The 141,604-nt window shown below is 40.6% G+C and overlaps 11 protein-coding genes across 16 annotated transcripts in view; 9 read left to right on the forward strand and 2 right to left on the reverse strand.

Moving 5' to 3' along the window:
• Positions 1 to 13,502: 13,502 nt before the first annotated feature.
• On the forward strand, positions 13,503 to 17,842 carry pim1 (Pim-1 proto-oncogene, serine/threonine kinase). Its single transcript, XM_056385868.1, has 6 exons — positions 13,503 to 13,963; positions 14,216 to 14,322; positions 14,446 to 14,496; positions 14,670 to 15,036; positions 15,669 to 15,845; positions 15,951 to 17,842. Exons 1-6 carry the CDS (start codon positions 13,882 to 13,884, stop codon positions 16,163 to 16,165), a joined length of 999 nt encoding a protein of 332 aa, XP_056241843.1. The 5' UTR covers positions 13,503 to 13,881; the 3' UTR covers positions 16,166 to 17,842.
• Positions 17,843 to 36,267: 18,425 nt separating this feature from the next.
• Positions 36,268 to 45,296, reverse strand: LOC130175000 (glutathione synthetase-like). The gene is made up of 12 exons (XM_056385260.1): positions 44,886 to 45,296; positions 43,949 to 44,094; positions 43,689 to 43,764; positions 43,106 to 43,245; positions 42,805 to 42,921; positions 41,486 to 41,566; positions 41,269 to 41,346; positions 40,721 to 40,787; positions 39,942 to 40,136; positions 38,970 to 39,051; positions 38,552 to 38,741; positions 36,268 to 38,449 (listed from the first exon to the last, which is right to left on the reverse strand). The coding sequence occupies exons 1-12, from the start codon at positions 45,018 to 45,020 to the stop codon at positions 38,326 to 38,328; spliced, it is 1,431 nt and encodes a 476-aa protein (XP_056241235.1). The 5' UTR covers positions 45,021 to 45,296; the 3' UTR covers positions 36,268 to 38,325.
• A 1,794-nt stretch (positions 45,297 to 47,090) lies between these two features.
• gss (glutathione synthetase) lies at positions 47,091 to 57,421 on the reverse strand. The gene is made up of 13 exons (XM_056385717.1): positions 57,154 to 57,421; positions 56,468 to 56,609; positions 53,887 to 54,032; positions 53,651 to 53,726; positions 53,009 to 53,148; positions 52,599 to 52,715; positions 52,185 to 52,265; positions 51,807 to 51,884; positions 51,605 to 51,674; positions 50,758 to 50,952; positions 50,486 to 50,567; positions 49,835 to 50,024; positions 47,091 to 48,943 (listed from the first exon to the last, which is right to left on the reverse strand). Exons 2-13 carry the CDS (start codon positions 56,597 to 56,599, stop codon positions 48,820 to 48,822), a joined length of 1,431 nt encoding a protein of 476 aa, XP_056241692.1. The 5' UTR covers positions 56,600 to 56,609; positions 57,154 to 57,421; the 3' UTR covers positions 47,091 to 48,819.
• A 120-nt stretch (positions 57,422 to 57,541) lies between these two features.
• Positions 57,542 to 62,715, forward strand: zgc:103759 (U8 snoRNA-decapping enzyme). Of its 5 annotated transcripts, none has more exons than XM_056385718.1 (5): positions 57,542 to 57,606; positions 59,070 to 59,201; positions 59,496 to 59,536; positions 61,795 to 62,032; positions 62,179 to 62,715. In XM_056385718.1, the coding sequence occupies exons 1-5, from the start codon at positions 57,586 to 57,588 to the stop codon at positions 62,422 to 62,424; spliced, it is 678 nt and encodes a 225-aa protein (XP_056241693.1). In that variant the 5' UTR covers positions 57,542 to 57,585; the 3' UTR covers positions 62,425 to 62,715. The 5 variants fall into 5 exon arrangements, with proteins under 5 accessions (XP_056241693.1, XP_056241694.1, XP_056241695.1 ...); XM_056385719.1 differs by having other exon boundaries at positions 57,547 to 57,663; XM_056385720.1 differs by lacking the exon at positions 57,542 to 57,606 and adding an exon at positions 58,835 to 58,919.
• Positions 62,716 to 64,504: 1,789 nt separating this feature from the next.
• Positions 64,505 to 98,508, forward strand: arhgap4b (Rho GTPase activating protein 4b). Of its 2 annotated transcripts, none has more exons than XM_056384851.1 (24): positions 64,505 to 64,686; positions 73,318 to 73,682; positions 76,046 to 76,217; positions 76,334 to 76,496; positions 78,760 to 78,822; positions 78,914 to 79,087; positions 79,417 to 79,545; positions 79,819 to 80,040; positions 81,346 to 81,447; positions 81,646 to 81,831; positions 82,385 to 82,469; positions 82,969 to 82,996; positions 83,246 to 83,342; positions 85,041 to 85,101; positions 85,265 to 85,342; positions 86,129 to 86,257; positions 86,939 to 87,044; positions 87,231 to 87,458; positions 89,492 to 89,547; positions 90,025 to 90,196; positions 92,091 to 92,195; positions 92,440 to 92,547; positions 93,794 to 93,896; positions 95,804 to 98,508. In XM_056384851.1, the coding sequence occupies exons 2-24, from the start codon at positions 73,613 to 73,615 to the stop codon at positions 96,008 to 96,010; spliced, it is 2,844 nt and encodes a 947-aa protein (XP_056240826.1). In that variant the 5' UTR covers positions 64,505 to 64,686; positions 73,318 to 73,612; the 3' UTR covers positions 96,011 to 98,508. The 2 variants fall into 2 exon arrangements, with proteins under 2 accessions (XP_056240826.1, XP_056240827.1); XM_056384852.1 differs by lacking the exon at positions 83,246 to 83,342 and adding an exon at positions 83,858 to 83,885 and having other exon boundaries at positions 64,506 to 64,686.
• A 1,393-nt stretch (positions 98,509 to 99,901) lies between these two features.
• cav4b (caveolin 4b) lies at positions 99,902 to 103,938 on the forward strand. The gene is made up of 4 exons (XM_056385312.1): positions 99,902 to 100,095; positions 100,683 to 100,921; positions 102,064 to 102,251; positions 103,494 to 103,938. The coding sequence occupies exons 2-4, from the start codon at positions 100,688 to 100,690 to the stop codon at positions 103,681 to 103,683; spliced, it is 612 nt and encodes a 203-aa protein (XP_056241287.1). The 5' UTR covers positions 99,902 to 100,095; positions 100,683 to 100,687; the 3' UTR covers positions 103,684 to 103,938.
• A 790-nt stretch (positions 103,939 to 104,728) lies between these two features.
• Positions 104,729 to 114,345, forward strand: fam50a (family with sequence similarity 50 member A). Its single transcript, XM_056384020.1, has 13 exons — positions 104,729 to 104,984; positions 105,282 to 105,366; positions 105,623 to 105,722; positions 107,057 to 107,181; positions 107,588 to 107,661; positions 108,026 to 108,092; positions 108,407 to 108,468; positions 108,623 to 108,699; positions 110,721 to 110,775; positions 111,132 to 111,180; positions 111,328 to 111,398; positions 111,995 to 112,105; positions 114,047 to 114,345. Exons 1-13 carry the CDS (start codon positions 104,874 to 104,876, stop codon positions 114,053 to 114,055), a joined length of 996 nt encoding a protein of 331 aa, XP_056239995.1. The 5' UTR covers positions 104,729 to 104,873; the 3' UTR covers positions 114,056 to 114,345.
• Positions 114,346 to 114,496: 151 nt separating this feature from the next.
• Positions 114,497 to 125,736, forward strand: si:ch211-207e14.4 (interleukin-17 receptor D). Its single transcript, XM_056384018.1, has 12 exons — positions 114,497 to 114,872; positions 118,345 to 118,429; positions 119,308 to 119,466; positions 119,910 to 120,028; positions 121,699 to 121,822; positions 122,071 to 122,109; positions 122,190 to 122,335; positions 122,463 to 122,537; positions 123,405 to 123,471; positions 123,915 to 124,061; positions 124,198 to 124,370; positions 124,475 to 125,736. The coding sequence occupies exons 1-12, from the start codon at positions 114,750 to 114,752 to the stop codon at positions 125,000 to 125,002; spliced, it is 1,785 nt and encodes a 594-aa protein (XP_056239993.1). The 5' UTR covers positions 114,497 to 114,749; the 3' UTR covers positions 125,003 to 125,736.
• A 373-nt stretch (positions 125,737 to 126,109) lies between these two features.
• Positions 126,110 to 132,934, forward strand: sars1 (seryl-tRNA synthetase 1). The gene is made up of 11 exons (XM_056384019.1): positions 126,110 to 126,272; positions 127,343 to 127,413; positions 127,564 to 127,644; positions 127,786 to 127,944; positions 128,656 to 128,799; positions 129,032 to 129,187; positions 129,671 to 129,892; positions 130,090 to 130,219; positions 130,655 to 130,812; positions 131,051 to 131,180; positions 131,868 to 132,934. The coding sequence occupies exons 1-11, from the start codon at positions 126,137 to 126,139 to the stop codon at positions 132,020 to 132,022; spliced, it is 1,542 nt and encodes a 513-aa protein (XP_056239994.1). The 5' UTR covers positions 126,110 to 126,136; the 3' UTR covers positions 132,023 to 132,934.
• A 730-nt stretch (positions 132,935 to 133,664) lies between these two features.
• On the forward strand, positions 133,665 to 135,892 carry LOC130175019 (PTB domain-containing engulfment adapter protein 1-like). The gene is made up of 6 exons (XM_056385281.1): positions 133,665 to 133,721; positions 133,968 to 134,039; positions 134,581 to 134,679; positions 134,797 to 134,934; positions 135,118 to 135,222; positions 135,830 to 135,892. Exons 1-6 carry the CDS (start codon positions 133,674 to 133,676, stop codon positions 135,890 to 135,892), a joined length of 525 nt encoding a protein of 174 aa, XP_056241256.1. The 5' UTR covers positions 133,665 to 133,673.
• The window catches only part of tmem106c (transmembrane protein 106C), an 8,771-nt gene continuing 2,298 nt past the window's right edge, over positions 135,132 to 141,604 (forward strand). Inside the window, exons 1-8 of the mRNA XM_056384021.1 lie at positions 135,132 to 135,222; positions 135,830 to 136,658; positions 136,982 to 137,233; positions 137,670 to 137,733; positions 138,403 to 138,562; positions 139,436 to 139,576; positions 140,270 to 140,319; positions 140,813 to 140,866. Of these exons, the coding sequence (XP_056239996.1) occupies positions 137,020 to 137,233; positions 137,670 to 137,733; positions 138,403 to 138,562; positions 139,436 to 139,576; positions 140,270 to 140,319; positions 140,813 to 140,866 (683 nt within the window). The 5' untranslated portion in view covers positions 135,132 to 135,222; positions 135,830 to 136,658; positions 136,982 to 137,019. The remainder of the gene's footprint in view (positions 135,223 to 135,829; positions 136,659 to 136,981; positions 137,234 to 137,669; positions 137,734 to 138,402; positions 138,563 to 139,435; positions 139,577 to 140,269; positions 140,320 to 140,812; positions 140,867 to 141,604) is intronic.

A 141,604-nucleotide genomic window follows, 5' to 3' on the forward strand; every position in this document is an offset into this window, starting at 1 on the left:
CTATCTCATCCAGCTACGTGTCTCTGTTTCATTACTGTCTCTGTGGGAAATGGACACACTGTTCTGCACAATGTAAACTGTGTATTAAGATTTTTACTGTTATGGAGAACAATCAGTTTCGGGAAAACCAGACCTTCGTCAAGGTTACGGAGTAATGAATAATGTGCTACATTCCTGTATCTTAATATTACAAGGGGAAAACAATCAGGGGAAGAAAGCGTGTAGCAGTCTCTGCATGAGGACATCTGCCTTGTGTGACGGATCTTGTTGAAAGTGTGAAATGCATCAGGATCCTGGACGCAAAACAATCAAACTGTTGCTGCAAATGATACCTTTGTCTTCAGTGTTGTAAATGAACAGTGAATTCTTGGTAAAACACACAACACCTGCAGTTAAGAACTGAGTGTCTCTGTTCTGTTTTCACAATATGACATCTCACAGTGGGATCTGAAGACACTGCTGTACCTGCATCAGAATAATAATCCGCTCACTGCATCAATAGATATGTTTATAAAATGTAAATATAAATAAAAATTATAAATATAAATGACACTAACCAACAGTATATAAAGTAAGCAACAATGTTATATATTATGACATACTAACAGATCAGTGATAATAAACCTGGTTGTATAATGAATATAATAACCAGTGTTGGGAAGCGGACCATCAAGAGAAACGTGACTTCCAGTAACATGTCTGTTGTTATGCCGACCACACACTAGAAGACTTTGACACCCTCTCACATCTGAAGACAATGTGTCATAAGTCACAAAGTTTTTAGTCACACACTGTTTTTGTAAAGACTGGGGATCTTGCAAGGTCACTACTTGCAAGACTACAACTATTATTATTACTGTTATAATCATTATGATATAAAGTTAGTAACTCAACACTATTCCTGATTTGCCCCAAAAATCACTGTGTGACTTCTTGAAATTATTTTCTTTATTTCCAATTACCCTCAGCTCTCTTATGCATAACACGCATGAATTGATAAAAAAAGGAAAAAAAAAAGAAAGGCATAAACATGCAGTGTCCAACAGGATGCTGCATCAAAAACATCTAGTCGTGTAGTTGATAATAGAACAATCTGCACATCAAATAGTTCCTGTTAAAGGATTTTATTTGCTATTGTGACGTTATGTCAGATAATTATATCTGCATTTCCTATAAACAAGGTACATAGAGAATTAGAATATAGGCCTATATAAATAAAATTCATAGTATACATACAAACATGTACCCCCAACAGTTTGTACTGTATAAAGGGCTCAGGTGTCATATATAGAACTACTATTAGAGGTAAGCCTTCATTCAGGAACCAGCTGGATTTGACCTCTGACGTGCTGCCTGCAGTCAACAGGGCTGACGCTAACACTGAGCCAAAATGTTAATGGTCAGAAAATTCCTCTTGACTTCTGGCTTAATAAATTTAAGCTTAATAATATAATTTCTGTGTCTCTGTGACATGTGGGTGTGGACGCTCAGGAGTTGATTCAAGGTTTAAAGTAATGCAAATAACTATTTTTACTGAAGAGTAATGAGTGAGGGATTTCCTTGTTCAATTAGAAATTTGTATTTGATTACATTGGTCTGAAAAGGGTCATTCTGAATAGTGACTTTCGCTGCTTTAAGTACATCTTGCTGATAATACTTATGTACTTTTACTAATGTGAAACTTTTGCCTTTTACCTGAGCTTCTTTGCTGTTTACATGAAGAGGCTTCCAGAGAAAACCTGCAGAATTACTATTATTAAGTGAGTGCCAACGAGTCTAATGCAGCTGCTTGCCTCAAAAACATTTCAAAGAAATTACAGACATAATTACACATAATTGAGCAGCGCATGTGCATGTACTTCTCTCATAATACTCCACAGGCAAACGATTAAACCTAATGATTATTTTATGTGTTTATTATTGGATCTGTATGGCTGAAATTCCTTCTGAGATCTGCACCTCGCTGGTGCAGAAGCCTGTCACACAGAGATCTTCGACTTCACCTGACTGAAGTTACATAACTGGACAGATGATCAGCTCCAGGGCCTCAAGTTGTGAAAGCAGGTTGAACTTAGAGGAGATTATCGCCGGCAGAGAGTTACTGCAGTTCAAGCCAATACAAGCTCCCCACCCGCCTGCCTGCACAGGATTCCTTTTTAAGCTACTGAGACGACAAAGCGCAACTGACAGCATGAAGAAGCAAACAGTGAAATGTATAGAATCTGAATGGGACATAGCTTTGAGAAGTGGAGCGTCAGGGTGCGACCGCTGACTGAAGTCTGTTCATTCCTTAACAGCTCACCTGCAGTAAAAGTAAAAGGTAGACCTAAGTGTTATTGGATGGCCCGCAGCTGTCACCAAATATCGCATAAGATGAGGTCCCTGTCATGAGAACCATGAGCGGGGCTGCATTTCCACTGCGCCCTCAGGACAATACCTCCCGGCTGGATCATAAATGTCACATTTGTCATGAATACTGATGGAGCTGCTGCTGCTGCAAGACAGACAAGGCCACGGTGGAAAAGTGGCAAGACTCTGTCGCAGCTCCCACGCCCTAATCCTAATGAATGATCTGAGAGAGATAACAGATGAGAAAGAGCGGTGGGGTGGGGGTGGGGGGGTAATTGAGAGGGCAAAGCACCAAAATTTGTGCATGTCTAGAAGAAGCATGCGACAGAGATATAGAGCACACAGGCGAGAAGTGAGAACCAGAGGGAGTGAAGGGTAATTAACCGAGGTCGGTGTTTCGAAATGGAAATCTCTTGTGTCAGCGTTGACGTCTGCCAGTGTCTCAGGTTACAAGCTTTACTTGGACTGACGGGACTTCACTCTGCTGTCATGGCCTGTATTTGTTTAGCATGCCCGCACTGTATGATCCGTCTCTCTTTGCTTCCCTGCTCTGACGTCCCCTGCATCCCCCCCCCCCCCCCCTCCCCCCCCCCTTTCCTTTTTCCTTTTAAAACTTTATTTTCTTTGTGTCTGTTGCCCCTCTCTTCCCCTCTACCTCTGTGTTTCCCTCCTCCCAACCTCCTGTTCGCTAAGGATGTAGTAGAGTCATACAGTAACTTTCCCAGGTAGGTAAACAGGACTCTCCCGTATGGCCAGTGTTGATCCACCAAGCCCTGCGCGCTGTGCTGACGTCAGGGCCGGAGAATGTAAACAAAGGCTGGGACTCCGGGCCGTGCCTCTCCCACGTTCCCCTCTCATCAATGGCCAGTGTTTATAGTAGGCTTCCCAGCTCACAAGTGGCCACGGTGGCGTGTGAGGAGCATGAAAGGAAAGTTACACATCCGTGTGTGTTGTTAAGACTCTCGCTGGATGCAGAGGGCTGTGCCACGGCTTGGTGGTTTTGTTTGACCTGTCCACATTCTGAAGTACTGTGAGTTTAGGAGGCGGTTGTCTGTGGGAGAGGAGCAAACAGCTCAAACAGTAAACAGCTGGTCTGACACAAGACAAAGCACATCTTCCTCACAAAATACATTTTACAACAACGCATCATTTATATTATCGCAGAGCTGAAATTTTGACCTTACATATAGTAAATCATTTGAGTTACTTTATACTCCCACTCCACTGTATGACGCACACACTGTTACAGATTCAACGACCCAACTGTTTATAAAGTCGTTAGAAAGTCGTTTAACTCCAGTTCAACCAGCTGCAACAGTAAAGAACTAAGTAAGTAAGTAAAGTTTACGTATGTAACACTTTTTACAGACATGAATTACAAAGTGCTTTACAGAGCCATGAACAGTTAAAAGAAAGACTGCATGTGCTCATAAAGAATGCAAAAGCACATAAAACACACAGCTCATGAATACAATGCAGTATCCAGTAATGCAGTGGTTCTCAAAGTGGGGGGGGTCTGGGATCCCCTGGGGTCCTTGAGGGACTATTTTTACTGTGTTGCTACATTTAATAAATAGTAAAAGTAAATGATCTGAATATTTGTCCGATTGCTGTAATTAACATGATATATATTAAGATAAAGTATACCAGTCATGCACGATGCTCATATAAGATGCATTTTTGCATATAATAAATATAATATATTATATCTGTGGCATTTTCTTAATCTTTGCTCTCAAATGTGATGATTAAAGTTGCTCAAATTACTGTAAGTTATTACAGTTATCATGACTAAAAACTCACTGCTGCCGTCTTCCTCATCTCATACAAACCTAAACAAACAAAGTGACAGCCGCTGCTATCATTCATTCATCCGGCCAACCAGCTGCTGTACACTCATTGCACTGCAGCAGCAATTTGCACGTCACCATGTGCTTCCTCTATCATTAACTTCCAGTGACCCTCGAGGTCACCGGAGCCATAAAGACGTTGGTCAGTGGCTGAGAGCTGAACTGACAGTGAAGGCCATCGACAGCCAAGAAAGAAAGAACCAATACACAGAACTAAAAGCAATTTATTTTTTTTTTTGTGCTTTCAAACTCAGTTTCATTCACAATCGTGAGAAAAAGATAAAAGCATCACCTTCTTTTTAAAGCACTGGGAGCAACATTTCCTCAACAGCTTGTACACAGAACACTGGGACAAAACAACATGTGCTACAAGCACTAATTAGCAAGAGAGGTTCATTTACAAGATTTTCATGAAGTGGGAGGTATTTTCATTCATTTCTATCGCAGAGATGTGAAGAATGCAAGGTATGTGCCAGCCTGTGATGGCATGGAGACAGGAAGTAATCAACAGAGATAGAGGGGAAGAAGAGAAGAAGGAGAGAAGTAATAAGGAATGGGAGGTAAGAAGCAAAGGAGTTTTTCCTCTGCATTCCCACCCTTCCCTCCAGGGACAGTATGGTGAGAGGGCTCCTCATGCTTCCTCCTCCAAGGCTAACACACACACACACACACACACACACACACACACACACACACACACACACACACACACACACACAGAGAGAGAGAGAGAGCCCCTCAGCAGCATGTGCTGGCTGCACGTGTGGATTGCCGGCAGAGAGAGGAGGCCGGGGCCACGGTGGGTGAGGCCAGCAGAACGATGTTTTGTGTCCCTGACCATTCAAAGGTTAATCCACTAATCAGGGAACAGAGAGGAGAAGATAGATACACAAACTGCACCTCTTCAATGTGAATAGTACTTTATACAATAGTCATGATTTACAATGTAAAATACAATTCAGTTTACAAGTGAAAAGCAGCTGTGAATATTCAACATAAATAATCATGAATACCACTGATAAGACAGGAACTGTTTGTTCTTGTTAGTGTCTCACTAAAGGTTTTATTCATGGAGCACAGCATGTCTTCACATTCTTCAATAAAAATAAAATATTCAAACATTAATTAATTAATAAGGTCCTCTTACTAGGCTTTTTGGGACCTTTAAAATTTATGATTCTGTCTTTATCAGCAGATGGAGTTTGCTCATTTCACATGGAGTACGAATCTTCTAACAATCATAAGGTAGGGTGGGTCGTCCACTAATCAGAAGGTCGGTGGTTCGATCCCCGGCTCATAGAGTCGAAGTGTCGAAGTGGCGTTGGGCAACTCTAAATTGCGAGTGTGAATGTGAGTGAATGGGGCACATATTGTAAAGCACCTTGTGTGGTGAGTACGACTTGCTGCAATATGTGAGTGATGTGTTTTCTTGCCGAGAGTAGGATAAGATCAAAACCCTTTAAACTGTGAATTGTCATTTTACACTTCAGGATTAAACAAATGAGACACAACGTGTTAATAACTGAGATTTAAGAGGCGCTCTTAAGAAGATTTTCTCAGCTGTTTCCCCCATTTCCAGTCTATATGATAAGCTAAGCTAAGCAGCTGCTGGCAGTATATCCATTCTTACCATACAGACATGAAAGTGGAATTAATCTTATCATAATATTTCCCAAAATGTCAAAATTTTCCCTAAACGTGCGATGGTTCCTCCACAAGTTGAATGCTATAGAGGGAAAGATGCCTTCATCATCACAACACTATGTGGGCTTGTTGAAAAAGGGAAACAAATATCTTGTATTAACATTCGTGGGCTGTGACTTACTCAAGTCAGCAGTGGACCATGACAGCTGACAGTCAACCACTGCCAAGGGAAACACCCACGCAGAGGTGGTTCCACAAAATATGTCAAAAACAGTAATATGACAAACCCTGTCTTTTTATCTCTATGGGAACCCCCTACTGAAAAGACACTCTGATATTCTGACACAATAGTTTCCAACTAATTCACACCAACTGACTTGGACCTGCAGAATGTAGGTTTTTGGTTCAGGTCTTTGTCAGTCTTCCTGTTGTTTTGCTGTAGGATATTTTACTATATGACACATTTACAGTTGCAGAAAACAGCAAAACAACAATGAATTTCGGAAACACAGGCAATATCCACATCATAGTATTATTTTGTTGTGCTGGTTCAGCAAAAATCACCACTTTCTGGAAAAAAAATACAACAGCAACAATATAAAAACTCTCAGCTGAGCAGCTGAGTCCCACTGTTTGGGTTCAACGGGTTCACACTGGCTCTGTCAACCGGCAGTGTATGGAAACCTAATCAGAAACCTCTCAGTCTCTTCCAAGCTGCTCTGCTATAACAATCAAGGAGAGAAAAAAAAATCCTCCTGACTTCCTGATACGGGGTTTCCCAGGGAAGCAGCTTTGAGTGGTTTCTGGGCCATGACATCACCAGCAGAGATGTTTTGATTCCGCCGGAGGAGAAAGAAAAGCTGGTGGGAAAACCCCTCCGCCATCATGACAACAACAATAACTGCCTATACCCCACTGTCTGGCCCACAATGCAAATCAACTGTAAACAGTGAAAGGGGGTGGGGGGTGGGGGGAGTGAGAACCAGAGGGTGAGAGTTGGGTGGGGGCTGGATCGAGAGCAGAAACAAAATAGAGCAGTGAAAATCGTTGAGTGGAAAGAAAAGAAAAACTATCAGTAACTGGCAGATTCATGGGGATTTTTTTTTTTAAAATGTTCCACAGCTGAAGACGAGCCTTATTCATTTGGGACAGGACTATTTATAGTTGACAGCAGTGTAACCTGTCCCTCATGTTGTTTCTCACATGAAGAACCAGCCCTTTCACTCAAATGAAAACAGACCAGCTGATTGCCAAACATAAAGAAAGGGCAAAGGCAAAACCCCCTGTTCCATCCCTGTGGGAAGTTTGAAATAATCCCACAGCTAACATTCTTCAGCAGTGACTGGCAACAGTGTCACTGGGCTGTTTGTGTGATGGCATGTTTAATATGTCACTACTGTCTGTTTCCCACGTGGATAAATGTGTACAGCCCCCACCAAACAACAACCCCATCCCCCCAACCCTCTCTCCTACTAACCTCCGTGGGAAGGTGACACCAGCAGCCTTCTTCCTGGTTCAGCACATTCCTTGCCATCTCTTTTTCTGCGTTCCAAAGGCACATGGCATCAACCCCCCCCCCCCCCCCCCTCAAAACACCCACCCCCACCCAATCCACCCTCTCCTCTCATTACAGCACCCACTGAGTGGGTGGTGCTGCGAGTGCTGTTTTGGTGCAAAGCCAAGGTGGTGCTGCAAATCAACAGACGTCATCTTTGGGCTTGGTTTGGTTAGCAGAAATGACAGATCAGTTGATCCTTCACTACGTCCACAAAAATGCGTTTTAGTTTCAAATTGCATCGCTTTTGTTACGTTTACACCTGGCGAGCCCCTAAAACTGAGACGCTGCTAACCCTGTTTTAGATTGAAAACCTCAGCAGCAGAAACTGAGACTTTTGGAACTGATGATGCAGAAACCTGCATCGCCTCCTGATTGGATCTCATCACTCACGAATACCTGTGGTAAATGCAAAATGGATAACTAATAACAAGCGTGGCACACCTTGTCGTCTTTGCTAGCAGCTGTTGTGCAGTTAAATTCTGGATTTTAACGCTTCAACTGCATTTGCTGTTCCACATCCGTAGTATTTCCTGCAACCAACCAAGAGTAGACAATCTGCTTCCTGTTTTCACCAGCACGCGCATGCCCAATGTACATTAACGGTCATGTGATATGCGTTTTCAGGTGTGATAGTATGGACAAAGATGGTCTCCGATATGGAGCTAAAACGCTCGTCTGGACGGAGAATGTTTTAGCTTTAAAATGCTGTTTTGAAATAAAAACATATTAGTGTGGATGTAGCCCAAACTCCGTCCCCCTTAGCTTCTGCTACACCTCAAGTTCTCCATTAAAAGTGTTAAAACGTTTCCCCAATTTCTCAAACAGTAGGTCTTTGATTTCACACAGAGGTAAATAAGAAGGACTTTTCATTTCTTATCACAAATGTTGATTTGTCAAGTGTTAAGTAACTTGTAACCCCACAAAATAATGTAGTTAGCTAATGAAGTAATGCTACGGTAGCATCCTAAGCTAGTTAGCTGAGCATGCTAGTTTGCGTCTTACTTTAGAGCCTGCTGTTTAATCCATTCCCTGCACGTTTGCTCATGTTTCAAGGCTTTAAAGCCCTGCCTTCCTATTTGCTAGGCTCTGATTGGATAATTGCTGTTTGGAGGCGGGATTTAGTGGGAGCCAATGTCAACTGCACACCAACAGTAAATACATCCACCACACCGGCTGCTCAATAACACTAATGCCAATCCAAAACTTGCTCATGGTCACGGGGTTAACAAACTCTTTAAGGAATGGTAGATGATGAATTTTTGGATTTTTTTATTTATAGGATATCTTTTAATCCCTTCTGTCAACAGTGTCATTATCAAGAAGGATGGGGGGATAAATTAGGAGGCGTTATTTCCTGAGATCTGAACCCCCATATGGACAAGTCTAAAGCTGACAGCAGTCCTATTATTGTAACCATAGGCAAACTTAAAAACATCCTTCCCTTTTTACACACAGATTATACCCACTCCTCCTTAACAATCACAACAATAGCCATAAACAAACCTTACACAGACCCTTCAGTAGCCGAGTCCCTAATTGAGACAAGTGGGGATAATTTCCTGGAAGAACAGTCTGAGTGGCGCTGGACAGGTATGCCAGTAACCTCTGACCCCGAACCGGGCCTGTGCTGACATGAAAGTTGACCTGTGGTGACCTTTAGGGTACTCTACAGGACCTCTGTGGCGCTTTCCCACATAGGCCTGCCTTTGATGTCAATTGGGGGCTTTTCCCATGGCCCTGCCGGCCGAGACCTCTCAGGACCTGAGGAGAGGAGAGGGTGGGAGGCTACCTTAGGAGAGGTCAAGCCACACCGGAGGTTCCCCACCGCACAGCTATTCCTTCTTCCTTTAAGACACCTCCAAAAATAATTCATCCTCCCAACCTCAAACCCCCCATGCACATGCACACACACAAACTTTCACACATGCTGACACCTTCCTTATTTGGGAAGAGTTAAAAAGCCTTTGCAGCTAATTTGGAAGCATGACAGATAATGTTTCAGCGTTTGTGTTTATTTGTGTATGTGTGTGTTTAAGTGTGCGTCAGCGCGAGGCGGCCAGGTTAGCTGCTTCCAGGGCCTGTGTTTTCAGAGTGGGCAGCTGCCAACCATAACTTTCTCCACAGACATTTTTATGTGGTGAGATCAGAGTGTAGAGAGGAGGTCCATGAGGTAACAAGCAGCGATAGCTCGAAGCAGAACCAGGGGAACTCTGGATCAGAACTTATTTCACCGCTGACGTCTCTGCATGTTTATAAGCTTACATTCATCTGTGAATTCCTGACTTTGAAATCTGAAGAAGTAAGAAATGATAAAGGTTTCAGGCATCATGTCTGGCAGCCCAATCAATGTAACTGACATGGGCAGGCTTTGTTTGTCTGAGAGGAGCGAGGCTGCTCCTCCTGCTGAGCTGCAGGGCAGTATTACGACCCTCCTCTAATTATGGGGTAATCTTTGTCAGTCACTGTCAAAGCGCGTGCGCACGCACACACACACACACACACACACACACCACCACCACGAGGCACCTGGCTTCATTCCCTTTCTGCAGACTGCACTGCCCATCACATATCCAGCATGACGGGCTGTCAGTAAAGAGCATACAAATGACTTTTAAGGTGCTTTGAGTGATTAGCGCTCCAGAAGATGATGGCTTAATGGTTTCATTTATTAGGCCTGTGTGAAATAGCCTTTTAACAGACATAAAAGCTTCATTATGACGACTACAGCCTATTTTCTATTAAAAACCCATGCATTTGCTGTTCCGTTGCATTATCCTAATGCATGGAGGAGTATAATTGCTGTTATGAAATGGTGCAAAATATGTTAATGTGTCATTCAAACCTATCAATTAAAAACCATTAAAAGGAAAATTACAGAGAATGCCTTCACATCTTTAAAGAAAGGCCTGTGTTGTTAAACATGCATTTACTTTAACTAGCAACAGTGGTTATTTATAATAATTACAAGTCATAGCTAAAGCATTAAGTAAAAACGAAATAACATATCTCAATTATATGTCCTTGCAAAAAAAGCTTGCCATGAGAATATCTCTGTATGATATGCAAATCTCCATGTAAGCGACCACAGAGGTGGTCCATTATTTTTCCTGCCACTTACAGAGTGGCAGCAGGTGGGATCTGAGGACAGCTGGAGAGGTGATCGGCCAGCCATCGGGACTGATGGACGAACAAGTGTTTTAAGAGCAGACAAGTGGCTGAGCCTTTTACGACATCCAGGATGACGGACCAGGGCAAAGGAGAGAGGCCAAGAAACAGAGAGAGCTCTGCAGGGACTCTGTGAGGCCACACGGGGGGAAAGCGAATTGACTCCTGGGAGTAAAATGTGTGCCTGGTTAATGTGTTACGTAGAAAGTGTTATAACGTTTTGTTGAAGGGTGGAAATGGAGGTCAAGGGTGTACTGTAGGGTCAGGCAGATAACAGGGTTGATGGGAAGCTTCAGTTTGCAATGTCATTTAAAATAAAAAGTTGCACAAAAAGGAAACTAAATTACAGTATCAAGATCAAGTGGAACATGTTCTGCTGTTCTAATGTGAACAATGTGTAAAGTCACAGTTTGTACCACCATCGACTCTGTGCTCCAGAAAAGATCACAGAGAAAGTCTGTTTTAAAACTTTATCACATCCCAACAGCTGCTCAATCAGTGAAGTATTAATTGACAAACATTACATAGAAGCACAAATAATGCCTCTTATTCTATTCCAGTGTATTGTGTACATAGTGGTTATTGACAGACGTTCTATATGGAGAAACTGAATTTGGCGTTGTGAAACCTTCCTGTGGGCAGGGTTTCTATTTATCTAGAAAGAGGAAGTAATTCATAAAGGTATTATGTAAGCCAAATCTTTTGCCACGGTGCTGTTTTCCCCTGTGGCCTTTGATGTTTTAGCGTGCAGCACAGGACTCATATGTAAATGAAAAGAAATTGAGACAAAGGCTGGTCAGGGCTGCAGGGGTCAGGGGTGGAGCTGCAGTATCTGATGTTCACTGGCATTAAAGAAACTGGGATGTCCTGCTTTTACAGTAAGAACCTGTTGCCCTCTCCTCGGGGAAAAGAAACTGAGACAAGAGACTGGACTGAACAGCTGGCCCCAAAGTGAGCGGTGCAACTAATAATCTGTCCTTCTGACAGATGGGGTTAGATGGCTGTCATTTGAGCCCTGCTGATCATGCAGGCAGGGATATCTGCAGCCCCGCAGAGATGCGCTCACTGGTGGCATTTCGTAGGCCTGCGGTCACTGTCACACACGTTGCTTTGGACCTCTCCATTTTCACACACCTCTCCAATGCCCCTGACTGAGCATGAACACAGCACACACTCCTCTCTGGACCTTTCAGGACACTATACAAACCAATGCTTTCAGTGCTATTACTATAGTGTTACCACTGTAGCTCAACAATAACAATACAATGTACAAAACCACACATATTCAGCTGCATAATTCAACAATACAAACAGCAACGTGAGCCCTAAAAAATAATTAAATAGTCTAATAAACTTTTACACACACAAGAAGCTGGAAAATCAAAGTGTGCTTGGTTTCAATGTAATAATCACCTCTTAATTAACACTTTCAAATATCACGACTGATAGTTGATACCGCAGGAGTAAAGTAGTTCAGGACCTGCTGATTTGCATATTGTCTTCAAACATGTCAGAGGTATTAAGGAATGTGCCCTGGGCTGAACACTCCTGTGCTCACATTTTCATTCCAGTCAGCCAGGGTTAAGTCAGGTTAAGAAATAGTCCACTGACTTTTTTTTTCTTTTAACAAGTGTTTAATGAACAGGATGTTGTAGGCTTATGTTCTTGTGCGCAAACCTGCTTATGTTGTCCCATGAAGACGGATGAATTGCCTATAGGTCAAATGCAAGTAGGAGAGCTAAAAAATAATGGACAAAATCTTTTAAAATAAATGAATAATAATTTAAAAATTTCCTCTTTTTTAATCCCTCCCACCTTCAGTTTGTCAGAGATATGTTGTCACATTAAATATCTGTGAATATATCAGTGTTATGGTGGTTTACAACTTGTGAAATTTCAAAAGAAAACAAAAGTTATGCAGGAGAGGAGAAAGGAGAAAGAGCAGAGCATGCCATTCGGACAATAACATGCGCGGGAAAAGGAGGGCGGAGAGAGGAGGAGCACAGAGAGAGAGACAGAGAGAGAGAGAGAGAGAGAGAGAGAGAAAAGAGGTGGGGGTGTGGGGGTAAATGGAAGTCTTTTTATCTCTAGTTTCCCACATCCTGTGAACGGCTGCAAACGCGGCCACCCAATTTGAAAGAATGAGAGGAATGTGCCCATTCTATCCCAGCGCGCTTTGATGCGCAGCGAGTTGAGAGGCATTGTCAGGCAACTCAAATAAAGAGCATAGTCCTGGACTTCACTTCAGCCAGTAAACCTCTGTGTTTAATGTGAAAATAATTAGGTAAATGGCAGGGGGTTAGAATAGCTGGGATGCGACTGATGAACTGCTCTCAGGTTGTATGGGCGCTGTTTGCGTCTCTTAATGCAAAATGTCTTTATTAGTGTGTAAATGCTTCAGTGCAACCAACAGCAACAGTCTGTTTCTGTTGTCAGAGGCAGACACAACATGCAGAGAACAGTGAACAATTATGAGGCACTGCAATGGAGCAGAAACTTCAATATCAAGCATGAATAGCATATAAATAATGAATAGAACAGAACGGACTATAACATCCAGTTTCAGTAACTTGATGCGTTCCTCATGTTTGCTGAAGCCTATTAATAATGGTCTATACATATCTTCTATTCCCTTAATCAGTTTCCTGCGAAGGGAGGAGACAGGGGGGGAGCACTTGGCTTTGAATTTGCATTTCCCTCCAACATGAATTCATAATTATTACTTTAGTCTCCCCCCTTTTTGGCGCGTTTTGATTCCCGCCACGTCTGTGTCTGGCCCGGGCGGTTATGAGGTTGGCCTTATTTTCATAAGCGCTTGGAAGGCCTATCTGCGTTTCTATTGGCTCAGCGAGAGGAAAGGGGGCGGCGCCATGGCTGACGTTGGAGCTTTGTCAACGCCTTCTTACTACCGCCTTATAACCTTCCTCCCCCCGCTCAACATTTCCATGAGCCGGTGTCTGACGGAGGCATTGATCTGTACTCCGCTTTATCTGTTTATGTCGCGAATTTTACTCAACTGTTTACAAAACATTGCGTGGAACAGCCGTGGTTTCACGTTAGTTTTTGAGGCAAACTCAGTTATACCGATAGCCGGGACCCGTTTTTGTCTACATTACCCTGGATCACACGCGGTTTTTCTCCTATGCGGATGAGAGGATCCCTACCGCATTTTTGTGCCTGCAACGTGGACTATAAGCTCTACACGGGAGACGGGAGAGTCGCGCTGTCGGAATAAAATTACTCTTATAAACCACTTTTTTTTTTGAAAAAGAAGAAGACGGACGTCGTTGTCCTGTGGTGGATATCCTTTAAGGAATGCTGCTGTCCAAGCTCAATTCTCTGGCCCACATCTCCACTGTAGACATGCCGGCGAAAATCCAGCTCCAAGTTCATCAAGGTTAGACGCCCTTTTTCCACTGTGTTGTCATGGAGGACGGGGCTGCAGCAGCAATGGCTGGCAGCTCGCCTATCATGGCTCAGTCCACACACGCTACTACTTGCTAATTTTCAAGGACGGCAGTTCATTTACTGGCAATAATATTAACAGTATTAGTATGTTTTGACGTCTTTATCCTGCAGTTACTTTGCTGTATGTGTTTTTTTTTTTGTCCGCTGGTATTTACCGGCTATGTTTATATTTGTTTTGCAGTAAAGGAGAGGGAGCCTTTCGAGAAGCTTTATCAGGTCGGCGCAGTGCTGGGCAGCGGTGGGTTTGGCACCGTCTACTCCGGTACGAGGATAGCCGACGGAGCTCCGGTTAGTATGTCTTATGTGTTTGTTTTATTTTTGTAATGAGACGTATTGCATTTTATAGCAACTGCTTCACATGTTTGGTTGTTGAACAATTCGTCTGACGTGGTCTCTGTTTTGCTTTGCTAGGTTGCTGTCAAACATGTAGCCAAGGACAGAGTCTCCGAGTGGGGAGAGCTGGTAAGAAACTGTTTATAATCCTAATTAATGTTAATATGTATTTATTTCATATATTATATAACAGAAAACTGTATTGGTATCATAAAGGGAGCTAAACATGTATTATTGGAGGTATTTTTTTTCAATTCAGCATGTATGTATGAAATAGTAATATTTATATCTGATCTCTTCAGCCTAACGGCTCCCGGGTTCCCATGGAGATTGTGCTGCTAAAGAAAGTCGGGACGGGCTTCCGCGGCGTCATCAAAATGTTGGACTGGTTCGAGCGACCGGACAGCTTCATCATCGTGATGGAGAGGCCCGAAAACGTCAAGGACCTGTTTGACTTCATCACGGAGAAAGGTGCCTTACCGGAGGAGCTGGCGCGGAGCTTCTTCCGCCAGGTGCTGGAGGCCGTGCGGCACTGCCACAACTGCGGCGTGGTGCACCGGGACATCAAGGACGAGAACATCCTCATCGACCTCCGCACCGGGGAGATGAAGCTCATCGACTTCGGATCCGGAGCCCTACTCAAGGACACCATTTACACAGACTTTGATGGTGAGTAATCATTGCTAAAAACGTGTTGCAATATAGAAATTGTTTTATTGTTATTTGTTAAATACAGTAATATGTTTCTATGTATTTCAACATCAGAACCTCTTTAGTCTTATGATATGTGTCCCATACCCGAGCGTACATTCCTATCTTGTGCCATCTCTGACCCCCCCCCCCCCCCCCCCCGCACGCACACACACACACACATACGCACACAGAGCAGCCTGTCAATACAGGCTGAGCAGTATTGCCTTCGCTTTGGCGCCCCCCATTGGAGGAGAGATGTATTTTTACAACTCAAAGTTTGTAAACAAAGTCACATGTCCACTCCCCCTCCCACACACACTTCCCTCCCTCTTCCTCTCACGCACACGCCCTGCTTGTCACGCTCCCTGGCACCTGAGCCCGGATAATAACGTCAGAAAAAAGCTCTGCATTCTTTGTTAATTATTTAACCCTCTCTGCAATGCTTTCATTGTCAATTTTACTACAATAATAACAATGATATTATAAATTACTGTCACTCAGAATCAGCTTAGATGTCCCTGTTATTAGTGTTTATTTGTGCAAAGTTATTAAACAAGGTTACAGTTTTTAAAGATGTCTTTCTCTTTTCATTTCCTCCTGTGTGACAGGCACCAGAGTTTACAGCCCACCTGAGTGGATCAAGTACCACCGCTATCATGGGCGCTCTGCCACAGTTTGGTCCCTGGGGGTCTTGCTGTATGATATGGTGTGTGGGGACATCCCATTTGAACACGATGAGGAGATTATAAGAGGACAGGTCCTTTTCCGGAGAAGAATCTCCACAGGTAAATTGACATTGCAATACCTGTTCTAGCTTTTAATCACAGGTGTGTAATATTTGCATACTCAGTCTGTTGCTCTGGACTTATTGGCTGTCCTCCTTCCTCCAGAATGCCAGCAGCTGATCAAGTGGTGTCTGTCCCTGCGGCCGGCAGACCGTCCATCCTTCGAGGACATCATCAACCACTCGTGGATGCAGAGCACATCCTCCTCTGTAGTTCCCCCCACAGTGCAGACAGAGAAGACCACCACAGAGATTAGGCTGCACAGCATCAGCCACGAGCCCACAGCCTTCACACCCACCCCTGTGGCCGTGGCTCGGTGATGGAGGCAAAAACTCTGGTCCGAACTGGACTGCACTGACACAAAAGACTATTACAAAAGACTTATGTAACAGACTTGAAGCAGAGAGGAGGGGGAGCAGGGCGGCTCACAGGCCGACTGTCCCAGCACAGACGAGAGCAAGGTGTAAAGGACTACACACAGAGGAGGCCGAGGTTATGACAAAACCATCAACCCTTGGTTTGAACCTGGCAGGCCGCACCCTCTCCATTCTCACCACCCAACTACTTGATTTTCCCAGTCGTTGACCGGCATCAGTGTCAGAGCATCATCTTCTCAAGACTCTGATCTGGGCACCAGGTGTTTATCAGTCTGTAGGAGGGCATGCTCTGTATGCGCAGACACCTGCACTGAGCAAATACAGTACATTGGCTCACTGTTCTGCTGAATGGCGAGTGGACAGTCTGAGTTACGTAACTTCTTGCTGCACTGTACTCTGCTCTCTCCCTCTATTTCTTGCTGTCACAGCAGAGTGGGAAGAGCGGAAGTGTTGGCGAAGGGAAGCATGATTTTTTTTTTTTTTTTAAAGTGCCTTCTGTGAGATTGTTGGGGGATCCTGAAAATACTTGAATTTGTGAAAGCAAAAAGGCTCTTCTCAACAACCCTTTTGCTCCTTACTCTGTACAAGGCTTTATATCGTTTAATGCTGTTTTTTTCCTCTCATGGGCCTAGATCAGTAAAGCCTATGCCATTTACAACCACTACTATCACTACTTCTAACTACTCCAATGTCATTAGCAACCAGACAACCTCATAGCTACTGCAGCAACCTGTACAAACAAGTCATAAAAAAGAAACACTGGACTTACCTCACTCTCTTTACTACAGCACCCACCTCTACTCTACAACCTCCGCTTCCTCCTCTTCTCGTGTTGTACTGTATACAAACACAAGGCTTAGGCAACCACTCATTCACATCCACCTGAATGCACACCACAATGCAAACTTAAAACCATACCGAAATACAACATCCTCTGCTCTTCAATTCAATTTTTTTTTGAATTTTTACACAGTGCCTCACACAGGTCTTAAAATTCGGTGGGGACAAGAATTGTAAATAATAACAATATTTATTATTGCTGTGACTTCTTTCTCTCACATTCGATGAGCATTTTTGTCACAGACTTTATTTATTTATTTATGAGAGAATTTCGGCTGTACGTATATATTTCATTCCACAGTCACTGAAGGGCCCACAGATTATTTAAAAGACAAACAAAGATGAGATCTTTTTTTGACCATATTTATGGCTTGAAATTTTAAAAGAGCAGATGTTTGTGTGTATGTTTGTGTATGTATTGTAAATATTGTGTAATTAGTCCCGAAAGCACTTCCATCTTAATGTATGTAAACAATGAACGTCTACTGATGGTAACTGGTTTTGTTGCGCTGTTGTCTGCTGTGGGGGCGAGTGAAATCTGAATGTTGTGTGTGTGTGTGTGTGTGTGTGTGTGTGTGTGTGTGTGTGTGTGTGTGTGTGTGTGTGTGTGTGTGTGTGAGTGAGTGTGAGTGAGAGAGATGTGAGAATGATAAATCTCTATTGGTTGCATGATTGCAGCTTGGATTGTTGTGTTTTTTTTTCATCCATTCAAATTAGAATTGTAAATTATGTTAGAAACTATTTTTATACAATTCAATAAATATTTTTTTAACTATGAAATCTGATTCCTTTGTATTTCTTCAAGTAACACAGTTGCCTCTAAAATTTACTGTTGGTACTGCAAATCTTAAGATCAAGGTGAAACCATAGATTTGCAAGGGTAGATACAATTGATCTAAAAAAGGTTGAAACAAAAGTGACATACATAGTATTCTGACACAAACAGAATTTACTAGGTCAAATGGTTATAAGTTGTCAGCAGGTTTCCTGTTCGACACTTAAGTAGAAAAGCGGCGGATACGGAAAACAGATGAAGCGATAAAGGCAGACAGGCTGGTAGAAGGCAGGTGGCAAACAAAAGGGGAGGGGTGCTTATATGTTGTTATAAGGGAGAAAAGCTCAAAACAGAAGAACTGTTTTTTTTACTACAAACTGAGATATTACAGCTACAACACATTATTAATAGCTATTTGTTCATTCTTATACAACAGTTATTTCAGACCAAGTAATTTGATTGGGCGAGAGGCATACCATGAGTGCTGGTATAGAGTATAACAGCACTGAGACTTTTAACGACATGTATGACTCCGCTTTACAGGTGTTCTATTAACCATTAATCAGTGTGACATTAACGGCCGTTATCCATCTAGATTGTAACAAACATTGCAAAGATAAATATATTCTAGAAATTAAATTTGAATTAAATGAGTTGACATTAGCGCACACCTGAGGTAACGTGTAGACAAAGTAGCAAGCTAGTGTGCACTATGCAGGCCAGAAAAATGTATGTGTTGCTTAGCAACAGTCCCCTACCATTCCATTTGCAGAACTATTTGTGTTGCCACTGCCACATAAATGATGAAACAAACAAACAAATCATAATCTGTTGTTGCTTATTCAACTAATACAGCGCTCGTAGAACTGTTGTATAAAAGCAATATCACTATTTTACATTGCTTGAATAACTTAAATATCTATCACATTTACCTGGCAGCTGTATTGCAGATAAAGATTATCTAAATAGATGGATTTTGGTCCCCTGTTACCCCCCTCCGAAATTATGAGCTTCTATTCGGGAGTACTGCCTGGCCAAAGCGAGCACAGACTAAATTAGCTAGATTTGGCACAGGGCTACAACGATTAGGTAATTATGCAGGACCCACCTTAGTTGATATTCTTAATGGTGCAAATTCCTTTAAAAAATGTTATTAATCAACTTACAAACAGTTGAGAAACAGCGAACCTGGGGCTGCTGCAGGTCTTGGGTTCTTGGCTTTAACTGTGCTCTTTAACCTGTGGTAAATAATAGAGTTAGAATTAGCTCTACTTTGACCAGCTACAACATTAAAATCCTGCTGTAGTATTTTTACACTGGTGGAATCTGAGTACTTACACCACTGCTCCTCAAAGCATCTGTCATTGTACAAAGTAATCACCTTCTGCCAGTTCACAGCTGTGTTGTCAGCCACCGCTTGTCTCCATCCCTCTAATAAGATGCAGATGCTCTTCTGAGTTAATCTAGACCCTTGAGCAGTGATAGTGAGCCACAGGCAGAAGCCTATCATGGACCTGCTCTCCTGGATAGATAAGAGTTGTAGGTTTAATCAGTTGTGATGCTCCTGAGGGACTCCTGGCCTCACTGCTAATCTTCCTCAAGACAGCGCTGCTGAGACCCCACGTACAGCGAAACGAAGATTTACACAACAGCAAAATACATGGAGGTTGGAAACGCTGCTGCAGCCCATCAGCCCCAGTTAGTGCCTGTCTGGTGAATACAGTGTGTATTTACCAGCTATAATTTGAAACGATGGATGGGGACTGAAGTACAAGGATGCTGATGTAAGCCAAAATGCTTCCATCATACCATCTCTTTGAAGCATCTGCCATTTCCCCTCAACATTATGGAGCTTTGGAGCATCTTTCAGCTCATTTTTTTGGATTTCCAGCCACAACGCTACTGTTTTAATTTGCTCTTTCCACTAACTTAATGCTACCAGGGACAACTGGTCAACATGGTGCAGCATTTAGCAGCTAGAGACAGATGTTTTCCCAGAGATTAGTACAAACAGAGCTAAAAGGAGATGAGTAATTGGACTTATATCCCCAGGTTGTTAGAAAAATGACTCCAAATGAAAGCTAATGTTGCCCTGTATCTGCTGAATGTACAAATAGGCAACTGTATGATAGCAAGAATGCCATATCACATTAAAAAGTAGTAGTATTTCAATGTTATGTTCACAGCTTGTTTCAGCTTAACCTCTCATGTAGCACCACCATCAGGTCAAAATTTTAACTTGACCAGTATTTTGATGAATGAACAAATAACTACTTTTTGTGTCTTCTGCTAATTATGAAATATAGTAATAATAAAGTTTATTTATATAGCACTTATCAATCAGAAATTATAAAGTGCTTCAACAAATAAGAAACACGTGCAAACAAATTACAACACAAGTAGGCAATGTAAAAATATGTAACATTTAAAAGAGATTATTCAAAAGCTTTGCACATGATAGCATGCTAACTCTACTACTCTGATAGTTATAGTTTATAGCATTTCCTGCAAAACTTCAGCATGTTAGCATTTATATTCTGAGCATTAGCAAGCTGACGTTAGCATTTAGCTCAAAGCACTTCAGCCACACAGAGCTGTTGTCATGGCTGTAGACTTGCAGTCATGTTAGTTGCATCTCCGTCTACAGTAAATTCAAGCTAAATTCAATCTTCTCTTTTCAAGCACTTGATATGATAGACAACCAAAAACATTCAAGCAAATGTTTTTAATGACATTGTCTTGTTATGTTGCACAATAAGAAGCCAGGTTAACTGTTATTTCTAACTTATGTTTCAGTTGAGGCAGAGCTGCATAAGTGACACGTGGGTAATTACTGCTTACACACAACATCACTCATTTCTGATAAAGCGTTTAACTAACCTAGGGTTTTCCTAATGCATTTCCCCGGGTGCACACACACTCACAGACTTGACCTCCAGGGTCACACTCCTTGAGCACCATCTAATACAAGGCCTATCCCTGATATACGTTCCCCAATCAGCTTGTGCAAGCCTTCAACCCGTCCAACAGAATTTTTTTTCGTTCAAAGCATACACACATCTCTAGTTCTGAATGTACAAAGTTGTGTAGTGGCTCACTGTATATATCCTTGTATCAAATAAAGAAGTTATCAAAGGAAACCAATCCTAAAAATAAGATGTCATCTCTGGCATGAATTCAAAATGTAAGTCAGTCTTCAGTAATCCTTTGATCTGTTACTGGCTTTCTGCTGCAGGTATTGAGACAACATGCGATTTCCCTGTATTGGGGACCACAGGTAGTTTTTCTGCGAATGACTCCGCCGTTCATTTCCCCTTTCGTTCCGAGAACCACACACCACATCTAACTGCATGTTGGCTTGTGTTGTTACACATGTCCAAGGGTGCAACCAAGAAGTTCTGCTGTTCTAAATTTTCCCATGTGTTTAAAACTGGAAAGCAGGTGAGATGGAGCTTTTATTCAGTTGGAGATGCAAAATATCTTCACTAAACAACAGAAATTGAAAAGAAAATGCAATGGAAACCGGAGCTGGGTGATGAGGACACTGTAAGCTACAAATTAATACATGAAACAAACATAAATGCAGTTTCCACCACATTTGCCACATGCCCAATTTTTGATATTTGCATGACAGTAGTGGATGAAAATGTGCATTAATTAGTTGTTTGTTTTTCTGCAGAATTTCTGAAAAATTAAAGTTAAAATTTGTTCTACAATTAGACGGAAACTTGACTATTAACACATAGCATCGTGTTTTTTCATCGCTGCAAAAACCACTGGTCAAAAATGCCCAACAGTGTCTTGTTGAGAAGCAGGCTAGGCTAAAGCTAAGGTGAGCCAACCCGCTGCTGGCTGCAGCTTTATATTTAACATGACATGAGAGCGGCTTCTCATCTCACTCTCAATAAGAAAGTGAAAAACTTGTTTCACAATCTGTCAAACTATTCCCTGAATAATGACTACAAGTATCCACTGGGCCCAGCTGTGTCTATGGTATATCCTATTGTTCATACGACCATTGTTTGCTGACCACATTTTTCCCTGCACACATGGAAAGACTAATCATGCAAATTGTCTTTGGAGTCAAATACTGAGTCGGGTATTTGCATGGACTGTCCGTGAGTCAATGTTTCCCCCGCAGAGTTCACTTGACTGCTTTAGTTCAACACTGAGTCATCACTAAAATAAGACACAGTGTGAAATAACTACCACAGACTTCAGAACACTGTCTATGTTTATCTTTCAGAAGAAAAGACACATTGACAACTCATTTGTTTCTCCTTGGAGAGACCTTATGTGTGATAATGAGTGTAATTTGTTTTGATCACAGTACAGAAGGCCGCGATGCAATAAGTTCTCATCTGAGCGCTGTTCATTCTCAGCAGGCAATATTGGGCTGAGACTTCTTACCGCCTCACCAGGAAGAGCTGATTGGCTCATCTTTGTCTTGTTCCCATAAGTCATGTGCTAAACATTCTTCTTATGAGAAAGAAAGACAAAGCCCAGCTGTTGCATAATCAACCTCCTTGTTCTAACTGTAAGACGCAGAGCTGGAGCTGTTGGGTAATGTTGTCAGGAACTTCCTTTGGCCCCCCAGCTCCCACCCCTATCTCTCCCTCTGTCACTGTATGTCTTCATCTGCATGTGTTTGTCCTCTGCCTCTTTGATAAACACACTATGACAAACACATTCACATTCTTACCCAAACAGTTTGCCAATAGATAATAGATGAATGGGAAATCATGTGCAGATTATGAAACTAAGAAACAGGCCTACAACACATACATTGAACTACGTAATTGTGAATTAAGTACTGTTTGTATTCACTAAGAATGTGTGGAAAAAAACAAAGGTGGGGCAGCAATACATCAAATACAGTGATACGATGAACAGGAAAACAAATGTATCTTCTGGTTAAAAGTCATAAAAAAGCTTTCAAGGTTTGTATCATGATACTTGTGACTTTGAATTGACCTATGGCTTTTTTGTAGTTACAGCAATGTCACAGATTTTAAAGTGATAGTTCAGGTTATATGACGTGGGGTTATGTGAAGTAGTTATCTATAGTCAGTGTATTACTTACAGTAGATTCAGATCAGCGCTCTACCAGTTTGGAGAGGCAGACAGGAGGATGTACTGCTGTGGACGGAGCCATCTACAAAAACGTGCTTTAGCCTCTAAAGAGTGTGTGACTTAGGTGCCCTTGTGCGTATGGATACAGTAGTTCAACGATCTTTCAAAGAAAAGTCTTGTTTCATTGCAAAATAAAGCGGCAAACAAATTACATATATAGCGTGCATTTCAACTGATACTGACTTTTTTGGTGGGTATTTTTTTAAAATGGTTACTGACTATGTATAAGTACCTCACACACCCATGTCAAATAACCAAAACTATCCCTTTAAGTCAAAATGTCAAAACGTATGGTAAGGGCAATACACATACATATATATATATATATATATATATATATATATATATATACATACACACAAGTAGTTTATTATAACCCATAGTATGACCCATGTGTCGTCAGGCAACTTCTAGTGGCGGGAGCGAAGGAGGAAGTCAGGTAACACCTTATAGAGCAACAAAGATGGGTCAACAAAACACAGCAAACCCAACAAAACACCTTAATCACATGCTTATTATTGTAACCATGATAAAGAAAGGTCCTTTTTGTTGGACTTCAACAAGATAATACCTGCTAAATAGTAACATTTAGAGGCAGATTTTTAAAACTTGGGACGAAGGCAAGGTAGCTTTTCCACCCTGATTCCAGCTTTTAAACTAAGCAAAGCAAAGCTAAGCTAAGCTAAGCGCTTGCTGGCTCTAGGTTCATGCTGAAATAAGAGAGATGTGAGTGGCATCAATCTTCTCATCTAACTGTTGGCATGAAAGCACATAAGTGCATTTCCCCAGATATTTAATTATTCCTTTAGCACTCTGTTGGGGAATGATTGTAATTAAAGCAGTAAATAGACATATCCTGACCAAAAATAAACCCTGGATCATACACTTGTCATGATGCAGCTCAATAGGGTCTTTCATTGGATCCTCACTGGCTGGCAGAAGTGCACATTTTTCAAACTTCATGTTTGTAATTAAGTCTAAACAAAGTTATACAACAGTTTTCACTGACTGAGTAATACCATGACCTCCTTGTCTCCTGTCTCCACTTTTTAAGCCAGTCTTTGCTCAGCACGTTTAGATCCTGGCTTTATTATCCAAGCGTTTTAAACAGAGTAAAATACTTTAGTAATTGGGACTTTAAGTTACAAACGCTGGGGCCAGACTGCCGAGGCTAGCACAATCCGGTTTGTTTGTAGCATTTGAAGCTAACGCTAACTGAGCAACAGGGATTCCAGACACCGGGTGACAAGCCGACCAACAGACTGCAAACCAAGACCTCATCTCCGCAGCGGGTCCACTTGTTAGACCCGAGTCGGTAAGTTTAGCTGTACGCCAACCCTTCTGTGGATCACCTCTGGCCCCTCAGCTAAAACCTTTTAACACTGCGGGCTCCGGGTTGGAGACCCTTCGTGTCAGTGTCGGTGGTGTCCCTGTTAGCCGCTGCTACTATCTGCAGCTAGCAGCTAAAAGCTTTTAGACCTTATGCACTTTTTGCCATGTACTGGCCTCCGCTTTTATTTCTTCACCCATGCCACCTGACTACAACCCTTGGCTCCACTTACCTCTCCGTCCGGCTGTGTCAGCTGCGCCCGCCTGGCCGATAAAAGATTGTGGAGCTGGAAGGAAGGATCTCCACTCTCTACCAGGTCCACGAAGCCCATGGGAACCATCATTTTCGGTCCAGCACAAACCGACACAGACTGTCCTCCAGTGTCCGCCGCCACTGCTCCCTGTCCTGCTAGAGTCCCACTCCTCCAGAGCCGGTTGACGCTCACTCCCCTGGTATTGATGCCTCTCCTCCGGTCACCGCCCCTGGCGACACCTGGTCACGCCTTGGGGCTAAGCCAAAAACCCTGGTCAGCTCCAAACCATCCCACCACCACCATCCTCAAACACATAAAACCAAACATGGCGGTGACCCACTGTGGCTGTAGTCAGTCTGTTCATCACATAATTTGGTTTTAATCACGAGCTTCCTTTTCTTTTTAGCAGAGGCACACGCGAACTTTCAGCAAGCACTCTCCATGCAGTTTCAACAGCCTCCCGCCACTGACTGACCGCTATCCATCCCACAACAACTCTGGACCACACACCTGAGAGCGGTTACACCTGCCGGCCCCCAAGGACCTCTGGTTTTAAGAATAGCTCCCCCTGCTGTCCCGGAGGCGTAAGTCCGATCCATTGTGATGACACCTGTCCCAAATGTATAAGTTCCACTTGCTCTACCGGACTTGGACCCTCTGATACCTCCAACAATTCAGCGATTCCCGTCGTCATCACCACCAGAAATAACACCAAACAACTTAACAACAAACGAACATATGATGTGAATCTTAAATGCATGTGCTCACACAAACCCCCATCTGCCAGGTCACTCTTTAAGAAAACTTTACCCGTGACCTTGAATATGGCACATTTAAATGTAAGATATCTTCTAAACAAAGCATTTCTTCTGAATGACCTGATTTTAGATGGTAATATTGACTGCATGTTTTTAACTGAGACACGGCTTAACACTGATGGACCACATGCCCTTATTGAAGCCTCACCACCCACCTACAATTTTTCATACTCCTCCAGGAAAGATAAAAAAGGAGGCGGTACACCAACCATCCACTCAGCCGCCTTTGGCTTTAAAGACATTACATTTGATCATTATACATATTTTGAATATCACTGTTTTATTTTTAGCAGTCCTCTCAGCAGTACTCTCAATTATCCACGCCAACTACGACAGAATTATTATTTCAGGTGACTTTAACTTGCATGTGGACAATCAATCAGTTCTGTTTGCTGCAGAATTCTTAAATTTGGAGTTGGGCCGCCCTAATTTAACCATCAGTAAAGCAAAGAACAATAAAATGTCCTAATTCTTTGTCTTAATGGTCACAGAAAGGAAGTACAGGAATACACACAGACATTACTGTAAGTAAGAAAAGAACTGAGGGTACAGTGTTCCAGTAAAGGTCAAGATGAACTGCCTCCTGATGGAGCAACAAAGTGTTCTAGGTGTTAATCGGGGGTTTTCAGACTCTAGGGAGTATTTTGTCTTGTTGATAGATTGAAAAAACGCTTTCCACACATCGGGAACTCAAAGTTTCCATCTCTTCAGAGTAGAATGAGTCACACATACTGATGCAGTGGTACAATTACAGTCACCAGCTGCTCATCATCCCTAATTTGCTATTATATATATATATATATATATATAATATATATATATATATACAATGCTTTCTCATTATGGAAGCAGTGAAGGATCAGAACTATTATATATTATATATTTACAATATCTTTGCCTTATTCACTCATAGCTCATGGTTAATTTGAGTTACCACACCTGCAGTTTTTTCACTACCTCCAAATTAAGAGTAATGTAAGGATGAGTGTCCACCATCTTCAAATATATAGTATAAACGTCCAAAAGAGTCACATACTCAGGTTTGCAGAATTGGTTTAAGATGAAACTCCCTCATCCACAAAGCATCTTAATGAGGTGTGGGGTATCAACAGATACCCGGACTAAAACACTCAAAGGTAAATTAGTGTAACTTTTTTAATTGTAATTCAGAATGGATTTAAACTATCCAATATGGAATGGTGTTGGAATAAAGAGTTCATACCACAGTTTAAACCAGAGGTGGGAGTAAGTAGTCTCAAGCCTTAACCTTCAAGTCTCAAGCAAGTCCAGGAATCATTTTTTATCACTTTCTTTAATGTGTAGGATTGTTTGGCCTTGGTGCAGGTATGTGCTATACTTAGTGCCATTTTAGTTATTATTATATATCTCTTTGTGGAACCTCCATTGTGTTATGTTCTCTTTCCTCCTGCAATCCAGATTCTAGTATTTTTACAGTAGACCCCTCCCCATGAGAGATGCCTTGTGCGTTGGCCTCTGCTGGTCTGCCGAGTCCCAGTAGGTTGCCAGGTTTGCAGGCATCACACTAGAAATCACCTAATCATGTTTAAATAACAAAATGTAAGTTATCTAAAAGAAATAATAATCTAGAAAATACTAAAAGTCAAGCCCCTTTGAGTCATCTGTCTCAAGTTAAGACTCAAGTCACGAATACCTAGTCAAAGTCAAGTCGAGTCTTTTATCAGTGTCAAAGTCCTCAAATTTGTGCCTTTAATATGACATGAGTCAAGTCATGTGACTCAAGTCCCCCACCGCTGGTTCAAAGAATAGAAGCTAATACGTGGCTCCAGCAGTCAGAGTTAGTCACATCAAGAGGGCGTTTTCCACAGTTAGTCTTTTTAGTACTTGTATGTTTTTCTCACAGGGTGTACATCTCTTTTAGAAGCTGAGCAGGCCAACAAAGAGGCTTCTCTTCTTATGGGAGAACGCAGTACAAAGACAACACCACAATAATAAACTGTACAGTGGAGTGTCAGACAGGCCCACTCTACTCCAAGCAGGATACACACACATCTGGTAAAAACTTCGACCTTTATTATAAAGTTTATTGTATGATTTCGTCATTAATATTTAATTATTCCTCAGGTCTTCATTTGCGGTGTTAGCTCTTGCAGAAGTCATTCTAACGATCTATCCCGAGCAGTGCAGCTGCAGCACGGAGCAATAAAGTATTCTCACAGCACCAATGTTGATAATTGTATTTTCTTTGAGGATTACATCTGTAGATTCATTTGAAACAGCCTAGTGTGAAATTAATGAAAGCAAACACAGCAGCTCAGCATTTGTTCATCAACTGATGTTCCCATGGTGGCATTATTCATTGCCTCATTAAAGAAGAATGTTTTTCGGCGTCTTCTGCATAAACTCGTCCTGTTAAGTTTAATCTGCATGAGAAGACAGCCGGCAGTCATTCCTTCTCAACTTGTACTCACATGAAGGCGGTTACGCTGTTGACTTTGTTTTCACATTTTTGTGAATGACTCAGACTTCATAATGAGAGAGGAAGAGAGAGAGAGGGCGGACAGCTCCGCGCCCCACCTCAACACTCTCTCAACAGCTACGCTGGATCCCACGGTCGGTGGCCGTCCCTGACCGCGTTGCACCTCCATGACAAGCCTGGACATGGAGCGAGCAAGGAGGTCCATGCCGAAGGTATGAGCAGGTTTTGCTGGAGTTGAAGACATAAACACACAGGTGCCACCACATTGTGCAAGTGCTCCTGTTGCAACTTTTTTCCCCCACTTAGTTCATCCGTTGAAATTCTTGAGAAAAATACCGGAAAAGCTAAAGAGAGATTATGGGAACCAGAGAGCATGGTTTGTCATTTTGACATTTATGTGGAAAAACTGTAGACAGACACAAGGGACAATTTATCTGTCAAACTGACAGGTAATATGCACATTCTCAATTTCTCAGTTCTTAAAATATTCATGCTCCAGATCAAATGGTGGCCCTCTGTCCATTTGGTTTAAATTTTTTAATTTATGCAAGAATTGACTCAAAAGATATGTCCATTTTATTACAACTTGAGTGTTACATTTGTAGCTTTGGCTATCATTTCTATTGGTTATGATGAGCTCATATTTACTACACTAATTGTTGAGGTCTGGGAACATGTCGACAATCTTGCAACAAAACCCAACAAGGCAAGAAACACGAGGAGGGTTGATAACAAGCGAACAGCTTAGCCGGATGATATATACACCGCTTAAGTGAATGAGTCTGAAATGCCAGTTTCAATGAGTCATCGCAGAGAAAGCCATGTGCAAGCGCAAGTATGACAGGTAAAGTAAAACAAAGAAGAACCATGAGTCAAACAAACAGTTTGGATAGTGACAGGTAGTGACAGGGTTATAACTCACTTTTGTTTTCCTTCCAAGGTAATTTTGGCTAACAAGGGGTTTGTCTAAAACCCGTTTGATCATCTGACGCCATGTTTCTCTCAGATCTCAACATATCAATTTAGTCGTTATCACTGATAGCAAAACTGTGAAAATGACACCCACGGTGTACTTAAACCACAATATCCTTCAAACCATATGATCACATTATAAAATTGTCATGGCTAACATTCGCAAATAGTTGCTTTTTTACACGTCCAGCAGAAACAGAGCAACATTAGCATTTAGTTGACAAATGTAATTGCAATATTCACTTTCCTTTTAGCTCCTTTTTTCTCTCCAGCAACCCCTGAGACAAGTTGTTCAGGGCTTTAGCAGCAACTTTGTGTTTTGTTTAGTGCTTTGCTATAAGTGTTCAATAGTTACAGTCGGCAGGTGGAAACAACACTAATGAAAGTGGTGAGAGTGAATCATGAACAGTAAAGTTACGAGCCGCAAAACGATGACTAATAAAAAGCTATAAAGCTCCATAGTGCTGAAGAGAACTGCAGAGTCAGACGATAAATCTTGTTGGTTCACCTTTCACTTTACACATAGTCATCACATCCATTGTTGATATAGAAATACCCATTAGAGCAGCTTTAACAACATAGTGCCAGGGAATTCACCATTTGGGCCAAAAAAAGGTTTATATGGATCAATTTTTATTGGACAAATACAAATTCAAGCAACCAGAGATGAGCTGAACCTCCCTCCTCCAGCCATCAGAGGAAAACTACAAATAGGATTTTCAGACTAAGGAAGAAATTAGCCGTTCTGAGCTGATCCAGGCCACTCAGAGCTTCTCACTGAACACACTTGAACAGCCTCTCCTCTTTTTGTTTGCTTTGGTTAAAACATTTTCAGTGAGTATTTTTCCCAGGCCTGGCTGGGAACTGTGGGAGTCCAGGAACTCACTGTGGTACAGCTCAGTGGCTCTGTTTGTCTCCAGGATGCCTGTAGGGTTTCCAGGGTAGTGGGAGTAACATGTCTGAGCCGAGGGTGACCCTGACTTTCTCTCTGGCTAATTCCCCGAGCAGCTGATAGGCTGTGGGAGGGGGAGGCAGCAGATCCTTGAATCTGAAAGGTTATGGGAAGGGGAGGTTTAGGAAGCTCAGAAGAATGAATTGGGGCAAAATCACCAAAAAAGGGTTCTGCTCTGCATTCATGATGGTGTGTGTTCCAGCTGATGTCACACCCTGGGCCATGGCATTATCGCTCTTTTCTCCATTAATGTCCAATTACTGTAAAGTCTCGCCTTAAAAGAGTAGTTCAACATTTTGGGAAATACCCTTTTTTGTTTTTTGCAGAGAATGCTAAGAAGTCCGTCCATATATCTGTCCATTAAGTATAACACAGCAGGTGGAAACAGATAACCTGGTCCTGTCCAGAAATATGGCTACCAGCACCTTTAAATTTGTATTCATCTTGGTTGTGTTGATTAGAAAAATGTACAGTGACTGCCCACCAAACTGTTCCATAAAGGTCAGGTCCCATATTTTAAACATTTTCTTGTGTTTTGTTTGAAGTGTTGAACCATCAGAAAATATATTTGTGGTTATTTTCTACCCAAAACCATCTCAATGTAGTTTTACATCTTCTCTCTCAGACTTCTCTCTGGAGCTCTAGCAACTCAGCAGGTCGCTGATCCAATCAGAACAGAGGAGGCTCTGAGCCTCTCTTCTGATTGGCTGCCTGTTTTATGAGTGATTGAATAAAAATATAGCAGATATCAAGCAAACACTTAAAGAAACCAAGTCCTGCAAGGCTGGATGGTGGGTCCAGGTGGGCTGGGCTTTGGGCATGGCTGACAGTGGTGACTGCTTTGTTGTGACATCACAAAGTTACAGAAGTCCTAACGGTTTGTTTTAAGACTCATTGTCTGAATACAGGCTGTGTGCATTTCTCTGTGGACTGAGGCTTTGATACTTTCACAGTATTAATATAGAACCTAGACCTGCTTTGTAATCAAGAAAAGACATGGAAATCTCACTTAAGACAATATGGGACCTTTCAAGCAACAAATAAATTAATCATAATGGTTGGCACCTACATTGACAGCTAAATAATCAAGACAGACTCCTCCTAGCTTCATTGACATTCAGTAGCATCCTCAGAGTCATCTGTCTTAGCAGAAAAGTAAACGTTTCTGTTGTGACTTGGTTCCTGACAGGTTAGACCTGAGGCTGAGGGAGTGGTAATAGCTGAAAGGCTGATCAAGCAGGATTGTGACCAAGTCAACCAGTTGACTCTGGATGGTGCTAATAACGATAATGAGTTTCATTTAAACTAGTGATTATGTTGACGATACCGATCCTATAGTGCCTGAAACTGATGGGAGACTGTGTTTGCTAAAGGTGCCTCTGGGTTCAGAGTAAAAGGAGGATTTTTCACAAGAATAGAGCAAAAACATATTTTCATGACCATTTATCAGTAAAACGTCAGCAGAGGGGATTAAGAACAGAATCGTGGATTACAGCGTTAATATTTAGAGGGTCATCCCTCCCTCTAAACTCCCATCTCTCTCTGTGAGAACCTGTGCAAGGCTTCCAGGAGATGCTGGGGGAGTGCCGCATTCCTATTCATTGACTGACTCACCACATAACACAGTGCACCGGCTGCTGCCACGTCCTTTAAGGGAAAAGGTCAGCATGCTCTTCCTCTCTGTCAGCAACTGAAAAAGAAAAAAAGAAAACGGATGCAGCAACGCCAAAAATAAAACAAAAAATTACAATCACTGACACAAAAACACGTGTGAATCATGCAGACTGTCTGCAAGTGTGTCTACACAATGTGTTTCTTGCTGTCTTGCAGTGTGTGTTTGTGGAACATATTTTCCCAATATTTCATGACATTGAAAAAGAGAACACAGTGTATCTTTGCCCCGAGCTACAATAATTCCCTCTTTGAATAATCCTTCATCTTGCAACACAAGACATTGGTATGAAATTTCCTTCCATAATAACTGTCAGGTTTGCCAAAAGGCTGCAAGCAGTAACACAGTAACTGTGACGGTGTCTGAAAGCTGGGTGGGTACACAGAAACCGACCTCAGTGTGAGTAAGATGAGAAATGTGATTACCCAGCCTCAAATGTAATTAAAGTTTTCCACCTTTGCACTTTGCCTTTTCTTCTTATCCAGTTCTTCCTGCCTGTCTTAACAAATATTTGTCATAACCTCCCCGCCCACATGCATTCCCACTAGCCCCTCCCTCCCACACTCGCTGCCTTCCCGTAAAGATGCCGCCTCACACACTTCCTCATTCCTGAAAAACCAATAAAGAACACTGATGTGGTAACACTCATGCTTCTGCTTGCTGTGTCCGGGGCTGCCATGCCTTTAATCCTGAGTGTGTGTGTGTTTGGCAATGAGACAGTTGGAAGTAATGTCGGTAAACTGCATTTCTTATCGTTTTTATTGCGGATGGTCAATTAGAGGTGAATCATTTTTTGATTCATGATAAACAGTGCTGTGTAGAAGTGATGCAGGTGCAGTGAACAGGATTTACTGACATATAAACAGTGTGTCATAACGAGATAAAGACACAAGCAGGCAGGAATATAATCTTCAGCCAGTATGTGGTTTATTTAAACAATACAGTTCAGACTGGTTTGGTGTGGGTGTGCAAAACTATATCGAAAATTAAACTTAGCAAAATGTGTCAAAAGAACATAAGGGAACTCAGCAACTAAAGAAAAAGACCTTGGCCAATAGGTTAGTATTTGTACAGTATTCTACATAATAAAACAGTATTCTCAAAAATAAAAAAATAAAAGTGAAATAAAAATTAGAACAAGCCATACAAAGACTGCGATGTTGGGTTACTGGGCAAAAACAACTTCAGTCTTTTATATAGACATATGTAACAAAAAATAGCATTTTAACATTAGAAAACTGTGAAAAAATAGCGTATGATCCAACTGAATGCTATGCTAACAGTAAATCCTAGCTAATTTGCAGGTAAAGATGACAGCTAGTTTTTTCTTATTTTTTCTTCTATATTTTATGTATGTTTAGAAGCAGTGAGTTTACATAACACGGATGCTAACAACACATAGAGAGGTTTATTTTTTAATTTTTATTCCATAAAATATCTTATATTACAGTCTGTTTCCCATAAGGCTAAACACAAATATTAGCTTCTACAGCAAGCTAACAGCACCTGCACTTTCCATAACAACCATGCTGTATTTTTTGGGTAATACATGAATTTCTTTCACACTTAACAGACATTTAGCTAGCTACGGATGTGACACACCCTTCTCTCTTCTCATTGGCTCGCAGGCCTGGCGTCCCCAGAAAGGAGGTCAGACCCTCTCTGACTTTTATGTGCAGGTAGCAAGAACAAAAGCACATGGTAACAAATATTTAATAACTGAAAGTATCAATAAAGGAATTTAAATGTTTTAAATTAATCAGAATATGTGTAGGCTATAAAAACATGTATAGCATGTCGAGCCCCAGTGCCTGATTGTTCGCCTTGGAGCCTCTGGGATACAAACTGCATAACTAGACGCTCCTCTCGCCTAGCAACCATTGACAACACGAAAGTTGTTGTTTTTTTTTTACAAAAACTGTTGTAACGTTAGCTGCTCAACTGGGCTGAAACCCAGTGTTGTTCGCTGCCATATTATTTTCATTATTGGCACGCAATGAATCTTGGGATAGGTTGGGGCATGACAGATCCACCTTTTGGAGCCTTTGTTGCCTAGGAAAAGGAGGCCGTATTTCTCAACCGAACTGGAAGGAGCCTTCGAAATGAGGCAGCCTAGTTGCACCTCTGTGATGCAATTGGACACAGCTTATTTTGGTTTTAACAAAAATGGAATAAATCATTAGAAATATATCAATCCTTATAAATACATTTAGTATAATCCTCATCATATTTTATACAGAGACACGCATACGCTCTTATTCTATAATGAGCTTCCCCAGTGATAAAGCTGTTTGAGCATTTCAAAACTCTTTGGTCCCATTTTTAAATCGCTAATTTTACAGCATCACATTAGAATATAATGTAACGAATTTCCCGCTCACACACTGTCAGTGTGTGCAGGTTTTCTGGCTCCAGCTAGGCTGATGGTAACTGCTGAGTAAGGTGAGCCTGTCAGTAGCTGCTGAGCGTCTATTATATAAAGCTCCCCTGACTGTACTCTGGCTGTTCTTGAATTTTTCCATCGGACTGTTTGTTAATCAGACATTAATAACAGAGGAAACTGGGTATTAAGTGCTCTGCATTTTGTAGTAATGAAGAACTCCAAAAAAAAGTACAAAAACAGGAACTGACCTTGAGTCTTCCTGCTGGCTGTGTGTGTGTGTGTGTGTGTGTGTGTGTGTGTGTGTCTGAGGTTGTACAATTCTGCTTCCTCTGAGCCAAATCAGGTGGACAAAGCTTTGTGTGCGTGTGTGTGTGTGTGTTCGTGTGTGTGTGTGGTAGCTGGAATGTACATAGTAGGCATGGGAGTTCCTATGTGTTGAAACTGTCTGTCATGGTCCTGACTGTTACTGGCTCCACTCACAACAGTACACAGGATATTATCATCACACAGTGGTGGCAGAACAGAGGGTGATGATTAAGTACGAACCCTGCAAACAGGTCTAGTGATGATATTAACACTACAAATATGAATCTATGCGCACACCCACACTGACATTGTTAACACTGACTGCACCCATACATTACATGCAGAGAGTGATAATGAGACAGATATGATAGTCTAATACCAAACACTGTTATCGGCACCAAATAAAGATGTGCTGTCAAATCACTTTACATATGAACACAACAGTTTAATCTGTCATGGCACAAGCAGAACAGAAATCTAGATTACACAGAAAAACAGTCTGTTTTCAAGTGAATCTAACACTTGCATAATAATTTGCAAATTCGTGTTACACATCAGGGTCACATATCCAGTTCAAATGCACAACAAAAACGTGAACCAATAACCAGCAGCTGGTAACACGCAGATTGATATTTTTAAATATTTTGCTGATATTTTCCTTCCTAAAACTTAATGAGCCATAACTGACACATGAGGTGGTCACTTCCTATTTTGTAGTCTCTGCAGATGTGGCCATGGATGTGGATGGTCAAGGTTCAGTGCTGGGTGTGGGAAGGACCTGTTTGTGTGTGTGTGATGACTAATGACTATTACAATTAAATTTCATTTTAACAAGACAAAGACTTAACAGCCATGCTGGCTGCTCTGTGAGGCTGTACTTTTGCACAGCAATGTTATGAGCTAAATGCTAATGTCAGCATGCTAACATGCCCAAAATTACAACAGGTGTAATGTTTATCTCATTTGACATTTGGCCAAGATTTTAAGAAGGACTTATACACGTTTCTAAGACGATCTGTAATATTTTCAAGGGGAACAGTTTAATTTCATTTTCATTGATTTAAAAATAGCATCTGGTTGTAGAGAGATACGCAGACTTACATATCTAATGCTATTTTTTAAAAATCTTTTCTTTATATTCTATTAAAAATATTTGCACAACTCTCCAATGAACTAAATTTTGCCTCCAGTGGGAGCTTAGTTCCTCTGATTTCCAGGAAGTTACAGAGATCATGTCAGAAAGAAAACTTTTAATACACAGCACAGAAAAGAGCCTCCTGCAATTCTGTATCTGAAACCTATCTCTGTTTATTCAGGTCTGGATTTAGCTTCTAGCTTCTGAGGTGTGAGAGAGAGTGGTGAAGGAGGTTGTTATTTGGTCGTATAGACTGTAGAAGAAGAAACGTCAGAGGATGACCAAAAGCAGTAGGATTCATCCTCTGGGGACCATGAATGTCTGTACAAAATTTCATGGCAAGCAAACCAATAGGTGCTGAGAGATTTCACTTTGGATCAAACTGGTGGACCAACCAATCACCTGACCAGCGAAACAGCGTCGCAATTCCTAGATTTAGCACGGCTAAAACAATATTATATTTGCACAACATTTCCTTGTTGCAGTTTAATTTTAGTACTTGCAAAGTGTTTGTTCTACAGAAGGGAGACAGGCCTATTTTTAGCACAGTGTTGAGTGTGATGCTGGTAATCCTGCATTTTCCTGGACAGAGGATAATAAAGGTAAGCTGACATCCGCTGCGGGTTCAATTCATAGATGTTTTCTAGCATCCCGGGAGGAAAACCAACACTGATACCACAGCAGGAAATTGGGAGTTGTGGTCTTAGCAGAGAATGTAAAAGGCAATGGTACAATGAGAGCTGGGGGGACACATGTTCCCGCCACTGACAGCGGTGATTTTACTTCCAGCTATTCTTGTTAATAGGATGTAGTGGAAGTGGTAGGAACAAAGCAGCGAGTGCTATGTGGTTTAAAAAGAAGAACTCTCCTGTGCTGTGTGGCTTCTCTGTCAGAACCAGAGGATAGGCACACATACAAATACATTGAATGCATTTTCACAAGAAGCTGTGTTTTGATCAACCACATTCACATAGACATGCATATATATAAGAACCTGCTGACGTCATCGCCCCCACCAACCTTCCTCATTGTGGAGCAGAGTAGAGAAGAGCAGGGTGACTCTGACCCACTTTCATCCTGCCATGACCCACATCCTGATTCACTTCCTCTGTCCTCTGCCTGTGTGGCACACACTCTAATCCACACATTCTACTCGCACTTAAGAGGGAGAGGTCGCCAGCTAACTGGGCCAATGCTTGTGTAAGTGGCTTATTACACTGAGAATGTTTGGTCTGGAGCTGGACTGTGAGCGGTCACAGCTGAGTAGTGGGATTTGAAGAGAAAACAAAACTTGGGAGTTGGTGGATCTACCAAATTTCTGCTGAACTTTTCCCCCCAGTCTGCACATACAGATCTAATAAACTGTAAATCAGGAGGAGCATAATTCAATCCATCAGCAGGCTGCTCAGCTCCAATACCGCTGTCCTTGTTTGACACTGGAAAGTGATTTTAAAGTGCAAATCTTGCAGACATACTCTAAAGAATGAAAATGGAACAGACACATCAGCCAGAAGTAAAACAAACGCTCAAGTCGGCTGGTTTGAACTTCCCACAATAATCATGTGACACTGAACACACAAAAAAAAAAAAAAAAAAACAATTGAGACAATTCAAATTTTACACATGTAAACTAGGCTATTGTAACCTTACATTCACCTTCTCTCTTGGACAACAGAATCAGGGAACAAAACAAAGAGGTATTTTTCTCTAGCTGCTCTGACAGCTAAAAAAAAGCACATGCTGGTGTGTTTCCTGTGGGAGATTCTCTGGTGCCGACGGTCCTCGCTGACAATGACCCCTATCTCTGTTTGATGACCTGGGATGCTAACTGGAATGTGTCACATTTGCAAGTCAGCACCAAAGACTTCGAATAACGAAGAAGAAACAAAAACAGGAAGTGGACAGTATAACAGTAACACAGTGGTGCTGTTCGAGGCTGGATTGGAGTGGATTTTGTGAAAGGGATAATACCCGAGGAGGTGTAAGTTTTATGTTTGTAATGGATGACGGGAGAGTAAGATATTAACCTTTACTTGTACCAGAGTAGACTCTGATTGGCTGGAAGTTGTGGAATAACTGTTAGTAAGTTGACAGTGAAACACCTATGATACAGAAACTCATGGAGGTAGTAGACAGTAGGCAGTCAAAACGCTGGATGGATTATCTGGAACTAAAAGGTTAAAACACAAACCTTGTTAAAGTTAATCCACACCTCTCAGCCAATCAGAATCTAGAACTGTCAGAGGCCATGATAGCCCGTTCTTTGATCCACCTCTTGTTTAACGCGTGCACATACACTCAAAGATTAATTATTGACACATGGGGTCAAACGTTTCATTGGTAGAAAGGCAAAGTGTATGTAGACGTCATTATTGTATCGGGATCATTAACAAGAGGGCAAGCAAGCAATATTTCAACATCATTATCAACATCGTACCATAAATAGTAGGTGTACTTACTCTTACTGTTTACTCGTTAGTTTTCAAATTAAGATTTTACATTAAAAAACATATGAGAATCTTATAAAGATCAAAGCATGGTTAAGATTAAATCAGTGATGCACAACAACAGACATGAACCCTGTGGCCTTGTTTGCTTGGTTTGAACTTTGCAGATCTCCTGGTGTGTGTTCACTGCGAGTGGAAAAATTCTTTGGTTTTGCCGCCACCCGGTGTTCACACTGTGGAACTGCAGATGTTTCTCCATTTCTAGACATGTACGAAAACTACAGAGGAAAGTTAATTCCAAGTTAGTTCTCTCCTAAACTGATGGGAGAGCCAGACATTTATCTCTGTTAATATTTTACTGCATTTCCTGCTACGGTGGCCCTGAGAGCCCAATCCAGTGCAACACTTGGGTAAAACAAAAGCAATCACTGAAAACATCTCAATACAGAAAACAGAACAAAAAACACAACAGAAAGTGTTTTCTGTTTTTGTTGTGTACTGTTTATTTCTGAACATTGTGTTCATGTTTCCAAATTTATGATAGGTTTTCATTTGATTGTGTTTTGTCTATCCGCATGTGTTTCCTGAAGCTGACCTCTCACGGCCCCCACAGATTCCATAGGTAGTGTTTAGATGATGAGAGGATTGTCAAACGTAGTGATTCCACGCGTCAATCCTGCATCGTCGTATTCGGCGCTCTTTGACCTTAAAGTGTGACCAGCAACCTCACTGAGGACCATCTCTTGTCCATGCCTGCATGGAGACACAGATGCATCATGGTTAAATGGTTAGACGCTCTCTTCATGATTCAGGCGATCTACACATTTATGTGTCTCTGTCTCGACTGTGTTGTACCTCACATAGGCTCCGTAAACTCCTATTTCATAGCAAATAGAGGTGAGCTTGAGTGGAAGTCCTTTCTTCAGCAGGATGTTTTGTTCTATCCTGGGTCGGATCCTGTCCATCAGAATATAAGCAGCTCTCCTTTCATCACCTTTAACCTCCTGTAGTACTCGGACAATGTCCTCTCCAAAATAATTGTTCCCTGAAGTCGGAAAGCGGAGAGGTCATGTGAAGTCAGTGTTACAGTCAGTGACTTATAACGATGTAAAGATCTATTTGAAATTCAGGAAACTGTATCCCAGCAACATGCGGTATGAGGGATGTTCATCAAATGGAAATGGACATGTGAAGCATCTCAAAGAACATGTCAGACAGTGCCAACACATGTCACACACTAGCTTTTTCAGAAGGTGTGTTGATGTCATCTTACCGCCTCCTTCTCTCTGAGGCTTCAGGACAAACTTGTCTGGGTTGGCCAAAGCCATGGCCACAGTCTGGTCTCCCTCTGGACCCTGGTGTGAAAAACTTTTTATTCTCATTCTAGTTTTGTGACAAACACATAAACATTCCTGTGTGAAGAATGTCTTTCAGGACACCAACTGGACCAGCACCAGCTTTTATGCTGTAAGTGAACACACTGCGTGTAAAAATCAAAATTTAAAGGGGCTATTTCTAACTTTTCTCTGATGCTGAAGGTGGTTTCTTGCCGGCAGTGGATGGTGGTGATTGTTGCTTCACAAGAACTTCGACCGTTGTTGCATTTACGAGACAACAGGTTATAATGCACCCTCTGAGCAGCGCTACTCTTTCAGGACAGACTGGAGGCGACAGTGACTAGACGGGCCAGGGCTAGCCGTTAGTGAGGGTTAACATTGGCGTTGCTTTCTCAAGTTTGATGATGAACGTGCAATGTTTGCTCTAGACTGGCAAGTAAACAGCTGTTAATGCTAAATACTTCATCATTGAGAAATTCTGGATCAGGCCTTGTGCCCTGCTGACCACTGTTGCTTGCACTAGGTTGACAGGTGAAAGAGCAGAGTATCAGGATGGTTAGCGGAGGAAACATCACACATGTTTTAGCCTCAAACAGACCCAGACTCAGATGAGGAGTCTGTTGTGACCAAAATCAGAGACTAGCAGACATATCAGAGCGGTTAGCATAGTTAGCATCTTATATTTGTGTATGTTGTTTGATAGCTTCTAACTGTTAGTGGCTGACATAGTGTTAGTGGTTGTGCTAATGCAAACTCTCGCTCTCTGTACTGACAAGGTTTCAGGTTTCAGATGTCTTATTTGGCAAATTCAATTCTTCTGTCCTTAAGAATCCTAGTATCTCATGTGGCCTTATCACCTCTTCTGTAACAGATAAAACTGTGCATGTATGTGTGGGTCAGTCTCTTACCATGTCTAAAGTGTAGAGGCCAGCGAACGTCGCTCTGATCTGCTCCACTACCTGAGGCTGGTCGGGGAAGAACCTCTCCAGCACTCCAGGTCTTGCGAGCACCTGCTGGACCTTCTTGGTTCCTACCAGGTGAGTGCTGATGTCTGGGCACTTTGCGGCCAGAGAGCGCTCCATGAGAAGACGAGTGTCCCAAGTCTGCACCATACATAAGTTCTGTGTTAGAAATGATTCACAGCTGGAAACGTCCCTTTCCATTGAATTAATGAATGAATTAATCTTTTCCTTTTTTTCTTTTTTTAAAGAAAAATACAAATATGTTCAGAGCAACACACACAACACACACAACACAACACTTCAGGAAGTTAAAAACAAAATTGTTTAATGCAGCTTTAAAGCTGCTCCAATCTTCTTTTTTTTTTTTTAAATAAACACTGGATGCATAATGTGAGAAGTGCTGCTGAAAAAGATGAACCCGCAAAAAATTATCACTCAACTCTGCAGTTCACACCTGCCCAACACCGAACGTCAGACAGACACAGTTAACAGTGGAGCCAGAAATTTCCCTGGGGAGTTTATTAAAGAGCAAAACAGAGCTAAGAGTGGTGGCCTTGAATCTGCTGCATGTGCAAATAAGGACCTGTTCAACTGTTCAAATTTATAAGGTGACAATGTGTCAGTATTTGTGTTTACTGCTTGGTTCTGCTGCTCAGAAGTTGCCAAAAAAATGGGTTAATCCACCTTAAAAGTAACACAGATATTAATGAATATTCATATCTTACCTGTTCAGTGTAATGGTCTGGCATGTAGCCGTAGCGGTAGTAAACAACAGCTACCTCCAATCCATCTCTGCAGAGTTAGAGTTTGTGAGACCTGTTAGCAAACAGCTAGCCAGACAATTGACCTACCAGGACCTCTAAAGCTCACTAACTAACATGTGTTATAGCTCTGACCACTTACTGAGGTCGCCCAGTAAAACAGCTTCAGCACGTTACCATCACAACTTCCATCCCCTTGTTCTTTGGCCAATCGTCCTGTATTTATTGTTTTGTTTCCCCTCGTCCTGTCCTGTTCATGTTCTGTCTTTTGTCTCTCAATGAAGGAAAAAAAAAAACCTTCTAAAACCACAAATTATGATTTTTACATTTTGCATGCAGGCACTACATTCATTATAAAGCATACAGACATGTGTGTGGTATCCATCTTCTCATCTAATTTGGTACGAAAGTGGGTTGGCATATATCAAAAAAAAAAAAACTATTCCTTTTAAGAACCTTAAACTATCAAAATTCAACTGCAAATGTTTCACATCTTTTAAAAATGCACTCACATAAACAATCTTTTGTCGGCATCGAGAGATCCTCTTCTCGACACCTCGTCAAACCTTCTGCGGACAACAGGAATATTCCTGTACAGTAAGAGGGAAATTAATCTTCTTCATACACAAAATGTTATCTGAAAAGTTGAGACTGAGAAATTAGAAAAAATATTGTGTTTCATTTTGACATATAACATCTTAAAGTATCTTAAAAATCCTCCATGCTTACCTCTTCCAAAGCTCCCTCTCGATGGTTCGATGGCTGAGTTGGCTCAACTGGACCTCCTCAACCAGAAACAGAATCACTGCCCTGCAGGACGAGAATCAAGATTATTGCTCATTTGTTGATATTATTCAGTCAAGGATAAAGATAACATGCACTCAAAAATAGCTAATCTCTTCCTCAGGGGTAAAATGTTATCATTCTACCTTACAACCACGTTGCTACTAAACGAATCAATGAAAATAACACTGACTGTTATTGGACAGTGTGATAATTAATTTACTCTGGGAAACAGAAAATGTAATGAAATATTAGTTCACTGTTTTTCACACTTTACTTTAGAGATTTAATTTAAGATGAACAAGAAATCAAATCAAATGAACAAGTACTGAAAATACATGGGATAATAGAAAAAACTAGAATTACCACCTCGTGGTTGTATGTCTCTGCCAAACAGCCAAATTGCACTTTACATCCACATCTGTCCAGACTCATATAATATATAGAATGTAATGATGACTTTAATAAAAGGAAGGAATTTAATAAAAGAAAAAGTACAGGAATTTTATCTTAATTAGCGTATGAATTCTTGAGTTATGGCTCAAAACATGTTTGTGAGTTCACAGTGACCTTGACCTCGCATTCATGAGAATGTGATAGACTCACAATTTGAAAACATTTTGGGCTCTGTTTTAATGATATAAATTTAGTCCAGATCCGCTTTTGCTAGTTTAAAAGCAGAAAAATGGTCAAAGTGCCAGGCGCACGGTTCAAAAGGATTGTACTAAGTCTCTTAATTAATCAATAACGCTATAAACCAATCAGAGTGCCATCTTCCTCCACCTTGGCAGATTGCGACAACAGAGGATTTGCAAGGTAGTAAGAAAAAACAGCTGTTTATGGCTTGCAGGGCTCTCTCTCTCTCTATCTCTCTCAATGACTCTCCCTCCGGACTGAAGTTGTATTTACAACCAGCAGGCAGAAACCCCGAAATCCTGTCCGTCTGTAATCTCCTCAGCTCCGTTTCAGTATCAGGGCGTAATTCTCAGATGGCGTCTGAAACTAGCAAAGACACTCGTGTTGTGCTTGGCCCCACTTTGCACTGGGTGTCAAATAGGAGCCAAAGTCTCTGGTCATGGCTGTTGGAGGCGTGGAGGCACAAAAATCCAGACTTTTGTATCTTCCATGACAAGAAATTGTGTAAAATTGTATTATTATGTGGTTATCATATGTGATCAACCTAAACCTGCATATCATTCTGTTGAAACACTTGTGTCACATACAGATCACATATACAGTATGTTGATCTCCACCTCTGCACTTACTTGTGCTGTCCGTAGAGCTCCCAGGCCTTGGCGAGAGCGGCACTCATTCGAGGAGTCCTGCTGGTGTCCTGGATACACTTGCTCTCTTCCAACAGACCAACTGACTTCATCGTGTGCCTGACACATGGAGTGGGCGAGATGAGCGGGGCATGATCATGTTTGAGTTTATCAAACGCTGCTCTCACCATTCGTAAATTTCGTAAATTCCTCTTTACAGCAAACATGCACTTAACATAGTCAACATACTGTACCACCCCACTCGGTTAAACTGAACCCAGTTGATCAACAGGTCCTCACGCACCTGTGCACAACGGAGAGGCGGTCAGATACGCCGAAACCACCGGCAGCAATAGTGTTGATCTCTATTTGCTTCAGGGAGGACGTTCGATCCGCCCTCTGATCCACCATGTAGTCAGACCGGTTCAGTCCCACCACAATGGACTGGGAAGTAGAAGATACACAATTCACTTACAAACCCAAATTTCACTAATAAAATTAATTAAAATGATGACTAATAAATCATTTTAATCTTTATGATCTCATTTTGATCTTTTGAGAGTGTTTTAGTTTAATTACTTTATTTTAGTCTTAGCCTGACAGAAACCTTCACCCACTCATTTGCACTGAGAAATGATTGAATTGGCTAACGACACATTAACATAGAGAATTAGGTCTCCAGTGGGAACCATTGGTGTTGGGACTGACTGTCTCAAATATTGTAGGAAAGTCAGTAAATGCTGAAATACATTGTTTTGGTCTTTATGGGATGTTTGTTGGCTGTAAGAAAAGTGTCAAATGACAATTATCCTTATCCTAAGAGAGAAAATGGTGTTTCAAAGCCAGGTTATCAAAAAATTGTTGACATTATAAATGGAGTTTCTTACCTGTGTCCGATCCTCCTGCTGCACTTTTCTGTATATGTCAAACAACTTGGCTACGAAATCATCTGCCTGGATAGTCCTGTGATGCGGAAGAAGAACAATACACGTCAGTGAACTTTTGTATTCATCACCTTGCAAATCACGGCAGGTAAAGGCAGTTTACATGGGAGCATAATTAATCGAACTTGCACATGGTTTTAGAAAGAAAGACTTCAACGATCGACACAATTTTTCTAATTCATGTCATCATCCTTCTTTTATACCCGTCAAGGGCCTCTTGCAGAAAGTCTGGGTCCTGGCTGATCTTGTCCACCAGTGTGTTAAAGTGAGTGTGCACTGCCAGAGCCTGGAGGAGGGGGGCTTCGGGCACAGGAGAGGGGAAGAGTGTAAACGGGGCAAAGCTAACGACCTGAAAAGATGAAACAAATGTATTCACTCATTACGTAGAAGAAACAAAAAAAGATAGATGAGTCAATAGTGCTTTATTTATTACTCAATAAATAATGAAGAAATTAACATAAAAAATTTAATTATACATCTTTCATTTAAAAGTGAATATTGATGTAAAATAATGTGATAAACAATGTATTAACATCTGTTTCACAGGAGCTATTTGTAAGTTTTGCTATTGCTACATGGCCAACGTTAGCATAAACAGCTGTTTACTTAGCAGTCTTGCCAAAAGCTTCATCCATTCGGGCCTGGGCTAGCTAGTTAGCATGCTAACCTCAGTAGAAGAAAAGACGTGATGGAAATAAAGGCAAAACAAAAAGGGTTGCTTTCCCCTGAGACAGCTCTTGGTGAGTAAAGGAACAAAGTTTGACATTGAACTCACAACGTAGACTGGTAAGTAAACAGCTGCTAATGCTAACATTTGCTATGCAGCAATAACAGAACGTATAAATTGCTCCTTTGAGCTCCTTCATTGATTTTTACTAGTGACTTTGATGTCTTTTTCTTCTTTTTTGACATGTCTGAAAATTGTAAAGTTGAATTTTCGTCACGTGGGGGCAGCAGAAACATGTTGTAAACACACCAGTGACATTGTTGATATGGATAACTTGGTAACTTTTAGCGTAAATTCCTCCCAATGCTTGGTTTCCAAACCTATGGGATTCTACCTCTTATGTCACCCTCTAATGGAAACCAGTCACTGACATAAAATTAAAACATATGAAAAATCTGTGTGGTTGCCCCTACCTCAGATGAATTGGGGGTCTCAGGTGTCCGTAATAAAATCCCATGTTGAAAAGCCATCTCTTTCGCTTCATCCACCAAACTGTTTAGTCTGTCAGCATTTGTGATCAGCTGCTCGAGAATTACTTTGGTTGCCATCACTGTGGGCCTGAGGGATAAAACACAGCAAACTTTTGGGGAACAAATATACACATATTAAAAAAAAGCAGAAGCAAAAGTAGCAGCTGATGTGGGGAAAAACTCAGAGATTCACTTTAAAATAAAAGGACTTCGCTCCAGACAAGTTTAAATTAAGGGGTTAGAGAAGAAAGACAGAAAAGCAGATGGTAACTGCAGCTGTAATTATTACTGTGGTGGGTGTAACACATGACTCCAGGAGGGATTACAATCACTGACCAGCACAGGCAGTATTAAAATCATCAGAGAAACCCCTCCAGTCCAAACAGGGCTTGAGCCACACACCACAAGCATCACACAAGAGCAGCACCACAACAAATCGTATGATTTAATGTAGTGCAGCGTGTGTGGGGCTCAGGAGTTCCTGTCATGTTACAAGTCAAAGTTAAAACCACAACGTTTGATACGACCTGTAGGAGAAATAATCCCAATTTAAAACACAGACAGTATTTTAGTTCCTGAACCCTCAGATACTGCTGGATGATGGAGACGGTTCATAAAAATGAAACTAAGAACAGAATGAGGAGAAATTACATCATGTGTCTTTCCGTCAGATTAATCTGTAAAACCTGAATCTAGGAATCTGACATTCAGATCATCATACATCTTCATCAGATCTTCACCAGTTGATGTGCATTCATTACATGATAGTAAACATTGGCTTACCTTGTACAGCCACGAATGCCTGTCAGTGTAACCGCACTTCTGAGAAAAAGTTGTTGAAGAGACAACTAGCTACAAAGTGGGACTCAGTCTTCCTCTGATATAGTGTAGTTGTGTCTGCCTCCCCCATTTACCACAACCGACCCAACCAGTCTCACTTCACAGGCCCTGAAGTCACAGCCTTCTCAGATCATCCAGTGAGATTTATACTTATGACAGTGTAATTCAATTAAAGTAATTAAATAAGTAGTTTAACTACATTTTGCAGTAACTTGATGGTAGTTCAACAACTGAAACAAATTTAGGGCCATAAAAGGAAAGATTTTTTCTAAATAAAAATACATTTTTATTTTATGATTCTTTACTGTACTGAGCTTTCTGCACTGTAATTGAACTCCATTTCATCAGCTCCCAACCACTTGTGAAGGCATGCCCAGGCAATGCATTCTTCAGACAGGCTATATCAAAAACCTGACATTTGTCAAGTGCACATGCAAAAATCAAGGGGGGGGGGGGGGTTGCTCAGTGCTCACACAGCTACAGCAATGACATGGATACCATGTCACACACCATGGACATACCTCAGCGGTTACTGCAGACAAAGCAAAGCCGACATTCCAGTGTAAGGGAAACCGGTAGCTTCCCCCAACACTGACTATAGTGCAGAAACAATCTCAGACGATCTCATCGGCAGCAAATGAGTGTGTGACTGTTTCACTGTTGTTGTTTCTTTATCTTGTATTATACCGTCCACATGTTCAGTGGCAAGAAAAAGTCAGTGAACCCTTTGGAATGAGCCGTTTTCTGCATTGATTGGTTATTATATGTCATCTGATCCTCATCTAAGTCACGAGTGTGAACAAACACAGTGTCCCTAAGCTGATACCACACAAACCATTATCACCTTTTGTGTCTTTATTGAACACAGCCATTAAACATTCACACTGCTGGTAGAAAAAGTAACTGAAGCCTTGCATTTAATAACTGGTCAAACTTCCTTTGGGACCAATAACCTCAAACCAGCTCTTCCATTAGCTGCTGATCAGTGTTTTGTGTGGTATTAATAGTGTGGTATTAATAATACATTAATAGTATTAATGTGTGGTATCTAACATTTATGAATAATTGCTGAGTCACTGTTAAACTTGCTTTTGTAATAACTTACAATGGTCATTGTAACCTTTAATGTCAAGATGATAAAGAATGCTTATTGTAAACTGTTATTACTGTAATTTGTTATTCTGATACTCACTATGACCTTGACTGCATCACAGTTTGGTGTAACAGGCTGGTGGGGGAGGAGTAGTTGAGCAGATTTAAGGATGTCTGTTGTGTGGGACCAGAATAAATAGGACCCGATTAAATGAATTTAATTTGACACCGACTGACCATTTTTTATTCATCATCTTCATCATATCTTTCAATTTTCAATTACAGTATTAACCCCAGAATGCACCACAAGAGGTCAAAATTAGTGAGTGAATGACTTGTGAAGTTTGGCCTGTAAGTCGAGCAGAGGGGGCAGCTGTGGTGTGTGATTCTGACCCTGAAACTTTGATGATGAGATATTTGACTTTCTGTTGCTGCATTTCAATAGAAATATCATTCATGGTAACAGCTGGAGTGGCTCAGCTTTGACATTTCTCTGTCAAAAGAAATCCACTGTCACTGAAACATCTCCTGCATTCATAAGTTGTTTTCCCTTACTGTAAAAAAATACATACTTTTTTATATTTTTCTTATTATAATAATGAGTATTATGATTATTATTATCTATAGTAGTAATACTAGAAATACTGTAGCGGTAGCAATAGTAGCATTAGTATTATTACTTTCTGCATAATTACATGTACAGTTCACCACCCAGCTTCAAGCATCATCTGTTCTCATCAATGTGAAGTCATGTGAAAGTAAAGTTTGTGTTAGTCGTCTGTCTCAACCATTAAAGCACTCGCACAGTTCAGCTGATAAAAATAAGAAAATAAAGCCCATCAGTTGATGGAACAACAAAAACCGGCTGCTTAAGGACACTTGATTTTTTCTATACTTTCTTTTAAAAACTAGCAGTGCACAGTATTCCTGTTATTCCTGTTAACCTGGGCTTTTACTTTTAGAGTTTTTGCCATCATGATGATTGTTCTGTTTTTATGCAAGATGTCAAAACTCCTGATAAAAGCCAAAGTGCTCTTGAAAAGAGAGTCAAACTGGAGCAACCACAAAACCATATAAAACATGAAAACACACGATGACTAAGCCTGAAAAACATCCAACTTTCCAATTATATAAATTACACAGAATCAAAAACCGAACATTAAAACTGTCAGAAAGCTGCCTGGAGGCTGCAGTGGTGTTGAACTGTGCTGAAATATGTTGTAAGATGTTCTTGATTTCTGAAACAGCTTTAACACAGAGTGTCTACACCGCTTTAGAAGAACCTCAGTGAAGATGTAGTAACAGAAGACCGACATAATATGGTGGTTTAGACCCACACACCATATTTCTAACGTGAAGCTGAACAGAAATGTTCCAGTAAAGGAAAGAAGATCATGTCCCTTAAAGAGAGACACTGAGGCTTTTAATTAAAATATTTTTAAAAATCTACTCTCATAAAATGACAAATTAAGAGATAATTTATGATTCATTTTGCATTTAACAAAGAACTGATCGTCTCTTCATATAAGGAGACTTCTTGAATTTACTGAACTGAGCATATTTTTATGTTAAAATTATGTTTTTAATCACTTACTGGCTTTAAGTTTTATAACTATCTAAAGCACTTGAGGTTGTATTTGAGAATTGGTCCTCTCTTTGGAGTCGCTGTCGCTATAAAACACCAGGCTACATCAGAAATCATACACGTTTGTCTACTGCATCAGCTCTGATAGCAGGAGGAGACCTGAATCATCCTCCAGGGATGTGAGCCACAACTGAACCTGATCCACGTCACAATAAATTACACATCTGCTCAGCCTCGTCTTCACACTGTAGCAGCCAAAGTTAAAATGTGACTCAAATGTGCCACCTTGATTTCGTCATTGTGCATTTGTGCATATTTTTTTTTTTTTTTTTGGGTGAAAGCCCAGAAAGTAGGAAGGTGTCAGACGAGGAGAGGATTGTCCAGCACGGCGACCCCTGCTGCTACGCCTCCGTCCGAGTGCTCCGAGCTCTTGGTCCTCAGCAGATGGCCCACGCACTCGTTCATCACCATGTCTTTACCCTGCCTGTAAGCAAACGAGGAGAAACGACAGATTAAGAATTAAACAACAACATTAACAGTTGTGAGTTTTCATTCTGGATCTCTGTTTGGATCTCTATTAACTAATCAAAAGATCTGGCTCTTTAGTCGTTAAATGCTGCTCTGTGTTCACCAGCTAGTCTTTAACGATGAGTTGGAACAGACAGTTTATCAGAGGATCTCGCTGAAAACAGCTGTTTGCTGCTAAAAGACACTAAAATTCTCTGTAGAGCTTCAAAACCACTCAGAAACCTACGGGTGACGTCCCGGAGACTACGTCCATCTTTATTTACAGTCTATGAGCTGCAGGACCTCTGGTCGGGTCATCACTACAAGTGACTCCTTTCATACATTTGATAGCAACTCTTGTGGCTTTACAGATAAAATTTCTACATAGCTAATATGTCTGCTGTGTCTCGTAACGTCAAAGTCACTTTGGAACCATAAACACAGTCCTCCTAGCTCTGGGAACAAAGTCTGTATCATTCAGTTCATCTTCACTAAAACACATCAATGAGCTGGTGTAAACACACGAACACAAAAAGGAAATTTCCCACAACAAATATCTAATACTTTAGTCATCTGATGATTAGCTTCAGCTGAATATGCTTATATTATGGATTTTGTCTAATTTCCCCTCCCTGTCCTTATTGGCAGTGAGTATAATATCAAAATAAATGTAATAATCCTACTTTTATCCTTTAATAAACTTGGAATTATGCAGCTCCATCTGTTTACAGCGCAGTTCTGAGATATTGATTCAAGCTGTAATGAATTAGCTAGCACTGAAAGTACAAACAGTTTTATTTAAATATCTCATCTGAAACAAATCCATGCACACAATATATTTTATAGCAGTGAATTAGAGATTACATACCTGACATATGCTCCAAACACTCCTAGTTCACTGAGGCAGTTACTGATCTGGAGAGGAGCGTCTCGCCTCAGCAGGAAGTTGTGTGCGGGGGCGGGATGGATTTTATCCATCAGAATAAAGGCCATCCTCTCTGTGCTCTCATTCATTCCCTCCAGCACCTGGCAGATCTCTGATCCATAGATGTTGTTACCTATGGAAAAAAACATTATAATGAAGTGTCAATAAACCATCAAGAAACTGACTCAATATTTATATTACAGAGTATATAGTATAATATTTACATAGAGAGTAACACTCAATGTTAAGCAATCAAGAATATTAAACAATCAAAGCACTGAGAGTGAACTTCTCTGCTTAGGGACTTTCCTTAATCGACATTCAAATGCCAGAATAAACTCAGAGTTTTGCTACAGTTGTGGTGAACTCCCGTCATCTCGACCGTTTGGTGTGAGGGGATCGTCCAAGCTTTAAAACATGTTTAATATTATCCCAAGTTTTTAGTCTTAGCTCGTACAGATAGTGACGTCCAAAACGACTTCTCCAGCACCGAACAGGAAGCAGCAGACATTTTTTTTTAAATTGGTGACCCATGTGGTTTTAGGGTCTGCGGCATTGGGAAATCCATTTATAGAGATGCTTCTGTAATCTTACCTCCACCTTCTCGCTGAGGCTTCAGGACAAACCTGTCCGGCGCTGCCAGAGCCATTGCCACAGTTTTGTCACCTTCTGGACCCTGAAGGAACATCAGCATCATCAACAACAGGGAAATAAATGAGGAGAGGAAAAACTGACCAGGACACATTAACATTAAACCAAGTAATTCTATCTCATGAAAAAACACTTACTGTGATTTATTTATGTCTGGCTTTTAAACAACTTCACAATAAAAAAAGAAATAAAAAACAGCACTGTCAGACTCTTACCATGTCTAAAGTGTAGAGGCCGGCGAACGTCGCTCTGATCTGCTCCACTACCTGAGGCTGGTCGGGGAAGAACTTCTCCAGGACTCCAGGTCTTGCGAGCACCTGCTGGACCTTCTTGGTTCCTGCCAGGTGAGTACTGATGTCTGGACACTTCACAGCCAGAGAGCGCTCCATGAGAAGACGAGCGTCCCAAGTCTGCAATTCAAAAAAGGAAAAAACAAAAAAAAAAAAAGAACATAAATCTGATTCTGGATTCAAGCCTGTCTCTGTACATCATATAAATCATATCATTTGATGTGCTTCAGTCTAAAGACAGCTCCATTTAACTGCTCACTCTTTGGGAGAAGTCATTTTCAGACACATACGAATTCAGTTAGATGTAAAGCAGGACGATAATCATTATAATATTAATAATAATATTAATAATAATATATATTTATATAATAATAAACAGTCATTCTTTACATGTTATAGTTTTACATGTTCTAAAGTGGGGTTCGGGTCTTCAGTCTTAACTTTCGTTGTTTGACATTCCTGACGAAGCAGAGGGGACGTTGGCCAGCAGAGCATAAAAAGTTTGTTTTTCTTTGAGGGGGGCAGGTGGCATGTGTCCGACGCCAACACCGACAGTAGAATGAAAGGGAGTAACACTCAGTCACATATTCATGGAGGATTGTAAAAGCCGCTTTTTCTTATATAATCTAATAGAGTCTAAAGAAAGGAACTGATTATTCTGTCAATTCATGTCTAATGCGACAGCAAAGGAGAAAAAGAGTTGCATCAGTCTCTCAACAGTTTCATCTGGCAGTCCTACATGCATGATCTCTAAAGAGAAATAATTTGAGACCTGTTCAGAGACGTAGTTCTGAGGCATGTAGCCGTTCCTGAAGTACACCACTGCGACCTCCAGGCCATCACTGAAAATAGAGTGACACAAAATCCACAGTAAGTCAAACAGTACACGCTGTACTGCCATGTACAGCATGTAGTTTTAATTTGTGTATAATAACATTTTATACAATTGATTACTGAACATTAAGCAGACTTACACAAACAGCCTCTTGTCCTGATCGAGGGATCCAGTTTTACACACATCGTCAAACCGTTTTCTTATTGTGGGAATGTTTCTGAAACACATGGGAGAAAAACCTTCACGTTTACTGTGGGTTCTTGAAAGTCCATTTCCAACTGAACGATGTCCAAACTTCTCAAAAATGCAAGAAGATGCCACGAAAGATAAAAGGAGCGAAATATGTGAATTGAGGCACAAACCACAAACGTAGAAAACTCATTTCAAATGGCCATGAGGCATCAGGGAAAGAGACACAGTGGCAGATGTAGATTTGTTTTCCATTAAAACTGCATTATTTTCAGATCAAATATAAGTTGGCTGAGGCTAGAGGGGAACGGTTTTGTTAACAGCTTACCTCTTCCACAGTTCATTCTCAATGTATCGCTGATCAAAGATGTTCCTCTGGCTCTCTTCCACCAAGAACATGATGACCGCCCTGTAATGACAACCATTCCTCCTTTAAGACACCTTCAACACTACATTTAGACATTGCTCTGGACATTTAGTTACTCTGGATAGTCAACAGGTCTCTCTTACAATTGTTTTAAACAGGTAAACGATGCAGAATTTCTTAATACACTGGTTTCTTAGCCAACTGAGAATCAGGCCTTGCAGTCAAAACATACTGGTGTTTATATTGACATAAACCTTAAAAGCTGAGACTTGACATTTTAAGGTAGAATTAATCATTTTATTTCAAATTGAAGAGTCTGAAGAATAAAAAAAAAATAGTTTAACAGTTACAGTCTGGACTGCACTTAATCCCCACCTCTCTGATCCATAGAGCTCCCAGGCTTTAGCAACTGCTCCGGCCAGACCAGCGGCGGGGTTGTTGTCTAGGATGCGCTGGCTCTCCTCCAGCCGGCCGGCCACCTTAAGGATGTGTCTGTCGAGCAACATGAAGGACACTTGGTGGCAATCTCTGTCAGACATTTCTTCATCTATCTATTCAAAGCAACAACACTAGGTCATTTCCCTAGACAGTTTGTGAGAGAGACAATGTGGTTTTGTTGCGTTTCTGTTTCATTTTCAAAACAAGAAACGGTTGACAGTCGTCGAAATCTGACCACCTGCTCAGTCCTAGAAGACAATCTATGTTGCATGTGAAATACTGATCACCAAAATATTTTCTATGACAGCTATAAAACGCTAAGAGAGACAAGGTAATGACCGACTCACCGGTGTACATCTGGCGTGCGAGATGAGAGACCCCCAAAACTAGCAGCAAAGGTATTGATCTCTATCTGCTTTAGGGACGACGTCCCGTCCTCTCTCTGGTCCAGCATGTAGTCAGACCGGTTGAGGCCCAACACGATAGACTGAAGGAAAGGGGCAAAGACACAACTCTCAGACTAGATCAGTAAAACGTAATGATTCATAATCATTTGGCCCAAGATATTGTGTGGAGGTGAAACAATAGGTTGATTAATTGATTAGTCAATGGACAGAAACACAACTTTACAATTTTTCTAAACAACTGTATGTATTACTTTTCAATGAGATGAAATGTAGTAATATTTCCAGTGCTATATGAACAAAGTGTGGAATCCCTGTTGAAAATAGGATTATTAATAATTAAATGTGCAGTGATAATAACATTATAACATGACATAACATCATTTTTATTTTCAGATCATTCAGATTATTGTAGAGACCAAAGTTCGTTACTTCTGGAGGCTTTGTTATTTTTTGATTCAACCACAAGATGGCAGCATACTGAGAAATGCAAAGGTGACACAGATGGGATTTTATTAATATAATGCCAGAGTGAGCAGGGCTCAGTAGTTTCCACCACTGCAGCCTGAGAGCAGCGAGCTGTACCTGAGACCTTCCTTCTTTCAGGATCTGTTCATGGATCCTGAACAACCTCGCAGTGAAATCATCCACTGCAATGGTGCTGCAAAACAAAGAACGTCATTCTGTTAAAATCCCGACAACTACTTATTTAAAACATCACATTGTTCTTCTTTTATGTTAATAGAAGTTATCTTTAGGAGTTTTGTATTGCCAAACTGCTGAGAAGGGCCATCATTATGACATTATAGCTCATATATTACCTGGCAAGAGCGTCTCGCAGAAAGTCTGTATCCCGGCTGATCTGGTCCACCAGTGTGTTGTAGTAAGTTTGCACAGCCAGAGCCTGGAGGAACACATCTTTAGGCACGGGCGTGGGAAAGAGTGTGAATGGGGCGTAAGTCACCAACTGAAAAACAAGAAAACAAGTTTCTTACAAATGTGAGAAAAATTAAAAATACATTGGGATATAAAATATTAACCATTTGTGTGCAATTTTGTCATAATTGCTGTGTGAAGTCTTGAGTAATAGCTAAAAAGTGACCTTGACCTTTGACCTTTGACCACCAAAATCTAATCAATTCATCCTTGAATCCAAGTGAATGTTTGTGGCAAATTTGAAGAAGTTCTGTCAAGGCGTTACTGAGATATCGTGTCCACGAGAACTGGACACACGTACGGGCAGACGGACAGACAACCTGAAAACAACATGCCTCCGGCTCTGGCTGTCGCCAGCCATGAGCCATAAAAACACAAGCGCAGCACATGGCATGTGGGGAATGAACATAAAGCATTTGGACTAAAAATCCCAGTAATTGCAAACACAGGCTTAACAAAAACCTTTCCCAAATCCAGAGCCCTAAAGCAGAACGAATTCCTAACATGACTTCAAATTGAACACGCCCACTTTACCAGCGCTCTGGTTTTGAGCCATGGAGTCTCTTACTGGGTGGGGCTCACTTTGTCACAACACACAAATGCACATTCATCAAGTTAAGTTTTTTTATTTTTTTTATTCAAATTCAAATTCTGACAAAGCAAAGCAACTTCTTTTATTGAACATGCAATTACTTCAAACATGAGTGGGTTCAACAACTCAACTCACAGTGTGTTTTCAGTTCTTTTGTCCCATTATCAACTAATTGGCCAGTGTAAGTTGCATGAGCCTTTCTCAGACACTGAATGTGTGACATTGCTGGTTTCATCTGTCTGTTACAGTGATGGCTTTTTGTCATTCAGACATCTCTTCAGAAATGTTGTATTAAAAGCCACAACGTTTCAAAGTATTTTGCCCTTGAATCTTTAATTAGCGCTGAAGCCATTGTGAGCTCACTGCCACTGCTTCTCAAAATTAATTCACAAATTCCTTTTTGAGAGACAGAACTCTGCTGCCTGTGCTATAATGTCAAACAGTGCACTAACACAGAATGACAAGACAAGCAAGCACTGTAAGCACATGCAGTTGCATGAATACTAATGTAAAATGTAAAAGGAGTGCAGGTCTGATAAGTATTATGGTTGTATGAGGATTTTATCTCCTACACTGTGAGGAAAGAATATATAACACTCTTAATGTCTTTTATCAAAACCATATAAAGAAGATTGTTCTGTCCCTCCTTGATTTGATACTTTTCTATTCCTCTAAACACACAGGCTTGGTCACACCTGGCATTAACATGTCTCGTGTGATCCAATCACAAGTGGTCAGCTCTTAAGTGCAGTTGTGAACACATCAAAGACACATAGAGGACGCATTTGAGATCCGATCACTCAGACCACATTCGGCTTCATAACGAACAGAAATGGACAACCTTATTTCAGTGTAGAGCTGTGCGCAGTGCAACGATACGTTCAACCTCTCCATGCCCGTCTCTCTCTCCCTCTCTCCATCACACACACATACACAGAAACACATTGACAACAGACCAGTCTGTCGGATTGGTTAAAAACCAACAATGCATACCGGTTTATTTGCATGTAAAGTGGGGAAGTGAGAAGACGCATACAGACGTGCATTTTTCAGCTAGGTGTGAACCACTTGTGATCGGATCACTGAAGACGCATGCTGATGCTAGGTCTGAACAGGGCCATTCAGATCTAATCACTTGGAGGCGGTCTTTTAGCAGTGTGAATGCAAATGTACCCTGGGCCACGTTAAACCTAATTTCACTGTAGATCTGTGCAGGGTGTATTCAGCCCCTGTGAGCCCCCCCGCCCCCTTTCTTTTACAAACACATTGACAACAGACCCATCTATCATAATACAGCCAGACTGTCTAAAAACAACAACACATTTGTCTTTGTTTGCAAACATAAATGATGTAAGTGCTTATTTGCATATGGAGCAGGGAAGTGATCTGACCACATGTAGCAACTCAAAATGCACGTGGAGACGCATTGTAATGCCAGGTGTGAACTGACGTACTTAGACCTGTCCAGTTGTGATTGGATCACATGTTAATGCAAAATATGAACAGGGCCACAGTTGCCCCTTTTATAAACATATAAGTATCTTGAGATTGGAAACATCATCTTATTCCAAACTGTCTGAAAGTGTCATATGCCGTATATTCTGTTATACACCATTCAATTAAATCACACAATAAACCACATGAAATTGTAAGAAGTGACCCACTAGCAGGTTAGTGGGATTTAACAGCAAGTATTCTGTCGAATATGAGGGACAATTAAAAAGCATGCATTTGTAAGATGCATTAAATTATGCAAAGAAGGTCTCTGAATTGGCAGAACATGTTAATGCCAGGCAATGCTACTTTAATATTACGCTGTGTATAACATCATATCCGGTGCAGGTCGATTAAAAATACCTGTTTCCATCTCTCACCTCCGATGCGTTGGGAGTCTCTTCGATCCTCATTAGGACACCCTGCAGAAGCGCTGAATCTTTTGCCACATCCGCCAGGTCTTTGATCAGTGAAGTATTCATCATCACCTCGTCTGGTATCCCCTGGGCCATTCTGATTCACCTGAGATATGAAGAACAGTGCAGAGGTCCAAGACAACAACATCACCAAGTCATATAAAATAAAACGCAAATAAGAGGATTTTCCTTTAAATCGCTGTTTCCACTAATGTTGTAAACAGTCAATTTCGGATTCATCTGTATTTGGGTTACAGAATCAGTCAGTAAATTATCCTGTACTCACTCATGAAAACCTTAAGGGTCAATACTACAACTATCCTATAGCTGACACTAATACTAATGACAGAATTATAATAACAACAAGGCAAATATTAGGAATAGGTTATTAGCCATATAACAAAATAATAGTTGTTGGTGTTGAGCAGCCTGCACAGTACAGGAGTCGCTGCATACATCAGACACAGCATACATTAAAAGCTGTACATATGCATTCATTGTAATATTGACAAATAAATAAAAGATGCCACAGAATTACACACTAGTAAGTTTAAAAAAAATAACATTAAACTTGGCAGGAATTTGCTTCCTGTGTAACATTTGTTAGAGGCCCATGTATATTACCGAAACAACGCTTCAGCTTAATTTACCTGTGGCTGCCTTGGTTTTAACCAGGTGCAGACGCTCAACTCCGTCGGCTAACAGGCAGTGGCTGGTGGATAGCTAATAGTTAGTTAGCTAGCTATCCTTAAGCTAGCAGGTCTTCACAATCAGTGTTTTCTGTCCTGCAGGAAAGGACTCACAGGTCACTTCTGTAAATTTACTTCTCTTCTCCAGAAAAGACGTCGCAGAAATGTCAATACAGCCACCTGTGAGGTACGAACAAGCCGGAGGTGGTGTAGTACTGCACATAGACATACTATATTGCATCCACAGGATTTACTAGCTAGCAACCGCTGATTGGTCGGTCCGTTTCCTGCTATTGGCTACGTAAAGCCGCTTCCTTTGTTTAGCCAATCAGTGCTCAGTACGTCACCAGAAAGCTTTCGGTCAGCTCCGGCGGTGAGTGAACACGGTTCAACATGCTGAACATGCTGAGCAAGGTATGAGACAGCAGTTTGTGAAACCACGTTACCTTCGAAAAGGTATTTCTGTGACAGGTAATGTGTGAGGATCACGTTTGTATGGTTCATCGATATATTAGTAATGGTGTTGTTTTTCATTTAACTGTGGAAATCTCTGCACACACAAACTGCACACAGACAATAGTGGTAGAAATAGTATAAAAAGGGTAAATAAAACATTAAAACATGATAAATAAATAAATAAATACGATAAAGGTTCAGCAGTTCAAACTATTTACATATTAAGAGTATTTAAGGCTTTGTGGTTGGTAGGTTCTGAATGGCATGAATGCATTGCTACATTTTGTTTAAGAATTTTTTTACGAGGTTGTTATTCATAAAATGTACTTTTGTCAATGTAAAGTTTTGCTATAATATAATTCTGTGTTTGTTCTGAACTGCAGACATCAGAAAAAACAAATAACACATGTTGATATAGTAATTAAAATGAGCATAAATATAACAATGAATATATTTTTCCAAAAATCTTTCCAAAAACAACAGTATAAAGTTAACAAAACAAGGGTAGAGGTGTTGCAGCACATAAGGAGCATAGACAGCCGTGATGGAAACTTTTAAAATGTTTAATTTTGAGATAAACCTTCTGCAGTAATTGATTAAATATGAAATGGTGACAATGTCTTCCTGAAAGAAGGATCTGATCCTTCTGTTCTAGGTCGATGGACTGGATAAAAAAAAAAATAAAAAAAACATTTTCCTATGGTGTCATTAAAAGACAAATAACAAGGAAGCAGAGACAGTTCAGTGTTACCCATAAATAACATCATCACAGATTTAGGAATGGTATACTATCATACAAAATTCCTTTGTGATGACAGGGATCCATAAAAAAACTAAATAAGGTCTGAATAAGACATTAGGGGACCTTCTAGATTAAATGACAAAAAATATTACTGTCAAACCTATTTGGGAAAAATATAAAAAAAATTTAATTGTGGTCACGCAGATACTGAGAAACATCTTACATGCCACCAGCTGTTTTATAGTATGAAAACAAAATAAGAATAAGGAGAAAGAGAAAGGAAAGAGAAGAAATTAATTGAAATATAATATCAATATGCAAAAGACACTAAAGCAAATTAACAGAGCAGGGATTCTCGAATTGTCAGCGTACTCCACACCAGCAGAGGGAGCTGAAGCTTTTTTGATACAGGTCACAAAGCTCTTCCTTTAACCTTCCCGGTTCTGCACAGCCTTCTGTGAGGTTTTCTGCATACAAGTCCACAGGCCTTCGAGCTGATCAGCAGATTTCAGTCTGCTCTGTTGATTCAGTATGTGAGGGAGGGGGAGAGATAAACAAGGGAGAGCAAATGTATTTGGATGATGACACATGACAGGGGGGGGGGGGGGGGGGGTAGCCATCAGGAAGCACTGAACTGTGAATGTGTAATTTTGCCCTGTGTCTGTGTGCATGCTTGTAGATGGCGAGTGGACAGTTGTCGAGGGCGGAGGCGTTGGCGTGCTCAGGCTGTCGGCATGCGTGCCACGTGATGCTCTACGCTGACACAAAAAGTCAGCTGTTTGGAAAAATTCCCATCAGACATATAATACTGGTGAGGAAGAGCAGTGTGTGTGTGTGTGTGTGTGTGTGTGTGTGTGTGTGTGTGTGTGTGTTGTAGGAGTGGTGTATGGATGGAATTGGTTGGGTCCTTGCACAACCATACATGCACAAGTGCACAAGTCATGCACACCTTTTGCTTTTAATGTTTCTGCCTGTTTGCATTAAAATGCACTCCTGTGTGTGTGTTCAAGCATCTCTGCCTCTGTGTGTGTACGTGTTTGTCGGTGTTTGTGTACGTGGATGCATCAGTGTGTGAGTGTATAACAGCCTCTGTCATTTCCCACAGATGCAGATGCGCTTTGACGGTCTGCTGGGTTTCCCTGGCGGGTGAGTCTTTGTTTTGGGCTTTTATGTGCACAGGTTTGTTCAGCTCAGGTCTGTAAGTCTGTCTTTTCCTTCACAGATGATCCCGTTGAAAGATTTAAACGTTTACGGCACAGAACAAACATTCACACTTTGTCACTACAATACTCATACCGCACACATGAACAGTGAAAGATAAGAAAAAAGGCTTGACAGCTTCCTCTGTAAGGTGCCTTATCTTGCCTTTAAAAACCCATTTAAAAAAAAAAAAACTGTGATCGCCAGGCACAGACTTATTAATTAGTACTTAATCTTAATATGAATCACTTGTGCCTTCGCATCTGTGAGTTACAGTAGTCGCTGCCAGAATTTCTGGGCCATCACTCGCCAACACAGTGAAATTATATAATGAGACAAGAGAGTCTGAAAAATGATGATGACATATGCAAAATAGATAAGATCTACAAATGAAGCTGGAACAATGGTCAGAACAACAGTGTGTACTAATTTAATACAATATACAAATTGTCTACATTATGTTCCATATACTGTATTACTGTCTTTATATAGATTCATGGTCCCCAGAGGATGAATGCCACTGACTTTGGTGATCCCTGACCTTTCCCTTTAGTGCCACCATTGACAGTTTTGTTTTTACTGAGCTATCTCAGCAACTATTGGATGGATTCACGTGTAATTTGGTACACACTCTCTGTCTCGCTGTTCTCAGGTCAAAACTTGAATTTCTCAAATACTTAAGTCTGTGACAAAATACCTGTAAAACTAATGACATTCACACACAGCATTCACATCAGCCTTGTACTCTGTTTGTAAATATTAGCCTAGTAACAAGCTAAATAAAGATGGTGAACGTGGTAACAATTATACAACATCAGCCTGTTAGCATTGTGACTTAGCATGTTGGCATGCTGACGTTAGTATTTGGCGCAAACACTTCTTTGCCTTACTACAGCCTGGCAGAGCTGCTAGCATGACGGTAAACTCTTTGTTACTCCCTTATATATTTTTTCTTCTTCTTATCTTTTTACCTTTTTATCTTTTTCTTCTGTGACCCACAAAAGTGAATTGATTCCAAGTTTGAGATAGTACAAGATCAAAAACGAACAGTGAAGCAATTACACGTTAGTCTGTCGTCAACTTCATCATGTTAGTATTGTCATTGTGAGGATGTTAGCCAACTGGTGTTAGCATGTAGCTAAAAGCACTGCGATGCTAAGGTAAAGTTTCACAGAGCTGCTAGCATGGCTGTAGACAGTATTTTTAGAGTGAACACACGGCATACTCAAACCCACACTTAACAACATGTTTGCTTAACAGCCTTAAACAATTACTTCAGGTGGAAAAGTGAAAAATTCAAAGAATGACTGCGGGGCTATGCCATAAGGTGATTTTGTTATTTTGTCATATTCGTGGGCTCAACTCAGAGTAAAGTTGTATTTCACTGATGGAAATTTTTTTTCATTTCTAATACGACTGAAGACTTTTTGTTTTTATGTGATTTGACTTGGTATGTAACCATCATTTCAGACACCTTTCATTTTTAAAAGTCTGTCTCTGCCGTCCAGTTAATTATGAGTGCAATTGTTATAAATAAAACCTCACTGCTCACTCTGCACTAATCACCTGATACTGAGTGATCTACACCCTGAAATTAGCAGAAAGTAATAATTAAAAAAATAGCTTTCTCAGGATTGAGATCAGGACCAATTCAGGCGTTTTGATTAAATATTGACTATAAATCCATTAAAAAAAATCAATAAATTAATAAAAATAGTTCACAACACATGGTCAGGACATCCATAATTGAAAGTTTCATATAATACCTGCACCTCAGTACAGAAATGGCAGGCGTGGTCTGGGCTGTGTCAAAGACTCTTCTGCTCAGATAAGCTGAATACAGTCAATAAAAAAAAAAAAAAAAGATTTAATAATATGAATTAAGTATAAGAATATTTATAAAATGTTGCAATGAGAAGCTCAATCCCCTAGAGGGCGCCAGTGGACTTGATGAATAAAACAACTCGCCCACGGCACCAAAATCCAGTGACTTGTGACTTTCTTGTGATTTTCTTTTGACTTGAGGCAGCAGCAACTCAGCAAACAAGTTTTGGGCTTGGAAATTCAATCAGCTTTTCAACCAGCTTGATTTATTTACTTCTGCACTGAGGAGTCTCAGGGGAACAGTACAGCTTACATTGTTTATCTACTTTCAAATCTGATCCTGACCTTTGACCTCCCACACCTCCCTCCCCACACCGCAGGCTTGTTAACCCAGCGGAGGAGACCCTGGAGGCGGGCCTTAGCAGGGAATTGTCGGAGGAGCTGGGCGTGGCTCTTCCTATGTCGGTGGAAGATCATGTGGTCTCCTGCCATGCCCCTGCTTCATCTCCCTCCTCCTCCCGTCTTATCACTCACTTCTATGTGAAGAAGATGGAGGAGGAGCAGATCAGGGAGGTGGAGAGAGCAGCTGCATCCACTGCAACAGATCATGGACAAGAGGTAAAGAGAGAGAGAGAGAGAGAGAGAGAGAGAGAGAGAGAGAGAGAGAGAGACTGATTGCAGCCATTTACCTGATCTCAAGCTCTGTTCCTCCCAATCTTGCTCTCTCTCTCTCCCTCTCTCTCTCTCTCTCTCCCTCCCTCCAGGTTCTGGGAATGGTCAGAGTCCCCCTCTACACCATGAAAGGCGGGGGAGGCCTCGCGTCTTTCCTGTCGCACTCGTTCATCGGCAACGCTCGCTCCCAGCTGGTCGACTCTCTGCTGCGCCTCAACCTGGTCGCCCCCGAGGAGTTGCACAAAGCCCTCGTGCACTCTGTGAAGACACACATGCACACCACAGAGGACCTGAAAGCGGCCATTGCGCTGACAGATGCGAGGAGGAAACGGTTTTGAAACACACCTGCATCTCATGCATCAGAACATCCTCTCAAGCACGTTCACAGACTCAGTTTGGCCATCAGCAACACAATCCTTCACTCACACACTTAATCCTAGACACATACACACACACACACACACACACACACACACACACACACACACACACACACACACACACACACACACACTCTAATGCTGATGCTGAGCTGGTGACTCATAATTGCCTGCTGTGCATCAAACAGTTTGGGGAAAACATTATCAACTCCTTTACCATTAACGGAAATAAAATGATTCACACTGTCATATTCTGTCATTTTACTCCTTTCATCATCAGCAAGTTGTTGATTTCAAGCAGCAGAGCTGAAATTCTAATTATATGATATGAAATTAATTGGTATTGCAATCAACACTTTATCAGACCTTTTAATAAATTGATGCTATAATGGAAATTACATCTTAAAAATTCTAGCCGGGATTTTTAGTGTCTTGCAAGCTGCTGACAGTCCGTGCAAAATAACAAAGAAAGGCAACACAAGACAATAAAGACACTGCACATGACTGTGCTGCCTTATATGGAAGTGCATATGCACCCTGTGGTAAGTGTCCGGATCTTAAGGGCATGATCAGCGGAAATTTAGGTAGAACTCTTCATCCGTCTTTGTGCTGCTCACTTTTTTTTTTTTGGTGGTTTCTCTTTTATGAAGTTATAGCGACGGCAGGAGCAGCGGCGGCGCTGGTGCAATCCACTGGATTAATTACGTCCGTGACATACTATACAGCCTGCAGGCGAAGATTTGATTCTGTTTAAGTGTACCCTGGGTGCACATAGCACGCCTGCACCAGATGTTAGTAACCTCATTCCCAGACAATATTGCTGGCAGTGAGTGAGAGCAGAGACACGATGCTGCCTAAATGTCTAAGATACCTACTGTAAGTGCACAATGTGAACATGTCCACTGTTTCTTTCTGCAGATGGATCAGCCTGACATGCTGAATGTGGTAATGCACAGAGGAGAATAACAGGCTGAGAGAATAGAGCCAAACACTGAGTTTATCTTTTGATTCATCAGTCATGCAGCAGGTTTACTACACTGCAATCAGTGCGATAAATCCAGCTCATTGTTTGATAAATCTGACACAGAATGTACATTAGAGATGAAGGATGCTGAGAGAAACACACTCATTCACTTTTATCCGGCTTTATAAAACGGTAAATTTCATAAAGACTTATTGCATTTTAAAAGGGGAGGTACATGCATCAGCCATAAGTACGTACAGATTGAGTCGTGCTTGGGCAGGTGTTAATACAATAAGTGATTGCAAGCAGTATTAATTTGTGAAGTGCAATGTGATCTGCTGTCGATACGCATCTCTCTGTTGGTGTGTGTTTTTCTCAGCTGTCAGGAGGAAAAATGCACCACATCCGGCGCAACAGACAGGAAGCCCAGCAGACGGATAGTACAAAACACTGTTGTCTGTGGTGGTGTTTGTGTGTGTGTGTGTGTGTGTGTGTGTGTGTGTGTGTGTGTGGAGGAGGGGGGTATACGTGGCTGCTTGAGGACATGCCTCTTCGAAGCATACACGTATATATATGTGTGTGTGTTTGCATTTGTGGAAACGGTTGCATCTTGCACAAGAGTGTGTGAGGAGAAAGGATCCTGTCATGTGATGGTGTTGTAAGGGCGAATAATACAAGGTCATCAGAAAAAAAACCCAAAACATTTCGAGAGAGAAAGAGATGGAGGGATGGAGCGAGGGAGGGATGGAGGGAGGGCAGTGCAGGCGAGGGATGGATGGATGGAGGGAGAGAGCGAGAGCGAGGGATGCTGAGGGAGAAAGGCGGTATATTCATAGCAGCAGCGGTATTTATAGCCGCCCAGAGGAGAGGAGAGAGCGGGGGGCGTGGCTTGGGTTGTGGCTCTCGCACTGCTTCACGAGGCAGAGAGGGAGAGAGGGAGGGAATGGGAGGAGAGAGGCAGCTCTGGCGCCAGTGAGAGAGAGCGAGAGTGGAGGCTATTTGGCAGGAGAGGGAAGAAAGAAAGGAGGGAGGGAGGGAGGGGAGTGGAGTGGAGGGGAGGGCTGTTTTTGAGCGTGTGCCTGAGAAATGAGAGAGAGAGAGAAGGGTGAGAGAGGAGGGAACTGAGCTGAGAGAAATCTGTCAGATTCAAACACACTGCTCTGTGTGTGTGTGTGACACAGAGAGCGAGGGATGAGAAGAGGAGGAGGAGAGCTGAGAAACAGATAGAAAGAGACAGCAGAGGACCACAAAGTGAGGTATGTACGGCTGTCATGCTGCTCCTGAATCCAATAACAACCAGTGTGTGTGTAAATATATGTGTGTGTGTGTGTGTGTGTGTTGTGTGTGTGTGTGTGCACGCTTGTGTACATGCGTGACTAAAGTGAATATGTATGTGTTTAAATATAGTTTAGTGTTTTAAAGGGACACTGTATTCACCTGGGGGTTTTCTAAGTGGACAAATGGATGTGGGCTACTGACTGTTAGGGGTATCAATTATGTAATATGTGTGCACCATTTTCAGTGTTGATGCTCTGTGCATCTGTGTGTGTGTGTGTGTGTGTGTGTGTGTGTTGTGTGTGTGTGTGTGTGTGTGTGTGTATGTGTGGTTGTGTAATTACACCGAGGTGTTTATGTGGCCATTGTGTGAAGCACTGCTACAGTCCACTGGCCATATTGGGGTGATTTACAGCCATTGTAAATATAACTCAACACTCCTCTGCTGTTAGAGCAGCAGCACCTTAATCCACCACCCCCCACCCCCCCCCCCCTGCTTATCACCTGCACTATTGACAGATAATTCAGTTATTATAGGATGAAGATAAGCAAATGGCTTAAACAGCCTTCTCACAGGCGTCTACAAAGTAGGATTCCCTTTGTGCTGTTGGTTTTACAGTGAATCAACAAAGATTGTGATGATAATGTAACAGAGCAGCCTCTTGCAGGCAGGATTTTTTGTTTGTTTGTTTGATGAACTGAAGTTTACTTAAACCATAGAAGGAGGTCCAGTTTAAGTGTCAAGAGCAGCTTCTTAAACACACACTTTGGATGTGCTAGGATTATGACTCTGAGCTGATTTGTAGTTGAACGTCCACTAATGTAAAATACTGCACTTTTAAAAATAGCCAGTCTGGTCTGACATGCAACAGCACAGTGACCTTAAACAGCACAGTGGTTGACCAGCTTTACCCTCACTGCATCAGACAACTAAGGAACCACTTCCCTCTCAAACTCTTCAGTTTAAAAGAATAAATAAATAAAATAAGGAACAAATTATAGATTATTTATTTTATTTTGTGCATTTACTTACATACTTTCACATGTACAAAATGAAACTGATGCCCAGGCAGTGGTTCACCTGTGATCTGTGGTGGGCAACAAACATTGCATAAAGAAACTAGACATTATGTGTAAATATGAAACAATATGAGCAATGTTTACAATTACTTGGCCGTATTTTTCTAGTGTTGTAAGAAGTATTCAGATCTTTTACCTAAGTAAATGTAGAAATACCACACTGTAGAAAAGTAGAAGACATGGATTCAAAAGCATTAGCATCAAAATGAAAGTACTTACATTATGCAGAATGGCCCCATTTCTGATTAATATATATTATATTACTGTATTATAATTATTGATGCATAATATATAATATATAGTTAAAAACTACAATATTTGGCTTTGAAAATGGATTCACTCAAGGACTTCAAATTTGTAGTTAAGCACAGTATTTGAGTAAATGCACTTAGTTAGTTACTTTCCAGGACTGTGTTTTCCACAGTGAGATTTACTCATACACTCTGTAGTACAGTAGAAACTAGGTACAAAATTGGCAAGCCTAAATTGACCCCTAATCATGTCTGTCATAGGAAGCAAACGAAAATACCAGTGCAGAAGTAAAGGTTTCAGCAGAGCCTGAGGAGCGGATGTGGGCAGTCTGACAGCCTCTCGGCCCTTACAGTACCCAACTGTCAGGAACTGTTTTCATTTCACTTTTTTTATTCGTCTTTTTTTTTCATTTTCGCCCCCTGCCAGGACCTGCAGGTATGCACTCCACAAACTTTACCTGTAAATGATCCTCTACATAAAACCCGACCATGGCAGGACCTGAGGCAGCAGTGGAAAAGTTTTCTGTGCCATTTGGCTTTAATTTTGCATCCCTGTACGATGCATGAATTGCCCTCAGTGTTGTTTCAACGACCGTGCCAGAATCTGAAAGGCATCTTATATACTGTGTGTGAAAACCTTTGGTGGCATACTATGGTTTCCTGTTTGCTACGGCAGCCGCTGCTCAAGCAGTAGCTGAGAAGGATGTGTAAGAGTGTCGAGAGACTGTGGCAAGAAGCAAACTTTGTCGGTAATATGATGAAGTTGGAATTTGCTACTTTGCGTAGCTAATCATGCATCGTCCTAAATCTCATGACACGTTCTAAATGAAGCCTGGGGCCAGAGCCAAAACGAGGGCATCCTACCTGTTGTAGTGCAGTCAGGTTGGCAGTATGAGATGCATTCAGATTTGCTTTGCAGTGTAGCAGCCAATGAATGAGCTGACGTGTGATGCATTTAGCTTCTTGTGGTTCAAAGTAGATCAACTTTGGTGATCTGCAGCAGCGTGCTGTGCTGTAAGAAAGTACAGGCTCAGAATCTGATTGGTCATGTAATCTTAAAGCAGGATTAAAATTACAAATAACACTCTCTTTCTCTTACAAATGAAAAGTCAAATTTTTATCAGTAATAAAACCTGCTATCATTCAGTTCAACACAGTCAGGGTTTTTGCTGCCACAGCATTACTTTTGCTGTTTCACAATTTGAATGCTTCCATACACACACTTGGCTATTTTGAGTGCCTAAGTGCGTTCACATTGACAGGTATGGCAACAACTCGGATAGTGCACTCAAAATGGTCCAAAAATTGAGTATAAAATGATGGACACTTGAGTGCAGCCATCTTGGCTACGTAGCAAAAGGGGAGGGAGCACCAACGTATTTTCAAACTTGTGAAAAGGGCGACCGAAGAACAAGGACATGTTGTCGGCGGCGATGGCGGCATAATTTCCATGTTGCATGACACAGGGCAAAGGAAAACGTTAATTTTGAAGTCATGTGAGAAAAAGCCGCCGGCAGGTGGGTGACAGCAGTCACCTGTAGTGACTGTCATCTCCTGACTGCAAAACTGCAATGTCACTTATGGTGCTAATACTAGCAAACTTTAGATAGATATCGCTGTATATCTGACATTAGTGAGTCAGCCCATTGGGTTTCACACTTTATCTACTGTTATGCCATAAGCAGCAGTATTTTGAGTTTGCAAGTATTAGGTGTTGCATAGCTTTCAAGCCACAGGAGTGCAAGGGCACAATAATGTGGTACATTTGCATCAAGAGGAACTAAAACGATATGCATCATTACCCTCCCCAAAAATTAAGCTTTCAGCTGCAAAACTGATAAATTATTAAATAAAAAAGTATTTTTACTTAACTTACTGTGATAATAGGTTACTGTGTTGATCTTGTAATCTATGTGCTTTTATAGTAGATAATCAAAACTCTCTAGAAATGAGCACAGCAGAAATAAGAAACAAACTGGAGATGATAAAAGTATTTAAATAAAAATGCAGAACAATTATAAACAATATCAGGAACTAAAACTGCAGCAGCAAGTCTCTCCAAAGGTTGCAGACAGCAGGAATCAGGAATAATATCCACATGCTAACAAGCTAACAGGCTATTTATATGTAAAGTTGATGAGGTGCTTTGTCCCTTGATCTGTACGTCTCATTCTCGTAAACACGATATATCTCAGGAATGTGTTGAGGGAATTTCTTCAAACATCGATGTTCATTTGCAAATAAGGATTAGCTGGTTATAATTTGGTGATCAGAGTTCAAAGGTCAAGGTTCATATGATCTCACAAAACATGTTTTTGGCCACACCTCAAGAAGTCACACGCTCATTATGACACAATACACTTAATAACTTTTATTAAAGTGGTCACTACATATATTATAAGTCTGGAAGGACGTGAATGTAAACTGCAACTTGAAGCGTGCAACTGTGAGGTGGTAATTCTCCTCATGGCCTGCTGTTAGTCTTGTAACATATAAAAGGCAAGTATGCGGGAGAAGGTAAAAGCTGTTGCCAGTGTCTGACTTTATCCTGGAGGCAGCACATGTCAGTGCAAACTCGATAAATATTGAACTCACAAAAATGCCAGGAGAAAAGATAAGTTGGTTGGTTTTGGGGTCAGCATTAATAGACTTGCATTTTCATAAAGTTAGGATGTTCAAAAGATACAGATTATTCTGACTTTTAGTAGCTACTGGGGGGAACGCTCCAAAAACACTGGATCCTACATTTCCTATAATGCAACTTGACAGCATCTTTTATCACTCCCTGGTTTCCTGCTAAACACCCACGTGTTAGTCACTCCACACCATCAGTCTGTAATGTAAGCTTTTGGTTATTTTTTGGGGGGGGGGGTTTGTTTTTTTGGGATCACTCACTCCAGAGACACAGGAGACATTAAACAGTAGTAGAGTAGTACTTCTCATGACGAGTGAAATGTGTAAAATCGATGGGGTGCTCCTTTACTTCAGTGATCTCCGACTGGACCCAAGTAGCCAGAACCTGTATGTCCATCCAAGAAACATGATTAAAAACAGAAAATACACGACAGACGCCAGCGGCTGTTATTCGACAAAAAAAAATCAAAAAACAAATTTTAATCACCTGCTGAAACAATTTTCAGTGATGATGAGGTCTGCAGAACAAAAGCTGCTGCAAGCTGAGACTTGACAGCACAAGTCCCGTCTGTCGATGATTATTTGGGCTAATTCCATTTCATTTCATATCATTGCTACACCTATAACCCACTCAGCAAGGTAACATGGTGCACGTACAGTATGAATCATTCACAAACGCCTTTCTCTTGTTGTATGTTTTCCAGTGAGACCTGTTCTATTCCCACCAACTCTATATCTGACTGCTTCCTCCTGCTGCATGAACTGCAACAAGCTCCATCTTCTCCCAATCATGTCCTTGTCTATAAGAGCCTCTCCAATCAGTCTGTCACACAGACGAGTGTCTCACCTGACTCTACATGACTTGTGTTCGCAGCAGTGAGCGTACAGCTGCAGCACCAGATTAGCATACGTTCATGTTTGACAGTGCTTATCTGTGATCGTGCTGCACTGGTAAAGACGACACTTCACCTCCTGCGCATGCTGCTACAGTTCAGCTGAAACCTCAAGTCAACTTCTCAGGATGTGAGATCATCTGGCCGAGGGTCCCGTTGACACCCATGTGTTTTCTTTTTTGACATTTTGCGCCGCATTAGCAATGGTTTGGCTTCGTCCACACTGGATGAGGAAAGATTTTCTCCTCAGAGGAAGCAGCTGCTCGGAGGCAACATAGCTGCGGATTTCTGCAAGAAATGTGACACAAGATAACGTTCTGTACAGTTACAGGCCCAATGTACGAGACTGTGGTTGGCTTCCAGCAATGTCAGGAAATCCCCATATAGTATCAGCCAGCACATCAAACACAATGTCCCATTTGTATCCTGCATTACTTCTGCTTAGTGCTTCATTTTTCTCTTCAGAAGAAATTAACTGAAAATCCCCTTAGTGGCAATAAGGAGCTATCACGCTGCACCACATGTATCCTCGCTTGTCTTCAATCTACTTTATATTCACCACGTATATTGCATGACCTTCTCCTTACAATGACCTTGACTTTAAGTATGAAACGTCTTTCTCCGATAACCTCCATCTCTCTGCCCTCACTGCCCCCTTTTTGTGTTTTTTCCCGGTCTTTTGCTGTATCTCTCGCAGCTCCCTCCCCTCCCTCTTTTCTCAGATCATTTACATTCGCTTTGTTCTGTGCAGATTAAGGTCACACGCTGATGAAGGCCTCTGGAGCCTCCAAGGTCTCGGGGCCCTCGCGGTCTCATTTGTGAAAATCTCTCTGCGTTCCTTCACTGTACTTCTCCATTTTTACTCTGTAGTTCAATCTGGAACTGTCACTGGAGCTCAGTCTGGACTACATCCACTACACAGTTTTGGGAGAGGAAATGAAAGCACAGGCCCGAGAGCAAATGTTAAGTCAGGGGCGTGATATGCAACATCTTTAAGACCATTTCTGGTTTATTTTTCCATTTCCTGAATGTACCGCACAGTGCTTTGAAACAATACCCTACTGCTTTCAAAACTGCATTGACAACCTGCTTTGACAAACATTATGTTTTCTCACAGTCAGGCCGCATTAAATCACATTTGTGTAAAGTGAGTTTGTTTTTCTGGTCACATTTGGTCTCAATTACTGTTTTGACTTTTAATAATCCTTAAATTACTGCTTGAAGCTTATTTAGGAGCAATGTAAAAGCAGCGCACTGTGGTAGTCTCTGCAGAGTATCTGAAACCTGTTGAGAAATTGACACAGGATGTGGGAATTGAAGTTGCATCTGTGTATTTGTGTGCGGTCCAGGTATTACTGACGTTGCTGGGACCTAAATCTGTTTGCACAGTCACATTACGGGGACAAGAAAGTCCCTATAACGTAAATCATTCAATTTTAAGATGTAGACATGTTTTAAGGTAACTGTAGGTTAGGTTGGGGTTATGGTTAGGCCGAGTAGAAGTTATGGTTAGACTAGGTCTCTGCCCTCTGAACTGTGTGTGTGTGTGTGCGTGTGTGTTTGTGCGTGTGAAAGTTAAAAGTAAGATATGATGTGTGTGAACTCAGTGCACTTTATGCTGACTAATAAACATCAACTCATCACCACACAATAAACAGTCAGTCATGTGCATGTATGGCTAATTTGTTGAACCTTTTAGATATCGGCTAACTGGATTTTCTGGCTCTACTGTACTAGCACTGCAGAAATGATTTCTTCAAAGAATTGGCTCTCTCAGCATTCAGCAGATTTAGAAATTAAAAGCAGTCATAATTGCACTTTAAAGGAGTACTTTGGTGATTGAGATGTCTGGATTTTAGTCCCTAGTGTGGTTTCAGGTTCCCAAAAGAGCTGGATCCTACACTTCATCCTTTCAGTGCAACCTCTCTGCCTGGTAAACAACCATGCCTTTTGATGCACCCAGTTTTTCTTGCCTTTTTTTTTCCATTAAAAAGCCCATTTAAAAAGCACCGAAGCAGGAGGAGCTATTTTGGGTTCCCCTGGTTCCAGAAGTAAAAGTCCCTTTCACTTTTCCGATAGACAAAGTTATGTGACTCACAGTTGGAGCACTTTCAAAGCTCGGACAGACACGAAACTGTCTTGGTTGAATCCCTGAGAGATGAGAGCAAAGTGCGAAGAGCAAAGTGAATTTCTTTGCCTCACGTTCTTTGTGAGAATTTGACCACTGGACCGTTTGTGCAGTCCGTGTTAATTCACCCCAAACAGCCCAATACACCAGCTGTACAAACGTTAGCAGTACGCTAACTAGCAATGGAGGCATTGACTGTGTGTGCGTGTGTGTGTGTGTGTGTGTGTAGGACTGTGCCTTTGTGTGTCTTTGTGTTCAGCTCAGCGTCTGACTGCGCCAATTTGCTCTGCCCAGCACAAATTTGCGCCTAATCACGTCTTTCCACTGTGTTCAGTCTCGCTGCCTGGAACACATGATAAAAAAATTAAAAAATGGATAAATAAAAAAAAAACTGTATAAGAAAACATCTGGTTCTTAGATACGAAGTCAAAGGTACAAGACTGTGTTCATAAGAACTACGAGCCCCAAAGGGGATTTTGGTATGAAACATCCTGTCACAGAGCTGTTACATGCACCTAAAGTGCACTTTTTACTTTTCTGGTGTTTTATTCGAAGTGTTGATCCATAAGAAGATATATTTGTGGTTTTAAGTACTAAAAACCATCTCATTGTTTTACATCTCCTCGCTCTGGCTTTTCTCTGGAGCTCTAGCAACAACAGGTCAGTGAGCCAATCAATACTTTCACAGTATTAATATAGAACCTAGACCTGCTTTATAATAATAATAATAATAATAATAATAATAATAATAAAAAAGACATGGAAATCTCACTTTATACAATATGGGGCCTTTACTTCAATTTCAAAATGTTGGTCAAAGCATTTTGAAGAGCAGCTGAGATTCGTGGGTATTGTAGTTTGTAGAATCATCTGCCATGATCGGAGAGTCCTGTGTTCCTATGTTGAGTAACATTGAGGACACCAGCACCAGCAGCTCGTCGCGCTCCTCCACAACTCTATTGAGATAACCCCAGTGACAATACAACATCTTCCCAGACTGAGTAGCAGGCTACTTCTTATGATGCATGAACTGGAGAGCCCCTTCAGCAAGTGTAAAGAGTAAAGGTAACCCACAAACCAACTGTGAGAAAATGGTGGTAGATCAACAAACCGCCTGAGCAGATCATCATACGTAGTCTGTGGTGAGTCTCCAAACAGTGTTTACTGCATCCCGCTGTGACTCTACATCCTGCATCTTTGACCTTCTTCCTTTTAGAAAACGTGTTCGGCTTGTTACAGTACGTTTAAAAAAGAAAATCATTGGAGACGTTTGCTTGTGTGTTTGAGCATTACCTTTTACAGGCAACCCCGACCCTGACCTCAAGGCGCTGAATGTCCTTCATTACTGCTGTTACTCATCACCTCTCATCTTCCCATCCCCCTTCCTTCATCCTTCCTCACTCACATCCCCATCACTCTGCCCTCTTACTGTCCATTCTGCGCTCTGCCCCCATCTCGCTGTCCCTCCTATTAAATCTCCCTATCTGGTGACACTGTCCCTTTCAGTCTTGTTGCTCTGGCCTCATTTGTCCTCCTCCTCCTGACTCTTTCATCCTCTGATTCTGGTCTCTCTCTTACCGTTATCCTCTCTTTCCTCTTTTTTTCCTCCCACTGTCTTCTCCTCAGGCCGGTTCACCTATGGATGATCAGCATTCATACCAGAAACCCAGGGGAATCCATGGACACATCGACCCGATTGACATCCCCGCTGAGCGCAGCCGATCGACACTGATGCTGATGCGCTACGTGCAGCTGTAGAGCAGCAAGGCCAAGGGGGTCAGGGGTGAAAGGTCACAGACTACAAGAGCTAGAGCAGGCGCTGAGGTTGAGAGGTTTCGGGGAGCGAGACCGTGAGGATACGAGAAGAAGCAAGGTTCAGGAAGTAAGGTCTCAGTGATAGACAAGGGTCAAGGGGTCAAAGATGATGACATCACATGGAAAGCTGAGGAGGGAGAAAGGCAGTCTGGCCGAGTATGAATCGCAGATGAAAGGTAAGACACTTGTGTGTGTGTGTGTGTGTGTTTGTGTGTGTGTGTTTGTGTGTGTGTGTATGTGTGTGTGTGTGTGTGTGTGTGTTGTGTGTGTGTGTGTTGTGTGTGTGTGTGTGTGTGTGTGTGTGTGTGTGTGTGTGTGTGTGTGTGTGTGTGTGTGTGCGCGCTTCTGTACATCTCTGCCCTTTATCACACCTCTGTTTGTGCATGTGCTCTTCTTTGTATGCATGAATGTGTATAAGACAGCACATGTGCATTCATGCATGAATGTGCAGTTGCTTTGCACAGTCATCCAGCCATATACTCTCTCTGAATACATTTGTATTCGTACTGGTAAACATGGTCAGGAACTGATAGAATGTCTGGAGCTTGATGATGATCCATATGAAGAATTTCCTTATGTCAGTAGGTCAGAAAATCTTTCCAGCCTTTAATCAGAGAAAACATGAAAATGACCAGTACTGGCACAACAAGAGTTTTTACATGACAACAGCTGTGTGTGTGTGTGTTATGTGCTGTGTTTTGGAGCGTGCATGCTGTGGCTGGCTGGCTCTCTGTACTGTACTACAAGGCTGTATTTATAGTCAGTATTAGTGATGCTGTCTCCTCACATCCAGTCAGCCCAGGGCTGTGTACTCACACAGAGACACAGAAAAAGAGTAAAGAGGGGAAAGATGGAGTGGGCAGAGTGGTTGGGGAGGGGTGGAGGGTGAATGGGGGGGCAAGCGAGGAAGATAAAATGGGAGCTGAGAACGGGTAAGAGAAGAAAAGAAAGAGAGAGGTGAGGGAGCAAAGCGAGGGCGGTGTTATTTGTGAGGATGATGTTTGTATTAGCCTTTTCACATCAAAAGTGCAGCGCCGGGGCATGTCACTGCTGGTTTAATTGTGCTTGTGCGTGGAGGGAGGTGTGTGGTATGAGGTTATATTGGGTCATTACAAGTGAGCTGTGTGTAGTAATCCATCCATATGCAGTCAAATAAATCAAAATAAAAATCAATCAGACCTACAAATGACAGCAAGGACAGTGTTTTATTCAATCTTGTGTTAAAAAACATTGTTATACATTCTTGTGTGAATTAGCCGTTCCTCAGGGAGCCATACACATTATTTTCATATTTATTAACATGCAACATGAAGCATAAAGATATAAAATACACATACAGTAAAGACTGAAGTACAGTACAGCATATGTATACAAATATACACATGCATGCACTGACATACATGTACATTTCTGTTTTCTGGCTTCCCCTTCTGAATAAATAACATCCAACTTTAAAAGTAACCAACTGGAGAAAACACACTGCTGTAAGTTACACTCTTTATTAAATCTATGATAAATTAAGCAGCGAATCATAATTTACTGGCAGAACAGTGGAGAATATTCTTATCTATAATATTATGTATACCGCTTCCCAAAACAGAGAGACTTCTTGGCGTTCCCAAACAGTGTGATGATTATGTCTGAATAAAACCGTTGGAACATAATTCGCTCTGTGGAGATGCCAACAATTAAAATCTGAGGAGTAGACTGTTCTCTGTGAATCTATTTTTAATGCATCAAATGATTATCAGTATTTCTGGAGGAAAGTTTAACATAATTCCAGACTGTACTCTTGTTAATTGATGTATTGAAGGTACAGAAATGTAATATCTGACATATATGTCCCTATATCAAGAGTGATGTTTACATATAGCTCACCTATAAGGAGATATATTATTAGATATTATCTGTCTTCCCACTCTGGCAAAGTGGTCTCAGACTTTTGGAACCCACTTTATATAATATCCACTACATCATATTGACAGGTTTTTGGATGGATATATATTTATGTAACATATGTCTACAATTACATAAACATACATATTTGGGCTAGACATATATGTAAATATATGAAAATTGTTACAACTTCAAATTTTTAACACACATGGTTTTATATGTGCTGTACATATATTTCATATATGGAATTCAATATATGTACAGATTACATTTGTGTATGGGTATATCATCAAACTGTCTTGACTGACAAGTAAGAAGACTTTAGTAAAAATGTATGAATCTGACACAGTTTGAGGTCAGGTAAATATTTTATTTCTTGCATGGAGTGAAGACCTTCATTGTAAATAGGGGGGGAGAATCTGGTAAATCAAAAGTGGAATGTACCAAGTTCACCTTTTGCAAAAAACAAACAAACATCTGATCACTGCATCATCCATGTATGTGCATGTGTGTCCTCGTGTCACTCTCTGTGTTTGCATGCCAGTGTGTGTCCAGGCTTATCAACATGCACTGAAATGACTTGTCTTCCATTTCCTCTCTGTGTCTGTCTCCCTGTCTGTCTCTGTCACCCTGCATCTGTCAGACCTGCGGGCCCAGCTGACAGACCAGATCAAGGTTTTAGATTCTCAGGTGGAGGTGAAACAGCAGCAGCTCTCAGACCTCTCTGAGTTTCTCCGGCGTCGAGGCGACATCGAGGCTGAATACGCGCGTGCCCTCGATAAACTCACCGAGAGGTTCACCCACAAGACGAAGAAGTAAGTGTGTGTACAGTGTGTGTAGCGGACATTTGTGTGTCCCCCCTCTCTCTCGGGTGATTCTGAAGCGCTTCAGTTTGCCAATGAGGATGTGTGTGTGTGTTTTTTTTCTCCAGGAAGGAGCAGTGGGGTCAGTCTGTGTGTCAGGTCTGGTCTGTTTTGCTGACCCAGACTCGTCTGGAGAGCCGGGAACATGCGGCACTGGGTGACACCTGCTGCAACACACTCACACAGAGACTGATCCACAGTACAGAGGATACACACCGTCTGCACAAACGGGTGAGTGGCGGATCGGTTTGTGTAAAGACACATGCAAAATTCAAAATTCAAAGTATCTTTATTGTCCTTCACAGGGAAATTAAAAAAATGTCTAAATGGCTATACAAAAAAATGCACATTGAAAGACACACATAGCACCAAACATCAACATACAGTGAGGCATGATGGCCAGAGTGATATGTAAGAGTTCATTCATCAAGGTCAAAGTGCAGTCTGTGCAAATAAGCAACCTCCAGACAACAGCAAAATACTGTCTGCCATTTAACAAGTGAATAGCAACAGGAACAAAGGAAAACTCGTATACTCATGGTCCTCATAACAGTCACCCTAATGCAGAAACAAACTCACACTGGACACGTACAGCACAAGAGTGAGACATTCACCCACAAGACTAAGTAGATAAGTGTGTATACAGTAAGTGTGTTTAATACACATATACACATTTCTTCTTCTTCTTGCTTTTGCATCCTTACATTCTTATTTTATACTGACTGTATAAGGTTTCACAGCACAGAGACAAGCAGATGTGGCAGAACTGTTATTGCAGTTTGAAGCAGCATATTATCTGACTCGGAAAAACTTTAACCTTTTAAAAAAATGTTGTTATGCCTTATGCTAAAATAAAAAGTAAATTTCCTCATCAATCTATACTCAATACTCTATTATGACAAAGTGAAAACAGAATTTTAGAAATTTCTACAAATTTATTAATCAAGGTGTAGAATTATCTCAAAGATGATCAAGACAAATTGGAGGCACCAAATCCTAACCCTTAATTTCAAGAGTCTCAATATTTATGTCAATGTGATATTTCGGTTTTTCTTTTTTATCAAATTTGCAAAAATTTAAAAATTTCTGTTTTCACTTTGTCATTATGGAGAACTGAGTCCAGATTTATGCAGCAAATTCTGTTTTTATTTTATTTTATTTTAGTATGAGACTCGAGGTCTGAAGACTTATGTAGTTGTATGTAAATACTGTATGTAGTTGTGTATTTGTACAGGATTACTGTGTTCTAGATATCTTAATAAAAACCTGTTGAGTGAAAAATCATTATTGCCAGTATAAACGATGGCCCGAACCTTGAAATGAGCTTGAAATAAAACGATATTTTATCTAATAAGTCTTTTATTGTCATATTCAAGTAGAGTTACACTAATTTAAGTCACACTCCACTCTGTCAGCTCTGTCTCCTGTAAGAAAAATAAGAATTTATGAATTCATGAATGCATAAATTCATAAAGATGTTTTTTTCAGTGTTGCCAGTTTCATTATTTAATACAGAACAACACTTAAATGTCTCCAGTTGTTAGTTGCCAGCCTTGAAAGATGAACAAACTCACCAAATAAGCTCTTTAAGTTGACATGCACCGAACACAATGAAACTCTTCATTTAAATCCCCTGTTATGTATTTGTCCTGTTATCTGTCTTGGTACCGCAGTGGCATCTGCAGTTTCATTCATTCTATAAAGTACACAGACTCATCTTGCTCAAATTACTGGTTGTCAGACACACACTCTCTCTGTACCTTCTCAGAGATGAAAAGTGAGCAGAATTTTAATTAAGCCTCCACAGTTTTCAGAGAAGCTAAGAGGTTGTTGTTAGGCTTGACGCCAAGTAGACCAAGACCCTTTTAGCTTCTCTAAAATCACTGTTGGCAGTAAACTGAATATGTTATTGCTAAAGAAGTACGCTGCAATTGTCTGAAATAGCAACAGAAGTGATAACGGCTAAATTTGAATAAAAATGGAGAATTATTTTTTTTCTTTTCCAACAGGAAATCTAAATAATATAGAATATTTAAGAAATTAAAATATTTAAAATATGCTTTCCTGCATTCTTGCCTAGCTTTAGGTGAGCCAGCAGGCGGTTAGCTTAGCTGAGCTAAAAACTTGAGACAGCTAGCCTTGCTCTATCAAAAAAAAAAGAAAAGAAACAAATGTGCCTACCATCACCTCTAAAGTCTTCTTAATAATACATTATATCTTATTTGTTTTATCTCTACAAAAACTTAAATGTAAAAATGTCATGTTTGGATTTTATGGGACTTAAGTGCTGGAGCTAAGCTAAGCTAAGCTAATCGCCTGCTGCTAGTCAAGTAGCTTCATATTTAGCAGACAAACATGAGTGGTATCAATCTTCTCATCTAACTCTCAGCAAGAAAGCAAATGAGTATATTTTCAAAAATGTCTGTTACTATTTCTTTAAAATAACAAAGTGTAAAATATTTGTGGCTAACAATTTACATCTTGTAAATTTCAGAGCAAAGAAGTTGGAATCCAGATGCAGGATGAGCTGCTAAAGGTCACCACTGAACTCCAGACAGTGAGCACTTTATCTTATTGTCCCACATACAACTATGCAAAATATTATTGTAGTAATGCAGAGTCAATGCTAATGTGGAGTTTATGTTAAGGCTGTGAAGACGTACAATCAGTACCACACAGACTGTTTGATAGCTGAGGGGAAGCTGAAGGAAGCCGAGCGGCTGGAAGAGAGACACACTGGCAAGTCGGCCGAGCTCGGCCCCGGCCAATCAGGGGGACAGAGGCGGAGCTCTGTGAAGAAGATGGAGAGATTGATGGAGAAGGTGAATGCATATGTGTCTCTGTGTGAGAAAGAATGTGTGAACAGGTGACAGGAAGCCTTTAAGAATATCTTTCCACAGAACAACTGAACATTTCCTGTTCTTCTTGTGTTATCTGAGTGTGTTTACGGGTATGAACTTCACAGTTTTATAGAAGCACACCTCCTTTACACATATGTTTTTGAGTAAGAAGGTGCAACACACATGATATCACAATGTGTTGTCATGGTCAACACATGGTTTTGTGTTCTAACATGAGTTATCTTACTTGTTTTTCTTTTTGTTTGTGTGTGTTTGTTTGTGTGTGCGCGTGCGTGTGTGTTTGTGCACAGAGGCACGGTCGAGTGCAGGAGACCCAGCTGAAATGCACAAAGGCTCGTAATGACTACCTGCTGAATCTAGCAGCATCCAATGCAGCTATGAACAAATACTACCTGCAGGACCTGAGCACTCTCATCGATGTAAGAAACATACAATTTCAGTTGTCATTGTTTGTGTGTTTATGAAACTCAAAGTGTTCGGTGGTTTTTCAGATAAGTTTTTGTGCCACTCTTTCCTGTTATTTTCTGAAGAAAAACGTACCTTTTTTTCTCACACACTACAACCACCACGTTATTTTTTCCAATTCTTTCTTTCTCCCTCTTCATCCCTTCCACCCCATTTCCTCCTTCCTTTTTCTCTCCCTCCTTCCATCCATCTCTTCCTCTGTCCTCTCCCTCCTTCCCTCCTGGCAGTGCTGCGACCTCGGTTTCCACCTGTCCGTGGAGAGGGTGATGAGGTGCTACCTGGCCAGTAGGTTGCGCATCCAGAAGACGGAGGAGACCGGGCTTAAGCAGCTGGAGGCAGCCGTGACATCTCTGGACCAGGGTGGAGACAGGGATGCGTTACTACAGCAACATGACGCCGCCTTCTGCCTCCCGTTCAGATTCAACTACCACCCACATGAGGGAGACCAGGTGAAGTCACTGTTGCCTACCTCTGGCACAGGTGTATGGTTTCTGTGGAAGTAACGTTTTGTTATATTCACAGGTGTAGCACCCATTGTCTAGTCAAATACACAACATTGATACCATTTTGGTTTATTATGTAACTTGGTTTATTATGTCTTGCACAGACATTATGTAACTAGTGCATAATTGTATGTTGTCTTTTTTGTGGCCATTTTGGTTGTCAACACTAACAAAAGTGTAAGGAACGGATTAAACAGTGTGTTTGTGTGCTTTAAGCCGCTAACATTAGCATGTCTAGCTAACTAGCTTACTACCTACTGAGTAACCTAGCATTTACTTCCAAAGCCAAAGGGCATATCGTCAGCTGACTATTTTATTATGTTGGGTTACATGTTACATTGTTCTAGCCAAGATGTTACTATATGACAGTGTCGGCTAAGGTTAGCAGTTTTCTCCTGCTCTTTCTTTGGTTTGGGAAGTTTAGACTCAAGCAGCTCCAGCTAAACTCTTTAGCTGAGATAGCGTTAAGTTTCCCTAACTCATCGGCTAGCCCTCTTTGTTTTTCTGTAGTAGGCTGGTGCTGGCTTTTTGCCTGGGACATGTAGGTTTAACTTGAGTCTTTCAGCATTATATCATGTTTTGTCATCTTTAAAGAGAGTTTTCAACCAACTCACAGAGTTAGCGTAATTTAGCTAACTAGCTACAGCTCATCAGCTGGAAATGGGCATCCTGCTTTTTCATGCCTCCGTATAAAATTAAAAACCCATTCAGAAATGACTATTACTTTCAAAAGGTAATCTGCCATGTTTTTCTGTGGTTGATTGGCAGGTTTGACCGACATAGCAACAGTAACTAAGAGGGGTGGGGTTTAGTCGCATCCATATTTCATAGAGTGTGCAGAGTCCTTATTTGAATGTTAGTCCTTATGCTTCTGCATGACCCATTTATTACATGCAGACCCTGTGGACTGTAGTTAACTTTACTTTGGATCAGTGGGTGCACTCTGTTCTGTGCAATTATGACCTGTACCCTGCTAAATTTACAATGTCAGCTATAGGTTTTTTTTACACTGAGGTTCCTGTCGCTTAATTTACATTTATTACATAGTGCATGCGAATTGTTTTTTAATTCATTTGTGTTTATAAAGTTGACTTAAACAAAGACTGAAGGAAAAAGTATTTTCACTGCGCCCATCACCCTCTGCTCCTTTCATCAAATAATAATCACCTTTCACTTTTCCAACAACATCCCATTGATTTGAATGTGAAGATGCCTCTTAATGCTATATAATGTATTGTTTGTGTATTTCAGGTGTGTGAAGTGAGTGCGGAGAGCCAAGTGAGGTACGAGCTGGAGACCAGGTTCCAGCAGCTCCAGTCTCGACTCGCTGCCGTTACCTTGGAAACGGAGGAGGTAAGCTAATTATTACCTCTACCTGTTTCCATAATGATCTGTCTGTCTGTCCCCATCTGTCTGTCCATCAGTCACTCACTCAGTGACAATGTCTTTAGATTGTGTTACATTGAATAAAAAAATGCCTTCACAAAATATCTAATCAATTAATTAATAATGATGAATTAAAACAAATCAACCTTTCCTTCCCCTCCTCAGATCAGTAAAACACTTAAAGCCACACTCACAGCCCTGCTGGACAGCATGTGTGACAGTGACTGCAACCCCTCGCCTGATGTGCCCAGCGGCCTATCAAACGAGGCCCCTGGGGGAAGTACTGCCCCAAAACTTACCCTTGCCAAGCGTCGAGCCAATCAGCAGGAGACAGAGACCTATTATTTTACAGTGAGTCAATGCATAGGTCACAATCATTGCTTTTGATAGTTCCAATATTGGCTGTATATCAAAACAAAGATGTCCATCTCTGAAATGATGTGCATGTTTTAGTTTATAGAATTACATTTTCTTACCTGAGTACAGTTGATCATTAATTGTGTTTTATGCTGGTATGTTCATCATTTTTTTTCCTGAGGAGAATCTGAACACTATAAATCAGTGGTTCTCAAACTGTTTTACGTCAAGGACCCAAACTGACACAAATTAGACCGCTGACTGCCATTTGATTGAAGATTCTGCCCCAGGATCTCCCATCTGATAAGATTTTTGCTTTTAGTCATACGTTCGGTCATTGTGTTACTTATGGATGGAACTATAGTGAAAATAAATGATTCCCCTTTTTTTTCTTGGGACCCCCAGGAGCCCCTTCAAGCACCCCTAGGGGTCCCCAGACACCACTCTGTGACCCACTGGTTTAAACCATGTTTGAGGAGCTTTTCCAACCTGACAAGGATTCAATTGTTACCTACTTAATACATATGTTTTTTGTTTTTTCTCTCAGAAAGTGAAGGAGTTCCTCACCAGCAGTTCTCTGACCTTCAAACTTCAAGCCAAACATGACCTTCTACAAGATGCCATACAGAAAGGTACTCTTCTTCTATAGTGTGAGATAATTGGTGGGGACACTGGTTGAATCCTTGAAATGATACCTCTGCTAACTCTGATCACTGCAGAATTTCCACTCCACTGATATAGCATTTCACTCCTATAACGCTGTCAGACTCACGTTGTACAGGATCAAAATCCATACAGCTGAACCAGAGATATCCTCTTTTTTTTTTTAACTTCCTCTCATTCTTCTTCCTTTTCAAAACCTGCCTCAACCCAGCTTTAAGCCACTAACCTCAAGCAGAGAGAAGCGGGCTACAGAGTCACTTGAGGGCATTTATCAGACTTCACACAGCTCCCTCTGGAGTCACAAAAGGCCTTTTGTCACATATGCAGTAGTACGCCTCAAGACCTGTGCACAAAGTTTGATGCGCAAAATCGGTTCCCCTTTAATACTGCTGCACAGTCTTTGCACCAGGGCCCTAGAACAACCCTTGTGTACTCTCTCTAACTTGTTTGTCTGTCTCTGTCTTCCAGCTGAGGCCGTCGACAGTGATCCTTCCAGGTAAACAATGTATTTACACAGCCGAGAATAAAGAGAGTGTGACTGAGAGAGGCACAGAGACATGGAGAGAGCAGAGAGGACAAAGAGAAGAGGAAAGAGACTGACTGATCAAATTTAAACCAAAATGTTGATTTCTTTTTTTCGGAGGGTGGAAATACTTAAAGTGTAACTAATCATAGCAATTAGATCTTGAGTATTAATACCCACGTGTAAAATGGCATCATGCATTTTATTTATTATATTTCCCAGAATGCAATGCGCTCGGTCAGTGCGTGTGCGGAAGTCCAGACCTGTTTCCCAATTCTGCCACACACTCTTCACCACAGACATAGTCTCCTACATACAGGTAACACTCATACACACACACATACAAATAAAACAGACCCTTGTGTTAACCTCCTTTTGATTTGCTTGCTGCACTGTGCTGCTCTTCAATCCTCCGAAAGGAAATTATTTGCAGACTCCTGTCACACTGATGCAGAAGAATATGGGGGGGGGTCTTGCCAAAAATGCACACACTAACCCTCCATCTTCCCAGTGTACTTACTGCCGCCTTCATGTGTATGGTCATGCTTATAGCTTACTGCTGGCTTTCTGTCCTTTCAGTCCATTCCCTCCTTTTATCTCTCCCTCTCTTGTGAAAGGGATTAAAACGCACTGGCCTCTTTGCTGCCTCCTCTCTCGACTCCTCTATTGAGTGCGTGTGTGTGTATGTGTGTGTGTGTGTGTGTGTGTGTGTGTGCTTATGTGCGGCCTCTTCCCACTGCTTCCAAATCTTTATTCCCGCTTATTTCTCACTCTCCCTTTTTCTAATCTCTGCTTTTTCTCTGTCTCCTCTCTGCTGTGCTTGGCTTGGTGCAGAAGAAGAAGGAGAATGTCTCGGACACAGGTACTGAAGCCCAGCTGTGACCTCTTATATACAGCAAGCAGGCCGGTGGGCTGTTGAAGACACTATTTAACTGGAACATTTTTGAGCTTTAGCAACATCTACAGTTAAAAAACATAAAGGAATAGTGCAACATTTTTGAGAAATCTTTTTAGTTTTACAGCTGCTGTCTGTGATCCAGTCATCGTTATGTAACTCTGCACCGCTGAGCTGTCTGATAGTGGTGAAATACTATTTTAATCTTCCATGGGCAGCAGTCCTAGCAGTAGTTGACCAATGTTTTTTAGACTCCCTGTATTTAAATTTCAGGCAAAATTAATTAATTACTACATTAGTCTGTATTTCTCCTCCAGAATTTTTTAAGATTTTATTTTACAAGTGCACAACTACCTTATTATTTCTTTGAACATTTCCTGGACAGGACAGGTTACAATGAAAATACAGACAAATTTCCCAACTTGAATGGGAAAAAGGTGTTTCCATTTCAATTTTGCAAAATACTACTTGGAATAAGCTCCCTGCTGAGATACGTCTTATTTCTGACCTGGGCCTCTTCAAATCTAGGCTAAAAACCTACCTATTTAGGATGGCAATTAATACCCAGTAGTATGATAACACTTTTATCTTTATTTTATGCTAATCGATTTTGTTGTATTTTATTGCTCTCATTGTTCTTTTATTATTTTTTAATTGTTTTCACTTATTTTTCTCTTTATTTATTACCTTTTGTAAAGCACTTTGGTACATCGAAAGGATCGTTGTAAAGGGCTGTATAAATAAAGTACATTTACATTTACATTTACTTTATCGAATAGTTTGAAAAACCAAATTCCCATTTCCATTGCTGATTTTTAAGATCGCAATTTCAAATGACGCATTTTGCAGGATAATGGAAACGCATCAACCCCAAAAAAAAGTAATGTTATTGCCCACTCATTGGTATACCCCTGCTCTGCTAACTCTTTTGATCTCCTCTTTCTATTTATTTGCTGTTTTCCTCACATAGTATCTTCCTTTACACATTCCTCCTCCCTGTCATGGTGGATATTTTCTATATCAACCTTGTCGTCCTTTTTGTATCTGTATCACCATCCTCACTCTCCTTTCTGTCTCTAACACTCTCTTCTCCCCTCTTCTATAATCGTCTTTCTTCTCCAGAGCTCTGGGCAGCAGATTCCTGTGGTGGTTGAAAGCTGCATCCGTTTCATAAACCTTCACGGTGAGTCACTTTTTATGATGAACCACTAAGCCACACTGAGAGAGCTTTGGACGCTGAGAATGAGTAGGTGGAAGTACTCGTTTGTGTATATGTATGAGGCATTTATGATCATTTAATGTAATATGAATGTGTGTGTGTGTGTGTTTGTGTGTGTGTGTGTCAGGCCTCCACCATGAAGGAATATTCAGAGTTCCAGGGTCACAGCGGGAGGTTAACCTCATTAGAGATGCATTTGAGAGAGGTAAGTGACCTCATCTTATAATAGTGTTTTCCTGCAAAATAAAGGTGAAGTGGAGCCACTGAAGCGGCATGACTTTTTCCTCTGGTGGAGAACAGAAAAATAAAATATATTTTTTAATTATGTTGTTAAACACATTTCCGTTTGTTACATATTTTAACCACTCCAGTGGATTCATGTCAGTCAAAAAATGACCTCCAAACCATGTTTGATTTTTCTCAAATATAAAAGAGAGCTCAACCGGAGGAAGCCAGTAAAACCTCACACACTCAGAAAAGCTTTATAATTGTAAGAATCCTCAAAACATACTGGAAACACACAAAGTGCATGTGCAAAACTCGATTATTATTATTTTTAATGAGGTTTATGCCTGTTGACCCAATGAAACACAAAACTAACATCACAAATAGTGTGACTAATTACCTATCACAGTGAGTAAATACATCATCCATGACTTTAAACCCGCAGTAATCAGTTTGCTGCAGCCAAAAATGAGGTTGTGAGAGCAGTGAGAGTTGATCACAACAGTAATGTTGTGGTTTGTAGAACCAAAACAATGAGCTGAGAGCCCAGTAGCACTGAGGGTTGTCAGGTGATGATTCTGTGGGTTTGTCACTGTGAGGAAAACCTTTCATATGCAGGCAGTCCTTTGATCCATTGTTACTATAGAAATATTGATTACAGTTAGTTTAAAGAAAAGGAATAAGTAATATAATTGATAAACAGAACGTAATCTGTTGTTTTTACATTGGCATATTCATCATACATGTCTGTTTTACCTCCCTGTAGGAGAGGATCCTCTGTCAGACAGTGAGTGTGACCTGGACTCTGTGGCCGGCGTGTTGAAGCTTTACTTCAGGGGCCTTGAGCCTCCTCTCTTCCCTTACGACAGCTACTCTCAGCTTCTGGAGTGTGTCCGTAAGAAACTCCCCTCCTCCTTATGTAACTTCAAAATCTGTGTGTGTGTGTTTCTGATTTCGGATCATACATTGGTTTCACTTGGGTTTTCACATGCTTTCCGTTACTTTTTCAGTTATTTATATAAATATAATCTGGTTTCCAGGTTCTTACTGAACCTTGGTAAAGCTCGCTCTTGCCCTCATGCACAGTAGAATGTGAGTAAATTCTTTTGCATATTAATAAATCTGCTAATTTTAATGTGGCTTTGTGCAGCTACATACTTGCTGCACCACCACTGATCTTTCACACATCAGTGGTTGTGCATCAGTTTGTGAAATTCTCCCTTACAAATAGGCTACATGTACTGTTGATGCAAGGTGGTGCAACTCTCTTTCCTGGTGCATCTCACTGTCTTGTTTGCTCTCTGTTGTTATCTCTTACACTGTCTCCTTTTATCATTACTGTTATTCCTTTAGGCATGTACCCAGATCTGTTTTCCAAAGCAGAAACTCTGAGTCACAATTTGCACAGATAACGAAAGTTGTGAACCTGCCTGCAGGTCGTTTACGTCCCATAAATATTCAGATTAACTGGCAGTGGCCTAACAAATCAACCCGCCCCTCACTTCAAAAGTCTAAGTATTTATCACAATATATAATAAGTCTTGCTGCATTTCTCTTTCCTTTCTGTCATGATCAGAAATCGAGGGAGAGACAGAGAAAGCTGCCCAGATTAAAGTGATTGTCTCCACCTTCCCACGGCCTCTCCTCGTCGTGATGCGTTACCTTTTCGCTTTCCTCAATCAGTAAGCCACAACATCCCCCCGTGTGGGATATTCTTTTACTTCTACCATCTGCTAAGGTCATAAAATTTTACAACCATGTCAAAAATAAAATTGTGTGTGTGTGTGTGTGTGTGTGTGTGTTTGCGTGCGTGCGTGTTTGCTTGCGTGTGCGTGCGTGCTTGTGTGTGTGTGTGTGTGTTTTTCCAGTGTGTCTCAGTACAGTGATGAGAACATGATGCAGCCGTACAACCTGGCTGTTTGCTTCGGCCCGAGTCTGCTGAGGGGAGTGGATTCTGATGACGCTGTTGCTAGGCAGCCACAGGTTAATGACCTCGTCAAAACTATGATCCTCCAACATGACATCATTTTCCCCGGCCAATCAGAACTGCCAGGCCCCGTCTACGAGAAGCACATGACTCTGGAGCAGGAGTACTGGTGAGAGATGAGTCGTCGCTGATATAAATCTTGCATTAGTTGTGATGAAATGCTGTTAACATCAATATATAATTGTTGCAAAGATGAGTCAGAAGATGTGGAGCTTTGAAACTGACAAAATGTAATAAGAGGTTATCAGACAAGTCAGAAGTATAACTGACTACATCAAAAAATAATATTGATTGTTAAATAAATAAATGGAGCATAAAGCGATGGCCTCCAACTTTTAATTGGAGATATCAGGAGTTTCTGTCTCCAACTTGGTGAAAAGAGCTACAAACATGGCAGCAAACTGCCAGTGGTGATGTATTTGTAATTAAGTCAGTCAATTTTATAGAAGGAAGTTTGTTTGTATCTGGTTTCATTTGGTAATGAACTGCTACAGATACATAACACAACAAAAAGAAGCTAATTTAGACTGTTTATCTGGTGTGACTACAAAGTTAGCATTAGGGCTAACTAGCTTGGAATAATACTTGAACACTCCCAAATCAGAATAAGATGTGTTTTTCTTCTCCCCATTCTGACAACATTGTGTGAAAGCAGCAGTAGCTAAGGCTTTTTAGCTGGCAAGACGCCGCGAGCAATGTTAGCCTGCTCACACCATTTTGGACCTTTTAATTTCTTTTATCTACTAATAGAAGCAGGGAAAAAAATTAGAGCGCTTTTTGTTGTTTTACTAACTAACTGGAGAAAAGGGAGGGAAAAGTATAAAGCCTTTTCTACCCTAATTATTTAACTGAATTAATAATTGGTGCATTTGGTTAGCACTATAATTTTAATTCATCTGATAACATTTTACTACATTTTGTAATTTTGAAAATGGTGTTGATGCATTTGGTCAAATCTGGTTGGATTAAAGGTCCCATGTTTTACACTTTTACAGTGTTTTATTTTAAGTTGATATCCATAAGAAGATATATTTGTGGTTTTAAGCACAAAAACCATCTCAATGTAGTTTTACATCTCCTCTGTCAGGCGTCTCTCCGAAGCTCTAGCAACAACAGGTCGGTGAGCCAATCACATGAGAGGCTCAGAGGCTCTCTTCTGATTGGCTCACTGTTTTCTGAGTGATTGAATGAAAACATAACAGATTTCAGGTAAACACTCAGAGAAACCAAATCCTAATAGGTTGGATGGTGGGTGCGGGTGGGGCCAGGTTTGGGGAAAGGCTGAGTGTAGTGGGTGTTTCGTTGTGACATCACAAAGTTACAGAATCCTAACAGCTCGTTTTAAGGCTCCTGCTCTGAATACAGGCTGTGTGCATTTCTCTGTGGACTGAGCACTTTGATACTTTCACAGTATTAATATAGAACTAGAGCTGCTTTATAATCAAAAAAGACATGGAAATCTCACTTTATACAATATGGGACCTTTGAGTCACCTTGAATATAAAGCTGGCCTCTGTTATTTATGTTTGAACATAATATAACCTGTGTTCTGAAAAACCACGTCGACTTATTTCTGTCCTCTGACGACTTGTAGTAAATGAATGACTGAGCTACAGCCTGGCTTACATGTTAGAGTTCAATACTCTGTCGGTTCCAAGTATGTAGAGCAGCTTCCTCTCAGCCCCCTTTTTATGGCTCATCCTCTTGAAACAGAATTTCATGCCACACCAAAGGCATTTCTGTGCAGCTCGCAATGCTTTGTGTAAAAACCGCTTAATACTATTAAGCTGATTGCTCACTGAAATTGAACACAAGCCTCCAGCCTATCGACAGTGTCCATGGAAACCTCTAACACCCCCAAATCAGCTTTTAAGGAATTCAATAAAACTCTGTTCTCCTCCTGAACATTTATAAAATGCACTTTTTGACACATGACAGAGTGTTATCGGTGATTTGGCTTCTTGTTTTCTGCAGTTTTGAGGGTCATTTGGAAAGTCTCACAGCGGTATTACTCATTACTCATCTAGTGTGAAATTGCACAAGTGAAGTGAGGAATTGTTTTATAGAAAGAAATAGTTTGGTATGACAGTTGGTGCGTGAGGAACTGTGCATGACCACCGACTTTCATTTTTCTGTCTGCAGTGAACCAATCACAGAGGAGGGAGATGGAGAGACTGAGCATCTGCCCAGTGAGGATGGTGAGTGCATACAGTACACACACACACACACACACACACACACACACACACACACACACACTCACACACATGTTGTTACAGGTCACTGGGGAAATGAAATAGACTTGCGATCATTAACCATAACCATAACCATAACCACTACTTGCCTACCTCTAAATTTAACATAACCCAAACATCACCCACTGACCCATAAATCAGCTTCTTCCCAATTGGGGACACAGATTTTGTCCCCAGTTGGGCAAGCTGTCCCCATTTGACTGGTCCTTAGTCTTAAATTTGTGCTTCACCATTTGCTTCACTCACCACACATACATAAAAGTATCACTAACTTATCCCCTTTTAGATTCTGAATGACCTTTTAAATCACGGTTCATATGCACACATGAATCATATGAATAAGATTCATTTAAAAAAAAAAAGATGCATTTTGATGAGTTGATAATCAGGCTGTGTTTGTGCATGTGTGTGTGTGTACAGAGTGGGAAGCAGTAGCTATGTTTGACTACGTGGCGAGATCTCCAGCAGAACTGTCATTCAAGCAGGGAGAGCTTCTCGTCCTTCACAGCAAGGCCTCCTGTGATTGGTGGAGAGGTGAAGCGGGAGGGGTTAAGGGCCTCATCCCTCACAAGTACATCAGCGTGCTGGAAGCGTGAGTTACAGTTCTACCTTTGTACAATAGTCAAGATCATCTGTCCTGATGACTTTCCTTACAACAGTTTTGGCCTTTTGGTCCAGAAAATGTTGCAATCTTTGGTTCATACAAATAAATCTTGTTAGGGCTTACTCCTTACAACACCTCAGCAGGACATGGCGTTCACTTTGGGAAAAAAAGTGCCTTCGTGGCAAATACAAGCAATCTGATAAAACAATTAGAAAGTAAATAGAACAAGTTATATTCAATTCAAACTGGGAAAGAGGCTCCAAGATCAGTTTAAAGTACAGGTACAGGATGGTTAAAAGGCTAAATATGCAGAACAGAAACAGTTTGATTTTCTGTCCGTGTGAGAACACAAATACACAACAAAATGTATTTTGCAAATAATTTACATGCTTTTCATACACATAGATATAACATATAATATTATGGGAAATACGCTGATTTTCTTACTTTAAGTTAGATGAGAAAATCGATGCCACTCTCATGTCTGTCTGCCATTAAATGTGACATTACAACCAGGAGACGGTTAGCTAATTTTAGCATAAACATTGTAGGCAGGGGGGAAACAGCTAGCCTGGCTTACAGAAGTATAATCCACCCACCAGCACCTGTAAAGCTCACTAACTAACACATCCAGAAACTGAGGTGTAGAAATGGCAATGAATGGGTTTACGCAGGATTAAATGCCTGGCTTCTTGATGGGGGTGACATCTGGGAGTCACTGCTCTGGGATAGGAAATAGTTTTCTACATAACTCCTAATAAAACTACAAAATGTATTATTTACACTGCTGGTAAATTTAATTTTGATTAATGATTGATTTAGAGGTGTTTTGGTTGGGGTTTTTTTTGCCTTTGGATCGTTGTTTCCCTCTGTTTCCAGTCTTTATGCTAAGCTAAGATAAGCTAAGATAACTCTGCTGCTGGCTGTAGCTTCATATTTATCTTACAGGTTTGGGAGGTTTGGCATCAATCTCCTCTAACTCTTGACAAGAAATGTCCAAAAATGTAAAGCTGTTCCTTCAAATCGATATTAATTCTTCCTTTTCTGACATGTTGAAAATAAGCAATAAACATCACTGATACTAAAATCACCTGATAAAATGTGCAGTTCTGCAGCAGGTAGGATTTCTGCTACAGCAACTAACATGTGCCAGTTTGTGTCCAGGTTCATGGCAGTTAGAAAATAGCAGCTACTGGAGCAAACACTGGAAAATCAGACTTACAAAGAAATGCTGTATCTGAGCTCTCAGACGTCTGAAAAATAAAGCCAGCCGACAAAATGTGTGTGTGTGTGTTTGTGTTTGTGTGTGTGGTCAGGTGCCATGGTTTTAAAGTTTCTGGAAGGAGAGAGAATCAGAGAAAAGTATTTGAATGTTCGTTTTCTGTTCTTGTGTGTAGGTGTTTGAACTGCATATCTAATTCACATTTCCTTATACTCTTCCACAGTTAACTCTGGCCATAGTCATATGTGATACAGATAAAGTACAGCCTGTATACAAAGAGGATGGACTAAATAACATACAATACCATACAATATTGAACAATAGAACACAGCTGCAAGCCATGGTCTCAAAAATTGCTATGAATTTGAATTAACATTGACACGGACTCAACAGTTTTAGAGAGGTAGTACTTTTGTTTTTATATTGTAAGGACTTTGGATTATTTTGTCCACCTTTTTTTTTTTTACAAAAGATTCCATATAAAAAAATCTGGTCAGACTATTTTACTCTTGATTCTGCTTCTTCTCCCTCCTGCAATTATTTTGTCACTCAGTCTTTATCTCATATTCTCATATTTAAACTTGTACTAGTTGTACTTTCTGTAATGAAATATACGCTTAATATATCTTCTCTCTCTTCTCTCTTCTTTTCCTCCCTCAGGTCAGAGCGAGGGAAAAGAGAGGAAGGAGGAGGAGGAGGAGGAGGAGGAGGAGGAAGCACTGGAAACCTGTCAGCAGAAGATCCACAGACTGAGAACACAACTCGGTACACACACACACACACACACACACACACACACACACACACACACACGCACACGCACACGCACACACACAATCAAATCCACATTGCAATATATGAATATATTCATATCAACAAACACATGTAGCATTAGATACTAAAAAACTAGTCTTATACTTCCATATTATTTCACACAGTTAAACGGACAAACTGACACACATGATTCACACAACACAAAGTTACTGAGTCTCTGTGTGTGTCCTGACAGGATGCGGGTGAACAGCGACAGCGCTTCGTTGCCTGGAAGACAGAGAGGAAGTGAGGGGAGCCCAAGTCGAAAGCCGCCAACCTCCCCCGCCACACGACACCTGCCAGTGTAAGACTGACACACACCTCAGACACAATGCATATTGCATGCATGTGCTGTATAACATATGGAAATACTTCATGCTTGACGGATCACTCAAAAACACAGAGGTTTATATCCTCTTGAGATACAGGGGATGAATATTATTCACATGGAAACATTCGGCAAAAAAGGGAAATAACGATGGATTGATAACAATGGATGATATAGTTATGTGTATCACCTGACTCTGCGGTCCTGCTCTGCTCTGTGCAGCTGTTTAGTGTCTTTCAGCTCATTGTTTTGGTAAATTTTACTGTTGTGGTTCACTCTCACCGCTCTCATAAGTGTCGTTGTGTGTCAGTTGACCTACGCCCCTTTGCTCAACTGTATAACTGTCCCCCTGCCCTTCACTGCGGGTCAGTCTATTGCCACAGATCCATTCTGTGTCAACTGAGCTGAAACCCAATCCCTTTAAAAAGTGTAAACCTCAGGCTCTCTGTCGGTCTTTGCTGCCATGTTATTTTCATTACCGGCATGCAATGAATGTTGGGATAGGTTGGGCCAAGAAGGATCCACCTGTTGGATCCCCGGGAAAAGAAGGCAGCATTTCTCTGCCACATTTGAAGGAGCCTTGGTAACGGGACAGCCTGGTCACGCTGCTGTGACGCAGTCGGTCTTCAAATGCAGCCTCTGAAGGGTGCCGCCCCTGAATTTGGACACAACTAGATATTTCCCTCAGAAGTTCGTCGAAGTCAAAGGTTAACCAAAAAGGAGATTGAATATCCGACTGCTGCTCTGTAACTGCTTATCCAGCAAGTTCACCATGCTGTATCACATCACTTTATAAGGTGATAACGTATCAGTGTTGCGTTTACAGCTTGTTTCCACTGCCCCCAAGTGGCCAGAAAATCTTTTATTGCATGTTTAAAATGAAAGTAATACATCATGGCTCCATACCAGAGACACCAGCTTGTGAAAGCTCTTACAAACACTCCTGTACATAGCATCAGTATTGTTAATAGAGGGATTAGTCATGGTGTTCACAAGTGCTATTTGGCTGTGAAAGGGGAAAAACTGGAGTAAAGAGAGTCTGGTCTGCATTTCAATTATGAAACAGTTGCTATGATCAAATTCTCAAACTTCAATGTGAGTGAGTAGATGATGAAAAACGTCTCTCGCCAAAATATGAAACGGATACCAGCGGAAATCAGCACCCATCTTTATCTTTTTATCAACCTATCTCATCTCTAATCGCCTTCTAACTGTGTTTCAGGTCTCAGGAGAGAAGACACACTCTGGACACTGTGAGACAGGGAGGCTTCAGACCCCCAGACAGACCTCCATTTGGCCAGGCTGACAGAGCACCAGTCGACAAGGTTAGTAGTTCATCCTATTAGACCATTTCTTTTAAATCAAATGTCACAAAATAAAGAAAAAGTCATTTATGGCAGACCTTCTGCCTGTGAGGACCTAGAACCCACTCACTTGGAGTTCATTAGATTTTCATGGCTGTGCTGTGAAAAGCAGGTTTGCTTTAGTTTTCTAACAACTTTGCTGAATAAAAGACAAAGCCCTCACAACTGCAACATGGAGTGAAAAAAAGTTTTTCTCTTTGAACCTTCTTGGAACAGAGCTTTGATATGGTGTTCAGATAATATTGTAAACGTCTTACTGTGCTATCTCATAAGCTAATTTGGCGGCATTACCCTGCTTGCTACAAAGCTACCTAAGATTTCTCAGAAGTCTCACCAGTTTGTTCTGGTTAAATGTGCTGATACTGCTGAAGATACATCCTGTTTTCCACTAACAGCAGCTATATCTGTAGTATTTATGCTCAGTGACCAGAAATATATAGATATTACTTCTTTAGAAATCCCCTTTCCCTCCCATTTGTGTGTGTGTTGCTGCACAAACAGACTCTTGGCTAAGATGAAGTTGAATAAATCAATTAAGAACTGACTTAAAATGTGATCTAACAGACTTTGTTGGGTGCTGGGAGCGTAACTTTGAGCATTGCCAAGACTTTAGAGTTCCTGGCCAGCAATTTTGGATGCTGACAACAAAAGAACAAGGATATAAGAATATATTTGATATGTGATGTTGTAGATAATCCGGGGAACTTTCTTGACTGATTCGCTCTTTATGAGGTATAAACGCAGGGTGGCTTTTCTGTTCATAGTAAAGACCTTTGGGCTAGGCTCAGACACATGAGCACAGGACTGGAGATGAATGGGAAAAAAAGCTTTATAATAAGCTCCAGTTTCAACTAGAGCACCACATCATTTCCCCCGCTGGCTTGAAAAAAGGTTCAGGGACATTCAGCTGGCAGAACTACAGTATTACAGCATGTTGCGATAGATTGTGCTCAGTTTTCACAATAGAGGTTCAGTTTGCAAAACTCTGCAGCAGACTAACCAACACATCATGCAATGGGTTTATCAGAGCATCACAGCTTTGTGTATGTTTAGCACTCATTTGTAATCATTGCTGCATGTTAGAATAAAATTATCTTTATCAAATAATGCTGTCAAACTGTAATTTCTTTAAGATAATACAAGTAGCACTGTTAAAAAAATGTGCAATTTAGGCAGAAGTCTGAACTTTAAATGATGTAGAGTAAGAATAACTTTTGAAAACATCAATCATTGAATCTGTGTTGCTGTAAATACAGATGATAAGTCTGACTTTATATTAGATTTTTTCCTGTTCTGTATGAACCATAATGTTCCAATTACTTGCAAGTTTAATCCTCTAATACAAAGTAAACTACAGTAATACTTCAATGCATAAAACATTTGCACTACTGTAACAGACACTTAATACATTGCAACATATTGAGAAGTGATAATCCAAATACAATGCTGCTTATCTTGGTGACGATGTTAAAAAAAGGAGAGCTGCTTACAAACACATTGAAATGCATTGATTCAGTGATCTGTATTTTAAGCTGTGAAATATGTTGTTATATGAAGAGTCTATATTGTAAAACTGATTGTGATTCAGTGTTTTTTGCTTTTTCTGCAAGTTTCACATTTTGTGTTTAAAAGTGAAAATTTAGCAAGTCAGTTTGGCTCTTTTGCACATTTAAACATTATCCTGAAAAATGAGCAAACGCAGTTGTAAAACAGTTTAATACGTGTAGATCAGTGCACTGATTTCAGAACGCACCTTAACATCAGGTCAGGTTCAGTCAGGAGGAGTCATCTAGGTCAGGCTTTACATTTTAATTATCTTCCGCGTGTCTCTCCCTTGATGTTTGCTGTTCCTCCTCTTGCTCTCTCAGGAGATGATCAGCCGTCAGATGAACTCAGTGTTCAAGGAGCTCCTGTCACGCCAGCCTCCTCTCCAGGCGTCCGCCCTCGCCACCCCTGCTGCCCCTGCTCCCCCTGCTCCCTCTTCTTCCTCTTCTGCTCTTCCTCAAGCTGCCCCCGCTGCCAAAAAAGTAGGATTCGGCCTCAGAGGACGGGCCCTTTTCCGACCGATGGACTGAGAGAGAGGAGAGGATGACTGGAATCACTGATTTATTGTTCAACGACGATGATGATGATAATGATAACGATAATGATAATGATAATGATAACGATGATGATTACACTGATGACAATGATGCATTTGGTGAAGATATTGATTTATTTTTTCGACACGTGTATAATATTTGCGTCTCTGCCATCTCATAGTGCCACTAGTCTCGGTGCCGTGTTACTGTACGTCCAGTGTGTCTGTTTTCCAGCTGGTTTTTATGTTCTGGTCTCTTTTTGTTCTCCAGGCTTTTGCAATTTTTTGGAGAATCAGGGATGTGACATCACCAGTGATATCACCAGATTGACTTTTAGAAGTGGTCGCCATGATGCTTACATCAAAAATAACAAAAGACTTATGCTGCCCCCTAGTGGCAGGTCTGAGACCAGCTCTCCTTATAATGTTTTCTTTATTTTAAAATAACAGCTGATCTGGGGCCTGTGTCTAGGAGTGCCTTTACATCTTATTATCTTATTCTTCTTCACCTTTATTTCACTTGAAAAGACCTGATAGGTTTAAACTCTTCATATTATGTTTAAAAATGTGATCCAGAAAGATGTTTATGGAACCCTAAAGTGTTCAATATTAAATAAATAAGACATTATACAATGAAGAATCATATGAATAACTTGTGTAAAATATATATTTACCAAAAATTGTTAAATAACTAAGGAAATTGTTCAAAATTAACTCATCATTCATTTACATAATAATATCTTATAGGATATCATTTTTATGTAATTACAAATATGTGTATTTTAAAACGCCCTTTCTCAAATGTCAGGTTGTATTTCATACCGGGATTTTTCCCAATAACAGTTTTATTTTATGTCATATTTTGTTTAATAATGTCACTTTTCATAACAGTGGTGTTGTCACCGCCCTATCCCCTTCATACATCCCCTGCTCAACTGTTACTACCAAATTTAGCCAGTTAGCACTTGCTAGCTAGGGCAACAATACCAACATCATTATAAATAAACCAACTAGAGGTTGTTGCTTTAAATAAACACAGTACGCAAACCCAGAAGCTAAACCTCTTTTAGCTCATGCTGCCTATCTAGCCGGCTAACAGCTGTTGCTAGCTTTTTAATTAGCATCAAACTAAAGAATTTATGATAGCGATGTTATTCAGCTATCTAGCAAACAAAAGTGGCAGAAGTAACTCTGGATTAACTAGCTAATCTTAGCTGCTACCGTTAACAATGGTTCTTCACTTGGATTAATCCAAACTAGTTAGCAATGAAGGTAGGTAGCATGTGAAGCCTTGCTAAGCTAAGCCTTAAAAACAAAGCCATGGGGGGAGATGTTCGTTTCTCTGTCTGTACTGTTTTTATTTACTGTAGCAGCTAGTTTTTTGTTCTGCTCAGAATTACTTTCACTTCGTTGTTGCTCTAACTAACAGAAGCTAACTGGCTAACTGATAGCAGTTGTTGAGCTTGCTAACTCAAAGATCGGGATTTATGTGATTTGCTAAAAGGTAAGAGCATGGTGATAACATAAAAAATGGTAGCATTCAATAAAAAGTGGCATGAAAGTGTTACTAAGGAAAATATGTTTATAAAATAAAATCTGACTTTTCATTTTGAAATAAATATTTCTATTATGAAATAAAAATGAACTCCTATAAAAAATATTGTAATGAGAAGAATAATGAGTTCAGTTTGAATAATGGCTTAAATTATTTCACAAGTTATTAGTGTTTTTTAATTTAATATTTATTTATTTATGTATTTAATACTGAACACTGTGAGGCTCCATAGATTACTGAGAAAACTGTAAGCAGTGAGGTCAGTATTTAATAGCAGCATGCAGTGTTAGCACACAGACACAGATGAAACACACATTCCCCTTAATATGTGACACATGGCCTGATGCGCAGGCCAACTCTCAGGGCTTTTGCAGAGTTAGAGACTGGCTAACTCAGGTTTGGCTTTGAAGGAATAAGTAAGAGATTTTTTTTTCCACTCAGGGCTTTGGTTGACTTACTCTCCAACTGGAAACTGTGCCCTAGCCTCAAGAGCCAAAATGGCCCCCGTATCAGAGAGGATTAAATGATTTCCTCTGGTTTAAACTGTGAATGCAACGGCGACATTTCGGAGCCACAATCGAAACTCTTGTCTCATTCATCCACACATTTTGGCCCCCCTGACTATATATCTAGCACCATCCACAGGTCCCATCCAAATGTATGTTTCAGGATTTTTGCAGTGAGGTGTGCAATTCCTTTGACTCCAAAAGCATTGGAAATGTTTTTCTGTATGGCATCTCCCCTCTGTTGTGTTTCAGTATTGGAAACATAGAAGCAGAATCATTTTTTTTAAATACTGATTCTTCTTCTATGATTAAAAACACCCTGTTATTCTGGATCACTGTTTGATGATGTCACTAAATTTACTGTGTCCAATTGTATATGTGGTAAAAAAAAAAAATGAATACAATAAAGACAATAAAGTGATGAATGATTAAGAGGTTGTCAGTGTACTTAAACTGCTTAAAAGTTTTTCAGCTCCTAAAACTAATAGTAAAATAATGCAATATTCAGTCGTCACTGAGTCCGTAAGCTGTCCAGCACTGAAACTGGCAATAAATAGCAGAAACATTACTGTCAAATTGGCACAATCAGAGCAAAGTGCAGCTCCATCTGCAGGGCTTGATTAAAGTTAAAGGCAAACCAACTCAGTCATGAATGTTACTACTGCTAAACTGGATAAGGTGAGGATTTTAAGGGGGTTAATCTGAGCGTGAACAGTTATCTCACAGAGCTGGTGCGTTCATACCAAGAAACTTCAGTCCATCTCTAGATGTGACTTGGAACAGCCTGTACGGTTTATTGAGTCCTGATCTTAATTGATATCAACAAATGCACTGTTGCAGTGTTGAACCGAAGTGGCTGCGTCGTCATGTGATCCTCAGCATGTGAGTCAGGAGCCTCTAAGGGTAAATCTGAGGCGTCTTTTCTCTAATCTTTGCTTCATTCTCACAAAATAATGGAACGTTATCCCTCTTCAAATGAACCAGTCTGAGAAGGGAACATCACTATTTGGTTGAACTGCTCAAAACTTGTAATGTAACCTGTGTCAAGGCCAAGGGGTCATAAAGACACATAGCTTTGTTTTGAAAGGTCATAAACCAAAAAGGATAGGAACCTTTAGGGAACGTTAATCCTGACGTTTTAGGAACGAAGGAATGCATTGTGGTTAAGATCTTGTGGCAACTATACAGAACCTTAAAACTGCGGTGTCAGTGACACAACACTGATTGTTTTAAGAAAAAGAAAATATAAGAAAATAAATACATTTAGAAGTGGCCTTACTAATATTAGATATTGAAGTCATTGTACAGCAGCATTCATGTTTCATACTGACGCATTCAAGAGATGAGGAGCTGAGAGACAGAGGAGAGAGGAGAGATGGATGAGGAAGATGAGACAGAAACTATGGGGGGACAGATGGAGACAGAGAGACAAGATGGCCCTCTGCCCCCCCAGGCTACCAAACCGTAACCTGTTGCCAACCCATGTACAACCATCTAGATCCGCCACTGCTGTTCTCTGACTCATCACTGTGTCAAATGCAATTCAGCACTCAGGAATCATGAATTTAGACTTGTCCACTGAACTACCGGTATGTGTGTGTGTGTGTGTGTGTGTGTGTGTGTGTGTGTGTGTGTGTGTGTTTGTGTGTTGTTCATTGTCTCAGTTTCTGTTTTAAGACAGGACCCCAATGCTGTAACAAGATCTTTTAGACCCATCCACTCCTCCTTCCGAAAATAACCTCTTCCAAAGCAGCCCAATACACACACACACACACACACACACACACACACACACACACACACACAAACAAGTAAGACGCTCTGTACCGCCACATTAGCACTTCTGCCTTTGTGTGAATTCTTATAAGCCAGATCAGCTCTGAGGGACATTGTGATTAAGTGGTTGAACTGATCTCATTGACATTTTAGATTAGCACTCTCTGCAGGGCTCCCCTGCCCCATCTCCCTGCAAGCGTCTCTGTCACTGATACAGGATTAAAAAAGCTCTTTTAAAGTGAGGTAAGTCAAACATGATTCATCATTTCTGCTGTTCCTGTCCCAGTCGTGGATCCGCTACGATGATTTCTCAACTGCATCGCAACTACATTTTGTCACCCTGCAGCACCTGTTTCATGTATACTGATTCGTGCAAGCTGATTTAAAGTCTTTTAATCGGCTGTTTTTCTATATTTAAAACTCCAAGGCAGGATCTCCAATTCAGCAAAACTAACTTATTGCTATAGTCCATGTAGAAAAAAATATCATAGTAAAAGAACACTAACACTGAATGACTACACTGTGTGTTTCATTTTTTGAAATGTAATTTTAAAATTACCAGCTGCTATTTACAGATTTTGGTATGGCTTCTTTTTTGGGGGCTAAAGAACAGGTGGTGGAGCCAGTGCTCAGCTCGCTGTTACACTCTGCAGGGCCTGCAATCTGCTGCGGGAGTGTGTGTTATGTGTGTGTGCGAGTGTGCACTGGTTTTACAGTGTAAATGTTAAAGTTACAAGCAGGATCAGAGAGCAGGTATCCCTATATACTTGACTGTCTACGTTCATCTGTTCCCGTGCATGTGAGAACTGGCATGTGCTCCCTTCCTGCAGTGAGGATGATGATGGTGAGTGACGACTGTCTTGTGGAGTGTAAGATCGATGACGACAGCGAGGAAGATGACGGAGGAGGAGAGCAGATGACCACTCCTCCTCCTCCTCCAGAGTTTGCTTCCAAAGCCCCGACTCCAGCGCCCAAACCTCCGAGCCCTCCCACAGCGCCTGCTACACCCGCACCCACACCCACCCATCCTGTCAACAGGGACCCTTACGGCATCAACAAGCACCTACAGGTCTTATATTATGTGCCAAAACTGAATGTTTTAAAATCAATTTCGTCTCACCAAAATGATCTTTGCCTCGGAGGTCAATAGCTTATTCTTTTACTGAAGTGATGTTGAACATTGACTTTTCTACACTTCTGTCATTGATAGATCTCTTTTTGCACTCTTCATTGATCGCAGCCTCCTTCATCCAACTGTAATTAAACACTACTGGTCAATCTCAGAGTTGTGTTCAAAGCCCTGGACTAAGTTGTGTTCTCACAACTTGTCCATTTTATTTTAAATCACAAGAATATTTCGGAGAAATTCCAGTCACACCTCAGGATGCACCACATTACTGAGTCAGCTCTGCTGAGGGAAACATATGGCTTCCTACCTGTGGTGGATTATAATAAGTTAATGAAGCACATGTACTCAGGTACAATGTTGAGGTACTTGTATTGTACTGCCATACTTTTATCTGATAGCTGTGGTTACTTTTTACAGTAAGATTTTACATTAAAAATCATACGAAACATTATAAAATACAATACCAAATGTCTTAGAGGAAAGCGATGTCCTCTTTGAGCTTCTTATGTTTCACATGTTTGTTGCTGTGGGTTATATTCCCTCTAAACCTCTCAGCTGGTTTCATTTAAATAACTGTCTGAAGCACTTTTTTGTATTGTAGGACTTCTTCCAGCACAGGTCACACTTTCTCTAGATTTTTTTTTGGACATCTCCTGTGTCTCAGCATTCAGGGCCCTGGATTAGATCATTCTTTTCTGTTGCAAAGATCAGCTTCAGTTCAGATTTTATAAAATTTAGAAAATATAACATCCCTTTGCAATGCTGATGACATGCAGCCACTTCTAAGTTGTCTTGGTGGTGCCAAATGTTTCATGGTCCACTGTTCTCCAGCTAAATGATAGTATGACAGAGGTCCTCACAATCAGTCCTGCAAATAGTGTGGTCGATTTTCTTAGGCCCCTGATCTGGAGACTTTCTTATATGCTTTTATTTCATGTCTACTGTAATTCTCTTTATGTGAGAGTGAGGCAGTAATCCCTGTCTCACCTGAAGCTGCAAACACCTCAGTCAGCACTTGTTTTTTTTTTTTTTTTGCTCTGTAAATAAACTAATTTGACTTGACTCTTGTTTCCTGTCTGTAGGTGGAGGTCAGTGACGTGCTGGCAGAACCTGCTACACCTCGGAGCATAGACCAAGTGTGGATTTACAGTGTCACTGGCTTTGAGAGTGCTCGCGTCTGGACGTACCGCTGCCTCACCCTGCTGTTCGCCGTGCCCTTCGCTCTCCTCTGTGGCATCTTCCTGGCCGTTCTCGCTTGTCTACACGTCTGGTACGCCGGAAACATTACTGAGACTAATTCACCACATTACCACAGAAGATACACTATGAAACCGCAGTTAATCTTAACTTATGGGTGCCTTGTGACCACTTTGAATTAAGTAATGTTCACTTGCAACCCATCATCAACGATTATGAATCTGTCTAATATCATTATGCTGATTAATCTCTCAGTCAATAAAATGTCATAAAATTTTATAAACATAACTTGCCCCAGTTTCCCAGAGTCGAAGGTGATATCTTTGAACTGATCGTTCTGCTTGAACAACAGTCAAGGTGGTTGGGAAGACAATACATTCCTTCCTTACGTAAAAGTGTCATACTTGAAATGACTCAAAATAAGATTCTATTTCATTCACTATTTTTTTTTACTTTTTTGGTTAAAAGAATAATTTGACATATTGGGAAATGCATTTTCTCCCTCCGCTTGCAAAGAGTTACATGAGAAGATTAATACCACTCTCATTTCTGTTCGCTAAATATGAAACTGTAGCCGGGAGAGAGATTAGCTTAGTTTAGCAGAAAGACTGGAAACAAGTAACCTGTTCAAAGGTCACACAATCTGCCAACCACACCAAGCTATTCCTTTAACTCATTCTTTTATTCTCTATTTCTCTATTTCTCCTGAGCAGCACTCCATCATGCTCCTGTGAGATTTAATGCTTTATCCCTCCTCTTTCAAAAACCGTAGTAGAGCTGGTCCTTTGATCTTATCTGAATGATCAAGGAAACCAAACTGGTTGTTACTGATACAATGAGATGAGAGCAAAGAAAAATAAACTTTTCTGCCAAGTGACAGGATAGAAACTGTTGGGAAGATTGTTTTGGATAAACTAAATGACTTCAAGCAACAACTTGTTTTTTTTTTTTTTATGGGGAACAGTAAAATGATTAAATATCCATTTGTCACACTGTTAAAAACACACAAAGGTACTGCCATTACTTATCATATTACCACACAATATAGAAATCAACAACCTGTTTGAGCATGCATTAGAGTTGCAACTGTGGTTACCTTACTCTGGGATTTTTGATTTAGAAGGTGGAACATTGGTCTATAAACCATCACACACACCTGACCTTAGGCGACAGGGTCTTCACTATGAGTTACATCCTTAACCATTTACAAATTACATCTCAATCGATCGCTTTCTGTCGCTTCTCCTCTGTGCATCTCTCCTGACAGAGAGAGAGTTTGACACAGCCATTTGAATCTCCTTTTCTCTCTCCCTAGGTTTGTGGTGCCTTGCATACAGCTGAGCAACACCTTCCTTCCATGCCTGCGGTCCCTGTGTATGTGTGCTCTGAACGTGGTTATCTCTCCCTTTTGTATGTCTGCCGCACTCTGCTGCAGCCAAATCGCCCTTTCACTGTCTAACAAGGACTGGCATCTAATGAGGGACAAAGAGGCTGTAGGCGTGTGAGACACAGTGATACTGAATAAGTGAGTGACTGAGTGATCGAGAGAGAGTGAGAGAATTTAATTAAAATTTTTGTTTTTTTGTTATTAAATTGGCACAGTTCTGCAAGCTGGTAATGTTACTGCTATTTGATATGTTTTCTACATGTAAAGCCAATTCCTAAAAAATATCATTATTGCCTTTCATTTTACACTGACCTCAGAGGTAATTCTGTTTAAAATTGTATCAATTGTATCAATAAAATTAATATCAAACAAATCCTTGAGCATGTTTGTTTTGTTTTACCAAACAGACATACATAGTCTAGAAAAAAAGTTGAATCAGTCAATCAATCAGTACTAAATGCCAGAGCTAAGTCCAGCAGAAATGTACAATTCTGGTAATTAGTTAATCAATTTCAAACACATGATGCAAAATACTGTTTGGAAAACTGTAAAGGTGTTTTTCCCCCCTGTTTTCTAACATTTTAAAGACCAATAATTGTAAATGTCTGTAACTGATATGTTTTACCATTGGCTGACTGATGGTTTGTTTTTGTTTGTTTTTTTTATATTATAATTTTTAATTAAATTTTTTTTTTTAAATTTTCATTTCTGTTTGTTCATGGTTGTGTTATTTCCATTTTTTGGTGTTTAACAATTTGATGATTATCATGTCTTTGTTAAGGAACTACGTATATATTTTTGTACTTTTTGTTAAAATTCTTTTTGTTAACAAATTGTTTTTTTTCCCAACCCCAACAAACAAAGTTAATATAAATAAATAAATACTACAAAATGATTAATTGTTTAAAAAAAAAAAAAAGATTATTTAATCGATTACTGAATATCTAATGAGGAAAATAATTGTTAATGTTACACTAATAGATTCTATGGCTTTCTCTCTGTTGCTTTTTGATGATTTGAGTTAAGGAAATATACCTAATTTTACATCAATGCATTGCCTGTGCGGTCGCTGGTCTGTGTTCTCATAATTCCGTGATGTCCTGAGGTACTTGAAGGCATCATATATACGTGCGTAGTAACTACCCAGCATGCAGTTCGTCGTCGCCATTTTTCTTGTTGTGACGTGCTGTGAGATCTACTTTCACGGATCTGGAAATCTCTGTGTGTTATTTTAGTGTTGAACTCGACTTTCCGTTGTTTCTGTTTTAACATTTCTTCTTAGCGAGTGTCAGAAACGAAGAAGGTGTCATGGCGCAGTACAAAGGAGCAGCCAGCGAGGCTGGAAGAGCCATGCAGCTGATGAAGAAACGAGAGAAAGAAAGGGAACAGCTCGAACAGCTGAAGCAGAAGATCGCAGAGGTTCCTAACTTTTTTTGTACCTTAAATCATAACGTGTTTATCGTTCACTTTGTGTTACTGCGCGCTAATACAGCCCCTTGTCTCTTGTCAAATATAATTAACCGTTATAATATGTAGAGGCCCCAGGACCCGCGACCTGCCGGGTCAGTGAAGGGGCCACCGTTACAGATAATAGCAGAGTGATAACCTGTGAAATAAAGCACCCATCAGTGATGTTACAGTACAGTCTCTTGTAGGCATTCTCCTGTCAGTCACAGTGCCTCTACTTTATTCCTGCTCTCTGCTGTTTACTCACAGGACAACATGGTCAAGTCTAACATTGATAAGAAATTCTCAGCTCACTATGATGCTGTAGAGGCTGAGCTCAAGTCCAGCACAGTTGGTGAGTATCTTTGCTGTTGTGGCACATAAATCCTCATTATTAGGTATTGAAACACAATGTGATCCAAGCAGTTTAACATATGATATGGTTGAGATAACTGCACTTAAAAGAAAGCAATGCAATGCAGTGTTACTATGAAAATAAAGAGAACAAATGTGTCTTGTGAATTTAACATAATTGTTTTTTTTTTTTTTAATGTGCATATATCCATATTACTCTTGTTTGATCACTTTTATGTATTTTATCTTATGATCAGGTCTGGTGACACTGAATGACATGAAGGCCAAGCAGGAGGCGCTGGTGAAGGAGAGAGAGAAACAGCTGGCCAAGAAGGAGCAGTCCAAGGAACTCCAGCTGTGAGTAGCTAGTGCATGTCTTGCTCACTGTCACTCAGTGGGTTTTGGTTGTTGATGTAGAGCACATGTCTCTGAGGGTGGCAGCGCTTGTCAGCTGTTTTGTGGAGCAGAGACAAAACAATTTGTTGCTGCTCAATGCTAAAATTATTGGGGAAAACACAATACAATACAGTCCCTATGATAATGATGGTATCACTGTACAGCGATTCTGCAATACTTGATACATTACAAAACAATCATCTACATCATGATATCTGTGGAAGTGCTAAAGAAAAATCCCCCTAAAAAGGCAAAAAGCGGAAATCATATATTCATTCACTGCACTGTGCATGATCAACATGTGTATCATATATCAGTATTCAGACTTGCAGACTGCGGTCTCTGTCTCAGTCACCTTCCAGCTTTAATTCAGATGACAGAGAAATGCCCAGTGTGTAGCTGCATGTATGTTCAGTCTCATTAGCATCAGACTGCTGTCCAGTCCACTTCTCGTCATGAAGCTTGTGTGTTTACGCTCAGGTGTGTGTCTGTGTGTTAGAGTGGAAGACGCTCTCTCCATCAGAGGAAATAGACCGTGGCTGTTGACACAGTGCTGAGTAGTTATGTGTGTGTGTTTGCGTGCTGGGCAGTGTCTCTGGTCTGGCTGTGTGTGTGTGTTTGTGCGTGTTTGTGCGTGTGTGTGCGTGTGTGTGCGTGTGTGTGTGTGTTTGCGTTAGCATTAACAGCTGTTTATTTACTTACCAGTCCAGGAGAAATGTTGTGAGTTCAGCATCAAACTTCATTTTTTTTTAACTTTCACTCACCAAGAGCTGTCGTTTATATCACATATTTTCTTCTACTGAAGTTAGCATGCTAACCAGCTAGCTAAGTTCGGCCGCAAAGAAAATTACAAATAGAGCCTTTAAAATATTTTCATTACTATTGTAAAACTGTAAGAGTTGTGGCGTGAATGTATTCAAAGACTTTTCTTTTATCTGTTTCCACATTGCTGATGGCTCAGTAACTCAGTGACTCAATTTGGTCAACTCCTGATTTCCAACAGGCTGTTTTAAAGTTGTCCTTAGTTGCACTTGCACTTTTTTTATTGTGGATGTAAGAATGAAAGAATGTAACAAGCTGCAACATGAAAAGTAAAATCCAAATTTATGTGGCGTATCCAGTATAATCAGAGCGGGATTGATGAGTGTTTTGTGCCTTGTGGAGCAATTACAACGGGGAGCAACCTTTGTCATAAGGGTTTGTATATCAAAAACAGTGTTTCCAGGAAACTCAACTAAAACTGTTTATTAAAAACATATTGTGGTAGTTCATTGTGTGTGTTCTTCTCTTTACAGCAAACTAGAGAAGCAGAAAGAGAAGAAGAGAAAAGAGGAACAGAAGAGGAAAATAGCTAGTTTGTCCTTTAATCCTGAAGACGAAGAAGATGAAGAAGAGGAAAATGAGGAAGAAGAGCAGGACTGTGAGTACTGATGATATTAGAAGCAGAACAGGACTGAGAATAAGCTGTTTTCATCTGTGCTCTGTGTGTGTCTGCTTTGGTCCAACAGTATATGGTTAATCTGTTGCGGCTCCATATGATTGTTCTAAGGCACTGCTTTGATCTGAAAGGAATAGTTTGTCATTTTGGGTAAATACTTTTATCTAAGTTAGATGAGAAGGCTGATGCCACTTTGATGTCTTTATGTTAAAAATTAAGCTAGCAATGGGGGGGTCTTGTCACCGTGAGAGTCTAGTGGAGGCCTGGACATACCCCATGCTATGCTGCGAGCCACAACTTATTGGGTTTTGTGCAGATGAAACAAACAAAACAAAATGGGTTGATTGTGGAGTGTGGGATAGATGGTAGTGTGTTTTTTGTCTCACAGATGTTCCAGCTAAGAAGAAACTGGGGAAAAACCCAGATGTGGACACAAGTTTCCTTCCCGATCGAGACAGAGAGGTGAGGTCAATGGGAATCACACTTGTTTGAGACTTTTTCAGAGATACAAATCCTACTTGGTTATTATAATCTATGCTTTACATGTTGCTCAGGATGTGTTTTGCTCTGTGTGTGTCATCTCATTGTAAATAAAAACTATAAAGACCAGTGGCGTTTATAGCTCTAAGTTAGGTCAACATAACTTTACCCATATGCTACTTGTGAGTGGGGGAATTTTCACTCATACAGTTAATACACTAGTATATTTTTTATTTTCATACTGTGACAGCTGATTTGTTTTGAGTCCAATCTTTAATTTCATGCAAGTGCAACATGGTCCTCTGATATAAACTGATCTTTTCACTACACCTGTTTGTGTGTTCAGGAGGAAGAGAATCGTCTCAGAGAGGAACTCAGGCAGGAGTGGGAGCTCAAACAGGAGAAGATTAAGAGTGAGTGTCAGGACATCAAAACACACACACACACACACACACACACACACACACACACACACACACACACACACCTACTTTATAATCAAAAAAGACATGGAAATCTACCTTAATACAATATGGGATATTTAAATCCAGCATTGTATCTATGTTTTAACTATAATCACAAGCAAACATTCAGATGACAATGTCCCATATCTGACTAATGTCTCAGCTTTGGAGGTTTCCTCACTTCCCTGGCTATTCACTGCTGTGAGTACAAACATGAACACACTCACACTCTCAGTGTAATAATGGTGTGTCTTTGTCCCCAGGCGAGGAGATTGAGATTACATTCAGCTACTGGGATGGTTCTGGACATCGTAAGACTGTCAAGGTAAAGCACGATGAGCTTCAACACTAATTCATGGGGACGTGGCAAGTCACCTTTTTTTTTTGCTGTACTGCAACACACACTCTGTAGAGTTTTGATAACAGAGCAGAATCTATAGAGACATAACATTACACATTCCCATAATCCCTCTTTGCAGATGAAGAAGGGTAATACCATCCAGAACTTCCTGCAGAGGGCCCTGGAGGTCCTCAGGAAGGACTTCAGTGAGCTCAGGTGAGGCAAAGAGTTTCAACTCAACATGTACTAACACTATTAACGAATGAATGAATGAGTCAAAGCCATGATAATGATATGTCGTCATCCTTCTGCGATTTCCTCTGTTACCAAACAGACTGTTACTCTCACAGAGCCCAGACCTGAACCCCATCCAACACATGGGATGAACTGGAAAGCCAACTGTGAACCAGCTGGCTTTCCAGTTCATTTGGCTTTTTCTTTGCATTTTCTTTTATCTGTTTCCAATGTGCGTAAGACTCAGAAACTGTAACGTGACAGGTCAGACAGATTGGTCAGCTCCTGATTTCCATCTGTCTGTTTTCCAGTTGTCCTTAGTTGCACTCTTTCCTTTTATTGTGGAAAGCAGCTTTTCTAAGAATGTAACTGGCAGTGACATGAAATAAAGGGGGAAATTTATGAGGCTAATCCAGAACAATTGGAGCAGGACTAACAAGTTACTAATAAGTGCCTCTGGAAGCAGTCATATCCACATTGACAAGAAACAGTCTTTGGCTTAAAGGTTTGCATGTGTCAGGCCATGTTTCCAGGAAACTCAAAACAAATTTAAAACTGAATGAAAACTTAGCCTGAGGCAGCTAATCACCAGGTGCTAAGAGTAAAATCTTGTTTTGCTGAAGACTAGTTAAACATTAGGAGGTTTTCTAAGAATGTACCATTGTACACCATCTTTGACATGATGAAATGTAAAATGAAAATCCAAAGGGAAATTTATGAGGCTAATAAATAAATCTTTTCATTCTTCTGTTTTGCCAAATAAAAGCAGGATTTAATTTCATGCTTAGATTAAATATCACTTAACGAGCGTGCTTTTAAAGATGAGCTTGTTTTATATGTTTTTTACTCTCAGACGCCCAGCGGCTCATAGTACTGGGACAGGAGACAGGAGATTACAACTACGGAAAGTTTTTGTTGCAGATTTTTTTTATTTTTTTATTGCAATGATTGCAGGGTAGAACAGGGCTGTGATACACTGTGCACCTTGCTGAAAAAATCACCTGCATTTTTATGTCTCCGCGCCGGCGGCAGACAAAGCCGATATCTCAGTAACACCTTGACGGAACGTCTTTAAAATTTGGCGCAAACATTCACTAGGACTCAAGGATGAATTGGTTAGACTTTGGTGGTCAAAGGTCAAAGGTCAAGGTTGCGGTGACCTCACAAAACATGATTCTGGCCTTGTGAAAGCAATATCTCCGTAACGCCTTGAGGGAATTTCTTCAAATTTGGTACAAATGTGACCTCATGAAACACTTTTTAGCTATTACTCAAGAGTTCACACAGAAATTATGACAAAAGTTCACACAAATGGTAATAGTAATATTTTTTGACTCTGGATAAACAGGGATGTAATCTGGAAGCAGTCTGAGTGGGGGAGGGAAACAGCCACGAGGCGGTAATTCTAGTTGTATGTCTGTTTGTGTTGGCCAGCCCAGAGCCTTGATCACTGCCCCCCTCTCCCCTCTGGCCTGCATTTTTCATATTCTACTACTGTGGTATTAATGTGGTGTAAGACCATAATCTGTGAGGATTCATAGGTAGTTATATAAAGCTTCACAAGCCAAAAAAGGTTGAGTACCTCTGTTCCGCCTTTAACTTTGTGTTTGGCCCATTGCTGTTTCAACACGACAACTTCACTGTGCACAAAGCCGGGCTCAGAAAGAAATGTTTTACTGGTTCTTCACTGAGCTCTGAGCTCAACCCCATCCAACACCTTTGGGAAGTGAAACGTCAGCTGTTTTATCAGGTATACACTGACAAGACAATTTAATGTCTATATCAAGAATTGAAAATGATTCTGGACCTTGAGAACAGCCCGTCCAGTTTTAAACTTTGCTATGATGAAGTTAAGCATTTGCTGTCTGTGTTACTACCACTAGGAGTTGCCATAGTTACCAAATCCCTCAAAACTAGAGAAATGGGTCCGTCTTTCATCTGGAATGGACCATCACATAATGTTACACTTTATGTTCACTGGACTGAATGTCTCCTCTGTGCAGGTCTGCTGGAGTGGAGCAGCTGATGTACATCAAAGAGGATCTCATAATCCCACATGTAAGTTCTTGTTTGTGTTTAATTACTGTCAATTACTGAAACCTGAACTGTTGCTTCACTGTTGCTTCACTGTTGCTTCACTGTGTTTTGATTTGCTTCATTTCACCTCTTATAGCATTAATGTGTTCCAGCAGATTCTGCACCTTTTCACGGTCCAGCAGTCATAAAGACACATTTCTAGATGCACTTTCTGGCTGCACTGGTAGATTTCACGCTTTAGTCCAATAAAGTTGTAACAGCACTAATAACTGAACCAGACATGAGGCAATGAAGAAAGTATTTTGTGAGATCATCTGTTTAAATGGTGTTTTTCAGTCTTTAAATATCTTCGTCCTTTCTCATTTTGTCTCATTTAGCACCACAGTTTTTACGACTTCATCGTGACCAAAGCCAGAGGCAAATCTGGTAAGTGAACTCCACCAGCATCCAGACCAGTGATATGGTGTCTCTTGATTTGTTTTTAGAAGTGAAAAGGCACAACATATGGAACAATGTGTAGTTCTTTCCTGTTGTGTTTCCTGCTTTTTCACTCAGTTGATCTTTTTCCCACAGGTCCGCTGTTCAGCTTTGACGTCCACGATGACATTCGACTTGTGAACGACGCCACTGTAGAGAAAGATGAGGTGAGGTACATAAGGAGATTACGAGAAAGTGAACAATGAACCAATGTCAACCATGAAGCTAAAAGAAACTGAGATGACCAATAGATTTCTTTCGATTTGTGTTGGAAAAAAATGATGGGCTGAAACATGATACAAGGAACAAAATATAAGATTTTTTCATGTAATTTTCTTGCAAAACTGATTTCTACGATTCATATTCAAAATGCAGCAGTAGCTGATGTGACTGTGAAGCCAACTTCTCATGCCACTGGGCAAAGTAGAACAAGTCAACGTGCAGAGTCATGTATTTATTTATTTTATTGGTGCCTCCCTCTGTGCAAAGTCATATTTCATGTTCTTCACTATCCACATGGCAGACACTTTCTTGCTTGCATCTTTATTCTGACTAAATTCTTCAAACATGAGCCCTCTCCCTCGTAATTTACACGGGCAGTTATTATTTTAAAACTCACTGAACACTACAATTCAAGATACAGATGTGAAACACCTGGGATGCCAATGATGGGTTCTGCCCATAAAGATGAGTCCGACCTGGACTTTGCCTACATTTAAAAGTCACGTGAAAAGTAACTGAGTTGTGCTCTTTTGGCCTGAAGTCTCATGCAGGTAAAGTGGTGCTGAGGAGCTGGTACGAGAAGAACAAGCACATCTTCCCTGCCAGTCGCTGGGAGCCGTACGACCCTGAGAAGAAATGGGACAAATACACAGTGAGAATCATTTTTTTGCTAAATGTCGACACGCTTCATTTTCAGCAGCAAATTACTTCATTTCCCTGAAGGGAACGTTCAAGGTCCCATCTAATCTCAAACGTTATCACTCTGCTAAAACACTGTTTTTTCCATTTTAATTTGATTTTCATGGTAAATCGACTTTTTTTTCAGTAGGAGGCAGCTGTTTTTAAAGAATCTGATAAACCCAGCTTAGTTTAGTTTAGTTTATTGATTCTATTTAACGCAGTTTAACACAGTTCCAATACAAAGCCTTTATAGCTATTGCTAATTTTCAACTCTTGCCACTAGTGGGGCTTTTACATGTGCAGTGTAATTAAAATAGTCGTTTTACATAATCATAAAAACCACAATACACTACAGATATGAAATTAGAGTAAAATACTATATGTATACTGAAATGCATTGATTTTGATGTACAGTCTAAGAAGAGACAACAACAAGAACAGAACAAACAAACTGACGAAACAATTGATAATGTAATAAATTCAGCTTAAAATGTACAGTGGAGCATTTAGCCGCCAAAGAGCCAGATATTTTCCTCAGGAGTTGGTAGAAACTAAAAGAGATCAACTTGAACTTAGATTCAGCAGGTGGACAGAAACACAACTAACTAATTAACTAATTAATTTTGTCCATTACGGCCACTTCTACTGGTGCTTCAAACCAGGCGTGGCCAAAAACACTAGTGAAGCAACACAGAGTGTACGACCTGAGGCAAAAATGAACGTGAATACACGGGAGAGATAAATAACGGCGTTCAGAAACAGAGGATGATAAACTGCCCTGAGGCCACTGAAGTTCATGATTTGGAAAGAGAGACCGTGTTTGTCAAGCCTCTTCTACCGTCCATGATCAGAGAGGAGAACCGCCATTTGTCAGTTCACAGAGTTGTCCGTGACTAAAACTCCTGGCTTCAGGTTCACGTTCGTGAGTGAAAACAGCAGGTTCACAACATGGAGCGTTAAGTCCTGCTGTCACAAATCAGCAGGCCGATGTAGCAGTAGCATTGTCAGTACAGAGGACCAGAGACGTGTCGTCAGAGCAGCTCGGCACTGCGACACTCGTAAAGAGAGAAGGATTTAACATGAAGTTAGATGTGAAAAGAACAAATAACTAATATGAGAGGTGGTCATGTGACAATCCTGGCGATATTAGCATAATAATATGATAGTAGGTGTTGCTGCATCATCAGGTGTAACAGAGGATGATGCATTAAGAACCTGAGACAGCTGAGTGCACAGTCATAGACTTTCTCAACATCTACTCTAAAGTTTCTGTGCTGAAATTTGACTTAAAACCCCTTTTTAAATATATATATGCATGTATGTATGTGTGTGTGTGTGTATATATATATATATATATATATATATGCTGAGCACAATGTTGATTTTGCAATAAGTAATATTGATAAAATTTCGGTGTCATATTTACTCCAGATACAGTCATTATGATGTGAGGTCAAATTAGGGTTTGCCCTGCAGAGAGATCTCTTATCTGTCTGACAGGTCCGGACCACTCGTGAATTCTGCACATGCCTGACAGAACTACTCCAGTATTTTTTACAATGAAATAAATCTTCAGTCAAAACCTGTGTTCATGTCCCAAAGCAGTAAATTATTTATTTCATTTTATTTATTTCCATGGGGGAACTCGATAAGAAACTGTGTGTGTGTGTGTGTGTGTGTGTGTGTGTGTGTGTGTGTGTGTGTGTGTGTGTGTGTGTGTGTGTGTGTGTGTGTGTGTGTGTGTGTGTGTGTGTGTGTGTGTGTGTGTGTGTGTGTGTGTGTGTGTTGCATTTTGAGGGAGTGAGTCCTGGTGGAGCTGCCATCCTCTCTTGCATGGGCACGCTACAACATATCAGTTTAGGTCATGATGTGTGTGAGTAACCCCACATTTTGTTTTCTTTTTGTTTTTCAGATTCGATGAAACGGCTCTCCCCTCCTCTCTCTGGAATCCATTGTGCAAACTCTTTGTTGTTAATTTCCATCTCATTTTACACTGTTACACCATAGTTCATTAGTGCTTTTCATCAAGATTTGATAAACTATGATTCATGATTTTACTTGGTATTTGGAATACTATTTTTTCCCCCAAAGTTATTTGAATTACCAATGCAATGTTTCCTGTGAAAACAAGCCCACATCCATATGTATATAGCTCAAAAAACATATTGCATCATCTGTGCTTAATAAAAGGAACCTGGACTAATGACTAAAGCTTTACTGCATTTGGCACCAACACTCCTGTGTGTTGAATGTGAATATGCTCTCTTTGATATCCTAGTTGTATTTGAAAGCGGAAACTGTCTCCTGCTCCCAAATCACGAAAAGAATCCAGTGTGGCTTCGAAACTGTTAAAACATGTACAGTGAGCTCGCTGGCCGCACCTCCACCCGTAGCCTACACACACCACACCCCTCAACGTCCTGCTCCCTCCTCCCTCGCTCCTGTCACTCACATGGGGCTGAAGACACAACAGGTTTCACTTTGCGACTGCTGGCTTCTTACAAGTCCAGGTCATTGTATATATATATATATATATATATATATATATATATATATGTGTGTGTGTGTCTGTGAGTTTTAGGTCAGTTGGACAATGTCATGCTGGCTGTAGCAGCATGTGGAGGGCAGCTCTAGTTTTGTACCAGTTCTTGACACTCAGTCAGCCTCTCTGGGCTCAAGATGATGTCGCAGGCGCTGCTATCATTCCTCAGGACTGCAGTCTGGACTGTATTCGACAGGTGAGCCAGATTTACACCTGCTCTACGTTTATTTATATATATATATATATATATATATATATATACTCTGTGGAAGCTTTGTGCTACAGTTTTGTGTAACCGATATTGTATTGGGGTGTCTAATCCAGGAGGATTTCTGTGTAACCAAGCTAATAAAATGTTACAACTGACAGGGAGTAAACTACTGGTGAGGGCTGCTCTGCTATAAAACATGCTGTCTCTTCCAGCTGCATCTGTTTATTTTGGCTGTTGCGTACAGTGGAGGAGCTCAGACAGCAAACCTACTGTTTATGGTTTAATGTCCATTAGAAAATGTTCTGAACATTTGTGAAACTGCAAACATTAGATTTGTGGGGTCTTTACCTGCTACATTGTCTGTCCTCTGTCAAACCCAGTAGTTTTGTCAAATTGGGATATAAATGTAACAAGTTTAGAAAATTAATCTTTGCTTTTTTTAATGTCAATTATTAGAAAAATACACCTGACCACAAAGGAGCAGAAAAAAATATCTAATTCCTTGGTTGATCTGGTTATAAGCTAGAGCATGTACCTCCAAGCCACATATGCAGCTTGTGATGAAAAAAAAAACAGCTTTACTTAGGAGGAGTCACAAGTTGTATTCAACAAGTGTAAGTCTAGAAAGATATGTTAGATCTTTAAGAGGGAGGGTTCATGTTTTCCTGACAGAAAACAGCAGGGGCTTGAGTATTTACTACTCTTTCTGAAAATTCCTGTTCCTCTCGAGGATGATATTTATGTCTCTTCACTGAGGAAAGGTTGTACTGCAAAGCCCTGTATTGCCCACATCCTGTATCTACAAGAGGCGATAAAAAATCCACCTTTGCTGAAACTTGTAAATCAGGCTCTTGTGACGCATGATCTTACCTGGTCTTTCTCAGCTCTGTTTGAAATGACATATAATTCACATAGACTCAAATAGGTTACTCCAGGCAGTAGATTATGATGCCATCGCTTATGTGAGCCTCTGTGTGCTGCAGCCTGTGACAGAGAGTCATTAACATTCAGAAACCGTAAATTGACAGATGAAGAATGCGAGGTTGCCATGTTGACCTGAACTCTAAGGTTATAGTTTTTTCTTTGGCTGCATGTCAACTTCTTTCATTCTGTGAATAGAGTAGGATTTTATTTTCATTGTTTAAGAAACAACAAACCTCTTTCGTCTCTTGTGTGGCTACTGAGTGTAAACACACACACACACACACACACACACACACACACACACACACACACACACACACACACACACACACACACACACAGAGTTGTTAAAAAAACTCTTGTAGGTGTTGTCTTTTCTGATCCTTCACTTCTCAGTTGTAGCACGCATGCTAAGCACGTTGATTATGGCATCTCATCAGCTTGCGTGCAAGTCGGTATTTAGGCTACTGAGACTTCTGATGGCTATTACCTCACTTGACAGTTTAACTACCTTTGTGTGAACCAGCATACATGTGCGTACACACACACACACACACACACACACACATAGTGTTTCTCTCTCATGCCTCAGGCAGACGCAGCATTTCTTCCTCTCATTTTCTCCACCTGTTAGTCTAGTTAAGGTCTCTAAACCTGCAGGGCAAGTTGTCAGTGTTTATCAGAGGTGGAAGACGTACTCAGACCCTTTTACTTAAATAAAGGCACCAAAACAGCAATGAAAAAAATACTCAAGCACTGATAGAAATCATTCTATACAAGTATTATCAGCTGAATGTACTTAAAGATACAAACATATAAGTTCATCTTCATCTTTTATATTTACTTTACCTAAAGTAGTCCAGTGGGTCCCAGCCGAGGGGTCGGGTCCCACCAAAGGGTCATCAGATAAAGCTGGGTCATGAGATGAAAGAAAAGATCATAGTAATTTTTCTTTTGTCATTCCTCTTCCTGTTTGCTTTTTGTGAAATATCTGATAACAGTACCACCCTGGGCCTGGAGCAATGATTTAAATGAAACCATGTGAGAGGGTCAGAGGGAGAATAATTTGGTTGAGCTGCAAACAACTGGCAGACATCTGAAACCTGTAACAATGGGCCCCCAGATACTGATTTATATTTGAATTTGATAGTTTACCCCACATATGTTTTTTCATGTAAAAATATGATCTGAAAAGTAACCAGTATCAGCTGCAGCTTGGTTCTGTGTTGAAACAATTACTGTCACCTGTTTCCCCCGAGGCAGCTGGAACAAATACATATGAAAGAGATTAATCATCTCTTAGAAATCCTGTTCTGATTTATCAGTATCTGAATGTGTAAAACTGATGTCATGTGAAAACTTTTAACAAACTAAACGTCAAGTGAGAACATTTACTCAAGTGCAGTTTTGAAGTATTTGTAATTCAATTTCATACTTTATACTTCCACTACATTTTAGAGAAGTACATTTGACTTTTTCCTTGATGTGACGGCTGTTAAAAGGAACCACATTTTCATCATTAGTATTGTTTATGATTTCCCACAAAAGGAAATTCACGGCTGATAGAGGGTTTCAGCCACTCGTGTAAGTGTCTGCAGATGTTTGGAAATAACAAAGACCCTTACTTGATCTGTACTTGGCTCATCGTATACTATATTCCTCTTCAAGATCATGTACTGTTTGTTCATGCCTCCGTGTCGGCAACAGGTCTAATTCTAGGTTGAATTATTTGTTTCTTAATGTCTTAAACACTTAATAGCACAGAGAAAGAGAGAGCAGAATAAAAGAAAGGAGAAAACAAAAGAAACTAGAATTACCACCTCAAACTCCTGAGATATCTCTATATAAGATATCATTATTTTCTGTAAAATAAAGTAAGTAAAGTAAAACTGAAATAAAATAATAAAGAAATGACAGTGAAGATACGTTTTTCCAACAATCTGAAAAGAAGGTGTCATTTGAAGCTTACTCCTGCTTTTACATTCGGCCCAGTTGCCGAGAAGTAGAAGTGCATTTTAAATTGACCCCCAACCGAAATGGAAAGATGTCCAGCTGGGTGAAGGAATGATGGGATTTCCCTCGTTTTGAAGCAGCAATTGAGAAAGCTATGTGGCCTGGGCACACCCCTCTTAAACATTTCCATAAACACTTCCTTTAATGATGTTATTATCAGCTTATTTCTAGTTTTATTATTATTTGGCACTTAGCTCATGTATTTGTTGTTGCTATTAAATTCCTAATTTCCCACTTGTGTAAGCAGAGTGTTCTTTCTTTTTATTGCGTCTGACCCAGTCGTTTGTTCTCTTGGCAGCTGAACAGTGAATGTTCACAATCATGAGCTTGTTTACAGCAATTCTAACGTAACGTTTAAGTTCAGGTCAACAAAAAACCTGCAGCTATAAACAGTATTTTTATTGTCCTTCCTATGTTCCTTCATGTTTTTAAATGACCTTTATTTATTTGGGTTGTTCATCACCTGACACAAAACACGGAGTTTCTTTGTCTGAATTCATTATTACTGTCTCTTCTGCAGGGAAGGCCAGAATGTGAATACTGCAGAATAACCAGAAGTGATGTCAAGCAGGCTCTGGGTTTTAACTCTGTTGCAGCATTTGGAAGTAAGTCTGATCCCGACAGGCTGCACGGACCCACAGCCAATCCTGCAAATGTCTGCATTCCTACTAATTACACTGAGAAACTGTGTTAAAACCCAGAATGCACTTAGAAAAGCTAAATGTATTACATTGCACTAAAGGTCTCTATCCTGCATGCCCTTAACCTGAAACCGTCATATTGTTTGCACTCCATCATAGCATTTAAACACAGGTTAGCTGAAAGAGCCAAGGGTATTACAAGTTTTCACTGCTGAGGTCATAAACACAAATGACAATTGTCTCTGTTATTACAATGAACAGCAGATGACAGAAGAGAAACTAAAGTTCAACCTTTAGTGTGTGTGTAGTATATGTATATCAACTACTGCTGGATGGATAACCATTCAACTTTGTACAGATACTTGTCATCCCGTGAGGATGAGAACCACAGACTTTTCTTCTAGAGTCACCGTCGACATTTGTGGTTTTCCATCAGCCTAGGCTCAACTTTGTGTTTAGTGCTTATTAGTAAATGTTAGCATGCTAACACTATAAACTCCCCACTGTTCCGTGCTGGCTCACTGTGGGAGCTGTTGGGTTTCTCTATTATATTTTAAGGTCTTGACCTTACTATGTAAAGTACCTAGAGATATGTGTCTTATGATTTGGTGCTGTACAAATAAAATTGAACTAAACAAAGTTGGTGTAACGATAGCTAAATGTTAGCTGCTGAACATACGTAGGTTAGCAACTACAGCCTCACATAGCTGTAGACTAGTCTTGCTTAAATATCCAGTTTGCTTTGCATTATTGAATGTCTACTTATAAACTGCCAAAAAATGATTACTGAAAATGTCTTAAATACTTTCACATCATGTGTATCTGTTGTTATTTCTCCTCAGGTTGTATACCATGGCCGTGTTTTGAGTTGCTAGGAGACATAGACACTAAAATCTGCCAGCACTATGTCCAGGCGCCAAATGAAGTGAAAGTTGAATCTGTCCATGAGCCGAGCCCGACTTCTGACACTATTGTTGTCTCCTGGAAGCCCAGTTACTATGGTTTGTTGATTAGGGCTGACGACTAAACACTCACATCTATTTTAAAACCAGTCTCAGTTTGCAGTTGTTATAAGGACACGTAGCGTTAACTTTTAAAATCCCAGCCAGTTTTGAAACTCATTCATCATGTCAGATGTCATGAGTTACCTCCCACAAGGGTTTGACATTAACAAAATTTATTTCAGGTGACTTTCAGTGAATTATTATTGAGAGGTAAATCGCATGAGAGAAAGCTCAGCTGATCGTCCCATATGGCAGGTGACAGTGTAACAGACTTACATGTTAACTTGACCATGCTTAATTGACCATGCACTGAGCCGCTGTAGCACATGCAGCGCGGACATGTTTTTGAAATTGGAGTATGTATATATGCAACTTTGATGATGGATTGCCACTGAGTGTGTGACACTGATTTCACTCCGTCCCTGTTGTGTTTGCTGCAGGGATCGCCTTCCTGCGAGGCTTTCAGGTCTCCCTCCAGGTGTTGGGAGGGGCCACTATTGCCTGTCAGCTTTTTCTATTCCAGCGTAACCTCTCCCTCCCAGCTTCACATGCTCAAAGGGTAGGAAGGGCCCCACTCACTTTGGTCTTTGGCTCTTTTTCTTTCTTTTTTCTGTCTGGTATGCTGTTTGACAACATGAATTGTTATTAGAACCGCAGAGTTCCTCTGGTGTTGGCTCACAGGAAGGAACGTTGCAGTCAGTTAGTCAGACCCACAATTTATGACCTGTTGATTGCAAAATTAGACATGCTGTATTTACTGTGAGATCACAGTGGCATCACCATCCCCAGAAATGGAAATACAAAATGTCTTGATAGTAAACAGATGTAAAATTTACACTGAAGTTGATCCAAAAGCTGTAAGAAATCATAAGTGTCATTAATGTTGCCTGTCACTACGAGCACGTCCTGAAGAAATTTACGACCAATCACATCAAACTCCATTTGGACACGCTCACAACAATGGGCGGCAGTCAGAATCCCACACAAGCACAGGCAAGACAAGCAAGCTCCACACAAACTGGAGATGGAGGTGGAGCAGCACATGGGCTACTGATATTCAAACCACATACACATAAAATCCAGTAAAAAGAACATGGAAAATTATTGTGCGCTGTGTTTAGTTTGCTACTGTATTAAAACAGTTAATGTCACACACACTGGATTTCCAGGGATAAAAATATTCTTGATGAATGTGGGTTGTTATATTTATGGCCCAGTTGTAGGGATGTTAATCCAGACAACATTACATATCAGGTTAAGCTCTAACTTCGTCATCCAGATCTTCAGGATAACCCGGCCTCAGTTTAATTACAACAGGTGGTTTAGGGTTCTAGTATCATTATATATGAGTTTGCCTTAGCTGTGACAATGAGAAGATTTGTTAAATAATGTTACAAGACAATGGTACAGTCCAAACACTGTTGAATAAAAACAATATTCAATACTCAAGCTACATGAGTTAACCTAATCTAGACCTGTTAAATTTGTTTTAAAAATGGCTACTCTTTACATCATATTGTATTTACACATTTCTGATCATCAGGTATTGCTGTTCACTTACTTTATTTCTGTTTCTTGTGTTCCTATACTTCTTTGAAAAGTGTTACGACTGTTACATGTAAATAAACAAAAAGTACAACACATAAACACAGTGATGTAGGTAAACAGATCAGAGTATAACCAAGCACAATCTTAAAGAAAGACAAACAAACAAAAATATGAAGCAAATAGTCATATGTTACACAACATATTAAGTCAATATTTCACATTTACACTTTTTTGTTTCTTTATTTTTTAGGAATATCAAGTATTCTCATTTAAATTCTGTGGATCTTGTCACGAGTGAACATGTTCTTCGAAAAGATAAACACACAAATAGAGACAAAACCAGTTTTAAGATTGAATACAGGATAGAAAAACAAGACAGGCTTGAAAACAGAGCAAAAAACTGATAATGAGATTTCATATGAGAGAAAAATTCTCCTCAACCATTTATAAAGTATCTGTGAAATACTGTTATCTCACTTTATATGTTTTTAATTATTCAAGTTTGTTTTTATTGTTTTAAAATGTTGTATATTCAATGTATTTCCAGGCTTCTGTGCAGCACTTGTGTCTTAACTGTGCTATATAAATAAACGTGCCTTTATCACCAAAACCTGTGCACAGATAAAAGTGTGCAGCGTGTTTAAACAAAACCAAGGTCATGGTTGCTGCTGTGTTCTACAGGTGTACAAGTCGGACCCTTTCCCCGGCCTCCCCCTTGGGTCCCAGTATGCTGTTACCGTCATGGCTCTGCCGGTGCCTGAGGAGTGGGAGAAGTTCTACCACAGCAAGATCTTCTCCACTCGCTGTAAGACCCCCGTTAAGCTGTCGGCTAGATAAAACATGCACACACAGTTTCAGTGGACGTCTCAGAGCTCGTGGTTACTTCAGGGAAACCTTTAAAATCTAAATCTGTTGACTTGTTTACAGTACATTCATACATATATCTCATGCTCTGTCGTCAGGAAGCTTGTTTAAACAGCGCGCATTTTTTTTACTTTCGGTGAGACTATTTACAATTCAATTTATTTTAATATGCACAACATGGTTTTGCAGCGTGTGCAGAGAAGAACGGTCTTGAGCAGTGCAAAAAGGGTGAGAGAAAAATAAACTTAATTAAATTTTTAAATCTGTTTTTCCTATGATCAGCTTTACATCTGTTAATATTCTTGCAGACTGGTACCCTGAACATGTTGAGGTCCAGCAGGAGGGGACTGCTATCAATGTGACCTTTAACCTGGCTCCCCCAAACCTGGGCATCACAAGCTACTTTTCACTTTGTTACGCGAAGGGAATGAAGAAATACACAGTTATAACACCTGTGAGTGAGTGTTTATTCTGTGGCTTTGTTTTCATTAATCCCTTTCTTCCGTTACTTACATTAAAGAAACAGTTGATCATGAAGCTTAACTTAATAATTGTATTAACCATTAATTCAATTTCCTTAGAATTTCACCAGTAACAAAACTCACCACAGCTACCAGCTGGATGACCTTCAAGAAGGAACCAATTACACTTGTGAGGTAAAATAAGTGGATAATCTATAGTTGGCATTACATTGATTATAGAACTGTTTTCCACCAAAATGCATTGTTTTATGAATAAAAACCTCAGATGGCTTTGTGTGTTGTATACATGATATGCTATATGTTTTTATATGTTTAAATATGCTTTAAAAAATGTTTGTTTGTTTTCAGTTTGCTTTTGTACAGTTATGGTTACAGACTCTCTCTTCACCAGCCTACTATTATTTTGCCAAAAAGAGAGACCAATCACAGGGCTTCCTGGTGGCTCACCTGGCAGAGTGCGGCAGCGGCCTACGCATGTCACGCCCTCTCTCTCTCCCTGACTTTCCTGTCTCTCTCTCACTATTGCTCTCAGTATAAAGGCACAAATGCCTTGAAAATAACTTATAAAAAAAGACACAAAACACAATAAACCAAGTTTTTTTTTTTTTTTTTTCAAATTTTCAATAGATATTGTGATAATATCGTTATCATGAATTCTTTTGACCACAGTTGAAAGCTCAAGAAAAAGTCTGAACTTTGAGTTAAAGCCTAACTATTCAATATATTTATATACATACAAAAAAGTATTTGCCCTTAGGAGTTGATGGAGACCAAAACAGAGCTAAAAGGAGAGAACATCTCCACCTATATTCATCAGATGGTCAGAAACACAACTCCATATAAATGCTGATGTTGTTTTGTGTCTAAACTAGGCAGCTGTTAGCTAACATGTTTGCTATACCTTAATTCTATAAGGTGATCCTGATGTAATGTTTACAGCTCGTTGCTCTATTGACCAGTTACTCATGTACGATTTAAGGTTATCTTGTCAAACTACATTTTACAAGGTGATGAATGAACTCTATATTTCTTGTGTAACAGATTGCAGCTAATCAAGTGGATGCAGTGAGGAAACCATTCACTATTCAGGTCATGCACATTCAGAAAGGTAGGGGAGGTTGTTTTGTTGCTGCTGATCCCTAGAATCAAAGTCACATATTGGTGCTATCGCCTTACTCTTTGTTGAGTAGATGTAGACATATTAAGTGTCTGTTGGACCGTATATACAGTCTATAATGTGCTGGACACAGTATTTAATACATGTGTCCAACACATGTCAAGAATTTCCTCAAAATCTCTCTCATCTCTGCATGCTAATAATAGCACTAAAACCAGGAGGCAAGTAGCTTAGCATGAAAACTTGGCCTGTGTACCTCCAGAGTTAAAAATGATCTCTATCAACACTTTGGCGAACTGTGACCAAAGATCAGTTATTTTAGATAATCTACTCCCAGCACTACATAATTAGCACACAGACATAAAAGTGATATTAATCTAACACTCAATAAGCACTGTCACTGATTTGTCATGTAATCACGCCCCCCCCCCTAGACGGTGACTTGCCGCTCTCTTTCACTCTCTCCTTGGCTCTGATGCTTCCACTGTGCCTGGCTGTGGTGGCCATACTTGTGGTCTTACTGTCTGTCTTCACCAGGAGAAGGTCCAAGCTACAGATGAAGGAACTGGACATAAAACCAGGTGCAAAGATGAAGCGAATACATCATAAATCACGATAATCGTTCATTTTAAACCAAGAGACAGAGATGAGGTCTGTCTTTTCCATCACCGGTAGTGTGTGAAATGCAACCAGGTTCTTTTTTTAAAATCTATTCAGATATTATCAAGCAATATCAGGAGAACGGGACTCAGGAGGAAATGGTATTATTGCCCAGTACCAGGCTGACCCCGCCTCGTCTTCTGATTTGCTACAGCAGCTACGATGGCCCCGCTCATGTCAAAGCAGTCATGCAGTTAGGGGCCTTCATACAGCAGCACATGGCCACTCAGGTAATGGACATAACTTTAAGGACCATTTCTGTAACAGTTTGCCAGTGTGCTAGTGATTATGTCGTCCACAAAAAATGGAGTTAAGTATTCTCTTTTCTTCCGAGGTGTTCCTGGACCTGTGGGACTCTCTGAGCGTGGCTGAGGAGGGCAGCATGGCCTGGCACTGCCAGAAGATCCGGGAGAGCGACTTTATCTTGGTGATCTGTTCTCAGGGCCTTAACCACAGACCTGAGTCTCCAGAGCCAGAGAGCGACGATGAGGATGTGGAGGCAAACAGGGGCTTGAACTTTGGGTCCAACACATTTAACTCTAATGCAGCCGTTCAACTTATTGGAGAGGAGGTGGGCCGAGCCAAAGCCAGAGGTCAGGACCTGTCCAAATACATGGCAGCCATTTTTGAGTACTCTGAGGAGACAGACATCCCCACCGAGCTGAGGCTGGTATCTCACTACACACTGACAAGTGACTTACCGCTGCTCTTCTCCCACCTCCATGGAGTGGCTCTGCACAGGCCTGGGGGTTACCTGAAGATAAACCACATCTCAGAGGAAGGGTTTGCCAAGTTACCAGCCGGAGCAGCTCTGCAGTGGGCTATCTATGAGGCCGGAATGGCAATGAGGGCCAAAAGATAACTGTGGAAGGGGGGGACTAAATGCCATGAATTAATGGTAATCCTCAGCCCAGTACATTAGAAACGTTGGCCTGAAGGTAGGTAGGGAGTTGATGATGGCAAAACACTTCCCGGTTCACTATCTGGCCAGACAGGAGAAGCTGTGATCTCACAGCTAGAGGTTGACCAGTACACCTACAATCCCTGCTAATGAGCCCTCAAGCAATCAACCAACTAACCACATCTGACTCAGCTGTGCTGCAGTGGTAGAAACTGTGCACTTTGACCTCTAAAGTATGTAAACATGCATCATACGTGTGTGTTCAGGAAGGATTTGTATAAAAGAACATCCAGTAATCTGTGTAATGTCAATAAAGCTAAATGTATTTGACATTTTCTGCTCATGTTAATACAGTGTCATGTAAAAAAGCCACTGTGAAATTAACCATTGTAATATTAGCAATGTCATCATTAATCAGTCATATTAATCTCAGAAATTAGTTAGTGAAGTTATTTTGTAAGAATGTTTACCATGAAGTGCACATTGAACATTGTATACATGCATGTTTACCGTCATTCTGTTTTATTTATACATGTGAGTATCTTATATATGAATAAGAATGGGAGAATCATCAAGCAATCACCCTATAATTTTTAATTTCCAGCTGACGTTGGGTTACACGTGTGGATACATACTGTGACCTGTCTCATATTTTATGCTTTCCATGTCTAATAAAGTCAAGTTAAAACACGTTTTCTAATAACATGCATTCATAGCATTTACTGCAGATGTGTTTCTTTCCGTTGATGAGTGAATGGATAATTCTTAAGACATTTCCCTGGTGCTGTGGGTTGCCAGGCTACGTGAATTCACTTGAGGATAAATGTTGTTATGTCTGTATTAACGAGACTGTAATCTCTCAGTAATCACATCTCAATAATCTTGTCAATTCAGAACAACAGGGGAGTTTTTATTCATGAAAGCTTTTACAATAATTCTGAGATAATAATGTCGTTAACTCAGGAAAAACAGTGCAAACATTTTTTTTCTCAATTAAATCATGTAATATATCCAAGAAGTGAATGCACTGCGCTTCCGTACAGACGTCATCGTCGCGAGCTCATTCAGCCTCTCTCTGACAGACAGCGTGGAAAGATGGTGCTTGACTTGGACCAGTTTCGTACCGACAAAGGCGGCGATCCAGAAATCGTCCGTGAGATTCAGAGGAAGAGGTTTAAAGATGTTACTCTCGTCGATAAACTGGTCGCCGCAGATACAGAGTGGAGAAAATGTAAGCGCCGTTTCATTTCCCTTTCACTCGTAGAAGCTAACGTTAGCGCGGTGGCTAATGATGCTAATGTTGCTGGAGCTCACGCCCAACTCCGTTCAAAATCTGTCCATTTTAATTCTTATCATTCTAATGCAGCCAGTTGTTACAACCCATCAGGGAAATTAAAAGACTTGTCATATTTTTAGGACACATTCTTCTATTCGGTATATTGAAATGGAAAAAAAAAACCTTTGAAAATATATTTTTAATAATGATATGTCTTGCTGTCTGTTGTGCCACTGCAATCGCTACACTGCAGTGGACTGCGACTGATTTCAGCATAGAAATAGTAAATAAAGGGCTGCTTGGTGCATTATGTCCATGCCGTATTCTTCAGTATTCACTCTTTTGACAGTATGTAAAAATAAATAAATAAATAATACCTCTAACAAGTAGTGATTGTATTTCAATAAATAAGCAACAATTTATGGCCAGATTTGAATGGAGTTTGGTATGATGTTCTCACAACAGGAAAAGAATAGCACGTAGTGGGGCTAATGTTAGCGCAGCTAGCTCCATTCAGCCAATTCAAGTGAGCCATATGGTTGTAGTTAAGCGTAGTAACTTGGGATCCGGGTTATAATTAAAAGATACCAAGCACTAGTTAACTACGCGTTCCCATTATCTTATTGACAGATTTGATGCTAAGTGTTGGCTAACGTAAAGGTTGAGTTAGCTTAGCGATGCTGGGTTATAACGTGCAATCTGATGCAATCCCAGCCAACATGTCAAGTCAACCTCGCCCTGCAGTATAGCTACAGTCACTGTCATTCAGATCCAGCATGATATGATTAATACGTTTATTAGTGCATTCTTGACCCTATTGAAGTGACAATGATAGTTTGTTTACGTTTTTATCATATCATGTTTTTGAAACTATGAAGGTGAGCTGCTGCTGATAACAACCCCTGTCACCAGGGCACTAGTCCTGCTACTGCAGCACACACACACACACACACACACACACACACACTCATAAGGTTAGCTCAGTCCCATCATGCACTGAATGACTGTGATTTATCCCCTAACAGGCCGCTTCACTGCAGACAACCTCAACAAAGCAAAGAACCTCTGCAGCAAGAGCATTGGAGAGAAAATGAAGGTACGGAAACATCATATACTCATTGACTGAAAAGGCTGTGGAGTCCGGAGTAATGAGTGAGAGAGCAGAAGTCAGTGTGTGTCCAACATAATTTTAATTTTTGAACAGTTTATTTTCATTTTTTAACACCTCTCTATGTTGTGAGTACAGAAGAAGGAACCAGTTGGGGATGATGACACTGTACCAGAAGAAGTACAGAACCTGGAGTCCCTAACAGCTGAAACACTATCGGTATGACTGTCTGCTCTAAACACTTATGCCAACCTGTATGGCTGTATTTTTGCATAAACAGACAGAAGTTAAAGCCTATAAATCTTCTTAATTTCTTTTTTTTGCTTCTTCTTCTTCTTTTTCTTCTTCTTTTTGTGTCAGGCCCTAACAGTAACTCAGATCAAGAAGGTGCGTTTATTGGTGGACGAGGCCGTGGAGAAATCTGACAAGGAGAGGATAAGGCTGGAGGCTGAGCGCTTTGAGTACCTGAGGGAGATCGGCAACGTTTTGCACCCATCTGTACCCATCAGCAATGATGAGGTGGGTGGTTTGATACAGGCAGATCTGTTGATTACATGACTTGGATTAATAATGCTTGTTATGCATTGGACAGTGCCGGAGAACAAAACCAGTGCTCATAAAACGGCACAAAACTGCAAGATTAAACTTTGCCAAAGAACATGAAAAGAGATCTGATGAATATTAGCAGCATGTTCTGTGGTCAGATGACACCAAAATAATTTAGTTTGGCTCTTATAGGGTCCAGTATGGTTGGTATAAACCTGGTCAGGACTACCACAGTGACTGCCGACCATGAAGTATGAGCTGTGTCTCAATTTAGGGGGCCGTATCCTTTGAAGACTGCATTTGAAAACCGATTGTGTTACAGTGGGGCGACAAGGCTGTCCTATTTCAAGGGCTCCTTCAAATGCAGCCGGGAAACAAAGGATGCAAGGGGCAAAACATCTCTCCGCAGATTTGTACAAGACTGGTCCATGCTGAGGAGGATTGAATCTGTCATCGAAATTAAAGGCAGACATAGAAAATATAAATAAATAAATAAATAAAAGAATGTCTGACCAAAGGTTCCAGGTCAAGACAGTTTGAGAAGCTGGAACCAGATACTCACTTTACTTGATAAATAACTAAACATTTCTCAAAGTTAATGTAAATTTTTTCTGTCAATCGACTAATTGGCTTCTTATGATCATATAATAACTGATCTTATTTCCTCGTGCTTCCTCCTGACAGGATGCCGACAACAAGGTGGAGCGTACCTGGGGCGACTGCACTGTCCAAAAGAAGTACTCCCACGTTGACCTGGTGGTCATGATTGATGGCTTTGATGGAGAGAGAGGAGCAGTCGTGGCTGGGAGCAGAGGTTACTTTTTGAAGGTGAGTTCAAATATAAGCTCTGACACATGTATGGAAACCCATGCAGTGCACCAACAAGTGAACCAGCGCTGACAAGCACAAACAGGCCTTTTTCTTTCTTTTCTCCCACCAAAATAACATTTTTTACTTGTACAGACGCACCCAAAGAACCGTGATCACCCTTTTGCTTCCTGACCCAGAAATCAAGAGGCCAGCTGATCAGTTGTTTTTCCCTCTCCTGTGTTGCGTTTAGGGGCCACTGGTGTTTCTGGAGCAGGCTCTGATCAATTACGCCTTAAGGATCCTCTACAGCAAGAAGTACACCATGCTCTACACGCCGTTCTTCATGAGGAAAGAGGTCATGCAGGAGGTCGCCCAGCTCAGCCAGTTTGATGAAGAGCTTTACAAGGTAGAGAAACTTCTGCTGAATTTGTCAACTTTTTCTGTTAAGTTGGATTTAACTTAACAAGCTGTTGTCATGGATCTGATTGAGGTTCAACCTCAGCTGTGGAGGAGGATGCTCTGTCTTGCAGAGTCCTGCATATCGCAACAATGAGCAGCGTAAGACTGAAGTGATATTATTTAAGAAGTCTGGAAATTCAACCATGTTAGTAGCATGGGTTTGGAATGAGATGTTCATGTGCTCACATACTTTTGGCCATGATTTGTAGTTGTGGTGCTGCCACCTGGAGGCCCTGACAAAGAGCTGCACTTTGTTGTGAAGCAGCAGCAGCAGCAGCAGCAGCAGTAGTAGTAGTGGCACATAGTTATCAGACTTATTTCGCTCCACTGACGGCCACTGTACAAGACACTGAACATCACAATGTTGAAGCTCACTTAATGGATTTCTGTCTCTTTCCCTTTTCTTTAAACCCTCATGTGTTTACGTCAGGTCATCGGTAAGGGCAGCGAGAAGTCAGACGACAGCTCCATAGATGAGAAGTACCTCATCGCCACCTCTGAGCAGCCAATCGCAGCCTTCCTGAGGGAAGAGTGGCTCAAACCCGAGGACCTGCCCATCCGCTACGCCGGCTTCTCCACCTGCTTCAGACAGGAAGTGGGCTCCCACGGCCGAGACACCCGCGGGATCTTCAGGGTGCACCAGTTTGAAAAGGTCACAAATTATATATTATTGTCAGTCAAATAAAGAGATAGTCACTTTTTGTGATCATCCTTTTTGGGAATCAGAATTCAGAATTGACTTTAAAACATTCAGATATCTCTATGATTTTTCTTCTGGTGTATTTGTAATTTTTAAATGTGTAGATGCCTGAATTGATGCATAAACTTTCTCTCTCTCTCTCTCTTTAGATTGAGCAGTTTGTCTATGCCTCCCCACATGATGGCAAATCATGGGAGATGTTTGATGAGATGATCGGGACGGCAGAAGAGTTCTACCAGTCACTAGGAATTCCCTATCGCATTGTCAACATTGTCTCTGGTAGGTCTGACACACTCGTATCCCTACCCCCTTATGTATGCAGCTGTTGGAAAATATCTAATAAACAGAATGATCTGACTTGTCTTTTCCAGTCAAATAGTAACGCAAACTTTGAACTTTAACTTGAAAGTGAAGAATTACTCCAAAAATACAAAGATTTTTAATGCTTTGTTTGTGTTGCTGCCACCTCCCAAGAACGGTCGAGATTAGGCAAAATAGATGGATAACATTAACATAACAAGTGACTTTGTGGTTTGAAATGTTATTTTTGCATTCAACAAGATAACAGCAGAGTGAAGCTTCAGGTAAACACTCTACAAGCTGACAAACAAGTTGCCATCTTAAGTCCCTCATTGGTACAGTTGGTACATTAGGAGCTTGCTCCATGAGAAGACATGAACTCAGCTAACCGCTTACGTCTGAATGTCATCGCAGGTGCCCTGAATCATGCAGCCAGTAAGAAGCTGGATCTGGAGGCCTGGTTCCCCGGCTCAGCTGCTTTCAGAGAGCTGGTCTCCTGCTCAAACTGCACTGACTACCAAGCCAGGCGCCTCCGCATCCGCTACGGACAGACCAAAAAGATGATGGACAAGGTGAGTGCTCGCTTCCAACGCAGCTGTGCATCTCAGCAGGGGCGTTACTGTAGCCAGGCCTCACAAGATGCTGATGCAACCTCAGCTGTTGTCAGGAAGTGAGTGGAGTTCCAGCCAGTGAACTGAGATTTGAGTTCTTTTCCTCCACAAAGGAATTTTTTTTACTCCTTTGTATTTTAAAAAGTGGCTCTATTAACTTCCTCTTAACTAACCACTTTCTCTGTTAATGTTAATGTAGGCGGAGTTTGTGCACATGTTGAATGCCACCATGTGCGCCAGCACACGTGTGATGTGTGCCATCCTGGAGAATTACCAAACCGAAGAAGGCATCGTTGTTCCAGAGAAGCTCAGGGATTTCATGCCTCCTGGTAAGATGTGCTGGAGTGGTTTCACATCTGTTCGTTCAGAAAGATCACACATAGCTGACAGGACGCATTTTGGTCAGAGAAGAAATACCAAGTGAATAATTAGGAGAAAAGGAATTTTAGTCCTAGGTGAGTTTATGCTCCTAATATAGGATGATAATGTATACTGTTCAAGCACAATGTAAAAAAACTAATAAGTAATACAAGGTCACTTATTAGCTTTTTTGCCAGAGAAAGATGAGAGGATTGATACCACATTTATGTCTGTACAATGACTATGAAGCTTTAGCCAGCAGCCAGTTAGCTTAGCACAAAGACTGGAAGCAGAGGAAAACTAGCCTGATTATCACTGAATTGTAACTCTGAATTGTGCAAATTAACACTTTTGTTTAATCTGTTTGAAAACTGAAATGTAAAAGCGACAATTTGAGTTTTAAACATGATTATTGTTGTTTTGACAGAGCCGGGCTACTTTTTTCCCCCTGCCTCCAGTCTTTATGCTAAGCTAAGCTAATTGTCTCTTGATCTTTTCATCTAACTCTTGGCAAGGAAGTGATTTGCTTCTCTTGGCAGTAGAAGTATATATTTTTTCGTAGCCTCACTATTACACACACAAATGTAGGTTACCCATGGAAGACCTATGTTTTTTTTTTTTTGTTAGAGGCTTGAATGTATTTTTCCTTCCTCCAGGTTTGACAGAGATCATTAAGTTCGTCAAGCCCGCTCCTATTGATCAGGAGATGTCTAAAAAAGCAAAGAAACAGCAGGATGGAGGGAAGAAGAAGAAGCAGGGGGGAGACCAGCTGCCTAATGCAATGGAGACCATGTCCGTCAACGATTCATAGACTCCGGCACACGAGGACGATGTTGCTTCACCAACCTCAGAGATAGAAACAGATGGACTACAGCCTTGTGTAATTATCTAGAGTCATTTTGTGGGTACTCCCAAACTTATATGGTGAAGGTGAGAAATAAAGGCACCTAATATTATCCTTATGTTATAGTGAAGGCCTGGCTCCATCCCATCTGTGTCTATCTAAGAGGATGGTGTTATTCATCTCAGCTGTTCCTCCCCTCATTTCCATAAAGCAGACTTAAAAAAGGGATCGCTCTGTGCTCTAACCATCCACAGTCCACTTCAAGGTCCACTGACCACCTGTCTGTCTGTCACTTTCTCATCTCTGCAGCAACACTGAGCCTAAAATGAACAGATAAGACTACTTGAGCTGTCTGAATCACGAGTCATGTTTTCAGATTCAGCAGCGACATTTCTCGCTTAACATCCTACGACACTTAGTAGTTTCTGTGACTGCTTTGTAGCACAGATGAACCACTGGTTGCATACAGGTACATGTTTGCGCCCAGCTGTTATTACCATTGGAAAAAGTGTGGTTTCCAAATGTTTGGTAGTTTCTACAACTGATCACTTACTGTCTGGAATTGATATCAAAACCCGTATCTCTTCTGTGATTACTTCATGTCTGAAATGGCTTTAAAGTGAAATGTAAAAACCTTCCTTGTGCAAAAGGATTAGGTGTTTTAACTGTCTGTTTTAGGCTTCACTTCATGTTGTCTCTGACTACAATCATCATTTTCCACTGTTGTTGCTCGATGTCATTGTTGACCCATAATGCTGTTCACTAGCTTATGACTGAGACATTGACATTGTATTTACTTGCTAATATAAAGATATATATATGATTGAGCATTGATGAAGTGGCACTCACTGTAAACAAATAAATACAGTTGATATGGAAGTGTTTTTCTGTGTGTGTGGTTTTTTGATGAGTCTACATGCCTTTTAAAGTTTTAAAACTGATGTGTATATATAAATTCACACACTATAAGTTAAAGGTCTCATATTGTTTAAATTAGATTTCCATGTCTCTCCTGAGCCTTTCCTCTGATTGGCTCACCCACCTATTTTTGCTAGAGCTCCAGAGAGAAGCGTGAAGGAGGGGATGTAAAACTACTTTGAGGTGGTTTTTGGTGCTTAAAACCACAAATAAATCTTATGGATCAACACTTCAAATAAAACATTAGAAAATAGTAAAATATGGGAATTTTAAAATTTGTGCACAAAGAAAGAACACTAAGATAAACAGGGCTGTTTAAACCATTCTAACATAATTGTTTCTCAAAGCATCTGGCAAGATATAACAGCTTAACCTGCTGTGATGGTCTTACCTTGGTGAAGCAACAAATGCTGTCTACAGGTGAATCCCTTGATGGGCCATCAAAATCTATCCATGAAACTTCCAGGCAGCCTGAAAATCTGATAAAAGGCAATAAGGAAGACATGGGGTTACTTATTAACTCCAATAGACTTTACACCCATCCATTTGTAGTACAGTAAGAAGCCAACTCACTCCGCTTGTAGTATATTTACAAAAAGGTGAGTTTAACTTCAGTATATTTTGTCATTACTGAGTTGATGTTAGTTTTAATCGGCTTAGTGTTTGTGTGAACAGCAGGTATCGAGCCGGGCCTGTCGAGATGAGTGACACTTCAGAGGATGACAATGAGATCACCTTTCAGGTTAAGGTAAATACTGATACTTCATAGTTTAAAATCAGATGGTGGACAATAAGGTGAAATGTGACAAACTTTTTATTAGTTACGGGAGTTGAACTATATTGTCTATTTTGTGTCATGTGGCTCCGGTTGTTAAGGGCTAGTATTGTGCCAATGCAAATCAAATTTACATATTAACACATACTGTATGTACAGCATTCATTTTGCATCAAACCATTTTTATTTTTGCTTCTTCTGTGTTTCTCTCTAAACTAGTTCCTTGGGCGAGTTGAAGTAGTTCGCCCTGATGGACTACAGATCCTGGATGAAGCAGCTCAGCGCCTCAAGGTCAGTACTGTACCTTTAACATCCTGTTATAGCTGATGTTTTAAAAAAAAAAAAAAACATTTAAAACTCCTTTCCTGTGTATAATTTTTAGCCATGCTAGTAGCATTGCTCTATGGGATTGCAATGGAATTGCAAAAAATTCATTGGTCCCTGCAGGATGAATCCTAATGACTCTGGCGATTCCCAGACTTTTGAACCATAAAGTTGACGTTTTTGTATTTTGCAAATGTCTCAACAACTATTGGATGGATTGCTATGACATTTGGCAGAGACATTCATGGTGCCCAGAGGACGAACCTTAAGGATTAATGGTGATCACCCCTTTTTTTTTTTTACTGTAGCTCCAATGACTGAATACAGTCACTGTGTAGCACCATAAGCTTCACATCTGTGATTTTTTGGGACTGCTCCTACAGTACATCTACTATGGATGATTCATGGCACTTGATTTGAAGATTGATTGTTTTTATGAATTCCACATACTGTCTGCAGAGATGTAGGGATATGTAATCCATCACCCCTCGTTCCCCCTCATCCCTAGACACCTGATGAATATGTTCCAGAAAAGACAGCCAAGAAGAGCAAAGTTGACCTCTTCCTGTCTCTAAGTGGGATAGACATTTTGGAAAACAAAACCAAGGTCTGTGACAAAAGCGTACAAACCAGTCCAAGCATGCTTACAATTGAGTTGCACATCTTGCTTTCTTTGGCCTTGAATCATCACTTTACATCTTCATATTATCTTTCCCATCCTCAGTTCTTGTTGTACACATGCCCTCTCTCCACTGTCTCCTTCTGTGCCCTGCTACCATCCTCAACCAAAGTCTTTGGCTTCGTAGCCAGACACCCTGCAGCCGACATGTACCACTGCTATCTCTTCCAGAGCAAGAAATTTGTGAGTATTCCCAGCACAGCATAACAGATGCTATGCATTCTCTGCAGGAATAATTGTATGATTTATTGTTTTATTTGAGTAGACAAGGAGGCCGCTAATATTACCACTGGAAAACAGTATGATAAATGAGAAATTCAGGCTTTCAAAGGCTCAGGCATGAATTTCTAAAACATTTTTTTTCAGTCTCATGTGCTGGTCTCAATTATCGGTGATGCTTTCCGAGCATCGAAAAAGGAGAAAAGCATCAGGGGAGGACGAGACCTTATAGTGGAGGCTCTCAGACATAAGGTTAGTTCCACTTATTGTTCAGTAATATTGGGGCTAGGGTAATTTTGTTATGGCAGGGAAGTGATTCAAGTTTGTTCTAAGTAGTTGTTCAGTTGTTATGACCCTGGCTCATTTGGCCACAACAAAAGGGAGACACACCTTGGTTATCATTAATAGAAAATGAATGATTATAGGTATATTCTTATTAAACCAAATTAAGATGCCAAATTAAATGTATTTGGTGTGGAAATCAGTGAAATCAGTAGTGTGTGGTATGCATGAGTGAGGTATATGAGTGCAGGTGTTGTAAGGTGCAGAACAAAACATAAGGATTAAACTAAGACAACATAACCAAACCCAAAACTTGGTGTGCCTGTGGAGAGGAGCAAAGAGAGATTAGTTGGCAGCCAGGACCTATATACCCTGGAAAACATGCCACAGGTGTTCCAGATGTACCAATCAGCTGCAGACAAAGAGACAGACTAGCAAAAGGATCAGGGGGTCATCACACAGTCTATCTTAATGGCTGAAGTTAGAGGGAAACAAAACCAGCTCGTACCAAATTAAATACATGTCATATTCAGTGCTGCATATTTACAGCTGTCCCCTCTTTCTCATTCTTCTCCAGAATAAAATGCTGCAGAGGGAGAATTCAGAGCTGAAGAGGAGGCTCGAAGGACAAACTGACTAACAATAACTGTGTATGTTGTTGCATTTGTACACAGAAGCTTTAAGAAAATGGTGGAACACAGAAAAGGGAAAATCTAGAAGGAAGGTGTAAATTAAAACTAGCGTTGATTAAAAAAAAAGTAAAGTAAAAGAATTTCTTAATGTTTTGTTGCTTTTCTAAAATATTTACTGCTTTATATTTACTGTATCCACTGTAATTGTGTTATCTGCATCCACACCACTAGAGGGCAGCAACAAGCTCCTCAGCTAACCACCCACGTCAAATCCTGCCTTCATAATATCGGGAAAAGGGTGTGCATTTGTTGTGTGTACACAAGGAACCAAATAAATTCAGGGAACATGAAAATTGACATAGCAGACGAATTGCTGTGTGACTGTAACTGAGACCTGACTCTGAAGAACTGAGAGTGCATATAATGTATAATTATTGGCAGAATAATTGTTTGCAACTGTACAACACCTAGATAATAAATAGAACCTGCGTGACTGGTTTTATCTGTGTTTTGTTTGTTTGACTTCTAAAAACCGCTACAATTAAGCACTTTAAGTCGATTTAAGCACTTGAAACTACATAAACTGCACATGAATCACTTGAACGCCAAGTCAAGTTGAAAAATTGGATCTCGGAGAGGCAGCGATACGCAGGTTACGTGAATGCAGCACAAAGGGGACGTAAACTTCTGGTGTGACAGACGTTAGGAAGCGAGCGCGAGCGTTGGTGTAAATACTGCTTTGTGATGGCAACGTCGGCTTGTGTAGTCTAAAAGGTAAGTAAAAGTAAAGTCTGTGTACTGAAACTAACTAACGTTACAGACTGCCACAGCCAGTGTTAGCTAACGGCTAATTTGTTGAACACTTGTTAGCAAACTAGCCAGCGTTAGCTTAGAGAGTCGAGCCTGAACAACGCGGAATTCCTCCGCCTTACAATTGAACTGATTTGTTAGAGAGTCTGTGTGTGTCAGCTAATTTAATGTGAGATAGTCACATTGTATTGGCGGACACAGGGTCATACACCACAGCGGCCCTATTGCTCCTGAGTCAGTTTGCTCACACTTTTGTGGCTGATTGGGTCGATCTCACCCACCTGCAGACGGTCTGTAGTCTGGAAGCTCTGGCTCTGCGTCCGCCATGGGGACGCGGTGGTCTCGAAGCGGCAGCAGCCTGTCGCTTCTACCGGAGAGGCAGTGCTCTGGGAAACGGGGAGAGGACAAGGACTCCGATAACGACTCTTTGGATGGGCTCGGTAGACGGGAGGATATAGCCCAGTTCCCGTACGTGGAGTTCACCGGGAAGGACAGCATAACGTGTCCGACATGTCAAGGCACTGGACGGATACCTTCAGGTGAGTGGAAACAATTGAATATCAACGAGCTGCAGCAGAGATGAAATTTTAGTGTAAAACAATACTTTAACCACACGGAAAGTAGACCTGGTGCCTGGATAAAGTTTGTTATATTGTCTTAGACCATGGCTGTAATAAAGCCGAGTTAAAGCATATTTAGATATAAAATTTAAGGCTTCAATGTTGCAATGTTGCACTGGGATGGTGTTTCTTTCAGACTGACTGCTGTTTAAAAGCCTTAAACAATAACTTGATGAAGCAACCTAGGAGAAACAAACTTTTTCTAATAGTATAGTATTGCGTGTGTTGTATTTTAATTTAAGGAAAAGACTGTCATGCAGTTTTAGAGGCTTATTGTCTTCCCCCCAAAACACTGTATATTGTAAGAGGAAGACCTAATCATTATGTTATGTGCATGTTATCTCTTTCCTGATAGGTCAAGTGAATGAATTGGTTGCATTGATCCCATATAGTGACCAAAGACTGCAGCCCCAAAGAACGTAAGTAACCAAAATGTACTAATACAGTGTCAAGAAAGAGGAAGTAAATCCTTTGCAATATAAATAAACTTGTAAAATGTGGTCAGATCTTCATCTAAGTTACATTTTGAACTAACACCATTTATTTTAACAAATAATGCTCAAATCCAGTGCTAGTTGGAAAATACAAGTGACGTTTTTGTCTTTAACTTCACTGCTTACTGATCAGCAGCTACTGGAAGAGCTTGTTTGAGGTTATTGCTGCCAAGGGAGGATGACCAGTTATTAAATCTAAGGGTTCACTTGGTTTATCCACCAGCACTGTGAATGTTTAATGGTTGTGTTCCATAAAGACACAAACGATTATAGTTGTTTGTGTGTTATTAGCTTAAGCATGTTTCTTTACACGTGTGACTTGAATCTGACCTGATGAAGATCAGATCAGCTTTCATGGCCAGTCCATGTGTAAAACTAGGTCATTGCAAAGGCTTCACATACTTTTTCTTGCCACTGTATCTGGCTTTCTTGGTCCTGAAAAGACAGGATTTTTTCTGCTCTCTAAACATTTATTTTCTGTCAAGTGGAATTCAAAACGTTGTTTGAATAGATTTCAAGCATGTATAAGCTTTGTTGTGTTAGTTGGATGCACAACACTTTAAAGACATTACATCTACATTTTCTTTATTCTAGCAAGCTGTATGTGGTCTTGTCAGTTGTGCTGTGCCTCCTGGCCTCTTTGCTCGCTGCCTTCTTCCTCTTCCCTCGCTCGGTGGTCGTGGTGGATGATGGGATACGCTCGGTGACTGTTCGCTTTGACCACTCCAATATGAAGGTCCTGATGAACATGACGGTAGGTTTTCTCTTACACTTGCACTATACCACAACTTGTGCATACAGTCGCCTGAATTAAAGTCCACTCTCTAAAATTTTGATTTGTGTGGGATAATCAGTTAATCATTTCAGTCATATTTCAAGCTAAAATGCCTAAACATACTCTAGTGCCAGATTTGCAAAAGTGAGGATTTGATGCTTTTTTTTGTCACGTGACAGTAAAATCAATACAGTTTGGTTTTGGACTGTTGTTTGGAGCAATTTCTATATGCCACCTTGGAGTCTGGGAAATAATATAAGGCATTTTTCACTATATTCTGACAGATACGTTATTTGACCAATCAATCAGTTGATTAATCTAGAAAATAATCAGCAGATTAATTTATAATGAACACGAAATAGTTAGTGACAACCCAAATACAAATGCAGTCATCATTATTATAATTCATTGCTTTTTTTGGCTGCTATATTTTCTTCCCTGTCACTACCTCACTATGCGCTAATGATTTAATTGTCAAGTTTGAGGCTAGGATTGATGAAATGATGACATCACCATCATGATTGCAGCTTTATAAATGTTTGAGAATATGAAATGTGTTTCTGAGATATGGAACGGGGGGAGAACCAGTGTGAGGAAAGTCTCAATTGAGCTCTTTTCTCTGTGAGCTTCAAGTGTGTCAGAGCTTTTTATTCAACACTGAGAATTTGTAGCCACTTGTTTGTTCAGTTGTTTCATGTTGAAGTTTTCGAGACTTCCTGTTTGTGCAGAGAAGATATTATCAGTCTCTACTCCTAACACCAGAGCTGAATTTGAACAAATATGGCAGGTGTGTATTTACAGAAACGTGTTGTGTAATAGTTTTTGTCTTTTCTTTCACTGTGTTTTTCTCAGAGCACACTGAACATCAGCAACCCAAACTTTTTCTCCATGCTGGTTCAGAGTGTGAACTGCCAGGTCCTTTACATGAACACAGTCATTGGAACTCAGCAGCTGGACAACGCCACCACCATCCTGCCACTCAGCGAGCGTCAGGTACAGAAAACAGACTTTCAAAATGCACACACTCACTTCAGAGAATCATACAATAGGTTTTATATATTTCAAAATATTTCAAAATTTCTTCTTTCTTAGTAAATACTTATTCATGATAAACATTCTCACCAGCTTCCTGGTACAGAGTTCAGTATGCAAACAAAATTATTATCTGTAAACAGTGCTGTAGGTGTGACTGCTACAGGATGTTGACTCCTGCTAAAAGTTAAATATGTGAAGATATTAGTGCTAGAGCCAAACACACTGTCACCGACTTACAACCGGAAACTTAAAGGATGAGTCTGGTGATGTTCTGTAATCCTCTTACTGTCAACAAATCCCATGAAAAGACTAAAACCAACCACAATGATTTATCCTAACAAGTGTTGTGCGTGCAGAAAGCTGGACATATTGTAGTACAATGCATCTTAGTTTTACTGGTTTTATGAACTTTGCTCACCGAAACAACAACAAGAAAGGAATTCTTGTGGGTGTTGCAGTTCAGTTGTGCAACCCTGGTATTTATTGACACACATGTGTAGTGCATTGTCTTGAGGGTAAATCAAGAGTTAGCCGTTTATACATTATCTCATTCCAGTGTCTCACTGCTGATAGGATATCTGTTCGTCATTCTGTTACCCCGTCTTCCACTCTAGATAACAAACATTGTTTGTAACTTCTGATCTTCTGCAGGTGAACTACACTGTCCATGTGGAGATTGGAAGCAGTGCACCCTATGTCTAGTAAGTGTTGATTCTATACCTAAACAGCTTTTCACTGTCATGTAGAAACACTGAATCTTACACTGACGTAAAGGGATCCTCTGGTGATTTAGTAGACTTGTAATAGTAGATATCCTGACTATAAGTCCCCAGTATGCCCCAGAAACACCAAATCCTACATTTCCCATAATGCAACTTGATAGCATCTTCAGTTAGACCCTTCCTATCTAAATGCTGACATCATTTCAACTCCTCACCTCTGGTTTCAACACAGGCTTTCTAACATTGTACATCACAAGACTTTATACAACTGTTTTCATAGACTGAGGAGTAAAATTTGCGTTTTGTAAAATTTTCTGCGTCGGCAATTAAGCTGCGTTACACGGAGAGAAAATGAGTGGACTGATGCTTTCACAGGACAGTGGCTGGTACATATTTGCTGAATTGTTGGTTTACAAGCCTACCCAGAAGTCAACAGCACAGTTAAACAATCTAAACATTTTCTGCTTTTCAGTGCCTTCTGCACCATGCCCAGCATCAAGGTCCACAACATTGTCATATTTGTGCAGTAAGTAACTCTTTACCTTCATTCCGCTTTTATCACTTATTTCTATTGTTCCTGTTCCCTGCTGTTATGTTTTTACTTTCATCATCACAGGGTTGGAAGAAGGTTTAACATCCTTTTATTTAAGGAACGGTTCTGATACAACAGTGTAAAAATACTGTGTTCCAAATCTTACTCAAGTAAAAGTCCAGATGTTCTAGCAGCAAAATACTGTAGACGTTAAGCAGCAGAAGTACTTGTTGTGCATTATGCTTTCCATGTTTCTTATATATACGTATATAGTATTGGATTATGAACAACATTTTTGGTGCCGCTGTTTTACAATCTTTTTTTTTTTCTTTTACAATATAATCTTGTAAATCCTCAGTCTTGCAAAGACCATTCTGTCCTAACAAGCTTTATCCACTAAGAAAACTTAGAAACAGTTTTTAAATCAACTTGTTTAGAAAAGTGTGTGTATCTCAAACAATAGAGCAGGTTGATTTTATTGATTTGCAATGAAAATGGGTTTAAATATTCCTACTATACTTTTGTTTTCACTGAAAAAATTCACATTTTAGAGGTTGATAATGTTTTGAATGAAAAACAAATATGCAATATATAAATATGCAAAGTAATTACAGCTAACAAATGTAGAGGAGTAAAAGAATATAATATTTCCCTCTGAAATGATGTGTAGTGGAAGTAGCTCGCAATAGAAATACTCAACTTAAGTACAAGTACTTCAAAACTGCATTGTGC

Source organism: Seriola aureovittata, chromosome 9, assembly GCF_021018895.1.
Source record: "Seriola aureovittata isolate HTS-2021-v1 ecotype China chromosome 9, ASM2101889v1, whole genome shotgun sequence".
Classification (NCBI taxonomy): domain Eukaryota; kingdom Metazoa; phylum Chordata; class Actinopteri; order Carangiformes; family Carangidae; genus Seriola; species Seriola aureovittata.

Bases quoted from the DNA above. Each gene is read 5' to 3' on its own strand.
- gss (XM_056385717.1), bottom strand. From the start codon at position 56,599: ATGGCCCAGGGGATACCAGACGAGGTGATGATGAATACTTCACTGATC. The intron at 52,716-53,008 runs GTGAGTCGGTCA...GTTGCTCGACAG, and splicing joins CGCACGCCAGATGTACACCG to ACACATCCTTAAGGTGGCCG. The intron at 50,568-50,757 runs GTAAGAGTCTGA...ATGTTCCTTCAG, and splicing joins GCCTCTACACTTTAGACATG to GGTCCAGAAGGTGACAAAAC.
- fam50a (XM_056384020.1), top strand. From the start codon at position 104,874: ATGGCGCAGTACAAAGGAGCAGCCAGCGAGGCTGGAAGAGCCATGCAG. The intron at 108,093-108,406 runs GTGAGTGTCAGG...CTTTGTCCCCAG, and splicing joins CAAACAGGAGAAGATTAAGA to GCGAGGAGATTGAGATTACA. The intron at 108,700-110,720 runs GTGAGGCAAAGA...TCCTCTGTGCAG, and splicing joins AAGGACTTCAGTGAGCTCAG to GTCTGCTGGAGTGGAGCAGC.
- LOC130175019 (XM_056385281.1), top strand. From the start codon at position 133,674: ATGAGTGACACTTCAGAGGATGACAATGAGATCACCTTTCAGGTTAAG. The intron at 134,040-134,580 runs GTCAGTACTGTA...CCTCATCCCTAG, and splicing joins AAGCAGCTCAGCGCCTCAAG to ACACCTGATGAATATGTTCC. The intron at 135,223-135,829 runs GTTAGTTCCACT...ATTCTTCTCCAG, and splicing joins TGGAGGCTCTCAGACATAAG to AATAAAATGCTGCAGAGGGA.
- cav4b (XM_056385312.1), top strand. From the start codon at position 100,688: ATGATGATGGTGAGTGACGACTGTCTTGTGGAGTGTAAGATCGATGAC. The intron at 100,922-102,063 runs GTCTTATATTAT...TCCTGTCTGTAG, and splicing joins GCATCAACAAGCACCTACAG to GTGGAGGTCAGTGACGTGCT. The intron at 102,252-103,493 runs GTACGCCGGAAA...CTCTCTCCCTAG, and splicing joins CTCGCTTGTCTACACGTCTG to GTTTGTGGTGCCTTGCATAC.
- LOC130175000 (XM_056385260.1), bottom strand. From the start codon at position 45,020: ATGGCAACCAAAGTAATTCTCGAGCAGCTGATCACAAATGCTGACAGA. The intron at 40,788-41,268 runs GTGAGTGCATTT...CTAACTCTGCAG, and splicing joins GCCGACAAAAGATTGTTTAT to AGATGGATTGGAGGTAGCTG. The intron at 39,052-39,941 runs GTAAGAGACTGA...TTTTCACACCAG, and splicing joins GCCTCTACACTTTAGACATG to GGTCCAGAGGGAGACCAGAC.
- zgc:103759 (XM_056385718.1), top strand. From the start codon at position 57,586: ATGCTGAACATGCTGAGCAAG. The intron at 59,202-59,495 runs GTGAGGAAGAGC...CATTTCCCACAG, and splicing joins CCATCAGACATATAATACTG to ATGCAGATGCGCTTTGACGG. The intron at 62,033-62,178 runs GTAAAGAGAGAG...CCCTCCCTCCAG, and splicing joins CAACAGATCATGGACAAGAG to GTTCTGGGAATGGTCAGAGT.
- sars1 (XM_056384019.1), top strand. From the start codon at position 126,137: ATGGTGCTTGACTTGGACCAGTTTCGTACCGACAAAGGCGGCGATCCA. The intron at 126,273-127,342 runs GTAAGCGCCGTT...ATCCCCTAACAG, and splicing joins AGATACAGAGTGGAGAAAAT to GCCGCTTCACTGCAGACAAC. The intron at 130,220-130,654 runs GTAGGTCTGACA...ATGTCATCGCAG, and splicing joins CATTGTCAACATTGTCTCTG to GTGCCCTGAATCATGCAGCC.
- pim1 (XM_056385868.1), top strand. From the start codon at position 13,882: ATGCTGCTGTCCAAGCTCAATTCTCTGGCCCACATCTCCACTGTAGAC. The intron at 13,964-14,215 runs GTTAGACGCCCT...TTTGTTTTGCAG, and splicing joins CCAGCTCCAAGTTCATCAAG to TAAAGGAGAGGGAGCCTTTC. The intron at 14,497-14,669 runs GTAAGAAACTGT...TGATCTCTTCAG, and splicing joins TCTCCGAGTGGGGAGAGCTG to CCTAACGGCTCCCGGGTTCC.
- si:ch211-207e14.4 (XM_056384018.1), top strand. From the start codon at position 114,750: ATGTGGAGGGCAGCTCTAGTTTTGTACCAGTTCTTGACACTCAGTCAG. The intron at 118,430-119,307 runs GTAAGTCTGATC...ATTTCTCCTCAG, and splicing joins CTCTGTTGCAGCATTTGGAA to GTTGTATACCATGGCCGTGT. The intron at 122,538-123,404 runs GTAAAATAAGTG...CTTGTGTAACAG, and splicing joins GAACCAATTACACTTGTGAG to ATTGCAGCTAATCAAGTGGA.
- arhgap4b (XM_056384851.1), top strand. From the start codon at position 73,613: ATGATGACATCACATGGAAAGCTGAGGAGGGAGAAAGGCAGTCTGGCC. The intron at 81,448-81,645 runs GTAAGCTAATTA...TCCCCTCCTCAG, and splicing joins TTACCTTGGAAACGGAGGAG to ATCAGTAAAACACTTAAAGC. The intron at 86,258-86,938 runs GTAAGAAACTCC...TGTCATGATCAG, and splicing joins TCAGCTTCTGGAGTGTGTCC to AAATCGAGGGAGAGACAGAG.